The 117,260-nt window shown below is 43.3% G+C and overlaps 1 protein-coding gene and 1 long non-coding RNA gene across 4 annotated transcripts; both read left to right on the top strand.

Annotated features, from left to right (window-relative positions):
• The first annotated feature begins 21,534 nt into the window (after positions 1-21,534).
• LOC126427239 (ankyrin-3-like) lies at positions 21,535-90,156 on the top strand. 3 transcript variants are annotated; one of them, XM_050089479.1, is made up of 6 exons: positions 21,535-21,626; positions 44,922-45,091; positions 45,207-45,251; positions 59,375-59,951; positions 71,882-72,031; positions 89,621-90,156. In XM_050089479.1, exons 2-6 carry the CDS (start codon positions 45,004-45,006, stop codon positions 90,111-90,113), a joined length of 1,353 nt encoding a protein of 450 aa, XP_049945436.1. In that variant the 5' UTR covers positions 21,535-21,626; positions 44,922-45,003; the 3' UTR covers positions 90,114-90,156. The 3 variants fall into 3 exon arrangements, with proteins under 3 accessions (XP_049945436.1, XP_049945437.1, XP_049945438.1); XM_050089480.1 differs by having other exon boundaries at positions 21,562-21,660; XM_050089481.1 differs by lacking the exon at positions 21,535-21,626 and adding an exon at positions 24,481-24,505 and having other exon boundaries at positions 71,866-72,031.
• A 2,010-nt stretch (positions 90,157-92,166) lies between these two features.
• On the top strand, positions 92,167-94,468 carry LOC126427241 (uncharacterized). The gene is made up of 2 exons (XR_007576603.1): positions 92,167-94,088; positions 94,180-94,468. It is a non-coding gene; the product is annotated as an uncharacterized LOC126427241 (long non-coding RNA).
• Positions 94,469-117,260: the final 22,792 nt, after the last annotated feature.

Below are 117,260 nucleotides of genomic sequence, written 5' to 3'. Positions count from 1 at the left end.
GCTCACATCAGAGCCCATTCCAGCCCATTCCCTGAGAGGCACGCCCTGAGGATGCAAATACCGTCAACATTGCGTGTGCCCTTGACAGTGGCCTCCATTCGGCGACTAATGAAGTTCACGGATTTCGTATGATATACACCAAATGATGACTACATCTCTAGAGCTAGTTGTCGGTGATGGGCTGCGATCACACGCTGTCCCAGGAACTCACAGACTCGCATTTTTATGGGACTAAGATCCATTTATTTAGTGGGGCTATTAAGATGTGATCGCGTTCCTGAGCGTTTGTCAAGAGGGGGACGTGTCCATTCAGTCCTGTGAATGTGGCTGTTGGCATCTATCCAAACGGGAGTGTCTACAGCACGGTCAGCAGGAAGTGCAGAAGTAAGTGGTAAGGTGGTACAACACTACGCAGGGCACATGGGCTTCTGGAGTGGAATGCTGATCTCATTTGTGGACACAAGAATTTATTTTCAAAACGATAATTAAAACAGAGCACTGTTAACAACACAGTGTTTAATTAGGATTTGCAAATTGGGATGATCTACAGCGTTTATTCAATTGTATAAAACAATGAGAATAATTCAGAACATAATTTTAAAGAGAAACAACCACATGGCCATAACTTTAAATTCATAAAAAATTACTTTACACAAATATAACCGTATCATAACTACAGATCTGAGTTCACTAGTGACCTGTGAATATGAAAAATTACAATTTGTAAAAGGTATTTGGTCTCAAGAACAATACTCAAACAGCAAGGTCTCATAAATACGTGATTTAACTATTATGGGAAACGTTCTGGAATATGATGTTATGATAGCCTGAAAGATTTACACATCAATCAGCACATTCTCGATGGCCGCGCGTGTGAATTCCGTGCTCGAGAGCTCAAGTGAGAACGACACGCAGGAGGACCTGCGCACGCCAAAATCGGCTTCTACAACACACAGGCCCAGTATTAATACACTGTTCACAAAAATACTAAAACTAACAGCCGAGCACTGGATAGCTCCAAACGAAGGAGGAGATGTTAAACGTTGTAGTGTGTCAATTTGCAGTTACTGTTAAAGCAATAGTTGATTACAAAATCTCGACTGACGTCAAATTTCACTTGATAAATTTACAAACCACAACCAGTTCAAGATGATAATGATCCGACAATCCGCACACAACCTTAAATACCAAAGCGTCGTTTGACGGTGCAAAGTTGTAACTGTTATAGTTGAAAGCGACAAGGAAGTTGGCGATTCCGACTTAAATTGGTGGCTAAAGTTTTATACTGACAATAAACTTTGATTCATAAACCTGACCACTTAACGAATTAGCAACCGTAATAAAACAAGGAGTCGTCAATTATCGGCCACACTCGTAAGGCAACGGAACCAGGGCAGTTAGATGGACTAATATCCCGAACCCACGTCCAAGTGATTTAAGGAATGACTAGTGAAAATCAAAGAGGCTACACGGAGCAACGACATTCTAAAGTTCTACAACAGATGGCTCACCATTAAAGTTAGTCCAGGAGCTCGCCGTTAAGTTGCACGCCAGGGTAAATTCCCGCGCTCTGCTCAGGATTCCAGACAGACCCGGCTCTCAAACAGAGCCTGTGTTGGCCGGTGACTGCTTCTCCATTCCAGTTGCGCTCGCCGCCAGACCCAGGCGCCGGAGTGTCAGCGCGGTGCGTCCCCGCAGTACACGGAGCGCCGGCCGGCTGCTCGCGGCGCCCCGCGCGCTGCCTCCTTCCCCCTGTGGCTGCCGCCTCTTCTCCAGAGCCGCGGCCGTCCTAATTAGAGGGCGCTGGCCAACCTGGACGCCGCAAAGTGCGTTACTTCGACAGGGAAACTATCCTGCCAAGACCATCGTAGGCGGGAAATCACGGCTCAGTAACGGCAACACCTGGACACCGAGATTGTACGAAAGTACACACGGTGGTCCACGTTCACGGTAACCTGAATGAACGGGCCTGAGTGACGGTACGCGAAACACCGCAAAAGCTGACTGAGCCGCTTCCAGCGTGAACTGCAGCCTCCACACGTACCGGGCAGAACGCCTCGTTGCTTCTTCGGTGCACTCAGGGCCTCGCGTCATCTGACGAGGGAGCAGACCTGTGATACGTCGGGCCAAACGGCACACCTCCAGCCGGCTACTGACCTGTTCCTGTGCTGTCTGGCACAGCTGAAGACCTGCAGTCTCGTGTGCTGCTGGCTACTAGCGCTAAATGGCCATTGTATACGGTTCTATTCGCAAAGTTCACTCGCAAACTTGTCGAAATGGCCAGACACACAGTGACAGCAGCAATTAATAATAGGTTTGATGCCTGCTGTCATTAACGAGGTGTGACACTCGTCTTGCTTCTTACGATCACTGTCCCCACGTCGCATTACATGGAGGTGAACGTTAAGACACGTTGGGCAGTCCGCTTTGGTATACACTCAAATCAGCCACCTTTATTCAAGTTGTAGTCCTACCTCATACTTCCCTTGATTATTTCTGATGAGGTCGTCAGTCTTTTAATTTCTGTATAACTACAGCACTCTATATCCATTTCAACGTACTTACCTTATTGAAGCCTCTGTCTCCTTCCACAACTCTTACCACCATTGACCACGTATCTTTCCACAATGAAATCGACAATTCATTATTGTATCAACACGTCTCCTATCAACTAGCTTCTTCCTTTACTCAAGTTGCGTCATAAATTTCCTTTCCCTCAATTCCGTTAAGTACTTCGTCACCTAATCAAATGAAAGTATATGGTTCCAGAGATCTCTTCAAGTCTGAAACATCTGTGTAATATATATATATATATATATATATATATATATATATATATATATATATATATATATATGTGTGTGTGTGTGTGTGTGTGTGTGTGTGTAGACTGGAGCGAGAAATGAAAATTCATACCAAGGCCGGGATCTGAAGCTGCCTGGCCTGCACACTAGGCAGATGTGCTGGTTAGTACGCCACCCTGCTACAGTGGGTTTGCAGAACAGTGTGCACTACCCTTGCATGCCTCAATGTTCAATTAAAGTTCCCATTCCTACCAAACGGCCTCAGGTGTGAATATGGATTTGGTTTGGGGAGGGAGGTGCTCTAGGATAGTCTGTGGAGTTGTGCAAAGCCATTGTGCCAGCGTGGCGCAGTGGTTACTGCTTCTCCGATGTGCGCAGGATCCTCATTTCAAATCCCAGCCTTGGTACAAATTTTTGTCTGTCTCTTCTATCTTCTTCATATGTTATTCAGTCCATCGTACTTCAACATTTTTTAAAATAGAACCATGCTGTAAAACCTTATATTCACTTCTTGTCTGATCTGCTAATCATCCACGATTTACTGCCAAACAAATATCTACATGTCATACTCCCTAACACTTAAACTGATATTACACCTAAACCAACACTTCTTCTTCAGTATAGCTATCCTTGCTATTGTCACTCTACACTGAATATCCTCTGCACTACAGTCTTCATCAGTTATTTTGCTGTCCAAACAGTATAAGACATCTACTACTTTTAGTGTCTCATTTCCTAATCGAATTACCATGGCACTGCCTCATGTAATTCTGCCACACTTTATTGTCGTTGATTACTAATCTCGATGTTCATCTTATAATATATCATCAAGTCGCTATCCATTTATTCCAAGTGCTCTTCCAAGTCCTTCGCAAGCCTTATAACATTAGGATGTCGTAACCATACTTAAATGTTTTTAATTTTTTACCCTGAACTTTAATTACCTTCCAAAATATCTCCTGATTTTACTTCAAAGCTTGCTCCACGTACACACTCAATAGAAGCGGCGATTCTTTTCAATCCTGTCTCTCTCCATTCTCGACACTTATAACCACCTTCTTGTTTCTGTACTTAATGTGAATAACCTTTCACTACGTACAGTATCTGATCAAAACTATCCAGACACCCGGTTCATAATGACTTACAAGTTCGCGGCGCCCTCCATCGGTAATGCTGGAATTCCTTTTGGTGTTGGCCCCCCCTTAGCCTTGATGACAGCTTACACTTTCGCGGGCATACCTTCAGTTAGGTGCTAGAAGGTTTCTTGGGGAACAGCAGTTCATCCTTCACAGAGTGCTGCACCGAGGAGAGGGGTCGATGTCGATCGCTGAGGCCTCGTACGAAGTCGGCGTTCCAAAACATCTCGACGGTGTTCTACAGGATTCAGGACAGGGCTATGTGCAAGCCAGTTCATCCCGGTTCTTGTCGTGTAACCAATCCGCCACAGGCCGTCAATTATGAACGGCTACTCGATCTTGTTCAAGGATGCAATCAACATCCCGAATTGGTCTTCAACAGTGGGAAGCAAGACGGTGCTTAAAACATCAATTTAGTCCTGTGCTGTGATAGTGCCACGCAAAACAACTAGGGGTGCAAGCCCCCTCCAAGAAAAACACCATCACTCCGCAACACCACCACACTACACATGCTGGCAGATGTCGTTCACTGGGCATTCGCCATTCCCACACCCTGCCATCGGATCTTCACATTGTGTACGGTGATTCGTCACTCCACACAGCGTTTTCCCACTATTCAATGTTTACGCTCCTTAAACCAAGCTAGGCGTCGTTAGTCATTTACTGGCGTGATGTGTGTCTTACGAGCAGCCGCTCGACCCTGAAATCCAAGTTTTCTCACCTCCCGGCTAACTGTCATAGTACTTGAAGTGGATCCTGATGCAGTTTGGAATCCCTGTGTGATGGTCTGGATAGATGTCTGCCTATTACACATTACGACCCTCTTAAACTGTCATCAGTCTTAGTAACTCAACAGACGAGGTCGGCTTGTACGCTTTTGTGCTCTACGAGTCCCTTCACGTTTCCACTACAGTATCACATGGGAAACAGTGGACCTAGGGATGTTTAGGTGCGTGGAAATCTCGAGTACAGACGTGTGACACAAGTGACACGCAATCACCTGACCACATTCGAAGTTCGTAAGTTCCACGGAGCTCCCCAGTCTGCTCTCTCACGATGTCTAATGACTATTGAGGTCGAAGGTATGGAGTACCTGGCAGTAGGTGACAGCACAATGCACTTAATATGAAAAACGCACGTTTTTGGGGACGTCCGGATATGTTGGATCACAGAGTGTGTATTTCATCTCAGTGTCTTTGAGAACTCGAAGAGGTATTTCAATCAACATTGTCAAAAAATTTCCCTAAATCTACAAACGCTATAAAAAATGTTTGCCTTTCTGTTCTAGAGAAAGTTGCAGGGTAAGTGCAGCCTGGTGTATACCTGCATTTCCTTGGAGCATATGCTTATCTCCCCCGACATGGGTTTTTTGTCACTTTTTCCATTCTTCCGTAAATAGTTCGTCTGAACATATGGCGACTGTACCTCACTAAATTAGTGAGTCTGTAGAAATTTCACTTGTGAGCATCTGCATTATGTGAAATAGGAACTCTCACATTCTTCCAGTGGTCTGAGGATATTTCGCCTGGGCCTGTCAACACTGATATTGACTGTTGATGACTGGAAACATGTTGACTGGTCGGAAGAGTCACGTTTGAAATTGTATCTAGCGTCTAGACGCCGCCTCATGAATCCATGCGGCCTGCATGTCAGCGGAGGTCTGTTCACTGTTCTATAATGGCGTGGGGCGTGTGCTGTTGGAGTGATATGGGACTCCTGATATGTATAGATACGACTCTGACAAGTGACACGTATGTAAGCATCTTGTATGATCACCTGCATTCATTTCTGTCCATTTTGCATTCTGACGCACTTGGGCATTTCTAGCAGGACAATGCGACACCACCACACGTCCAGAATTGCTACAGAGTGGCTGCAGGAACACTCTTCTGAGTTTAAACACTTCCGCTGGCCACAAAACTACCAAGACATGAACATTACTGAGCATATGTGGGATGCCTTGCAGTGTGCTGTTCAGAAAAACTTTCCACCCGTTCGTACCCTTACGGATTTATGGACAGCTCTGCCGGATTCATGGGGTCAGTTCCCTCTAGCACTACTTCAGACAATAGTCGAGTCCATGCCACGCCGAGCTGCGGCACTTCTGCGTGTTCACTGGGGCCCTCCATGAAAATATGCAGGAGTACCAGTATCTTCAGCTCCTAGAGGATATATGATGCAATTAAGACTTTTTGTAATTTTGCAATAAATGCTGTAGATATGTTAATGTTAATAGCTGATCTTCCCAAAACCCATATATATTTTCAATTAATATGAGAAAAATAAATATAATAGATCATATTTGAGTAAAATAAATTATCTGAAATGAATGGACTTAATAGAATGAGAGAGATGAAATGTAACAACGTGAAATCATACCAGTGCAATGAACACATCATCAGACATTAAGATACAATTATTTTTGAAAGTTTGGTGGAACTCCTTTCGTCGTAGAATGACAGTCGAATTATTTAGTTGTGGTTTCGCAGCTTGCTTGAAACCACTGGCCAGCTGCACTGATGAGTGACTGTCCACCAGGAAAACACTCAGGCGCTCCCTGGACTCGTCGCGGGTCAACAGCGTAGGGGTCGCCAGCGATAGCGCTGGCCTCGTCTTCACCAGAGCGTGCCGTTTTGCGACCAGATAACACGAAGTAAAGGAGAGTTTATTTCTTGTTGCCGTTCTAATGAAAATTCGAATGGAAAAAACCAAAAGAACAGCTTTAAAACAAGAACAAGTGGAGCAACGAAGTAAATGAAAAAAGCACAAGTCATGACATTTCCCAAGAATTAAATTAGAAGCAATCGTTGCTGACGTCAAACTGCTGTTGAGTTATGGAACAAGTTTTATGCTCACGTATCACATACTCTCCTTGAGTGTCACAGCGCTGTAGACATCGGCGGCCAGCTTGATTCCTCCTAGTTTACTGACTTCAGGAAGTCACTTGGGACAGTGCCGGCTCTCCGTTTGCTGAGGAAACAAGACGTCGCCGGTCAGGGGACCAGGCTCAAGCCTTCCCTGCGGACAGAATTCAGCACGCTGCTCTTAAAGGAACTACATCGTCAAGTGGAAAGGTGATTTCATTCGCATCAGAAGGACGTGTCGAAGGACCGATACTGTTAACATTACATACCGGGTGTTTCCGTAAGGCCGAACAAAAATTCAACAGGACATAGAGATTGCTCCACTGAACAATTTGAGGTATGGAAGCTGGGGTCTGAGAAACCAGCTTAACAAGATATGGGAGTATACTCGTCCACCGTTCTGTCTAGTGTTACTGTTTTCCAGCTTATTTACAACGTGTAGAAGTTTACTGTTGGCCCTCTGAATTTTACTGTTGGCACGACACACGCTGGAAAAAGACGTTCACTTCGCATTCGATATACCACACCCTTCCATCGGATTGCCAAACTGTGTACTGTGATTCGTCACTCCACACAGCGTTTTTCCATTGTTCAATCGTCGAGTGTTTACGCTCCTTACAGGAAGCGAATCGTCGTTTGGTATTTACCGGCGTGATGTGTGGCTAATGAGCAGCCGCTCGACCACAAAATCCAAGTTTCAGTCACCTCTCATATACCTGTCGTAGTACTTTCAGTCGATCTTGATGCAGTTTGGAATTCCTGTGTGATGGTCTGGATGAATGTCTGGCTATTACACATTTTGACCCTCTTCAACTGTTGGCGCTCTCTGTCAGTCAAAAGGTCGGCCTGTACGCTCTTCTGCTGTACGTCTCCCTCCTCGTTTCCACTTCACTATCAAATCCATAACAGTGGACCTAGGGATGTTTAGGTATGGGGAAATCTAGCGTACAGACGTATGACACAAGTGACACCCCAATCACCTGACCACATTCGTAGTCTGTGAGTTCGGCAGAGCGCCCCATTCTGCTCTCTCACGATGGTTAATGACTACTGTGGTCGCTGGTATGGAGGACCTGGTAGTACGTTGCAGCACAATGCACCTAATACCAAAAACGTATGTTTTTGCTGGTGTCCGGGTACTTTTGATCACATTGCGAATTTTTTTTCCCTTCCTTTTCCTACACTCGAATACCAGTCCTCTACCAATATTAAATTTTGCTCTCCGTTAACTTATGAATAATTTCTATTGTTTCATATTAAATTGTTTCATTTTATGTATCATTTGCGAAGTTGGTTGACGTATAAAACTTGTACTGCTCTGGTTGGTTTTAGCTTCCTGTTTATCTTCGCCATGATAATGCATTCTCTGCGCTGTTTACAGTGCGTTAGCCACGTTTCCGTTTTCTTCTTCATTCTTAGACCTGCATCTACGAGGTGTGGCTAGAAAAAAACCGGACTAGTACTGGTGAAACAATAAAACGAATGCAATAAGGCTGAAAGTCGCGTGGCCTGTCACGTTACTCTCGCTCCGCCTACTGCTCGAGTTTCATCTGCCTCCTGCACTCAGTCTGCCCGTGGCGTCTGTTTTAAGTAGTTGACGTTTTGTCTGTGCGTCGGAAAATGTTGAGTATACAGAAAGAACAGCGTGTTAACATCAAATTTTGTTTCAAACTAGGAAAATCTGCAAGTGAAACGTTTGTAATGTTACAACAAGTGTACGGCGATGATTGTTTATCGCGAACACAAGTGTTTGAGTGGTTTAAACGATTTAAAGATGGCCGCGAAGACACCAGTGATGACACTCGCACTGGCAGACCATTGTCAGCAAAAACTGATGCAAACATTGAAAAAATCGGTAAACTTGTTCGACAAGTTTCCTTGTCAACTCCTGTTAACTCAGACACTGCTCTGATTGTTAAACGGCGATCTTGTCGAACAATTTTACCGATTTTTTCAATGTTTGCATGAGTTTTTGCTGACAATGGTCTGCCAGTGCGAGTGTCATCACTGGTGTCTTCGCGGCCATCTTTAAATCGTTTAAACCACTCAAACACTTGTGTTCGCGATAAACAATCATCGCCGTACACTTGTTGTAACATTACAAACGTTTCACTTGCAGATTTTCCTAGTTTGAAACAAAATTTGATGTTAACACGCTGTTCTTTCTGTACACTCAACATTTTCCGACGCACAGACAAAACGTCAACTACTTAAAACAGACGCCACGGGCAGACTGAGTGCAGGAGGCAGATGAAACTCGAGCAGTAGGCGGAGCGAGAGTCACGTGACAGGCCACGCGACTTTCAGCCTTATTGCATTCGTTTTATTGTTTCACCAGTACTAGTCCGGTTTTTTTCTAGCCACACCTCGTACATTACCCCATTTGACTTTGTATTGGTAAACCTATATTGACTTCCCCAGAAGTCCTATCCTTCGTCCTACCACACTTCACTACTCCCACTGCATATAAACTGAACCTGTTCATTTTCTTTTTAAATTCTCTAACCAACTTAAACGGCTAACATATTCCCCTCTGTGACCTCTAGAACGCCAGTTTCGTTTTTTTTTTCTGTTGATGACATCCTCCCGAGTTTCCCCCGCCCAGAGATCCTCATTGAGGACTACCATACCTCCATAACATTTTACCTGACAGTGTGCCCTCATTATTTAACTATACAGCAAAGCTGCAGGGGCCGCGCGGGATTAGCCGAGCGGTCTAAGGCGCTGCAGTCATGGACTGTGCGGCTGGTACCAGTTGAGGTTCGAGTCCTCCCTCGAGCATGGAAGTGTGTGTGTGTGTGTGTGTGTGTGTGTGTGTGTGTGTATGTGTGTGTGTCTTTGTCCTTAGGATAATATAGGTTACATAGTGTGCAAGCTTAGGGACTGATGACTTTAGCAGTTAAGTCCCATAAGATTTCACACACATTTCAACAAAGCTGCAGGCGCTCAGAAAAGTGAAGACAACTAGTAATATTTTGTTAATAGCTTTTCTTCCTGATCCTGCAGCGTCAAAAGACGACAAAATATTTAATGAAGTATGTATATACTCTCCACACATCTATGTTCCCTCGACACACAATAGGAATTCTTATAAACTAAAACTGTACTCCGTCCGAACAGGCCATGAAGGTCCAACTGTAACGACCGGCCGCCGTGTCACCGTAAGCCTACATGCGTCACTGAATACGGACATGGAGGGGCATGTGGTCAGCACACAGCTCTCCCGACCGTATGTCAGTTTACGAGACTGGAGATGCTACTTCTCAGTCAAGTAGCTCCTCAGTTTGCCTCACAAGGCCTGAGTGGAGCCCCCTTGGCAACACCAATCAGCCGATCGAATGGTCACCTATCCAAGTGCTAGCCCAGCCCGGCAGTGCTCAACTTCAGTGATCTGACGGGAACCGGTGTTACCACTGTGGCGAGGCCGTTGGCACTAGGGTTTATTGCAGGTCGTTGTTAAGTTCAGCTCTACAGCCTGCCCACTGAATTAGATACGGCCCTCTCTCCCTGATGCAAGAGACATTAAACCCCAGTTTTGGCAATGCTTATTATGGCTAACTTGCTTTAGGTGAAAAGTATACTCGATGCACAGTAACCATGTTCTCGCTTGCCCAGATGGCAAGGCAACTTCCGCTTCGGTATATTGACTGCCTTCCTCTAAAGTCGCTACACCAGGAAGAACAGCAATTAACAAAATAGTTGTTGACGGTATGCAATATGACAAGGAACACACATAATTAACTCTGTAAGTGACCCTGCTACACCGCGCGGTCTCAGGCGTCTAGTCACGGTCCGCGCGGCTCCCCCCCCCCCCCCCCCCGTCGGAGGTTCGAGTCCTCCCTCGGGCATGGGTGGGTGTGTTGTCCATAGCGTAAGTTAGTGTAAGTTAGGTTAAGTAGTGTGTAAAATTAGGGAACGATGACATCAACAGTTTGATCCCAAAGGAACTTACCACCACCCCATCGCCTTAAAACTCTGAACAAAGGTGAAGCCAAAACGAAAATTAGAATTTAATATCACTCCTTAGATAGTTTAACCAATTCGGTATTGTTGTTATTGTTGTGATCTTCAGTCCAGTGACTGGGTTGATGTGGGTCTCCGTGCTACTCTCTCCTGTACAAGCTTCTGCATCTCCTAGTACCTACAGCAACCCACAGCCTTCTGAATCAGCTTAGTGTATTTATCTCATGGTCTCCCTCTACGACTTTTACCCTCCACTCTGCCATCAAATACTAAATTCATGATCCCTTCATGGCTCAGAACATGGCCTACCAACAGATCACTTCTGCTAGTCAACTTACGGAACAAATTACTCTTCTCTCCTATTCTATTCAGTATCTCCTCATTAGTTACGTGATCTATCCATCTAATCTTCAGCATTCTTCTGTAGCACCATATTTTGAAAGCTTCTATTCTCTGCTAGTCCAAACTATTTTTCGTCCATGTTTCACTTCCATACATAGCTACACTCCATACAACTACTTTCAGAAAAGGCTTCACGAGACTAATTCTATACTCGATGTTAACAAATTTCTCCTCTTCAGAAACGCTTTCCTTGCTATTGAAAGTCTAGATATTATATCCTCTTTGCTTGGGCCATCATCAGTTATTTTGCCTCCATAATAGAAAAACTCATGGACTACTTTAAACGGTTCAAATGGCTCTGAGCACTATAGGACTTATCTTCTGTGATCATCAGTCCCCTAGAACGTAGAACTACTTAAACCTAACTAACATAAGGACATCACACACATCCATGCCCGATGGAGGATTCGAACCTGCGACCGTAGCGGTCATTCCAGACTGAAGCGCCTAGAACCGCACGGCCACAACGACCGGCGGACTACTTTAAGTGTCTCATTTCCTAATATAATTCCCTCAGCATCACCTGATTTAATTCGACTACATTCCATTACCTTCGTTTTGCTATTGTTGATGCTCAGTTTATATCCTCCTTTCAAGACACTGTCCATTCCGTTCAGCTGCTCTTCCTGTTACTATGCTGTCTCTGACAGAACTACAATGTCATCGGCGAACCTCAATGTCTTTATTTCTTCTCCATGGATTTTAATTCCTACTCCGAATTTTTCTTTCGTTTGCTTTACTGCTTGCTCGCTATACATACTGAATAACATAATATTCCTTATAAATGTCGTGTGGCTAGGGCCTCCCGTCGGGTAGACCGTTCGCTGGATGCTGGTCTTTCGAGCTGACACCACTTCGGCGACCTGCGAGTTGATGGGGATGAAATAGGGATGATTAGGACAACACAAAACCCAGTCCCCGAGCGGAGAAAAATCTCCGACTCCACCGGGAATCGAACCCGGGTCTTTCGTATTGCCCTTTTTCCGCGCTGATCATTGAGCTACAGGAGGCAGACATAATATTCGGTAAAATCACATTCGATGTTATACAATAGATTTCAATAAATGCTGTTTTCTTTATGATTCTTAGAAAAAATAGTAACTAAGCACCGATTCACAGGAGGACAGGCAAGCGGTGGTGGTGGTAGGTTCCTATGGGACCAAACTGCTGGGGTCAATGGTCCCTAGGCTTACGCACTACTTAACCTAACTTAAAGAAAGTTACGCTACGAAAAACACACACACGCGCTGAGAGGGCTCGAACCTCCGACGGGGGTAACCGACCGAACCGTAGAAACGCGCCCCCGTTGACCGCGCAGCTACCCCGCGCAGCCACAACTAGGCGGTGAAACCTTGGAACCTCAAGCAGGGCTGCACTAGTATGTGCGTGGGACTCTGCGGCACAGTTTTTGTGCCCGCAGTTCGCAACAGGAGAAGAACATAACACTAACCTACAACTGAATCATACATCGCAAGAGACTTTCAAGATGTTCCACTATAAAGAAGCTGGTTTAACGCTGGACTGCGGAATTTCTTTTCTGTGAATACAACAAATAAACAGAATGTGCGGTTCGCAGGAGATCTTCTGTAAAGTTTGGAATGTAGGAGACGAGGTACTGGCAGAAGTAAAGCTGTGAGTACCGGGCGTGAGTCGTGCTTCGGTAGCTCAGTTGGTAGAGCACTTGCCCGCGAAAGGCAAAGGTCCCGAGTTCGAGTCTCGGTCGGGCACACAGTTTTAATCTGCCAGGAAGTTTCAACAAATAAACAGCTTAAGCAAAATTTGGAAGCTTTTTGGTGTGCTTGCACGAGTGTAAAATCTAACACAGAATGAACTGAATACTTCTGTTGCAGAGACGCTCACGCATAGAATACAGAAAGCGATATGTGAATCGAATTTTGCCTCAGTTTTTCTTGTATGTCTTCCCAATACTTCGCTAGGTCACAGCTGTTGCTGAAGTCGAACAAAGATTTTTTTTAAAGGTAATGAACATTCTCAGAGCTACGACGGAGCTGCAGTTATTGTCGGTCATTTGTGTGGACACGTCTTCTAATGCAATGTCGGGTCACCGTTTCGCTCATCATTTGAATTCAGTGGTGTTGCTAGTCTTGTCAGAGGTAAGTGCAGTAATAGTTTCCTCACTTTAAATGGTCTAGTTCCTTCCATTCCACCTGAACCTAATTCACTTGAGCTCTATAGGAGAAATTAAACAAACGAATGCCTTGAGCATGAGCCGTGTGGTGCAGTACAGCATATCGTTTGGTGAAATCCTCATATAGCAGACAGTTAGCTTCACTTTTCAACGACAATATAGCTCTAGATAAGTAGAACGATGAAGCCTGTAATTCTGCACATGGATTTGAAAACACGATTCAAGATGTTAGTTTCCCTCATTCGACATACTTTCGCAGATGTTTTTCCTCTCGCTAAAACCGTACTGATATATTGTAACGCCGAGTTTATCACACTGGAAAAAGTGTAACACCAATTTGTGCGTTCCAAGCTGTGTTGAAAACGGCCAACGTACGGACGAAACAGCAACTATACATCCTAGGCCTGATACTGCCGTAAATCTAGAAGCAAACATAATTTTGATCAATGTAAGCAGTAATAATTGAAGCTTGTACAAAATCGCTTTAAGATTTCTTTGGACGATTTTTCTGCACTTGGTTTTATTTTTCCTTTTTTTCGTTCGCTGCTGTTTAGGATCACAACGGTGGTTGCGCATATTTCCGGAGAAATGCTGGTTATTTGTTGGATTTCACTGTCAAATGGACTCCAGGCAACTTTGCTGTGCTGTGCAGTGCCTCTGGTCGCGCCTCGTCGCACTTTCCAGCTCTGAGCACAAAATGGGCTGCTGCTGGCGGCGTAAGCAACGGAGACACGCTCCAGCTGAGAAGTGTGTGCCGCAGTTCGATTTCTTTATGCTGAGGGATTCCGCCTGATCTCATGCGGCCCATGTAACACAACCCTCACGTGTGATAGCAAGGAGTGGCAGTCATGCAAGATCTTTGAAGCAGGATGTCCATGATTCAGGCTGTCAGGGAAGGAAGCGAATGACAGCCGATTTCCTTGTTCACTGGTTGGATAAGGCGATTCGAGAAAATCGACCTTAAGGGGCAGTCCAGAAGAAGCGGAGAGGAACCCTGCCATTGGGCAGTGACCCTCTTCATGAAAATGCTCAGCAGCTCACTTCAGATGCTATAAAGACGCTCGTGCAGTCTGAGATAGGAAGTGTTTGGTCTCCCACAATAACAGCGTCGATTTTGCTTTATCACTAACGGCAGTGTGAAGCTGTGTCGGATGCTTCCCTGAAGTCAAGGAAAACGTCACAAACAAGGCCACCGGTGTATACACCGTAGTGGGCCACGTGGAAGAACACAGCGAGCTGAGTGTCCCAAGATCTCTATACATGGAATCAATGTTGATTTTTATACAGTAGGCTTCCGTGAGCGTAGTTCATATTCCGTAATTCTTGGTTGATGTCAACGATACAGGCGCATTATTATTTACCTCGGTCTTATGGACCTTCTTCGAAATGAAAATGACCTGCGCTTCTTTTCAGTCGCTAGCTACGCTTGGTTGCTCCATGCGACATACGATAAACAGCTCGTCCTTGTTCAGGATTCAGCGCTGTTCTTCATCTTCCTGCCATTGGAACTTTCAACAGCACGCCACTGATAGTCAGAATACTCGTTTTCTCCGTGTTATCTTCAAAAGATAACGTGAGGTGACATAACCTTCAGATTGCCAGCTCTGATCCATCGAACAAAAGGAAGGACAAGAATAGAACAAAAACCAGAACATGATTCACACACCCTACCAATGACATCGCCGTCTGAAAAAAATCAAGGCTAATAGCCTCATAAAACTCGTTAATTCACATGACTATGAACGACCTAACGTGAAAGCCGGTCGGGGTGGCCGAGCGGTTCTATGCGCTACAGTCTGGAGCCGCGCGACCGCTACGGTCGCAGGTTCGAATCCTGCCTCGGGCATGGATGTGTGTGATGTCCTTAGGTTGGTTAGGTTTAAGTAGTTCTAAGTTCTAGGGGACTGATGACCTCAGATGTTCAGTCCCATAGTGCTCACAGCCATTTGAACCATTTGAACCTAACGTGAAAAATATCAACATACACTGCACGCACCTGAGGACTGCTCGAGGAAAATAGTTCAGGCCCGGATTTGGGCGGGGGGAGGGGGCAGACAGGAGTGCCTGCCCAGAGCGGCAATTTCACAGGGCGCCAAGTACATATTCTTGAAAAAAGAAACCTTGTTTCACATGTCTCCTGAGCATCCAGTACATGTTGTCTATCAATAATTCATATGATTTTGAAATGCATCTAAGTTGTTTTCTGGATATTTTTGAACACGTTCTACGTTGGTATCTGAAAGAATCATAAGTTGTTTTCGCATGTATACATAGTCTAAGTGATATCTCTACCAGGGAATTCCGTCGCGTCTAGAAATAAAAACAGAGGACGGTGCTATACGAGCTGAGCCGAATAAACCCGAACGGGTGAATGCTATTTGCAGTTTGTTTATGTGGTTGATTGGCAGTGCGAATTATCAGCGTTATTTTATTAGTTAAATTCATAAATTCAGACTATCAGAGTGGAAATAACTGGTAAGACGGATTACATATTATATTTCTGCGCTTATCCAATAAAAGGAAATTTTGACAGAAAATTTTTACCAGATCGCTACATTACCAGTTGTACACTCCCCGGTTAGCAGTCGAATTAAGGTCTGTTCTCGGTAGAGAGCGGAAAACGAGTCGTACGAATACGTAATGACGCCTGAACGGGGAATAAACGCGTGATAATTGAACCTGTGGTGCTGGCAGGGTTACTGAAATTAAGCAGGGAATAAGCTTTCACAATGGAAGGAATACTTACAGAATATTTGATGAAAAAATTCTTGTTAGAACGAGGAAGGAGAGGAAACGGCGACGCCACACAAATTATGTGGAAGAATATGACGACTGCAAATTTATATAAAAGATTTGGTACTACTATTTTTCGATCTCATGAACGAAACGTGATACTATTTCTTAATATAAAACTTTTTGCTTATAGTAGGCCTAATAGGCATTTGATATTGATACTTCGTGAATTATGCTGTCATGTTACTTACGTAAGCGACGTAAATAAAAATGATCATTTGTGCGAAAACGGACTCACTTATTTGGTGTGTGTCACAATTGCAGCAATATTAGGAAGGGCAGTTCTTTTTATCTAGCAGACAGTGGAAAAATAGACATAATCAAGTCGAAAAACCACACAAGTCTTGAGTACTACGCGTATTAACAGCTTTTACAGTATTAGAAGACGACATCTTGATTTTGCATATAGCAGACCGTTTGACGGACTTTGATGAGGTAGTAGATTCTTTCACAGTAAGGAAGGCACACCATGGAAATCTGTAGCAAGATTAGAGACAAAAAAATTCTGGGACCTAAGGATTGAAGAGATGTGTATTGTTTTGATGGTCTCTTGTTTTTACTGTTTTTTTTTTCTTCCTTAGGAGGAGGCAGGATGTGAAACCGAATGACTAGGAGCAGGAAAGACACTTCAGGACAATTTAAATTCCACTACCCTGAATATACGTTTGATGCCTTCCACTGCAAAATATACACGATCGAATTCCACAGAGCAAAATACAGTGACGTGTGATAGACGAATGCTGTGTGAAGAAGCGTGGCACTCCAGTTTGGCATACTTAAGACCGAATAACTTGTCTTACAAATCCTTGAACATATATATTTTATACATCAAACCCTCGAGAAAGATGCGCAGTTCAAAATGAACATATGTTTGAATAATTTAATCTTTTTAAATTTATTACGTCATATCACAAACACTAGAGGTGGTGGGGGAGGATGGGTTCCACTACGTTCCTGCCTCGCTCGCCATGTTGCAACTCTGCGAACTGAAACAGCCTCTCGAGTGCACCGCGCTTTGTCGGTGTGGCGTAGGGAGCCGCCGACTTAGCGAAGGCGAGGCGCCGCATATCGCTTGTGAACCACTGCCCTCGACCGCCAGCAGTCGCTATCAAGGTTTATTTTTTCTTTTCTGAGAAGTAATTACTCACCAGTGCAGCTGAGCAACAGACAAACTGCGAAGAAGGGCGCTGCACATGAGGAAAAAGACGTAAAGGCACTCTCTGTCTGCACATTTTATGATATGTTTAATACACAGGTTCGCGTCAGATTATATCGCCGTTTTCATTATACAGGGTGTATGAAAAAGAATCATCCGATTTGGCACGTCTACATTTTTGAAACTAACAAAGATATAGGAGGTTGGTTCATTAAGTAATGCCCCACATTTTTTCCTCAGAACATATATTTTGTTAAGACTCAGAATTTTGTGACAATATACATCAACATGTCTTGTTCATGTCCTATTTTTCTACGTAGTCTCCATCACGCTCTTTGGCTGTACCCCAATGTTGTGGAAGAGCATGTACTCTCCGCTGGTAAAAGCTCTTGTCCTGCGGGCGTAGCCATGTTTTCACTGCATAACTTGACCTTTCGTCATCATCAGTGTTCCCCGTAGAGAATCTTCAAGCGGCGCAAAGAGATGGAAGTGGGGGGGGGGGGGGGAGGTGCATGCATTATCGTCTAGGAGCAAGATCTGGATTCTTGTCCGATCGCACATGTCGGAAACGGTTCTTTATTCAGAGTCTTCAGGTATGTCAATGAATTGATGGTTGACTCCCTTGGCATCACATCTACCAGAATGACGCCATCACAATCCCAAAATACTGTCATCATGACTTTTTTCAGAGTCTGCAGGTATGTCAATGAATTGATGGTTGACTCCCTTGGCATCACATCTACCAGAATGACGCCATCACAATCCCAAAATACTGTCATCATGACTTTTCCGGCAGAGGGGGTTGTCTTGAATTTCTTCTTTTGTGGTGAACGAGGATGACGCCACTCCATCGACAGCCTTTTTGTTTCCGGCGCCAAGTGGCGCACCCTGCTTTCGTCACCGGTAACGATCCGTGACAGAAAAGTCCCTCCGTCGGTCTCAAAACTTCAGATGAAATGGCTTTTCTTTTAATCTTGTGGTCCGCTGAGAGCATTCGTGCAACCAGTCGTGAGCACCTCTTTGCATATCCGAGAGTCTCGATCATTGCAGACGCACTTCCAGTGCTGACCGACAACCGTAGAGCCAATTGTCGAGTTGCGTTGCGCCGGTCGGCACGAATAATGGGTTCCCCACCACTCAGAATGTCTGTGACAGGACGTACCGAGCATGGCTGATCATGGAGTTCTGTTTCTGAATTTCCTGAGGCTGTAACTTTCTTCACCCATCGTCCAACTGTACTCCTATCAACTGCATCATCGCCAGAGACTGTACGCAAAATTTTATGGATGTTCACCCCAGTTCGTTTTCCTGTACACAAGAATTCAATAACAGCATGCTGCTTGTAACGTGAGTCGTATGTAGACGCAATGTTGACGCTGTACTACGGGTCTGCCATCTGCCAGAACGGTTGGAAACTTCACCGGGCACAGAACAAACATAAAATGTGAAGCATCAACAAGGACATTTGTCTTTGTACATTAACGCATTTTCCAAACAAAATGTGGAACATTACTTACTCAGTGACCCTCGTACAATGAATATCCTTTTTTCATTAACGGGAAACTGAAAAAGTTTCTTTTTCATACCTTTTCGTAGGTGTTCAATATGCTTCCCTTGACATGAATGGCAAATGTCAATCCGGTATTCAAACTGTTCCGCACTGCAGCTAGCATGTCTTCAGTTACAGCCTCCACAGCTGCTGTCATGCGATGTCTCAGTTCACTCATTGTTGTTGGTAATGGAGGCAAATAAACACAGTCTTTTATAAACCCCCATAAGAAATAATCACATACAGTAAGGACCGTAGACCTGGAAGCCAGTAATGTAAGGCTGAATCATTTGGTCCATTGTGATCGATCCATCGTTCAGTAATCCTTTGATTTAAAAATTCCCGCACTTCCAGACGCCAGTGTGGTGGTGTCCAATCCTGTTGGTAAATGAAGTCGTTCGAATCCAGTCTCCAACTGTGGGATAGGATCGCTCACAAACATATCGAGGCTTATGCTTCCTGTAACAGTGTTCCCGGCAAAGCAAAATGGACCGTACATCTTTTACCGTCTAACTGCACAAAACACATTAACATTTGGAGAATCCCTCTCACGTTGTACAACTTCATGTCGTTGTTCCGTACCCCATACTCTCGCAGCATTACGGTCCACCTTTCCTTTAAATGGAATGTTGCGTCGTCACTTAACACTAAGGGTGGAAGAAAACTGTCACCCTCCGTCTTGCTGACAGCGAAATTACAGAACACACGTTGTTGTTTGTCACCTTCACGAAGAGCTTGCAGTGGCTGAATTTTGTACGGTTTCACGTGTAAACGTCTACGCAACACACGCCAGACGGACATCGGAGGCATGTTTGAGCTGTCGGCCTGCACGGCGAACGGATTTCTGCGGCCTCCTTGTGGAACTATGGCGGATGCGTTCGACGTTTGTGTCAGACACTCGCAGATGTCCCGGCGATTTGCCTTTACGGAAACAACCTGTTTCTCGCAATTGTTCATGCCATCGTCTAATGTGCTGTAGCTCTGCTGTAGCAGGATCCACACCATACCCAGTACGAAAGTCACGCTGAAAAGTTATTACCGTCCCGCACTGCACATAACGTAGAACACAAAACGCTCTCTCTTGTCTTTACTAGAACTGAAGTGGGTGCACACTACTGCTACTTGGCGAGAACCATGTAAAACTTGAGAGTTTTCTCTTTCCATCAGTACATTATTCACGCACATATCTCAAGTAACGTAATAGTTGCATTTTTACCGGGTCATCGAATTTTACACTTACTTGATTGGTATCGAAAGAAGGTCAGAAAACTCGGAAAGAACAGCTGCAAGCGCAAAACGAAGCATATGAGGAAGAGGAAGGGTTACTATTTGCTGCTGGAGTCGCAGATTGATCGGAAAGCATTTTACATTATTGTTAACTTCCTTGAATTTCTAGTTTCCGAGAATTAATTTTTCAAAAGCGTTCATCTCGAAATGACTTTTTTGACATTTGCGTGCAATCTAACTCAAAAGGTAGAGAACCGATCATTATGAAATTTGATAGTATGATTATTTATAAAATTACGAAATATTTGAACCACCGTGTGAGATGATATCATGGTTTTAAGGGTATTTTTCTTTGCTTAATTAGAGAAAAACAATCCTGAAAATCGAAGTAAATTGTTCCAACGCCTGCAGACATTTTAATATTCATTATTTTCACCTGCACTGAGCTTCATATTCTTAGAAAATAAGCTATTAATGTAAAATCAAAAACTTTTTGATTTCAGATGAAAATCGGAATGGCTGCACTGCACGCAATTGGAGAACTATACTCACACTCTTCAGCGGACATCACAGCCTAACTTTGTTAATTTTGGCTGAAATTATTGAAAAAAATTCACAAAAAGTGTTCGAAATATGAATTAAGTGGTATAAAAATTGCTTCAAATTCTAATTAAATCTTCCTACCCCAAAAGAATCTCGAAAATTCGGTGTCAAACAGCTTCCTCGTGTGGTTTCCCCCTCAATCACAAAATTATCGACAGTTTTGTACACTTTCAGGTGCGAACCCCTTCTCGTCCAACAGGAAGGATATAGAAAAGGCCAAGGACCGTTAGGCAGAGCGAGTGAAAATAAGCAGTCAAGATCTTCTCAATTTTGTAACTCTACAAATCTAGTCATCAATTGTAGGGCGCATCGCTGGAACGAGACCACTGTCATGGCTGGACGCAGTGCTGACGGCAAGTGAGAGGCGCCTCCAGAGGGCGAATAATGGTCTGTCCGGGGTGCGTATCTCGGACAAGGAGAGGGAAAGGCGACTGAAATGAACACCTCGTGGTGGACAAGTACGTCGCTGCAGGGGAATGGAGTGGACAGAGGCTGGGAACGAACAGCATCTGATGTGGCACACGTGGCTTTCTGCTAGTCAGAGGTTCCAGCCACTCTGTTCCGCGATCGCTTATCTCAGTCTCTGCAGTTTGGGGCTTCGTGCGATGGTTGAAAGAAGGGACCGTATTTCGCGGTGAAACAGTTTAGAAATACCGAATGCATCACTTTGCATTACGGTGCCAGAATGGCCACTGGGCGACAGAATACGCGATATGAATTCACTTACAGCCTTTGCGTAAGAGCAAGAATTCTTAGTGTTTCGGCTAAGATCACATGGCAGAAATATTTCGAACGTCAGACCTATACAAGGGTTATCGTTGTCGGTGCGGAGGGGGGAGGGGGAAGGAGTGGGGGAGGGAGGGGGTCTCGAGGAAAACTGCGGACAGAGTGGGTGGGAGGCGGCAGCCCAGTCCAGGACAAGAAGCGAGTCCCGCTGGCGACCACCACTGCACTGGCTACACCGGCGCCCGACGTGTCTGGTGAGTCTCCACGTACTCCCTCCATCAACGTACGGTAGGTATATACTGTGCGTGTAACTTCCCTCAATTTGACATTCTTGTGTTCTCAGTGTTATCCACACTTAAAAGCGGCGGGTATGAAAGCGGGGGAAAACTAAAGGGAGACTGAGATGTTTTTCACTTTTCCCAACTATTTTCCTCTACCTGTAGCGCGACAGCTCTTATTATGAACTCCTGTATTGTCTCACGTCAGCTATGATCTTTAGTAAATACACCTTCTTACAGCACAATGTAAATAATGGTGCTGCCAGCATTAGTTATTATTGTACGGAGTTGGATGGTTTGGATACAGGTTTCAGAACGAATGTTGCTTTTGATGTATGCTTGTCGGACCTAAATGACAACTGAAGCAGGCGAGGCTTCCGCAATGAAATTTTCACTGCGCAAAAGAGTGTGAGTAATATGAAACTACCTGGCAGAGCACTTTCCCTTGAAAGGCAAATGTCCCGAATTCCAGTCTCGGTCCGGCACACGGCTCTGATCTGCCAGGACGTTTCAGGCGACAGTTGCTGGAACACTTCTACAGAGTGGTAATGTACGTAACATCTATCTGCCAGCTGGAAGAAATTCAGATGCTCTGGGTTCATAAATGTTTTTACTAAACTAAGTAACAACATGGAGGAAAGTTGGATGTTGAATTTATGTAGAGGCTGATTCCCAAAGTTTACTCAGCAACGTTGTGCACAACAGTAGGTGTTCGAAACGACGACTAATTGGAACGCCTACAGCCTTATCTGTGCAAGTACGTGACATACACGATGCCACATATCGCAGTCACTAGATCGAATGGGGAGACCAATTTGCATGTCTCCTGTGCTCCCCTCATCGGACGCCTCTTAATGTTTTTTATCTCTTGTCATATCAGCAACATCGTCTACATGACACGGTGTCTGTAAAAGTTCAGTTTCGTTAACACGTGTTGCCGTACAATTTACAGTCCATCACTCACGTTGGATGGTGTCACTTTATTTGAACTCACACTTTTGAGAACGTGTGTTTTGGTCCTGTCATTAAATAATTTGTGCAATACTTAATCAGTTTATTACTTCCCATTCGCTCAAGCTCCAAGTCGGTACACACTCACGTTTTATATCAAAGTCTGCACCATTGCTGTAGTTCAAAATCTCACTCTATTTCTGAGACCATATAACTGTTTTATTTCGTACACATCCTCTCTTTGTGTAACTTATACTCGTGTTCTGTAACAACTATTGGTACCTTCTCGTACTTCCCTTGTCTTCATCCTTCTTCTTGATAATCTTATATCGTTTCCGTCGATACACAGCTGAAATTTAAGTTCTTGGACCTTTTCTCTTTCCTCCTCCTTGTCTTCGGACTTTTCTTCCCCGTCGATAGTTTCGAAACGAATAGTGTGATCTCCTCCTACATTTTAGTACTGTAATGCGATAGTGCTGCTGTGTTAATATGCTGGCTACTTAACCTCTTCCTTAGTCTCTGGGTGCTCAAACTACTTCAACTCCCTGCGTGCTATAGTTCTTTTCCCTCCGACTATTACTTTTCCTACTCATAAAACAAGACTTCCCTTCTGCCCACCTTTACACAGCCTCACACCTGGTTCAGCTAACTCGCTTTCGTCTTCACAAAATTTGCACAGGTTAAAATTCTCATATCGGACTAAAGTATTCTCGTTTACGCACAGAGCAATAGGAATCTTATACACACTGCGTTTAATTTAGTTTAAGATCAGTAATGCCTACTTGTGTTGGTAACAGGTAATTATTGCATGTCTGAGACCTCACTTTAAAGTCGCTAGACGGCGATATAGTTTTATGAGGTTTAACAACAAGAATGTGCCATTTAAGGGACCTCGCGCGACATTTTCTCCCATTCCGAGGCAGTTTCATTCCTGCGACACCCTATGATTTCTGTTATGAAGGTCTGACTCCACCAGTGTAGAAATGATGCCGTTAATGCCACAGCTAATTGTCTGCTCTGTAGAGCTTTGTGGCTCACAGAGTGGAAGAATTTGACAACTTCGCAAAATATACAGCGGGATATTTAATTTTGCTTACCTCTGCAATCATTCAGTTTCTGAGGCTCGGTAGTGTTTTCTCTATACAGAACTCGTTGCGAAAGGCAAACAGTGCGGCTGGTAAGAAGTTTTGGTCACTCACACAAATCAGTATTCTATCCGAACCACATTCTCATAGACTTTTGAAAGGAATTGAAGGACTCTAATAGGTCTGTAACTAATTTCGCTTATCTGCATTTTTACAGATCTCTGTTTCCAAACTTCATTGAAGTCTGTCACCAAGTACGACCCCAGTCATTAAATGATTACAAACAGACTTAATTATATTCCTATCAACTCTGGACCAGATTAAAATAGAAATAAATCTAATGCGCCTGTACTGGGCTTGTTGCCACTTTGAAGAAGTAACCAGAGTCGGTATGGCAGAGATTGACACGGTAGCGGGTCTGACCCACACGGTAATCAGGTTATGAGGGAGCTATTTATTTTGGTAGGTACCTACTACGACGATGTGGCACTGATAAACTGTTTTTCATAATTTCTTAGTTTCTCGTCGTAATAAATTATGCTTAGTTTTCTCCACACATTCCCCATCCACAAAATTAGTAGGAATTACCTCCTAGCTCAGATACTAAGTACGCACTTGGTTACAGCAGTTATAGCTGTATGGCACTCTACTTAGCGACTACGATAGGTCGACCATTATCAGTAGAAGGCCAGAAAGGGCTGAAAACTGTACCTCTGATTGCAGATAAACTGAGGAAGGAATGAGGTAACAAGTCCGCATGAGCGCTTTACATTATGTCCAGAACACACGTGATCACACTCCCATGCATGTATTGACCAGGTATGTAAGCGTACTTTAGCATTTGTGTGTAGTTGTTGTAGTAATGGTGGTAGTAGTAGTAGTAGTAGTTGTTTATTAGTAGATCACTATTTACAGGCATATCGGACACGTCCTGGTATTACAATCTAGGAACGATAAAATAAGATAATTCACATATAGAGACATTTGTAGGCTTATAGGTCTAGAATGGCAAGAGCGTGACAAATAGTTAGCAGTGGCCTTATAGTAGGAATAAACCTAGCATTTATCGGAGATGATTTACGGATACCACGAAAATCTAAATTAGGGTGGGAGAATGAAGAGCGGACCATCCACCCTCCCGAATACAAGGCCAGTCAGTTTAAGACAGTGCTAGCTAATTCGGTTTATCCCTTGCGTACAGTACTTCAGGCGGCAGGGAACTCGGTTGGAGGGGTAAGCTACCACCTGAAACAGTTTACAACACAATACGAATTCATCAAACACACTCTATGTCTTGAAAAATTACAGAATTATCTGTGTTACATGATAACAAAATTTGAATGTACTTATTACTCTGAGGTCATCTGGCAACATTACTCATGCTTCACAGCAGAGGTTGTTTCGAACTTTACACCGAGACAGGCATTTAGTTAAATTCAAACAGAATGAAATAATTTGTCAAAAAATGAAGAAATCATTAAGTGAAATTAAATGTATATGAAAGGAAGCGGAAACTACAGCCGTAATTCTTCCCGAGGGCATGCAGCTTTACTGTATGCTTAAATGATGAAGGCGTCCTCTTGGGTAAAATATGCCATAGGTAAAATAGTTCCCCATTCAGATCTCCGGGCGGGGACTACTCAGAAGGACAGCGTTATCAGGAGAAAGAAAACTGCCGTTCTACGGACCGGAGCGTGGAATGTCAGATCCCTTAATCGGGCAGGTAGTTTAGGAAATTTAAAAAGGGAAATGGTTAGGTGAGGTTCCGTGGCAGGAGGAACAAGACCACTGGTCAGGTAACTACAGTGTTATCAACGCAAAATAAAATAGTGGTAATGAAGGAGTGGGTTTAATAACGAATAAAAAAAAATTGGAGCTCTGGTAAGCTACTACCATCAGCATTGTGAACGCATTATTGTGGCAAAGATAAACACGAAGCCCACGCCTAGCCGAGTAGTATAACTTTGTATGCTAACTAGATCCGCAGATGATGAAGAGATTGGTGAAATGTATGATGAGATAAAAGAAATTATTTAGACAGTGAAGGCAGACGAAAATTTAATAGTCATGGGTGACTGGAATTCGATAGTAGGAAAAGGAAGAGAAGGAAACGTAGTAGGTGAATACAGAATGGGGGTAAGGAATGAAAGAGGAAGCCATCTGGTGGAATTTTGCACAGAGCATATCTTAATCATAGCTAACACTTGGTTCAAGAATCATGAAAGAAGGGTGTATACATGGAAGAGGCCTGGAGATACTGGGAGGTTTCAGATAGGTTATATAATGGTAAGACAGAGATTTAGGAACCAGGTTTTAAATTGTAAGACATTTCCATCGAGCAAATGTGGACTCTCAACACAATCTATTGGTTATGAACTGTAGATTAAAACTGAAGAGACTGCAAAAAGGTGGGAATTTAAGGAGATGGAACCTGCATAATCAGACGGAACCAGAGGTGGCAGAGAGTTTCAGGGAGAGCATTAGGGAACGATTGACAAGAGTGGAGGAAAGAAATACAGTAGATGAAGAATGGGTAACTTTGAGAGATGAAATAGTAAAGGCAGCAGAGGATCGAGTAGACCAAAAGACGAGCGCTAGTAGAAACCCTTGGGTAACTGAACAAATATTGAATTTAATTGATGAAAGGAGTAAATATAAAAATGCAGTAAATGAAGCAGGCAAAAATGAATGTAATGTCTCAAAAATGAGATGGACAGGAAGTGCAAAATGGCTAAGCAGGGATAGCTAAAGGACAAATGTAAGGATGTAGAGACATATATCACTAGGGGTAAGATAACTGCCTATAGGATAATTAAAGAGACCTTTGGAGGAAAGAGAACCACTGGTATGAATATCAAGAGCTCAGATGGAAACGCAGTTCGAAGCAAAGAAGAGAAAGCAGAAAGTTGGACGGAGAATGTAGCGGGGCGATGTACTTGAGGACAATATTCAGGGAATGGAAGAGCATGTAGATGAAGATGAAGTGGGAGATATGATACTACGTGAAGAGTTTGACAGAGCACTGTAAGATTTACGTCGAAACAAGGCCCAGGGCGTAGACAAAATTAAATTAGAAGTACTGATAGCCTTGGGAGAACCAGCCCTGACAAAACTCTACCATCTGGTGAGCACGATGTATGACACTGGCGAAATACCCTCAGACTTCAAGAGAATATAATAATTCCAATCCCAAAGAAAGCAGGCGTTAAAAGATGTGAAAATTACAGGACTATCAGTTTAATAAGTCACAGCTGCAAAGTACTAACAAGAATTCTTTACAGACGACTGTGAAAACTAGTACAAGTCGACCTCGGAGAAGGTCAGTTTAGATTCCGTAGAAATGTTGCAACGTGTGAGGCAATACTGACCCTACGCTTATCTTAGAAGATAGATTCAGGAAAGGCAAATCTACGTTTCTAGGATTCGTAGACTTAGAGAATGCTTTTGACAATGTTGATTGGAATATTCTCTTTCAAATACTGAAGGGGGCAGGGGTAGAATAGCGAAAGGCTATTTACAATAGGTACAGAAACCTAACGGGAGTTGTAAGAGTTGAGGACCATGAAAGGGAAGCAGTGGTTGGGAAGGGAGTGAGACAGGGTTGTAGCCTATCTCTGATGTTATTCAATCTGTATATTGAGCAAGCAATTTCCGTAATCTCCTTCGGAAACTTAGTGTTCAGTTTTATTGCTTTACTTAAAATTATGCTTATTTTTTCTTGCTAAAGTATGTTCCGTCTTCATCTTGTTCCAGCTCTTCGGACAGTAAAAGCGAATGTTATCTATCATGTGTTCAACTTGTTTGTAAATGTACACACACGGTGCACTTAAGACCCCAGTGTTTTGAACAGATCTTTGCAGTCACCTCCAGTTCTACGGTTGGTTACTTATGATATGACACTTTTCTGCAGTTTTGAAAATTGTGTTCGTATTTTGTACATTTGATTCCCAGAAGAGAATATTATAATCAAGATTTGAGCGTACATATGAACAGTATGTAACTACAAGATGCTGGCTGTTATGCACTGAAGAGTCGAAGAAACTGGTAGCGTGCAGGGCTCCCTCGACTGCGCAGATGTGCCGCAACACGACGTGCCACAGGCTCGACTAATGTCTGAAGTAATGCTGAAGGGGATAGACACCATGAATCCTGCAGGGCTGTCCATAAATCCGTAGTAGTACGAGAGTGTGGTGATCTAAACAGCACGTTGCAAGGCATCCCAGATATGCTCAATAATGAAACTTCCTGGCAGATTAAAACTGTGTGCCCGACCGAGACTCGAACTCGGGACCTTTGCCTTTCGCGGGCAAGTGCTCTACCAACTGAGCTACCGAAGCACGACTCACGCCCGGTACTCACAGCTTTACTTCTGCCAGTACCTCGTCTCCTACCTTCCAAACTTTACAGAAGCTCTCATTCTGTATGCTCAATAATGTTCATATCTGGAATTGTCCTGCTGGAATAGGCCAACCCCGTAGGAATGCACAACGGACATGAATCGGTGGAGGTGAGCAGACAGGATTCTTACGCACACGTCACCTGGTAGTGTCGGATGTAGATATATGTGGGGTTCCATATCACTCCAACTGAACATGACCCACACTATTACAGAGCCTGAACGAGCTATAACAGTCCCCTGCTGAAATGCCGGGTCCATGGATTCATGAGCTTGTCTCCATAATCGTACTCGTCCGTCCGCTCGATATAATCTGAAATGAGACCCACCCGACCAGGCTACAAGTTTCCAGTCGTCAGCAACACAGTTTCGGTATTGAGAGGTCCAGGCGAGACGAAAATCTTTGTGTTGTGCAGTCATCAAGGTTACACAAGCGAGCCTTCGGCTCAGAAAGGCCGTATCAATCACGTTTCGTTGAATGGTTCGCTCACTGACACTTGCATTGAAATCTGCAGAAATTTGGGGAATGGTTGCACTTCTGTCAAGATGAACGATTCTATTCAGTCATCATTGGTCCCATTCTTCCAGGATCTTGTTCCGGCCGCAGTGATGTAGCATATTTGATGTTTTACTGGTCTCCCGGTATTCACGGTAGGCTCGTGAAATCGTCGTACTGGAAAACCCCCACTTCATCGCTGCCTCGGAGATGCTGTGTCCATCCCTCGTGCACCGACTGTAACTTCACGTTCAAACTCACTTGACTCTTGATGAAGTGCCATTGTAGCATTAGTAACCGATGTAGAAACTCCGTCAGACACTTGTTGTCTTATGTAGGCGTTGACGACCACAGCTCTGTATTCTGCCTTTTTGAAGTATCTCTGTATTTGATTACATATGCCTATACCAGATTCTTTGGTGCTTCAGTGTATAATGACGGCGGGTCTCTAAGGGAATAGGATGCTGAATACATCACGTAGCAAGTACCTTTCGCTGTTCAACTGAGATTCAGTATTCATCCCTAGAAGCTTTTCATTTGCTACATTGTCTATAGAGGTGCCACTACATTTAAATGAATAGAATCACTTTCCCTCTTCAAACTGAAATTCATGACGTTTGTTCTCTTTATGTTAAATGTCACATTATTGCTTATTTTCCGATTGTAAAACTCCTTAAGGGCCTTGTTTGCTCCCTCTACAAGGAGTTCCCTAGTTTTCTCAGAGTTCAGCAAAGATATTATTTCTCCATGACTATCACTAGTGGGAGAGCCTTCGATGTGTATCAGGAAGAGTATTGTTCCTAAAATGCTACCCTCAGGCACTCTTGTATTAATATGTTTTGACTCTGATAAATGCTTTACTAAGACCTTAGGCTTATTTGAGGAATGTGTTATCTGTATGATTTTTACCCTGTGTGATAGGTATGGTCAGAACAAGTCACTAGCTACTGCTCTTATCACTAATGTTTTTACCTTATTTAGTAGAATGTTATGGTCAACAGTATCACAAGCAATCGAATCATCTAAAAACTACGTGTGTCAAGAGCATTAAGTTATGATTACACTATGGCTCATTCTATACTCCTACTACTTCGAGAGTCAAACACTTATTCACTTAAAATGTATTTATTCAAGTAACTCATTAATCTTTCATAAATGTTCATATTTTCCAGAATGGTCAAAACAGGGTAATGGGCCACTAATTTTCTATACTGTCTGCTTACCTCTCTTTAGCAGGGGTGCAAATCTTGCCTGTTTTAAACATTCTGGAAATTTCCCTGATGTCAAGAACTCGTCTGTCGTGTGTATTAAGGGAGCATGTATACTCTCTATGCAGTGTTTCAGTACACACGTTGTTACTTCATCTAATCCTTTTGACCTTTCATATTTTAGTTTTGCATAGTTTTACTAGCTTCTTGCTCTGTTGTTCTAGCAACAAAAGTGTACTTATGACTTTTTGCTGCAGTTAGCAACGTTTTTAAATCTTTCGCCACGTGCGATAAAGATTTAATAATTCTGGCTCATTATGACTGTTTTTAATGTAACTGAGGTACAGAAGCATTTGGAAAGATTTCTTAACAACTGCTGTTATCCATTTATTTTTGTGAAACATTAAAAATATTTCAAAAGGTCTTTTGAAAATTCAATTTAAATAATGTTGAGAATATAGACGATTTTACATTTACATTCGTTTCTCTCTACAATTCATCCCAGGTTTGGTTTGCTGGTTCTTTTGGAAAATCTTGTACTTCAATTTCTGATAAATATGTTTCATAAGTTTGCAGTTTAGGGAATTTTCCATACCCGATTTTACTGTTATTTGACAGAAACGCTCTGATAATCTAAGATCTAGTACAGCTATTTCACACTTTTCTCTGTCTATACTTTTGGCCACATGGTCAATCACTGATGCCTTTGTACTATTGACCAACTGGGATATCCCAAAACCCTGAAGGATATTTGTGGGGATGCTACTAGTTTCTTTTGTGATACTCGTCTTCATGGTTATGTCTTCGCACAACAATATGTAGACTATTCTACTTGAGATTTTAGTTGGTACTTCTGTTAATTTATTGAGGAAAATGTCCACACTATCACCAGGAGATCGAGATAAACACATACATATTGATTAATTTCTTGGCCATTAAATAGCCGATGTAGCAGAGTTTTTCTGTACTTATCGTGCTAAGGTCATATCTTGCTTCGAATTCTGATCCTTTTCTGAAATAAATACATGGCCGTCCGCCATATGAAGTAGTAGTTATACAATAAGAGTCTATCCTTTCATCCAACGAAAATACTGCATGTTCTATATCTGTGACTCTACACAAATGCTCAGTGACGCCCCCGGTAGCTGAGTGGTGAGCACGACAGACTGCCCATCCAAAGGACCTGGGTTCTATTCCCAGCGGGGTCGAAGATTTTCTCCGCTCAGGGACTGAATGGTGTGTTTTCTTAATCATCATCATTTCTTCCCCATCGACGCGCAACTCGCCGAAGTGGCGTCAAATCGAAAGACTTGCACCAGGCGAACGGTCTACCCGACGGGAGGCGCTCGTCACACGACATTTCATTTCAGTGACAGAAAGTATTGTACAGTTGAAAGATTACATTCAAGATAAAATATCTGTATTTTATTTTGTATCTATTACATGTTTATTTCTTATTCAATCTACCCATCTAATCTTCTGCGTCCTCCTGTTGCACCACATTTCAAAATGTACCATTATCTCCTTGTCTGAACTATTCATCCTCCACGTCTCACTTCCAATTACGGCTGCACTCGTAACAGATACCACTAACTGGCACTTAAATTGATATCAGATCTTAATAGATTCCTTCTTCTCAGTAATTCTTTTCGTGATGTTCCAGTCAGCATTTTATATCCCATCTACATTGGCAATCAACAATTATTTTCCTCTCCGTATAACAAAGCAACCGCTTTTACTTACTCATTTCCTAGCCTAATTCTCTAGTCATCACTTCATATAATTCGACGACATTTCAGAACTATTGTTACACTTTTATTGATGCTCATTTTACACCCTATTTTCAAGACTGTATCCATTACGTTCAACTGATCTTCCAAATCATTTGCTATTTATGACATAATTACAGTTTCGTCAGATAACCTTAAATTTTACAATTCTTCTCCCTTAGTTTTTTATTTCCTTGCTCAATTTGTCCTTGGTTTCTTCGCAAGACACTCAATGTGCAGATTCAATTACGTACACTAAAGGCTTCAAAGCTATCGTTTCATGTCCTTATAACTGCAGTTCAATTTCTGTACAAGGTGTAGATAACTTTCCATTTCCTTTTTTTACTTCTAACACAATACAATTAGAAGTAATTCTAATACAATTAGACCCCCCCCCCCAATGAACCAAGGACCTTGCCGTTGGTGGGGAGGCTTGGTGCCTCAGTGATACAGATAGCCGTACCATAGGTGCAACCACAATGGAGGGGTATCTGTTGAGAGGCAAGACAAACGCGTGGTTCCTGAAGAGGGGCAGCAGCCTTTTCAGTCGTTGCAGGGGCAACAGTCTGGATGATTGACTAATCTGGCCATGTAACACTAAAAAAAAAAAAAAAAACAGCCTTGCTGTGCTGGAATTGCAAACGGTTGAAAGCAAGGGGAAACTACAGCCGTAATTTTTCCTGAGGGCATGCAGCTTTACTGTATGGTTAATGATGATAGCGTCCTCTTGGGTAAAATATTCCGGAGGTAAAATAGTCCCCCATTCAGATCTCCGGGCGTGGACTTCTCAAGAGGACGTCATTATCGGGAGAAAGAAAACTGGCTTTCTACGGATCGGAGCGTGGAATGTCAGATCCCTTAATCGGGCAGGTAGGTTTGAAAATTTAAAAAGGGAAATGGATAGGTTAAAGTTAGATATAGTGGGAATTAGTGAAGTTTGGTGGCAGGAGGAACAAGACTTTTGGTCACGCGAATACAGGGTTATAAATACTAAGTCAAATAGGGGTAATGCAGGAGTAGGTTTAATAATGAATAAAAATAGGAATGTGGGTAAGCTATTACAAACAGCATAGTGAACGCATTATTGTGACCAAGATAGACTCGAAGCCCACGCCTACTACAGTAGTACAAGTTTATATGCCGACTACCTCTTCAGATGATGAAGAACGTGAAGAAATGTATGACGAAATAAAAGAAATTATTCAGATAGTGAAGGGAGACGAAAATTTAATAGTCATGGGTGACTGGAATTCGGTAGTAGGAAAAGGGAGAGAAGGAAACGTAGTAGGTGAATATGGATTGTGCCTAATAAATGAAAGAGGAAGCCACCTGGTAGAATTTGGCACAGAGCACAACTTAATCATAGCTAACACTTGGTTCAAGAATCATATAAGAAGATTTATACATGGAAGAAGCCTGGAGATACTGGCAGATTTCAGATTGATAATATTAAGGTAAAACAGAGATATAGGAACCAGGTTTTAAATTGTAAGACATTTCCAGGGGCAGATGTAGACTCTGACCACAATCTATTGGTTATGAACTGTAGATTAAAACTGAAGAAACTGCAAAAATGTGGGAATTTAAGGAGATGGGACCCGCATAATCGGACAGAACCAGAGGTTGCAGAGAGTTTCAGGGAGAGCATTAGGGAACGATTGACAAGAGTGGAGGAAAGAAATACAGTAGATGAAGAATGGGTAACTTTGAGAGATGAAATAGTAAAGGCAGCAGAGGATCGAGTAGACCAAAAGACGAGCGCTAGTAGAAACCCTTGGGTAACAGAATAAATATTGAATTTAATTGATGAAAGGAGAAAATATAAAAATGCAGTAAATGAAGCAGGCAAAAAGGAATATAATGTCCCAAAAATGAGATCGACAGGAAGTGCAAAATGGCTAAGCAGGGATAGCTAGAGGACAAATGTAAGGATGTAGAGACATATATCACGAGGGGTAAGATAGGTACTGCCTATAGGATAATTAAAGAGACCTTTGGAGGAAAGAGAACCACTTGTATGAATATCAAGAGCTCAGATGGAAACCCAGTTGTAAGCAAAGAATGGAAAGCAGAAAGGTGGAAGGAGTGTACAGAGGGTCTATACAAGAGTGATGTACTTGGGGACAATATTATGGAAATGGAAGAGGATGTAGATGAAGATGAAATGGGAGATATGATACTACGTGAAGAGTTTGACAGAGCACTGAAAGACCTGAGTCGAAACAAGGTCCCAGGATTAGACAACATTCCATTAGAACTACTGACGGCCTTGGGAGAGCCAGTCCTGACAAAACTCAACCATCTGGTGAGCAAGATGTATGAGGCAGGCGAAATTCCCTCAGACTTCGAGAAGAATATAATAATTCCAATCCCAAAGAAAGCAGGTGTTGACATATGTGAAAATTACCGAACTGTCAGTTCAATAAGTCACAGCTGCAAAATACTAACGGGAATTCTTTACAGACGAATGGAAAAAATAGTAGAAGCTGACCTCGGGGCAGATCAGTTTGGATTCCGTAGAAATATTGGAAGACGTGTGGCAATACTGACCCTACGACTTATCTTAGAAGCTAGATCAAGGATAGGTAAACCTATGTTTCTAGCATTTGTAGACTTAGAGAAAGCTTTTGACAATGTTGACTGGAATACTCTCTTTCAAATTCTGAAGGTTTCAGGGGTAAAATATAGGGAGCGAAAGGCTATTTACAATTTGTATAGAAACCAAATGGCAGTTATAAGAGTTGAGGGCCATGAAAGTTGGGAAGGGAGTGAGACAGAGTTGTAGCCTCTCCCCGATGTTATTCAATTTGTATATTGAGCAAGCTGTGAAGGAAACAAAAGAAAAATTCGGAGTAGGTATTAAAATCCATAGAGAAGAAATAAAAACTTTGAGGTCGCCGATGACATTGTAATTCTGTCAGAGACAGCAAAGGACTCGGAAGAGCAATTGAACGGAATGGGCAGTGTCTTGAGAGGGGGATATAAGATGTACATCAACAAAAGCAAAACGCGGATAATGGAATGTAGTCGAATGAAGTCAGGTGATGCTGAGGGAATTAGTTTAGGAAGTGAGACACTGAAAGTAGTAAAGGAGTTTTGCTATTTGGGGAGCAAAATAACTGATTATGGTCGAAGTAGAGAGGATATAAAATGTAGACTGGCAATGGGAAGGAAAGCGTTTCTGAAGAAGAGAAATTTGTTAACATCGAGTATAGATTTAAGTGTCAGGAAGTCGTTTCTGAAAGTATTTGTATGGTGTGTAGCCATGTATGGAAGTGAAACATGGACGATAAATAGTTTGGACAAGAAGAGAATAGAAGCTTTTGAAATGTGGTGCTACAGAAGAATGCTGAAAATTAGGTGGGTAGATCACATAACTAATGAGGAGGTGTTGGATAGGATTGGGGAGAAGAGAAGTTTGTGGCACAACTTGACCAGAAGAAGGGATCGGTTGGTAGGACATGTTCTGAGGCATCAAGGGATCACCAATTTAGTATTGGAGGGCAGCGTGGAGGGTAAAAATGGTAGAGGGAGATCAAGAGATGAGTAAACTAAGCAGATTCAGAAGGATGTAGGTTGCAGTAGGTACTGGGAGATGAAGATGCTTGGATGGGATAGAGTAGTGTGGACAGCTGTATCAAACCAGTCTCAGGACTGAAGACCACAACAACAACAACAATACAATCAGAAACTGAGAAGAGACAATTCCAAATCTAGGAACGCTTCGCTCCTGAAATGACATACGGTACATTGCTTCTAGAAGAGGAGAAATTTCTTTCGCATACTCTAAATAGAAACAGATTGACATTCTGTCAGATCCAGTGGCTATTCCTCTGTAGAGTGATTTCAGTAGTTTTTGTGCCCAATGGACGTTTATTTCGGCATATGTCATTCAGGCGTTCGCTTGACGAATTAAAGAAGGAACCACTGTAAGATCTTCCTCAGAGAAACAATTTTGGAACAAAGTGTAGTATGTCAGTTATCTCTGTCATCCGCCATTTCGATGCCGTAATGTGGGGACTTATCACTTCAATATTTTCACTGACCTAACAGAAGGATAAAACTACTTAGCATTTTATTTGAAGTCAGCAGATGTGATGTAACTTTCCAATTCGTTGAATCATACAGCTTATTTTCTTTTGTACAAAGGACTTGCTGAGCAGTAGAATTGAGTTGCTTCATTAAATAATTTATTTTTCCAATTTTGGAGTTCTGTACTGAGAGTAGAAAACTTCGTATTACGCTACTGTCAAAAGAATTAGCGAATTTACATATAACAAAACTTTCGGTTCGGTGTTCAAAGGAGATAAATCCTAAGCTGTAGATTTTATTTACAAATGAGTCTCTTCCCTACCTTCTGGCAGCGGTGTCTGGACTTCGCAAGGCCGGAATATCTGACCTGCACTGCGGGCTGACTCGCCTTTACGTGTCACAGAGGTTAGTCGCACACTGGTGTTTTAATGCGCCGGTACGCAGATAAGAAATGATCCATTTGTCTAACAATTTATAGGATGTTTAGCGGAGTATTGAGAAATGGACTGAACAATCAAAACCGTAGGGCTAATAAAGTTGACTAACACAATCGAATTACAGTTCATCATTCATAAATATTAATTGACATTACTGAAATGTCTGTGAATGGTGATCTCACTTCATTGTGGATTCAAAGCAAAGTCATTAACAAATAATCATAAATAAAGTGCAGAAGTACAGCGTAAAAGCAGAACATATGCTTGCAGATTTCTCTTTTTCTCAAAGCAGTAATTATCAAAACTGTGAGCAAACATTTCAAAAAATTTTGATCCTTCGCACGATGCAAAACATCGTTCACTGCTCACATGCAACCAATAACACAGCTGTAGCAAAATAATCTACAGGGTCAGAATTATTAAACTGTATGAGAAAAATCGCGAATTAGTCACAAGCTGTCGGGCGTGCACGCACTTTATTCAGCATGTGAATATCACTACTGATATTCGTCCATGGGTTATGAGACGTTCGATATGCCTGCCATCATTGTCGATGATGTGGTGCACACGAAAAGCGAAATTCTGCACGGCCCGCTGAAGTGTCGGACCGTCGATGCTGTCGATGACCTCCTGAATGGCTGTTTTCATTTAAGCAGTGGTCTTGGGGTTACTGCTGTACGCCTTGTCTTTAATATAGCCGCACAATGAGGAGTCGCATGTGATCAGGTCCGGAGAATATGGCGGCCAATAGAGACCCTTGAGACCCCAGAGCCAGAATGCGGTCCCCAAAGCGCTTCTCCAGGACATCAGACACTCTCCTGCTTCGATGGTATCGAGCTCTGCCTTGCATGAGTCACATCTTGTCGAAATCAGGGTGTCTTTGGATAATGGGGATGAAATGATTTTCCAAAACCTGCACGTACCGTTCGGTAGTCACCGTGCCATCGAGGAGTATCGCACCGATTATTACGTGACCCGTTGAGGGTGGAGAGATTTCTCGACTCTGGAGTGCGGATTCTCAGTCCCACAAATGCGCTTGTTTTGCTTATCGACGAATCTACGCAAATTAAAGTGGTCTTCGTCACTAAAGCAAACCAAACGCATGCACATATTAATTCCCATCATGCCCCGTGGCTAACCGTGCAGTTTTAACGTCCTAAAGCAAACCGTTGACAAGTTATGGCGATTTTATTTCATTCAGTTCAATAATATTCACCTTGCAAGTTCGTTTCTGCCTTGGTTCTCACTAGTACGAAGCTAAAGTTCCAACAAGTTCTCCAAAATAAATCATCGAAACTGTATTTGAGTGTTCCAAATCCTGCACCAAGTAAGAGTGTGGGGCAGAGCTCAATGAATTAAGGGAAGTCCAACGCTCTGCACCCGGAAACAGTGCGCGGTAACTCGCCGACTAGACCTCTCTACAGCTTTACCTCTCGTGAGATCACCGGAACGACCCTCCGAGACAGAAAGCTGCCGAAACTCGAGCGACGAAACACCAAGTACCGAATGAACCGAAAGACGCAAAGAGAACACGCGCAGTGATCCACGCCCTTCCACATTCTCTGTGGCATCGCCCAACACTGACTCGGCGTTGACCCTGAGAAATATTCATATTTAAGGCTGTCCCACATACGTACTTTACATTAAATTCAAAATAGTTAAATTCAAAATAATCTTAGTCGTCACGGACATTTTGTGGTCACTCGAAGCATGAGCAGTGTGATATTACATAAGATATTAACAAAAACGTAAATCGTATTCAAGTAAGTCGTTCTGTGCACACACGAAATATGCTACTTAGAGATATACGATTAACGTGTCGCTAATGTAAGAGGAGTGCCCATCCGCCATCTGTTCATTTGTTCTCTAAGAAGTTACATAAAGTGGAGCTTTTCCTTTTTCATTTAGAATTTTCACTAAAGCCCATTTCCATTAATCAGTAAACCTTGGATTAAATAGCATTCAACATCAGCTACAGTAATCATCATAGATTATGATTACGTTTGAATCTAAATATCTCAACCTTCCCCTTATCACGTGCAACTGTGGCAAGTTCAGAGTATTGGCACATTCAAAAAACCGTAATGCTACAAAACAGAGCAAGTTGCGTAAATGAAATCTGGTTTTAGTAGTGTTTAGCTTTGATGTGACACCTCATATGCTACTACAGCTCGAAGAGTGTGTTAGTTGTTAATTGTCAGTGGTCTCTGACAATATCCGTAATCAAAAGTTTCGTAAATGTTGTAATAATTGTCACAAAATTGTGATCAATGTTGCGGTGCGCTCATTTCTTCACCAATATCTCTGTGATATCTTCGGTTTCATGATAGATTGCCCCCATTCGAGTCAGCACTCAGTTGCCACCATATACAGGGTATATCAAAAATATTTATCCTATTTGACACGTCTATATTTCTGTAACTAATAAACATACACAATGACTTTTGTGTTTTGATGAACGGAAAACTCAAAAAAGTATTTTTTTTTCATTCCTTCTGATAAGTGTTCAATATGCCGGCCTTGAAATGTACGGCATATTTCAGTGCTGTATTCAGATTGTTCCCACACTGCAGCGGGCATGTCTTGAGTTGCAGCTCCCACAGCTGCTGTTATGCGATGTCTCGGTTCATTCACTGTTGTTGGTAATGGAGGCACATGAACAGAGTCTTTCATAGTCAGGTCCGGTAACCTTGGAGGCAAGAATGTAAGGCTGAATTATTTGGTCCAGTGCGGCCGATCCGTCGTTAGGCTATCCTTTGATTTAAAAATTCCTGCACTTCCAGATGCCAGTGTGGCAGTGCCCCATCCTGTTGGTAAATGAAGTCGTTCGAATCAGTCTGCAACTGTGGGATAGGAACTTTCTCCACCATATCCAAATATGTACTTCTTGTAACAGTGTTCTAGGCCAAGGAAAATAGGATGTACATCTTTTACTGTTCTAACTGCACAAAACACATTCAATTTTCGAGAGCCTCTCTCATGTTGTACAAGTTCATGTGGTTGTTCGCTACCCCATACTCTCACATAATAACGGTTCACCTCTCCATTTAAATGGAATGTTGCCTCGTCACTAAACACTAAGCGTGGAAGAAAACTTTCATCCTCCATCTTGCTAAGACCTAAATGATAGAACTCCACACGTTGTTGTTTGTCACCTTCTCGAAGAGCTTGCAGTGGCTGAATTTTGTAAGGTTTCGTTCAAATGGTTCAAATGGCTCTGAGCACTATGGGACTTAAAATCTGTGGTCATCAGTCCCCTAGAACTTAGAACTACTTAAACCTAACTAACCTAAGGACATCACACACATCCATGCCCGAGGCAGGATTCGAACCTGCGACCGTAGCAGTCGAGCCGTTCCGGACTGAGCGCCTAGAACCGCTAGACCACCGCGGCCGGCACGGTTTCGTAAGTAAACGTGTACGCATCACACGCCAGGCGGACATCGGGGGTATGTTAAGCTGTCGAGATGCACGGCTAACGGATTTGTGCTTACTCCTTGGGAAACTATGGCGGATGCTTTCGACGTTTGTGTCAGACACTCTGGGATGACCTGGCGATTTGCCTTTACACAAACAACCTGTTTCTCGCCATAGTTCACGTCATCGACTACTGCTGTGTGCTGTAGGAGGATCCACATCGTACACAGTACGAAAGTCACGCTGAATGGTTGTTACTGACACGCAGTTCGCAAAACGCTTTCCGTTGTCCCGACACCATTTTTATTATTAGGGGAACTAAAGGTGGCGCACACTGCTGCTACCTATTGGTAACCATGTAAAACTCGAAAGTTTGCTCTTTCCAGGAGTGTGTTGTTCACCCACATATCTCAAAGAATGGTTCAAATGGCTCGAAGCACTATGAGACTTAAAATTTGAGGTCATCAGTCCCCTACACTTAGCACTACTTAAACCTAACTAACCTAACGACATCACACACATCCATGCTCGAGGCTGGATCCGAACCTGCGACCGTAGCAACAGCGCCGTTCCGGACTGAAGCGCCCAGAACAGCTCGGCCACGGCAGCCGGCTCACATATCTCAAATACCATAATAGCTATGATCTTTTTGAAATCGGATGACACTTTTTGACACACCCTGTGTTTCATAGAGCGCAGTTTCCACCAGCACCGCACTCGGGTGTACCCGCTGGCGTGTCCTTAGCCGCCTGAGGCTCGCCTAACTCGGCTAACGACACTGCTGTAGGCGAGACACAGCCCCCTGTCCTCCTCCAGCTCTGCGTAATACATCACCACGTATTGACACACACTGCAATTTCATTTGAAAAAGAGAGACTGATCCCCGTCCCCTGCAGTTAATATGAGTACGAAGTCGCTCATCCAGCAGTTCCTCGCAGTTAAGCAGGTGCAAACATGATAACGATCCCTTAAACGGTTTCGAAACTGACGTAAACAGTTCAGCTGATCAGCCAGTATACAGGGTGACTCACGAAGGTATGCAAACATTTTAACATTATATTCTACAAGTAAAACTAAAGGAGAAAGTTCGAATAAACATAGGTCCACAAATATTTAGCTACGGGGTTACGGCTCATAGGAGATTTTGCCTGAAATTTAGCAACTTCGCTAATATGAAGCCATCGCAAAACTGTACGGGGTTAAAGTAAAAAACTATTTCCATTTACTTTGTTGTTATTAATAAGGTGAATCTAGTAAAACATTTTCCCACGAGGTCTAACAGGCGATACGTACTTGTAATTCCTTCAACAAGAAATGCCCCGCTTCGTCGAAGGTGATCCACTAGCTACGCGATTGCAAATGTATTTTCAACATGACGGTGCGCCTCCACAACGCAGTTACTAAACGTTTAAATGATCATTTTCCTCAGAAATGGGTTGGTCGTGGTGCTACACGTCTGTGGCCACCCAGATCGCCCGATTTAACGCCAATGGATTTTTGTATGGGGATGGATGAAAGACATAGTTTGTGAGGAAAAAGTCAGTACACGTGAGGCATTACTTGCTCACGTTATGAATGCAGTAGGCGAAATTAAGAACAACCCTGTGAAACTGAAACGAGCAACAAAATCTGTTCCTACACGTGCAGGTAAAAGCACTGAACTCGGTGGAGACATTTTCTACATCTACATCTATACTCCGCGAGCCACCTTACGGTGTGTGGCGGAGGGTACTTATTGTACCACTATCTGATCCCCCCTTCCCTGTTCCATTCACGAATTGTGCGTGGGAAGAACGACTGCTTGTAAGTCTCCGTATTTGCTCTAATTTCTCGGATCTTTTCGTTGTGATCATTACGCGAGATATATGTGGGCGGTAGTAATATGTTGCCCATCTCTTCCCGGAATGTGCTCTCTCGTAATTTCGATAATAAACCTCTCCGTATTGCGTAACACCTTTCTTGAAGTGTCCGCCACTGGAGCTTGTTCAGCATCTCCGTAACGCTCTCGCGCTGACTAAATGTCCCCATGACGAATCGCGCTGCTTTTCGCTGGATCATGTCTATCTCTTCTATTAATCCAACCTGGTAAGGGTCCCATACTGATGAGCAATACTCAAGAATCGGACGAACAAGCGTTTTGTAGGCTACTTCTTTCGTCGATGAGTCACATTTTCCTAGAATTCTTCCTATGAATCTCAACCTGGCGCCTGCTTTTCCCACTATTTGTTTTATGTGATCATTCCACTTCAGATCGCTCCGGATAGTAACTCCTAAGTATTTTACGGTCGTTACCGCTTCCAATGATTTACCACCTATGGCATAATCGTACTGGAATGGATTTCTGCCCCTATGTATGCGCATTATATTACATTTATCTACGTTTAGGGAAAGCTGCCAGCTGTCGCACCATGCATTAATCCTCTGCAGGTCCTCCTGGAGTACGTACGAGTCTTCTGATGTTGCTACTTTCTTGTAGACAACCGTGTCATCTGCAAATAGCCTCACGGAGCTACCGATGTTGTCAACTAAGTCATTTATGTATATTGTAAACAATAAAGGTCCTATCACGCTTCCCTGCGGTACTCCCGAAATTACCTCTACATCTGCAGATTTTGAACCGTTAAGAATGACATGTTGTGTTCTTTCTTCTAGGAAATCCTGAATCCAATCACAAACCTGGTCCGATATTCCGTAAGCTCGTATTTTTTTCACTAAACGTAAGTGCGGAACCGTATCAAATGCCTTCCTGAAGTCCAGGAATACGGCATCAATCTGCTCGCCAGTGTCTACGGCACTGTGAATTTCTTGGGCAAATAGGGCGAGCCGAGTTTCACATGATCTCTGTTTGCGGAATCCATGTTGGTTATGATGAAGGAGATTTGTATTATCTAAGAACGTCATAATACGAGAACACAAAACATGTTCCATTATTCTACAACAGATTGACGTAAGCGAAATAGGCCTATAATTATTCGCATCTGATTTATGACCCTTCTTGAAAATGGGAACGACCTGCGCTTTCTTCCAGTCGCTAGGTACTTTACGTTCTTCCAGCGATCTACGATAAATTGCTGATAGAAAGGGGGCAAGTTCTTTAGCATAATCACTGTAGAATCTTAAGGGTATCTCGTCTGGTCCGGATGCTTTTCCGCTACTAAGTGATAGCAGTTGTTTTTCAATTCCGATATCGTTTATTTCAATATTTTCCATTTTGGCGTCCGTGCGACGGCTGAAGTCAGGGACCGTGTTACGATTTTCCGCAGTGAAACAGTTTCGGAACACTGAATTCAGTATTTCTGCCTTTCTTCGGTCGTCCTCTGTTTCGGTGCCATCGTGGTCAACGAGTGACTGAATAGGGGATTTAGATCCGCTTACCGATTTTACATATGACCAAAACTTTTTAGGGTTCTTGTTTAGATTGTTTGCCAATGTTTTATGTTCGAATTCGTTGAATGCTTCTCTCATTGCTCTCTTTACGCTCTTTTTCGCTTCGTTCAGCTTTTCCTTATCAGCTATGATTCGACTACTCTTAAACCTATGATGAAGCTTTCTTTGTTTCCGTAGTACCTTTCGTACATGATTGTTATACCACGGTGGATCTTTCCCCTCGCATTGGACCTTAGTCGGTACGAACTTATCTAAGGCATACTGGACGATGTTTCTGAATTTTTTCCATTTTTGTTCCACATCCTCTTCCTCAGAAATGAACGTTTGATGGTGGTCACTCAGATATTCTGCGATTTGTGCCCTATCACTCTTGTTAAGCAAATATATTTTCCTTCCTTTCTTGGCATTTCTTATTACACTTGTAGTCATTGATGCAACCACTGACTTATGATCACTGATACCCTCTTCTACATTCCCGGAGTCGAAAAGTTCCGGTCTATTTGTTGCTATGAGGTCTAAAACGTTAGCTTCACGAGTTGGTTCTCTAACTATCTGCTCGAAGTAATTCTCGGACAAGGCAGTCAAGATAATGTCACAAGAGTCTCTGTCCCTGGCTCCAGTTCTGGTTGTGTGACTATCCCATTCTATTCCTGGTAGATTGAAGTCTCCCCCTATTACAATAGTATGATCACGAAACTTCTTCACGACGTTCTGCAGGTTCTCTCTGAGGCGCTCAACTACTACGGTTGCTGATGCAGGTGGTCTATAGAAGCATCCGACTATCATATCTGACCCACCTTTGATACTTAACTTAACCCAGATTATTTCACATTCGCATTCGCTAATAACTTCACTGGATATTATTGAATTCTTTACTGCTATAAATACTCCTCCACCATTGGCGTTTATCCTATCCTTGCGGTATATATTCCATTCTGTGTCTAGGATTTCGTTACTGTTCACTTCCGGTTTTAACCAACTTTCCGTTCCTAATACTATATGCGCACTATTTCCTTCAATAAGAGATACTAATTCAGGAACCTTGCCCTGGATACTCCTGCAGTTTACCAATATTACGTTAACTTTTCCTGTTTTTGGTCTCTGAGGACGGACGTTCTTTATCAACGATGATAATGTCCTCTCTGGTAAGCCGTCAGGTATTTTATCGTTTCGCCCAAGGGGGGGTCCCTCTAACCTAAAAAACCCCCGTGTGCACGCCACACGTACTCTGCTACCCTAGTAGCTGCTTCCGGTGTGTAGTGCACGCCTGACCTGTCTAGGGGGGGCCTACAGTTCTCCACCCAATAACGGAGGTCGATGAATTTGCAACCATTATAGTCGCAGAGTCGTCTGAGCCTCTGGTTTAGACCCTCCACACGGCTCCAAACATTTATTTTGAATGTATTAACAAATTGTATGTTCACCTTACAACTTCCTTAACAGTGAGCTTTGTCTCTTCTGGTTTAACAGGAATTCACGTGTGCTATGGTATTAATTAAAGCATATTATCTGACACATTCATAGAGTTTCAGTCAACGTTATTAGCATTATTTTCCAAAATCAAATTCTCTACAACTTCTGTTAAATACTTTGCGGAATCATCTGGAATTTATAAAACAAATTGGGCCAACTAGTTCATAAATTGAAAACTTTATCAAATTACTTCTTTTCTTTTCTGGATGTTCTGGAAAATTACTGCAGATACACGCCTGGGACATGTTTTATTAGATTCACCAGACCAACAACAACAACATAAATGGAAATCGTGCTTTACTTTAACCTCGTACGGTTTTGCGATGCCTTCATATTAGCGAAGTTCGTAAATTTCAGGCAAAAACCTTTATTAACCGTAACTGCGTAAATAAACATTTGCGGACCTATGTTTATATGAACTTTTTTCTTTGATTTTACTTGTAGAATAACATATTAAAACAATTGTATATCTTCGTGAGTCACCCAGTGTACTCGGAACAACGGAGTGGCAGCCGCCTCGTAAAATGGTGTAATCCAGATTAATTTACGCTAATTTATTTATTATGAAGCTAGCTGCTAGAAAATGTCTTTGTAGGTTACACCTATTCCGTAAATTTCAGGTTGTTCAGCAGACTGCAAGTTTGGTGAGGTTATTTTGACAGAAAAGTTCCTTACTTGTCCCGACACCTGAGACCTTCCGCCATGTTCTGCAGAAGCTTTAGTTGGTTCATCCGCATTTTTGTGGCGGTAGTCATATCTACTGGCTGCAGCCACCCAATTTCTGTTACAGGTAAAAATTTTACTTTGTTCGATCCATATGAGTCTGGGTATGACAGTAGATAACCATAAGAAATGAAATATATTTTTAATTTTTTCGTTGAGATTGTTACGAATTTCTCTTTCAGAATTCTATACAGAAGTCACCGCACATAGTTTAACAACCAACAAAGGTAAGTGTTTCATCCATTGCTACTACAGACACCTCATGGTCCACGTGGTTCTTTTGGTACTAGTTTATTTAATCACGGTAGTCTTATCTGGTGGTTTGAGACGTCCTCGCCGGCGCCGTGGGGAGGCGAGCGTGTACAAGCTTCCCTCCAGCTGCCTGCGCCACCTGTTGCCTGCTTCTCGCCGTGGCGTGGCGGTCGTATTCAAACACACTGCATTGCTACTTATTTTTAGAACGGCGAAAGAGGATGTAAGATGATTGTACACTAAATTAATCACAAATTATGTGATATCTCATTTGTTCATTAATCTCTCTCGTCCAAGGGTCACACAAACTTGTATTTAGCACTGTTCGTTGCTCCTACATGATAGGCAATACGTACCTCACACGCTACTGCTTTTCCAGTAGCATAACTGGCAGAGTCGGGCGTGACTCACCCGTGGTACACGCCGGCGTGGACTCGGAATATCTGCTCTGGGTCAAGGGGGAGTCACAAGAATTCTGCGACCGAACTACGCAACACCGTTGGGTATCGGTGTATCATTGCTTATGGTATTGTAGAAAGCTCCAGTTGGAATGCCATTTAGTCGTCATGTTGCACATACAGGGTGATTTTTACCACAGTGTACAGACTCTAGGGACTGATCGATGAGGGGATACGGAACAGAAATGTCTAACGAACTTATTTCCGAAAATGCATGGTTTCCACGCTAGAGAATCTTTATTCAGTCACATACTGTTACAAAGACTGCCGTATAATTCGCGCTGTACCACGCAGCGACAAGTACAGTGTGTGCTGAAAATCGTTTCCAACGCATGCGTGTATACGCGCCGTAGCGTGCTCTGCCTCACACGCTCACATCGATCAGGCTGCAGCCGAACAGTGTCAGAGGCAGGATGAATACGCTGCCGCAGTGTCTCCACGTCTGGAATGGACTTTTCATACGCGCTACTTCTTAGTTGACCCTGTAACCAGAAATGTAGCGGGTTGAAATCTTGTGAACGAGCAGACCGTATAACTGGACCCCCCCGTCCGATCCTTCAACCAGAGAAGGCGCGATTGAGATGCGTCCAGGCGTTAATGGCGAAGTGGGCTGGAGGACCATCGTGTAGCAGCCACATAACCCTTAGAATCATCAGTGCACTGTTTCCAGCAAGTCACCCACAAGAAACGCCGATATTTCCGACCTGTCAGGCGACGTGGGAGGAAGACTGGTCCCAAAATAGGTCGCCAATTATCCGAGCCCAGACATTCAGGCTGCCACGATGCTGATGATTCGCTGTCATCATACCATGGGCCTTCTGCATACCATCCCAAAGATGGCTGTTGTAAAAGCTGAAGATCACGTAAGGATGGCGTCATCTTTGAATAGGATGGATGACACAGATCCCGGAATCGTGGTTACCTGGTGAAGAAACCAGTGACAAAACTGGTACAGATGTGGAAAGTCTGTCACTACTAAGCCCTGCACACGCTCTAACTGATAAGGGTAGTACCAGTTGTCATGGAGAATGTTCTACACGGTCGTCTGGCTTACCCTGTAGTGTTGGGCCAACTGCCTGCTACTGATATGGCGGTCGCCTTCCACAGTGCTCATTACATTTTCTTCCAACTCTGGTGTCCGATCATTTAGGGTACGTCCTTCATGACTTTCTGCATCCTAGGTCATTATGTGCGAGAAACAGTATCACCCTCTAGGAGGAAACCGTGAATACTGTAACCGTGGCTGCATGGAATTACACTGTAGCTTCTGTAACAAAGTATGATTCAATAAATGGTGCCTAGCATGCATTTCCGGACATCATTAGACAGTTTTTGTTCCGTATACTCCCATTCATCGACTCCTAGGGTTTGTACATGGAATTTTCACAAAAGTTTACCAACACTCCTTTAGTTGAGTTGTGCTCCACACCGCACTTTTTTCCAATGGCTATTTACTCACAATTTCCTCTATTTCCTTCGTGTCCAAGTAAAATCAGATGTGTCAGATTAATTCGCCTCTAAAATTCAGGTCCCAAAACTTCACATCAATTTTAAACATGTTCTTTGTGTCAACTGCATCAAAATCCGAGCTTGTGTTGCAATAAATTAAGTATTTTCGTACGCTGTGTGTCACTGGAACTGTACTTTGAGCTATAACATCAGTTGCGTTTAACATTTCTCCTCGATAAAAACTTTGGACTAGCAACCCCATTCAAAGACACATTTACCCAATATTTCATTGTGTATCAACGTGAATAAACGTAAATTTTTGAAAATTTTCGTAAGTTCCCAATGATGTGTATTGGTACGTCATAGAAAACCAGTGTGTGTGTAGTGCTTGTTGTAAGTAACATGTCTTGTTCTGTTGTTTGCATTTGCTGTAAACTAACGATGATTTTGATTTTGTTTTCGACTACTACATCTAAACACTTTCAGGAAATTAGTAGCTTTTATAGAAGGTGCTACTGCTGCCGTAAAGAAAATCTCGATTTGTGTACAGACTGCTTCAGATCTTAACGGTAACTAGCTATCCTTCGAACGTAACTGGTCCAGAGTATAAAAAAGAATAGCAGGATTACTTTAGAGATACTTGTTTGCCGTTCTGTAAGACATTACACCAACCATACTGCAGCCACACTCTGTAAACTATCCTTGAAAGTGGGAAGAGTCAGCTGACGTTCATAAGCTAGGATCAATCGACTGGGAGCTGCTGTGCATGGGTGTTTCTGGTGAGTTCTCAACAGTCATCTACCAGATATACCACAGATACCTGAATTACTATCGCCTCTTGCTGTCGCTTCTACAGGAAGTACATGATCTGTCACCGCTTATCCACTGGACTGTCAGCAGATTCTACAAGACGTACATGATCTGTCACTGCTTATCCACTTGGCTGTCAGCAGCTTCTACGGGAAGTACATGATCTATCGCCGCTTATCCACTGGACTGTCAGCAGCTTCTACAGGAAGTACATGATCTGTCACTGCTTATCCACTTGGCTGTCAGCAGCTTCTACGGGAAGTACATGATCTCTCGCCGCTTATCCACTGGACTGTCAGCAGCTTCTACAGGAAGTACATGATCTGCTTATTCACTTGGCTGTCAGCAGCTTCTACGGGAAGTACATGATCTGTCACTGCTTATCCACTTGGCTGTCAGCAGCTTCTACGGGAAGTACATGATCTGTCACTGCTTATCCACTTGGCTGTCAGCAGCTTCTACGGGAAGTACATGATCTGTCACTGCTTATCCACTTGGCTGTCAGCAGCTTCTACGGGAAGTACATGATCTGTCACTGCTTATCCACTTGGCTGTCAGCAGCTTCTACGGGAAGTACATGATCTATCGCCGCTTATCCACTGGACTGTCAGCAGCTTCTACAGGAAGTACATGATCTGTCACTGCTTATCCACTTGGCTGTCAGCAGCTTCTACGGGAAGTACATGATCTGTCACTGCTTATCCACTTGGCTGTCAGCAGCTTCTACGGGAAGTACATGATCTGTCACTGCTTATCCACTTGGCTGTCAGCAGCTTCTACGGGAAGTACATGATCTGTCACTGCTTATCCACTTGGCTGTCAGCAGCTTCTACGGGAAGTACATGATCTCTCGCCGCTTATCCACTGGACTGTCAGCAGCTTCTACAGAAAGTACATGATCTGTCACTGCTTATCCACTTGGCTGTCAGCAGCTTCTACGGGAAGTACATGATCTGTCACTGCTTATCCACTTGGCTGTCAGCAGCTTCTACGGGAAGTACATGATCTGTCACTGCTTATCCACTTGGCTGTCAGCAGCTTCTACGGGAAGTACATGATCAGTCGCCGCTTATCCACTGGACTGTCAGCAGCTTCTACAGGAAGTACATGATCTGTCACTGCTTATCCACTTGGCTGTCAGCAGCTTCTACGGGAAGTACATGATCTGTCACTGCTTATCCACTTGGCTGTCAGCAGCTTCTACGGGAAGTACATGATCTCTCGCCGCTTATCCACTGGACTGTCAGCAGCTTCTACAGGAAGTACATGATCTGTCACTGCTTATCCACTTGGCTGTCAGCAGCTTCTACGGGAAGTACATGATGTGTCACTGCTTATCCACTTGGTTGTCAGCAGCTTCTATGGGAAGTACATGATCTGTCACTGCTTATCCACTTGGCTGTCAGCAGCTTCTACGGGAAGTACATGATCTCTCGCCGCTTATCCACTGGACTGTCAGCAGCTTCTACAGGAAGTACATGATCTGTCACTGCTTATCCACTTGGCTGTCAGCAGCTTCTACGGGAAGTACATGATCTGTCACTGCTTATCCACTTGGCTGTCAGCAGCTTCTACGGGAAGTACATGATCTGTCACAGCTTATCCACTTGGCTGTCAGCAGCTTCTACGGGAAGTACATGATCAGTCGCCGCTTATCCACTGGACTGTCAGCAGCTTCTACAGGAAGTACATGATCTGTCACTGCTTATCCACTTGGCTGTCAGCAGCTTCTACGGGAAGTACATGATCTGTCACTGCTTATCCACTTGGCTGTCAGCAGCTTCTACGGGAAGTACATGATCTCTCGCCGCTTATCCACTGGACTGTCAGCAGCTTCTACAGGAAGTACATGATCTGTCACTGCTTATCCACTTGGCTGTCAGCAGCTTCTACGGGAAGTACATGATCTGTCACTGCTTATCCACTTGGCTGTCAGCAGCTTCTACGGGAAGTACATGATCTGTCACTGCTTATCCACTTGGCTGTCAGCAGCTTCTACGGGAAGTACATGATCAGTCGCCGCTTATCCACTGGACTGTCAGCAGCTTCTACAGGAAGTACATGATCTGTCACTGCTTATCCACTTGGCTTTCAGCAGCTTCTACGGGAAGTACATGATCTGTCACTGCTTATCCACTTGGCTGTCAGCAGCTTCTACGGGAAGTACATGATCTATCGCCGCTTATCCACTGGAATGTCAGCAGCTTCTACAGGAAGTACATGATCTGTCACTGCTTATCCACTTGGCTGTCAGCAGCTTCTACGGGAAGTACATGATCTGTCGCCGCTTATCCACTGGACTGTCAGCAGCTTCTACAGGAAGTACATGATCTGTCACTGCTTATCCACTTGGCTGTCAGCAGCTTCTACGGGAAGTACATGATCTGTCGCCGCTTATACACTGGACTGTCAGCAGCTTCTACAGGAAGTACATGATCTGTCACAGCTTATCCACTTGGCTGTCAGCAGCTTCTATGGGAAGTACATGATCTGTCGCCGCTTATCCACTGGACTGTCAGCAGCTTCTACAGGAAGTCCATGATCTGTCACCACTCATCCACTTGACTCTGAGAAGCCTGTCAGTGGCAGGACTGTGCTCCATGCATCAGGGAGGACTCAGCGCGTCATACCCATCACCATAACGAATGAGTCAATGACATGACTGGTACATCTTATTTGTAACAACCATTTTTCGTAGTATGATGTAGCCTTTCTCATTGCATCTACTACTCCTTGAAAACGCAATTTAACTGTCTCCAGTGAAGGTATATACTTGTTGCAAAACATGCTTCCTCCACACCACTTCTCTCTCTCTCATGGCACTTGCTTCACCTACAGCCTTATTTAAAATCAATGAAGTTAAAATCCTTGCACTCTACTTACTTTTTCTGAATCACTTGATTGCTGGACTCCTTACTCCTGTACTGTCAGAAATCGAACTATTTCATTTTACCAATGCTTTGTGTCTTACTAGGTGCTACAAATAATAATAGTAATAATAATAATACTGTACACACCCTACAACAGAACAGGGGCCACTACATAATATGTGTTGAGTTAAAGTTTAATTTATTTCATTTATTGTTATGGAGATATTTAAAGGTATGTGGTTTGTGTATCTCGATTTCTCTATCATACGTGCATGGTACAAACTACTGTGCGTTATATGAGACATTTACCGTATGCAATTTATGTGCCTCGATATCTCTACCATAGGTCCATGGTACAAAGTACAAACTACTGTGTACAGCATGAGGATTATGTGTGGAAGATGAAGTCCATACATTCGTTTGGCAACTTCTATTTGCACCACATCGTGTAATTCGTTAATGCTTTATTTGAAAATAACCATTAATTAATGGTAACTTATGCAATAACTATCACATCATTATGAAATAGTAATAATAAAAGTAATCTTTTGGAAGTAATTTAGTATTGTGAGCGAAACACATTTAGACACATTTGTTTTCATTCCTCATAAATTTAATTTTATCCATTGGGGGAGGGGGGCTAATTATGTCTCTACTCTACACAATGTTGGGTGTTGTGAGATTGGAGGATGTCAGGATTTGGATCTAGCTATGCCCGCCATCTCGATCTTATGTTTGTAGAAAGTCATATCAGACCATGATAGCAGTTAGTTGATCCCCTGTGAGTATCAGTTCCTGCAGAGAAACATGCTGGATTAGCGGTTAAGGGCAGAGTGATACAGATTTCAGGCGCAGAATATCGTTGTTTCCTTAAATAACTGCAGAAATCGGGACTGTGTGTTGAATACACTACCTTCTGACGCTCTTAGTATTGTGCTAGATCTCCATTTTGATATTCTGCACAGGTAATTGTAGGAACAGATTAACGATAAGAGGTCTGTTCCTTCTGGGCTTTTTGTACAAGCAAATAGGAAAGTTCTAAGGGGGGATGTAATAGATTTAGGTCCAAAAATGGATTTTTCAAAAATATTATTTTCTTCATCTACACAGTTTACTCTATGCTGTGTGTGAATTTTATCGTGATAGCTGCTTTAGAAATGCCATTAAATTGTTAAACTGATTAACTCTACACAGTCGGTACCTTTTCCAACAATTGGGAAACTGGTTGCTTCAGCGGAATATTTGTCAGTGTCAAAGGTATTTTCTTTCGATTCCTTTGGCTGACATCTATATCATTGCCTGAAAACTTTCTTGCATGTGGTTCATTTACGTTTTGACAATACTAACACATATTAGTAGGTGGAAGGTTAAATTCACAAATCTTTACGTGGGAGTCCAGATTTATGCATAATTGGTGGTGGCAAAACTATGTTTAGGAAATGGAGGTTTCATGGAAATCGGGTTACCATAAAGAAAGAGGAAGAAATTAGAAGTGAAGAACTTAAGCTCTTAGCTTATCCAGTGACAAAGCACCAATGTACAATCTGTGTCAAACAGACGATCAGTGTAAGTTGAACAATATAAAATGAGATGTATTCCCATAACACTCATTACCAGAATATGTAATGAATTTATTTAATCCCACATTCAAGTTTCTTGCAAGCCCTGATTTATTGAGGAACTGTCTTCACAGAAAGTCACAAAATTGCATATGAAAGCCTCAGTAATTTAATTTGGATTACATGCTTAAAAAGGACATTCTGTGGACTTGAAGTACTTAAAATAGGTGTCTATGATGCCGTTATATGTTACAATAATGGAAATAATGGCAGAATTGAAGATCTGAAGAGAGTTGGTACAGATCCTGCTGTGTATACAAGAAAAGCATTTTACACCATCGACGACAGCAGGGTCAAGAAAGCTAACAGATCAGTGTCTTACCTGCAAATACAGACCATGCATATTCTAAGAGGAGAGAAGATAAACCTGGAGGATGAGGAATATCAGTATGGAGGATTTTAAAACTGAGGTAAGCTTATTACATATAAAAGTATGAGAAGAAAATCTTTCAACATCATTTTCTCTGTTTTACATTTTTTTTTACTTTATTGGAAGCCTTGCCTCAAAAAGTATATTCTCTAATGCTATGAAATTTTCAGGAACTGTTCACAACGCTCTGCTGTCTCGTTGGAACTAAAAAATTCTGGATCCACCACTTACTTTCGGATATTTAGATGATTGTATGTAGAAAAAGGAAATTTGGATGCACAAAATTAAAAACTCTTAATGATACAATTTGTACCACAATTAATAACTGTGGTTCAGTGGTCTTATAACCTTTTCAGGACACTACAATAAAATTTTCAGATTAATTGCATGATTAGAATATGAGCTATGGCTTTTTATAAAAAAGACAATAAAAAATGAAAAATTCAAATTTAGGCAAAATATTAATGATGCATATTTTATTATATTTTGCTGTTGAAACACAGCTCTTTTGCTTTATGCATACAAAATTTTAGATTGCACATTAATAAATATGACGGTAATGATTTTTAGGCACTGGGACAACACTTAAGGGGGGATGGGAAGGACCCTGGGTAGGATGATCCTCATTTCAGGGCACAATGATAGATGACGAATGCCACAACCGAACTGTGCCACCAGGAGCAAAATGGAACAGCCTGTGGCTGGACATAACACACTTGATTTCAATGGCTGCTTCACAACCCAGGCCATCTGGATACTCTCCACCACCAACTTTTCTGAACTGTTCACATGGGAGATATCCTTATGACACATTCTCCACTCCCGAAATTATTCTAGCCCCAACCTACCACAATGCACTGGCCCCACACCCTCCATCAACGGTCTCTGGCCCCTTCTGTCCTACCACCTCCTCCCAATTCACGTCCCCTCACCCTCCTTGTGCAACACTCTCTGCCAACACATCCACCAGTCTCTTTCCCTCTGCTTCCTGCTTCTCCCCGCCCCCCCATCCCCCCACCACCACCACTCCCCACTCACAGCCTTCCAACACTGCACCAGGCAGCCCTGTCCAGCCGCCCTCCAGTCCACGCGCGCTCCGCCACATAATGTTCCTCTCTCCCTCCAATTGTAGCCTGCTATCTATCTCCCTTTCCTGCCCCATTCCCAAGAGCTGCTTTCATTCAACACTCAACACAACACCTGCAGTCTGGCTAAGAGCAGCTGGAGGCAGCGGTCGTCTGCCTGCAGTGTGCCTGCTTGTGCAAATGTGTGTGTCTTTCTTTCTTTTCTAAAGAAGGCTTTGGCTGAAAGATATTGTTATGACTGTCTGTAATAAACATGTCATCTTTATGGTTAGTAGCAATTTAATCTCAAACACTAAATCAGAACTTGAGACTGTGTCTTACAAGTGTTCTGTATGAGGTCTTATACATCAGCTACACTTCTCAGGAATTCTCCCAATTAAGAGTAACTGCCTACTTTGAGGATATAGAAGGCAGTAATTTAACACATTCTACATATTTTAATTCATTCATTGGACAATATTCCGAGACAACTCGTCACTTATGGAAAAGGTATTCAATGCACAAGAGAAAGTAAACAGTAAAATGTGTGTGTTTCACATACCTACATTGTACAGACATCTCTTTACGCAGCTGGCTATATTATCCACAGCCTCACACAGTATGTATCACCCACAACATTTGTGATCAACAATCTACTTGAGTTCAAGAGTAACAGAATTATTCACACATACAACACTACAACACAACTTATGCCACTCCCAGTCCCAGGCCCTCGCCACAGAAATCATATCTCTGTGAAATACACAGGTGCAAGCCCTGCCTAATCCACCCCCCTAGCACTTCCTATTCCAGTCCCATCACGGGCTTATCTACCCCTTCAGAGACTGAGCCACCTATGAAAGCAGCCACGTCATATACCAGCTCTGCAGCAATCATTGCATAGTTTGTTATGTTGGTATGATTACCAAGCAGCTACCTGCCAAACTGTGACCAACAACAAAGTGTACCATGCTGTGGCACGATATGCAGTTGAGCATGAAGGTGCTTTATTTCAAAGGCTGCTTCACAACCTGGGCCGTCTGGAGTTTCTCCTCCACCAACTGCTTTTCTCAGCTGCATAGATAGTTATCCTTAAAATACAGTTTCCACTCCTGAAATTATCCCGGCCTTAACCTATGATAACCTACTGTCTCCACACCCTCCATCCAACGGTTTCCACTCTCTCTGTTGTATCACTTCCTCCCAATCTATGTCCCCTCATCCTCATGATGTGCCGATCTCTGCCAATACACTCACAAGGCTTTTCCACTTTGTGGTCCTCTCCTTTTCTGGTCCACTTCAGTCTCCCAATGTTGTATCTGACAGCTATGCCCAGCTGCTTTCTAGTCCCTGCTCGCTCCTCCAGATAGCACTCTTCTCTTCACCCACCTGTATCCTCATACCCTCTCCCCTCCCTGACCCACTTCAGACTGCTGTTTTCATTAAATGCAATAGTTGTATTCTTGCCAGAGCTGAAGGAGATAGTGATCATGTGTGTGTGAGATGTATCTGATTAAAGGACGACATCAAAGTAGTTCAGATGTGTGCTTCTAGATTTGTTACTCAAAGGTTCAATCAACACACAATTGCACAGTTGTTGCAGATATACTCCACAAACTCAAATGGGAATTTCTGGATGGACTAGTGAGAAAGTTTAGAGAATTGGCATTTGCAACATACCGTACATGTAAAAATTTTAGCAGGCCTACTGTGTGGTTTTTCCTGTTTAATTTTTTATCTCTATTCACTCCTAAGAACTGAGAACTTCTACTACCCACTTTATTGTTTTTGGTGGTATGCTTTGTTTGTTAGATGTGGAATAGTAAATAAAAAGCACTATATTACGCATGTTCTACAATATCTAGTAGAACATATGCAATGCCATGGTTTTCTTTTATTAGTATGTTATTCAAGCAACCTCCCCCCCATGAACCATGGACCTTGCCGTTGGTGGGGAGGCTTGCATGCCTCAGCGATACAGATAGCCGTACCGTAGGTGCAACCACAACGGAGGGGTATCTGTTGAGAGGCCAGACAAACATGTGGTTCCTGAAGAGGGGCAGCAGCCTTTTCAGTAGTTGCAAGGGCAACAGTCTGGTTGATTGACTGAGCTGGCCTTGTAACAATAACCAAAACGGCATTGCCGTGCCGGTACTGCGAACGGCTGAAAGCAAGGGGAAACTACAGCCGTAAGTTTTCCCGAGGGCATGCAGCTTTACTGTATGATTACATGATGATGGCGTCCTCTTGGGTAAAATATTCCGGAGGTAAAATAGTACCCCATTCGGATCTCCGGGTGGGGACTACTCGAGAGGATGTCGTTATCAGGAGAAAGAAAACTGGCGTTCTACGGATCGGAGCGTGGAATGTCAGATCCCTTAATCAGGCAGGTATGTTAGAAAATTTAAAAAGGGAAATGGATAGGTTGAAGTTAGATATAGTGGGAATTAGTGAAGTTCGGTGGCAGGAGGAACAAGACTTCTGGTCAGGTGACTACAGGGTTATAAACACAAAATCAAATAGGGGTAATGCAGGAGTAGGTTTAATAATGAATAGGAAAATAGGAATGCGGGTAAGCTACTACAAACAGCATAGTGAACACATTATTGTGGCCAAGATAGATACGAAGCCCACATCTACTACAGTAGTACAAGTTTATATGCCAACTAGCTCTGCAGATGACGAAGAAATTGAAGAAATGTATGATGAAATAAAAGAAATTATTCAGATTGTGAAGGGAGACGAAAATTCAATAGTCATGGGTGACTGGAATTCGAGTGTAGGAAAAGGGAGAGAAGGAAACATAGTAGGTGAATATGGATTGGGGGACAGAAATGAAAGAGGAAGCCGCCTGGTAGAATTTTGCACAGAGCACAACATAATCATAACTAACACTTGGTTTAAGAATCATGAAAGAAGGTTGTATACATGGAAGAACCCTGGAGATACTAAAAGGTATCAGATAGATTATATAATGGTAAGACAGAGATTTAGGAACCAGGTTTTAAATTGTAAGACATTTCCAGGGGCAGATGTGGACTCTGACCACAATCTATTGGTTATGACCTGTAGATTAAAACTGAAGAAACTGCAAAAAGGTGGGAATTTAAGGAGATGGGACCTGGATAAACTAAAAGAACCAGAGGTTGTACAGAGATTCAGGGAGAGCATAAGGGAGCAATTGACAGTAATGGGGGAAATAAATACAGTAGAAGAAGAATGGGTAGCTTTGAGGGATGAAGTAGTGAAGGCAGCAGAGGATCAAGTAGGTAAAAAGACGAGGGCTAGTAGAAATCCTTGGGTAACAGAAGAAATATTGAATTTAATTGATGAAAGGAGAAAATATAAAAATGCAGTAAGTGAAACAGGCAAAAAGGAATACAAACGTCTCACAAATGAGATCGACAGGAAGTGCAAAATGGCTAAGCAGGGATGGCTAGAGGACAAATGTAAGGATGTAGAGGCCTATCTCACTAGGGGTAAGATAGATACCGCCTACAGGAAAATTAAAGAGACCCTTGGAGATAAGAGAACGACTTGTATGAATATCAAGAGCTCAGATGGAAACCCAGTTCTAAGCAAAGAAGGGAAAGCAGAAAGGTGGAAGGAGTATATAGAGGGTCTATACAAGGGCGATGTACTTGAGGACAATATTATGGAAATGGAAGAGGATGTAGATGAAGATGAAATGGGAGATATGATACTGCGTGAAGAGTTTGACAGAGCACTGAAAGACCTGAGTCGAAACAAAGCCCCCGGAATAGACAATATTCCATTGGAACTATTGACAGCCGTGGGAGAGCCAGTCCTGACAAAACTCTACCATCTGGTGAGGAAGATGTATGAGACAGGCGAAATACCCTCAGACTTCAAGAAGAATATAATAATTCCAATCCCAAAGAAAGCAGGTGTTGACAGATGTGAAAATTACCGAACTATCAGCTTAATAAGTCACAGCTGCAAAATACTAACACGAATTCTTTACAGACGAATGGAAAAACTAGTAGAAGCCAACCTCGGGGAAGATCAGTTTGGATTCCATAGAAACACTGGAACACGTGAGGCAATACTGACCTTACGACTTATCTTAGAAGAAAGATTAAGGAAAGGCAAACCTACGTTTCTAGCATTTGTAGACTTAGAGAAAGCTTTTGACAATGTTGACTGGAGTACTCTCTTTCAAATTCTAAAGGTGGCAGGCGTAAAATACAGGGAGCGAAAGGCTATTTACAATTTGTACAGAAACCAGATGGCAGTTATAAGAGTCGAGGGACATGAAAGGGAAGCAGTGGTTGGGAAGGGAGTAAGACAGGGTTGTAGCCTCTCCCCGATGTTGTTCAATCTGTATATTGAGCAAGCAGTAAAGGAAACAAAAGAAAAATTCGGAGTAGGTATTAAAATTCATGGAGAAGAAATAAAAACTTTGAGGTTCGCCGATGACATTGTAATTCTGTCAGAGACAGCAAAGGACTTGGAAGAGCAGTTGAACGGAATGGACAGTGTCTTGAAAGGAGGATATAAGATGAACATCAACAAAAGCAAAACAAGGATAATGGAATGTAGTGTAATTAAGTCGGGTGATGCTGAGGGAATTAGATTAGGAAACGAGGCACTTAAAGTAGTAAAGGAGTTTTACTATTTGGGGAGCAAAATAACTGATGATGGTCGAAGTAGAGAGGATATAAAATGTAGGCTGGCAATGGCAAGGAAAGCGTTTCTGAAGAAGAGAAATTTGTTAACATCCAGTATTGATTTAAGTGTCAGGAAGTCATTTCTGAAAGTATTTGTATGGAGTGTAGCCATGTATGGAAGTGTAACATGGACGATAAATAGTTTGGACAAGAAGAGAATAGAAGCTTTCGAAATGTGGTGCTACAGAAGAATGCTGAAGATTAGATGGGTAGATCACATAATTAATGAGGAAGTATTGAATAGGATTGGGGAGAAGAGAAGTTTGTGGCGCAACTTGACCAGAAGAAGGGATCGGTTGGTAGGACACGTTCTGAGGCATCAAGGGATCACCAATTTAGTATTGGAGGGCAGCGTGGAGGGTAAAAACCGTAGAGGGAGACCAAGAGATGAATACACTAAGCAGATTCAGAAGGATGTAGGTTGCAGTAGGTACTGGGAGATGAAAAAGCTTGCACAGGATAGAGTAGCATGGAGAGCTGCATCAAACCAGTCTCAGGACTGAAGACCACAACAACAACAACAACAACAATGATTTTTAAATAAATGTTATTTTCCGTTACATCCCCCCTTATAAAGTATTGTTAATTATTTTTACCTATTCACTTTCGGCATTAGTTTGACACAGCAAAGATATCATATTGTTGCAGCTGGCATGCGATTGGAAACATATCCTAACTGCAGGTTCATACAGATTTGATTGCGGCTCATACAAGTATAGAGAGTGCTGTGTGAGGGCAAAGAAGTGATCAGTGACACTGTGTTCCAGACTCGCTCACAGTGGGACGAGTTCATGAGGCTGAGGAGGCCACGGCCGAGGATCTGGGCGCCCTGCTGGACGCCGGGGACGGCGCTGTGGTGACTCTGCTGGCCGGAGACACGCGGCTCGTGGCTCACAGGGCTGTCTTGGCCGCCAGGAGTCCCGTGTTTGCGGACATGCTCCGTCGCGCCACCTTAGAGGGCAGCAGCAGCCAGCTCGTACTCTCGGACACAGAGGGTCCCGTGCTGCGCCAGGTGCTGGCATACCTCTACACCCTGCAGGTGCCCCAGCTGCCCAGCATGGCCCCAAAGCTGCTGGTCGCCGCCGACAAATACGGCTTGTCGGTACTGAAGGCGCATTGCGAGCAACAGGTGGTCGCCCAGCTGTCTGTCGAGACTGCGGCAGCCACAGGTGTTCTCGCGATTAGACACTCAGCTAACAGGCTGAAGCAGGCCGCCATCGCCTTCATAAAGGCCCACATGCTCCGTGTGGTGGCGACGCAGGGCTGGGCTGAGGCTGTAGTCAACGACCCACAAACTGTTGTGGAGTTGACTCACCTGGTTGCAGAGACGCCAACAGACACCAGGTAAGCCACTCATCTACGTTGCACAGCTCTGAGTGTGTGTACTGCCAAGTATAATACGTCCACCACTAAGTTTAATTAGATGTACCTGCACAGTAAAATTGATATCCTTTTTCTGATATACACTATGCGATCAAAGTATCCAGACGCCTAGCTGAATATGACTTACAATTTCGTGGTGCCCTCTATCGGTAATGCTCGAATTGAATATGGTGTTGGCCCACTCTTAACGTAGATGACAGCTTAATCTCTCGTTCGATCAAGTGCTGGAAGGTATCTTGGGGAATGGCAGCCCACTCTTCACATAGTGCTGCTCTGAGGAGAGGTACCGATGTCGTTCAGCGAGGCCTGGCACGAAGTCGGCTTTCCAAAGTATCCCAAAGGTGTTCAATGGGATTTAGGTCAGGACTGTGTGAAGCCCAGTCCATTATAGGGATGTTATTGCCGTGTAAACACTCCGCTATAGCCTGCGCATTATGAACAGGTTCTTGAAAGTGTTGAAAGATGCAAACGCCATTCCCAAATTGCTCTTCAACAGTGGAAAGAAAGAAGGTGCATAAAACATCAATGTAGGCCTGTGCTGTGACAAATACGTCCACATCATAAAACCAGCGCCTCCGAATTTTACTGTTGTCACTACACACGCTGGAAGAAGACATTCATGGGGCATTCGCCATACCCACACCCTGCCATCGGATCGCCAGATTGTGTACCGTGATTAGTCACTCCACTCAACGTTTTTCTACTGTTCAATCGTCCAATACTTACGCTCCTTACACCGAGCGAGGTGTCATTTGGCATTTACCAACGTGATATGTGATTTAAGAGCAGCTGCTTGACCGTCAAATGCAAGTTATCTCACCTCCCACCTAATTGTGACAGTACTTGCAGTGGATCCTGATGAAGTTTCGATTTCCCATGTGATGGTCTAGATAGATGTCTGCCTATTCCACATTAAGACCTTCTCCAACTGTCGGCAGTCTGTCAGTCAACAGACGTAGTTGGCCTGTACGCTTTTGTGTTGTGTATGTCCGTTCACGTTTCCACTGCGTTATCACATCGGATACAGTGACCTAGGGATGTTTAGGTGTGTTGAAACCTCGCTTACAGATGTATGCCACAAGTGACACATCAATCACCTGACCACATTCGAAGTCCTTCAGTTACGCAGAGTGCCCCTTTCTGCTCTTTCACGATGTGTAATGACTACTGAGGTCGCTGATATGGAGTACCTGGCAGTATGTGGCAGCACAATGCACCTAATATGAAAAACGAATGTTTTTCGGGGTGTCCAGATGCCTTTGGTCACATGCTGTATGTCATACAAACACCGGCGTTGTTACCATTGGACTGTCACACACTAACTGAATAGCATGTTGAAATGCTCTCAAAGAACACGCAAGCACAATGTAAGCAAATATAAAGAAATTGTACTTAGCAACTAAGCGGGATAAATGCCTCAAAGAAGTGCTGATCTGGAACATTTCAAAAATTCGGTATCTCGTAAAGGACTCCTGCAACAAACACCACCGACATTCTGATTTACGCTACTTTTAGTCTGTTAATGTCAATAGGAGTGGTTCTATTTAAAAACGTGTATCTTTGCACAAAAACACGATTCCTAGGTATTACTACAATCTACTGATTGGCTAACAATATTGATACACCCGCTAAACCCGCTGGGCAGAATAGGTAATAGGATTGTGGGAAGGGCCAAGGGTTGCAGTCAGTTACTGCTTCCAACAGTCATTCATTCTACATTAATGACCTTTACAACCAAAATGGCACATAGCCGAATCATTACCGAATGTAACTGTTCCATAGCTGAAGGCCTCCAACAAGAAATCTTAAAGATAAAACCCAATTAAGAAAACTACAAAATAATTCAGAAACAACATACGCAAAGTGCAATACAAATGGCTGAGGGCCACAATTAAATTCGAAAATTTCAGAATATATTGACATAGACCTTTAAAGGAAGAAGGCGAACAAGAAACCTTACAAAAACCAAAAATTCCGTTAAGATGGCAATAAAATAATTTAAAACCCCCAAAAAAGCAACATATGCAAGGTGCAACAGAAATGGCTGAGGGACACAAATTTCATAACTTCAGAATATATTGCCATAGACCTTTAAAAGCACAAAGCCAGCATGTTTAACAACAAAAAATCTTAAAAATCAGCAAGATAAAAATCCAGTTAAGATAGCAACAAAATAATTTAAAGGGGCAACATATGCAAAGTGCAGTACCAATGGCTGAGGACCACAATTAAACTTCAAAATTTTAAATTATATTACCTTAATCTTTAAAGGCAGAAGGCTGCAGTGTTTAAGCTTGAAAGATAAATTTAAAAATTAATTTTGCAAAATTTTAAGAAAACACAACAAATAACCGTAAGCCTAACATTTAAAATAACTGACAACAGATAATTAAAAACCGGTGGCACTCAGATGGCCTCCAGAGAGGTCGGTCTGCCCTCGTTCACATAGGTGAGACAGGTTGTGAGCCGAACTATAATTGATCCATCGGAACCCAACCAGGGGACAGCCACAACGAGTTGCTTCCCGTCAATCACTACATGAGAACTCAAACCGGCAATGTTACAAACGTGAAAATCGACAGTGGAGTATGTAGTAGCTGTCAAAATTACACACCATGTTGGACTGTGACAACAGGTGAGGAAAGAACGCTGCCTGAAATTACGATGGTGGCCAGCCAGGTAACCAGAACACTAATGGCCACAAGACAGAAAATTCCACTGGTGCACTCAAATCGTAGCCCACCAAAGTAGTTAATTGCACCGCATGCCAACTAACTCTCAGCAGTAGAACAATTCGATGTTGCTCACCGGAAAACCTCCCCAACAGCAAACCATCGAAGCGAACCACCACAACATAAATGGACGTGGCTTGGGTAGTTGGAACCGCTCCTCAACCTTGACGTCCTGGGTCGGTGAATCACGAAGCACGTAGCGATCAGACAGCTCCACACACGGTCCGACACTCGCCAGGGGCTGCCAGCGGCCCCAGAAGACTGCACCGCATGGATATACCTTCCCTCGTCTGCTACAACCAACCGACTCACTCCAGACCACCTTGCAATGCCGACAACATCTAAAATATTTGTCAGTGGAAATAACGCCACTACACACACAACCTGACAAACACTTGCACGAAGACCTGAACGATACCCAATGGTAACTAAGCACACAGGAAGACAAATCGGGAGTCGATGCACAATTCCACAGCCGACTCATGAACGATTGGCGAGCCAAAACGCGTCATCTAGTAGGACGACCGACCGACGGTAGACCATTGCCCGGCTCAAGTGATGCGTGGCGGCATTTGGTCGGGCGAGCCATGTCGACGCACACCTTACTGCTGCTCCAACCCGACTGCACTAATGCCGCATTGCAACCCCCGACTCGCATGACTGGACTGCGCTCCTCACGCGTTCCAACTGACTGGCCGACCCAAACTCGCGTCACGAACTCCAGAGCCTAACAGCTTACGACAGACAACAACCGGGAAGTAATAGCAGTCGAGCAAAGGTACTACGAGAGGGGGTATATCGATACGCGCTGCTAACGCCGCTCACGGTCAGGCAAAGCAGCAACTCACTGACAGCAGTAATTTAAATTACCGTAGTGAGGTGCAAGTACGTTAAAAACAGCGGGAACATGAGCCATGCACGGCTCAAATACGAGCCCCGGACTACGAATCCACTGTATAAAAACAGCAAAAATTTTTTCGAAACTGAGACTCCAACCCGGATGATAGAAGTATGCTCGAATAGCAGAAGTTGTAAAGGCCATTGCTCACATATAGTGCGAAATCCAGGTTCAGGTCCTAGTCTGGCGTAGATTTTCATATGTCACCAATAAGTTGTAGAGCTGGAATCTCGTCGTATTTTCTATTGTGAACACATTTATTATGTTTTGTAGATCTGTGAACTGCAGCGGTATCCGTTCCTTCAGACATGCATCCTTGTCCGAAGGACATGCCATAGAAGGCTCTTAAACGCAAGCATGTTAAGTAGTATTTACATGCCCAGGCAAAGGCCGCACTAAAAATGAGTAAGTTTCTTCCTGTGTTACAGTGTTCGTTCTACAGCAAGACATGGAAACTGATGGTGTGTGTGCAGGTTTGCGTCGATCACTGAAGCATGCCCGCATAAACGAAGCGGGAAATTCGGTTTCCAGTCCAGGTCCGTCAAGCTTCTTACGTCCCCAGTAAACTGTACAGTTAGAGTGTCATAGTATTCTCTACTGTGCATACGTTTCTTGTACTTCAAGCAGCTGTAGCTCACAGCTGTACCTGTTTCTTCAAACATGCATGCATGTCTGCAGGCCATTGCATAGTAGACCCATAAACATAGACACTGGAAATAGCAATAGCATTTTCTGATGGCACACGATGTTTTCGTTGAATTCTTCTAACAGTTTCATCAAATCTCCGCACAGAACAGAGTGTGTTAGCAGATAGGTTAGCCCGCAAAAATCATGCAATAGATAAGATTTTAATAGCTTCATGAATTATTTAGGTCCTAATTGCAGTCGTCACTTCTATTAAATTGCATGTGTACAAGAAGCTATTATTTACGTCATCATGTGTTTAAAGAAAAAGAAAAATGAGCTGTGAACACTGCAGGTGCCATTCTAGTGATGGACACAATGGTGGGCGGCTCAGATCAGACGCAGTGACATGTACTGTTGGTACCTAGGGCAATTTATTCAAAGTAACCTTTGTACTCGTTTGCTGTCTACCCCGCTACTGACAATTTGGTACCTATAAATGGCGCTATGATGTATAAAGTGAAAGTGAAGAAGTGGAGCAAGTCAGACGCTCCTTATCAGCACAAGAGAAACATTTACACTATGTGATCAAAAGTATCCAGACATGCAACAAAACATACGTTTTTCATATAAGGAGCATTGCGCTGCCACCTACTGTCACGTACTCCATATCAGCGACCTCAGTAGTCACTGGACTTCATGAGAGAGCACAATGGAGCGCTAGGAGGAACTCACGGACTTCGAACGTGGTCAGGTGATTGGGTGTCACGTGTATCATACGTCTGTACGCAATATTTTCACACTCCTACACATCTGTAGGTCATTGTTTCCGATGTGATAGTGAAGTTGAAACGTGAAGGGACACTTACAACACAAAAGCATACAGGCGGACCTCGTCTGTTGACTGACAGACAGTGCCGACAGTTGAAGAGGGTGATAATATGGAATAGGCAGACATCTATCCAGACCATCACACAGGAATTCCAAGCTGCATCATGATCTACTGCAAGTACTATGGCAGTTAGGCGAGTGGTGATAAAACTTGGATTTCATGGCCGAGGGGCCGCTCATAAGCCACACATCATGCCGGTAAATGCCGAACAACACCTCGCTTAGTTTAAGCAGCGTAAACATTGGACGATTTAAGAGTGGAAAAACTTGTCGGATTGACGAATCACGACACAAAATGTGGCGATCCGATGGTAGGGTGTGGGTACGGCGAATACTTGGTGAAGTTCATCTGCCAGCGTGTGTAGTGCCAATAGTAAAATTCGGAGCCGGTTGTGTTATGTTGACTAGCAATTCGGGGATGGCGATTGCATCCTCGAACCCAATCGAGCACCTGTTCACACTGCCCGGCCTGTGGTGGAGTGGTTACATGCTAATAACATCCCTATAAAGGACTGGCCTGCACAGAGTCCCGACCTGAATCCTACAGAACATCTTTGTGGTATTTCTCAACACCAACTTTGTGCCAGACCTCACCGACCGACAACGATACCTCTCCTCGGTGCACCACTCTGTACAGAATTGGCTGTCATTCCCCAAGAAGCCTTCCAGCACCTGCGAGAGCGGAAGCTGTCATCAAGGCTAAGTGTCGGCCAATACCATATTGTATTCCAGCGTTATCAATGGAGGGTGCCATTGTAATTATTTTCAGCCAGGTGTGCAGATAGTTTTTATCACATAGTGTACGGTAGTATGCTGCAGCACGGCTCAACATTGCTAGCAACGTACTTCAGATTCCCCTTTCATGATGTTTCTATTCTGTAAATCCTGAAATCTTCCTTGTAGTAGAGTAGACAGTCACATTAAACGCTAGACCCATATCAGTAATAGAGTTTTATGTGTTTTGTGTATCTCCCTTTTACTTTATACATACATATGAGGGATTCAGTGACAATTTCTGTTACAAAAATTCGTTCAATCTAATCATGTAGTCGAAGGAAATTAGAAATAACTTTTGTGAAGTATACTATGCTTGAAGGAAATTGGTGTCGTTCTCAGTCGGAGCATATATGGAATATTTCTCTTAAAGAAGGTCAAAAATAAAAATTGTTCAAATGGCTCTGAGCGCTATGGGACTTAACATCTGTGGTCATCAGTCCCCTAGAACTTACAACTACTTAAACCTAAGTAACATAAGGACATCACACACATCCATGCCCGAGGCAGGATTCTAACCTGTGTCTGTAGTGGTCGTGCAGTTCCAGACTGAAGCGCCCATAACCGTACGGCCACACCGGCCGGCAAAGAAGGTCATGTAAGAACGTAAACACCGCATGAACACCTCACAAGAAAGGAGACTGGGTTCCACAACAGCACTGCCACTTCAGGCGGTTCCATATAACGCTCCGTCTTCCTTCACATTTCCTTCCCACTTCTACTGTGTTGTTTCTCATGATATTGCCATACTTCGGTGCACTCCCTTGTGGAACAAACGTAGAAAGGCACTCTTATGTGTGAAAACTCCATACTTGCCTCTTAGATTCTGTCAAATATCTACTGACCAATCTTCGCTTAATTTTCGATGTGGCTTTAGTAAAGGTTAGTCCTGCAGTGTTCTGTTATGATAGATCTTAGGATTTTCCATATATGGCCTGTTCCAATTACAGGTCCATCCCTAACCACGTAAATATGAAAGAGATTTTAAGATCCTTCTTGTCTTCGTTATAAACATTTCAAATTATAAATACTTACTACAATGCTTCTCACTATCTTTCTTTCTTTCTTTTGCCTGTGCCTTCGTCCTGCAGGTATGCAGGATCAGCATGGGTAATCGGATTTGGCAATGTTAGATTAAGGGGTGGCCGGATGCCCTTCCCTGTACCCCCCTGGACGGAATTAGTGTACCCCACCTTTCTGCGACTAGTGTAGTCCGTGGAATAATGCGAAAGTGTTCAGAGGTCTGCGAGCCATGTAACTGAGGCGGGACGTGAGGACCAGCCCGGTATCCACCTAGGGGGATGTGGAAAACCGCCTAAAAACCGTATCCGTCGTCGTTAGTCCGCCAGGCGGATTCGATCCGGGGCTGACGCGCCTACCCGAGTTCATGAAGCAGCATATTAGCGCTCTCAGCTAATGTGGCGGGTCTACAATACTTCTGACTAGCAATTATTATAAATTACTTTTATTTTTACATATATCTGAATATTTATGCACTACTCACTGAGTTGCTTGAGAAACTGAATTTCTTATCCTTCAGACAATACTCCTTACACTGAATGACATATCACTCATTTATTTTTATTGTTGTAGAACTGCATTCTGTAATTAGAAGCGAAAATTAATGTTTGAACGAAAATGCTTATCGACACAGCTAGCTTTTCAAGATGCCCATTATTTACACATTAAATATGTAATTTTATCTGAATTATTTAGAAGTAAAGTTGGGAAATGCAGTTCCTAACTTAAATAGGATGCATGTCACTAGACCTAACCCTTATCTTCTTCATTGCCTCAAGCTATGTACACTATTGCATTGTAGCAATACATCTGCTTACCATGACAACCAGTTCACACCCACTTATCCAGCCATGTCACATGCATATACATGAATAATCTCTGGTTATGTCAATGTTATATTCATTGCCCAGTTTCCTCATGAGAAATCACAAACGTTAACCAACACACACACACACACACCTAACACAACTACAGCTGTCAAAACTAGAAAGTGCCACATCTTCAATAACGTAGTTCTCATTTGATACATGGATTTCCAAACAGTTGCAGCCATTAAACACCGCTGTTACATGTAGCATGGTTCACAAAACTCTTGAATTGCTTCTTATCTTTTCCGTGACAACACTTGCTTCATATGAACCAATTGTAAATTCCATGTCATCCATAAACGATCTACAATTAATAAACACTGATGTAACAGACACACACACACAGAGAGAGATACACACACATACACACACACACAGGCACGTTCATTGACTTCAGTGCCGACCTTTCAGTTTCCAGGCATTTGTTTGTATCTTCTCTTTACTAGGAGAACACTCAATGGACTTTCCCTAATTTCTATATAAAAGCATGATTTCATGAGTCTTCACGAAGATATATTTCGTGAATAGCCTTATGTAATACACTGAAACCATTAATGAATCTAAATTCTTAATTTGTCTGCTTATTTTACTGATCATACTCATAGGCTCATTCATCCTTCCAGTCAGGTAATATTCAACATTCGCCTATTTCGTGTGAGTGCTCATTGGTGTCAAATGCATCTATTGGCTGAAGTTTCAATTCTGTAATAAAGTATTTAGTGGAAGTCAAATTTTTACTGTAGTAGCTTCGTAATATGACAAATGCGATAAAACGTTTGTCTCTGAATTTCCTTCACTGGTCATTTCAGAAGTATCTGTCATCATATTTACTGTATGTTCCCCCTACATCCTGGTCTGTAGCATTCTACCTAAAAACACCATCTGATGGACATAGTAGCATATTAAGTACATTTAAGAGTTACTGCATTTCTAATCTCTGTGTGATTGTTGTTTGGTATGTTAACCTGCTGGTATTAGGAACTCAGGAGAATCAGCGTGTAAAGTGATTGTCTCACTAGTAAGTCATTTATCTTAGTGAATTAGTGGACCTGCTGTTGTCTTTGGCTGTATTTGTCCCATTATCTGGGGACGGACCGATGGCGTCTGGTCTCTGTGTCAATACACGTGTCCAAGCAGTCTACATCTGCACAGCGTGCCAACCATTGGACACAGCAGGACCAACCACCAGCATACAGCCACGCAGCGAGCGCAGCAACTTCTGCCAGACACTTGTCGCAGTTGTGCAGACGACAGGTCCCCACTCAACCCCCGCATATGATGGTACCACCGTCTCATTCATGTCCTGAGTTCTGTCACTACATAACGAAATACGTAAACAAATTAGAGGGGGTGGCGTTACCGAAGTGTTATGAAGAAAAAATATTTTAGTTTCTAAAAGCAGAGGTTGTGATGGTTAACAGTAAACTTATTGTTCTAATCGATGTAGACATCTTTCTGTGGATTCAGAGAGGAAATGGCGTTCAATTTAGAGATTTCATGTAAGGACTTTGAATCTCCACGTATTCATCTGCACTGACTGTGTAGATTATTTTCATACCAAAAGTTCGCTGTGTGTAGTAGTATGGGGAACGTTTGCTACTCTAAATTCTTTTCCAAAGTTACTGTATATATTAGCCCGCCCGGTTGGCTGTGTGGTCTAATGCACGGCTTTCTGGGCGGGAAGGAGAACCTGGTCCCCGGCACGAATCTGCCCGGCGGATCTGTGTCGAGGTCCGGTGAACTGGCCAGTCTGTGGGTGGTTTTTAGGCGGTTTTCCATTTGCATCGGCGGTTGCGAGCTGGTTCCCCTTATTCCGCCTCAGTTACACTACGTCGGCGATTGCTGTGCAAACAAGTTCTTCACGTACGTGTACACCACCATTACTCTACCACGCAAACATAGGGGCTACACTCATCTGGTGTGAGACGTTTTCTGGGGGGGTCCACCAGAGATCGAACCACACAATAACCCTGGGTTCGGTGTGGGGCGGCGGAGGGGTGAAGTGGACTGCGGTAGTCGTCCTGGGGTTGTGGACCACTGCGGCTGCGGTGGAGATGGAGCCTCTCCTTCGTTTCTAGGTCCCTGGTTAACATACAATACAATACAATACTTTATATATTGATGTAGTGGATAGAGTTTCTAGTTTCATTGTTGGTTATGTATGTCCCAAATTAATCCTGAAGAGAATGGAAGTGGAAGCAGGTTGATGGTGCACTGCTATACGAGTAACATACATGAACATAAATGTATGGTGTTTATCAGCAGCAGAAGAGAAGGGTAGAGTCTGTAGACAGTGAAGCAGGTAAGACAGGAAAGGTAACCTCCATCTAAGACTATGATGTAGAGTCTATCTTGAAGTATACAGTGCCTCAACAAGAACCGAAGTATCCAGAATGACTGACGAAACGAAATGATTCTTCACGGGTTGAGACAGTATGTGACGTTATTTCGGTGGTTGAAAAATCGGGTCAAATTTACACAGAAAGTTTTGTGTTCGTTTGTGACATATTATCGCACAAGATGCCTAGAATTCGTTGCTTCAACTGTAAACAACGTCACCAGGGCAACATATACACAGTAAAGGGCGCTGCAACAAATATGACACTAGTGGCTCAGGACAGCAATCTCTTAGTGCTGGTAGTGAAGAATATCATCACAGGAATTATCTACCAACTGCTGTAATGGAAGCCATCAAAACTATGTTCAGAGACATGCAAATGAAAACTTATTGAAGAAATGTCTTTGTGGCGGTACCCAAAAGCCAAATCAAAATTTTAAACAATGTGTATAGGAGTCATAAAAACCATATTTTGCGGGAATAAATGGACTTGCTATTGGTGTTTATGATGCAGTTTCGTGTTCTAATGATGGTGCGAAAAGCAGGAAATACGTTTTAGAGAAATTGAGAATGAAGCCAGGAGGGAACTCCATGAAATCTTTCTATGCAATGGACAGAGAGAGAGTGTAGTGAAACAAATAAATTATTTTTGGGGATGAGAGAAGAGTGTATCACAGAAATGTGAAAAGAAAGAAAACTGGTTTTGGAAAATTGAAAAGGACCTTCTTATGGAAGGGGGCAGCTGTAAATGAATAACAAATACAAGGAGAAACGTTAACTGCCATATTCTGCAAAACAAAGATTTCTGTACTTGGGTACATATAACATCCAAAATAAATATCCTATTACTTTCTAACCTGGTATGTTTATTAAACACAAATTCTTTAGGGCAAAATTCTAGAGTTTTTCAAATCAATTAAAAATTATGGTAATAATTGAAATATTTAACTACAAAATTTGAATTGTTTCTAAAGACGAAGTTCAAAATGAAACACCTAATTAATTTTTTCATGAATTAAATAATTTTTTTAGTTTCATACACATATAACTGGTTTGTATGGCGTGCGAAATTCATCGAAGAATCTCTCATGCTTATGAAGGGAAGTGTACCTATAGCAATAAATGCAGCCAACAGTAAGTGAAAAAAATTATGAAATGTCACATTTAAAAAAAAATTATTTTGTTATGTTTTTGAACTTCCACTGTTAGGAGTGTGAATCTGGAACTTCTTGCTCGTGCTGACACATCTACACGAATTTATTTGTAAAAGTATAGACAGTGAAAATTGAAGTGTCCTGTGGTGCCTCACCTGCTCCACGTCTGCCCATTTGACGTTCAACCCCCCTTAACACACGAGCTACAAACACCATCTCATGACGGCAGCAACACATTAAGTGCGTTGAAGGGGAACTGTCATTCCAGTTCCTTTGTGATTTATGCTGCTGTGCTTTGAAACTATGTCAACACATAGCGGTCATAAACACAATTGTTGAGCTTCGTACGAGCCTTATATTTATGCTTTATTTTGTACCAAATACTGTGTAATATTCTAGGCTACAGGTATGAGAAAATTAGGAGAAGCAGTGTGTAAACTGATTATCTGAATTCTGAGTGATTCATCTTAGTGGGCTCGCTACTGTAGTTGCGAGTGTGTTTTCCATTATCTGTGTGTGGACACTACCTCAGCAGTACCGTGTATGGTAATCTGACCACTGTGGACTCGAAGCAGTGTTCCTTCTGTGCAGCACGCCAAGCGCTGGAGAGAGCAGGACCGGCCCCTCCTCGCAGCCGCACAGTGGCCACAGCGACGACGGCCGGAGGCCAGCCACAGCTGCAGCCCCCACCTCTCCCCAGACGACTCCCCAGCCTTGCGACGTCGCCATCTCTCTTCTGCGGTGAGTTCCATCACTTCTTGTGCAGACTGTCCACAACTACAGCGCGACATGTTGGGGAGATAGCCTAGTGTTAAAGTAAAGAAATGGAATGTCGCTGATTCCTGTTTTTGACAAAGCAGAAGTTATAGTTCTCGTTTAAAGTTACTGCTGTTATAAACTGTGACGTTCGAAGAGGCAAGGATGCAAGGGATTCCCTGCACTCTTCTACAGGTTTGCAATTTGTCGTATTTTCAATTCCTAACACAACTTAGCAGCTGAATGAAATTACTTGTTGTAAGATGCAATAATACTGAATACATCCCCAAAGATAGCAACTGTGTTGGTCTGTTAGAGGCAGTTTCCGTTTGCAGGGATGGTTTCCTATCTTATGAATTAATTCTGTAGGGGTTAGATCTTGATTGTTGCTTATGACTAGCAATCACCTTCATTATTAGGATGCATCACCACATGACCAGGACTTTCTGAAACTTGCATTGTCTTGCATTTCCACGATGACTCTCCCTACACTATGATGAGATATTCTCTCACAGCGTCTGTGGGAACGCCTGAGCCGTGTATGGCTCGTGTTTCATGACATTTATTCCACGTCATCTTCTATTACATTACTCCCGCCTCGTTTACTTATTCTACTTACTAGCGTCACTAACTTCCTACCATACTTGTCCGTGAGCGGCAGCAGCAGCGCATTTCGATAAGTGCACTGTCGTACCATCTCTAGAGCGACCGACAGTATTTCCGTGTCGTCGTGTGTCTGGTAGTCAGTGAGGGTGATCGGACCTGGAGCGATTGGAGTTGGAACGCGGCAGAAGTGCAGTCGAAAGTAGGTGCAGTCAGATACTGAGCCTCAGGGAGGTCCGCACAGCTAGTACCAGCGAGGGCGACCGTTGGTTGGGCGTTCGGTCCGTCACCTCATCGACGACGTGTATTTTCTTTCGGTTCCTTCCTGTGCAGAGATGTCGGCTGTGTTCCCTCTGCATGGTTGGGTCCGAGCCAGTGTCTCTGAGACGTCGTCCATCAGAAGAAAGTCGGCTGAATTGGAGACGCACCAGCGGTGCAGTCGGGACGCAGCAGCAGTGAGGTCGGGGAAGGAGCGCCGGTGAGTCGCGGACAGCCAGTACTCGCAGTCCGCTCGTGACACAGGATGAACTGTTTGACGGACGGAGATTGGAGCGGGACGACCGCTGGTCGTCTCATCGGCCGACATATATTTGATCTTTTCACCGCTTCTGGCCCTCATCACTGGCTCATCTTGCTGGATGTTGTTCGGTTCCTTCTTGTGCGGAATGTCTTGGCCAATAGGCAAGAGCTACCTCTGCATGATTGGATCAGAGCCATTGTGCCTGGATCGCCGTGTCTCCCACTTCCCGACAGACATCGGGTTCAGTCGGTTTGGAGCTGCAGTGAGCTCCGGATAGGCAAGACTCGCCCGACCATTGCTGATACACGTGGTTTGAGTGCCAATGGCCTTGGTTGCCTGCTGGTCGGTCGTGTGGTCAGACGACGTGTTTCGTCACCGACTGTCCTTCGGTTTTGTGTGTGTGTCCTCCTGTGGTATGTCCTAGTTCTGTTATATCCTAGCCAGTAATGCCACCCGAGCCCGCTGCCAAAAGGTTGGCAGCATCAAAGTCCGGACGCCGTCCGCATAAGCAGCGCCAGCGAGACAGGAAATCGCCGCAAGTCTGCGCGCGCCACCGCTGGCTTCTGGTTTCTTAAACGCTGGAGTCGCGAGCGCTAGCACAGTTCTGTATTCGCCGCTCAGTTGTATACTCGCCACCGAATTGTATACTTGCTAGTCAGTTGTGTGTCCATCGCAGCAGAGTTGTTGTTTGTCGTCAGCCGACGCTGACCTAGCCGCTCCGACTCGAACTAGACAGATTTCTGTAGACACGGAGTTCACTACTGTGTTTCTGTATCTTCGTTAATAAAGATAAGTACCGACTTTTATTTAATCAAAGTGTTTGGGTTTTCATCTTTCTGTTCACTGTTCCAGCGGACCGGTCGGCCCGCTATTAAAAGTGTGGCGGTGACTTCGTAAGCCGTTTCTACAGCGAATTGTTTGTCGCTACGAACGCCGCCACAAAACTGGCGACGAGGGCTTCCGAAATCGTGTGCAGGGCTGGTTCAACTTGTTTCTGGTTATACTAGTTATAGCGATGAAATTTTGGGGGCTGGTTTAATTTGTTTTCACTATGTCTGCCGAATTACAACAGTTGATCTTGTTACAGAGTCAGCAAATACAAAGTTTGGTGGAAGCAATCGCCAAACAAGCGGCTAATCCTCCAACACAAAAGGAACACGCACAGGCAGCACCACCTTTCCGTGCTTTTGATGCATCAAGAGAAGAATGGCGAGAATATTTCGCGCAGTTGCAGGCGCACATGACAGTCTACAAAATCACGGGTACTGAGCGGCAGCTTTATTTAATTTCCACTGCAGGCGTGGAAGTCTATCGACTACTTTGTAAGTTGTTCCCGGAATCCAAGCCAGAAGCTTTAGACTATGATGTTGTTGTTAACAAGCTTGCTGAGTATTTCGAGTCGCGAGTTCATGTGGCAGCAGCCAGATTCAAGTTCTTCAGATTAAAGAAACTGCCACATCAATCTAATAAACAGTGGTTAACAGATTTACGGGGCCTCACCCATCAGTGCCGATTTAATTGTGTGTGTGGAGCTTCCTACAGTGATGTCATGTTACGAGACGCTATTACTCAAAACATTGCAGATTCTCGTATTCGTGCTGCTATCTTAAAGTTGCCTGACCCGTCATTAGAGACTGTTATGAACATCATTGAAGCCCAAGATACTTTTGACTATGCTGAGTGTGAGTTAGATCAGCCATGTATTTCTCAAATTGCCTGTGCTAAGCAAGTTATGTCACGCCCGCGGCCCCACCGGCAGAGTCAGACTGTAAACACTAGCCGGCCGCGTCATGTTAAACACATTCGTCAGCCGCGTGTGTTCTTGCTCATCCTCGTGAACGTTGCCCGTTAAGAAACGCGGTTTGTCACTTTTGTCAAAGTAAAGGACACATCCAGACTGTTTGTTTGCGTAAACGCAAGAACAATTCTAGTGCTGCCCAGCCCATGGATATTCATGTTCTTCAAAGCCAGCCCGCCCAGAAGGTCGCGTTTAAAGACTCTTCCATGGTTCGTGTGGGTAATAAACTTGTTCGCAATAAGCCACCCACCCAGCCCTCTGCTATGCGACCCAAGCGTAATTCAAACGCTGTAAAAAGTAATGTACAGACTGCAAGTGAAGCGGGAGTTGTTGTTCCACCCGCCCAACCCACGAGTTGTCGTAAGCAGCGAACACGCGCTAAACGCGCTGATTTTGTGTCTTCCGCCTCCACTGCACCGATCCAGAGACAGTGTAATAAACTATTTGTGAAGCTACGCATCGAGGATAAGACCTTCAATTTTCAATTAGACACTGGTGCGTCTGTGACTCTCATAAATAGTGCTACGTATGCGGCTATCGGCCGCCCTAAACTTTCAGCGGCAAAACATTCTTTGGCTACTTATAGTGGAGGACAAATTCCTGTGTTAGGTGTATGTAGCGTGCCAGTCACATTCCGTGGCAATACAAAAACAGTTTCATTCACAGTGCTCCGAGCTACAGACAGTGTAAACATTTTCGGATTAGACTGTTTTGACTTGTTTGGCCTGTCTATCCAAGACAATGTGTTGCAAATTAATTCTGTTGTTGTTCCGCAAGACAGCATAACCGATTTGTGTAAACGATACAGTGACATATTTAAAGACGAACTAGGTTGTGCTGCGAACTTTGCCGCTCATATTACGTTAAAAGATAATGCTCAGCCTCGATTTTGTCGTGCTCGTCCAGTGCCTCACGCCCTCCGGGCACCTGTAGCAGATGAACTTCGTCGTTGGCAAAACAACGGTGTTATTCAACCCGTTTCAGCGAGCCAGTGGGCTTCTCCCTTAGTTATTATAAAGAAACCGTGTGGCAAGTTACGTTTGTGTGCTGATTTTAAGTCGACAGTTAATCCTCATACTGTCATTGATTCTTTTCCTTTGCCTAGACCGGACGAGCTGATGGATATGCTAGGGGAAGCTCGTTTCTTTTCCAAAATTGATCTCCGTGAAGCATATTTGCAATTGCCCCTCGACGAGCAATCACAACAGTATTTTGTCATAAACACGTCGTTGGGGTTGTTCCGTTTTCTGCGTTTGCCTTTTGGTTGTGCGTCAGCTCCAGCTGTTTTTCAGCGTTTTTTGTCACAACTTCTGGCTAATGTGCCATAGTGTTGCAACTATTTAGACGATATTGTTGTGTCCGGTCGGACGCCTGCTGAACATTTCCGTAATTTGGAGTGTTTGTTTAAAGTGTTGTCTCAGGCAGGCCTACGTTGCAACATCGATAAATGTTCATTTTTCCTTACGGAGATGGAGTATCTGGGACATGTTATTAATGCTCAAGGCATTCATCCCTCCCAGTCACATTTAGCAGCTATTCGTGATTTGCCCGCCCCTCGCAATCTGCAGGAATTGCAAGCAGTTCTTGGCAAATTGACATATTATATTAGGTTTATCCCTAATGCATCACAGATTGCTGCACCGTTGCATCGTCTCCGCCGTAGGAATGTTCCGTTTGTGTGGTCAGCTGATTGCCAATCAGCCTTTCAGCAGCTTAAAGAGGCTTTATTGAATGATCGTTGTCTGGTCCATTACGACCCTAACAAGCCTCTGGTGTTAGATTGTGATGCCTCTTCTTTCGGCCTCGGTGCTGTGTTGTCTCACCGAGTCGGTAACACCGAACGTCCTATTGCGTTCGCATCTAAATTGCTCAACAAAGTGTAATTATAGCCAACTGGACAAGGAAGCGTTGGCTATTGTGTTCGGTGTCACAAAATTCCATCACTACCTCTATGGTAGACCATTCTATTTAGTAACAGATCACAAGCCCCTGACGTCACTGTTTCATCCGTCTAAACCAGTTCCTCAGCGGACAGCTCAGAGACTACAACGTTGGGCTCTTTTGTTATCACAATACCAGTATGAGATACTGTATCGCCCTACAGCTCAGCATGCAAACGCTGACGCGCTTTCTAGATTGCCGGTTGTTGCGGATGATGTCTTCGATTCCTCTGACGACTCTTGCCATCAGATTGACGCCGATGAGCATCAATCCCTCCGGGATTTTCCGTTTGATTATCGTCAGGTGGCACGTGAGACAGCTACGGATCCTCATCTGAGTTTACTATTACGTTTTGTTCAACGTGATTGGCCGTCCAAGGCAAAGGACATATCGGATCCTGTGGTTCGTCGCTATTATCCGCAACGTCATCTGTTGTCTGTTTCGCACGGAGTTTTGCTGTTACGCACCGAGAATGACCAGCTTCGTGTAGTGGTTCCCCAAGTGCTCCAATCCAAGGTCCTCGACTTGTTGCATCAAGGTCATTGGGGAGTGGTCCGCACCAAGCAGCTTGCCCGCCGTCATTGTACATGGATCGGCATTGATAAGCAGATTACGCAGATGTCTCCAGATTGTTCGACGTGTGCCGAACACCAAGCTGCTCCGCCTCAACGCTATTTTGAGTGGGCACGCCCTGCCGGTCCCTGGCAGCGAGTACATATTGATTTCGCTGGTCCATATTGGAATTCTCGTTGACTCATCGTGATAGATGCATTTAGTAATTTTCCGTTTGTTGTGCCCATGCAGTCTACAACGTCTGCACAAACTATACAGGCGTTGACTTCAATTTTTTGTATTGAGGGTCTTCCAGAAGTTTTAATGTCTGACAATGGTCCACAATTTACCTCTGCTGAATTTGAAAGTTTTTGTTCTGCCAATGGCATTCGCCATGTTCTTACTCCGCCGTTCCACCCTCAATCGAATGGTGCAGCGGAACGTTTTGTGCGCACATTCAAGGATCATATGGACCGCCTTCGTGCTACGCACTCTCGTCAGCATGCCCTCATCACGTTCCTGTCGTCGTACCGGACCACGCCACACGACGGCCCTTCGCCTGCGGAGCTTCTCCACGGCCATCGTCATCGCACCCTACAACGGTTGTTGCACCCCCCAGATCGACCCGCCGCTTCTGAGCATCGCACGCGTTTTCAGCGCAACGACGCCGTTTTTTTCAGAGTTTATCACGGTCGCCGTCGTTGGGAACGTGGTACCGTGATAAGTGTCCAGGGTCGTGGTTTTTATACTGTTCAAGGTGCTACTGGGGTGCACAGGAGGCATCAGAACCAGTTGCGCCGCGCTGGCCGCCCGGATTCTGCCGCTCGTTCTTTGTCCACAGATTTGGTCCGCGGCGGGTTCCCGCCGCGCCTTCCGACTTCGCTGCCGCCCCCAGGGCAGCAGCAGCAGCCGTCGCCGCTACCACGCCGATAGCCCGTCCCGTTGATGCCTCCCGCGCAGCTTCATCCGGGAGCGCCCCAGGTGGTCGCTCCGGCGCCTGCGGTCCCTCTTCAGTCGCCACCGCCTTCGGAGCTGATGGACGTCGACCCCTCAGCTGGGCCGCCTTCCCAAGCGGTGGCTGTGCAGCCTGTCCTGCAGCCGCTTTCCTTGGGCACCCCCAAGGAGTCTGACACCGCAGCGCCTTGTCCGGCGCCCACTCAGCAGCCGTCGACGCAGCGTCAGGAGACGCTGCCTCTCTTCGTGGGTCCCGACGCCCCGTCGCGTCCAGTACCAGAAGCTGCGCCCGTGGTCACAGGCGTGCACCCTGACCTCGGTTTTCAGTCGGTGTTTCCCGAGGCCCCGCGCGGCCAATGCTGGGGTGCGGACCGGGGACTGCCACCGACAACAGTCTCCGCCCCGGTCTCTGCTGCTACGCCTGCGGCCAGACCCCTCCCGCGCCGTCGACGCTCGCCACGTCATTATTCAACGACGGTGCGGCGATTTGGGGGGGGAGGAGTGTTATATCCTAGCCAGTAATGCCACCCGAGCCCGCTGCCAAAAGGTTGGCAGCATCGAAGTCCGGACGCCGTCCGCATAAGCAGCGCCAGCGAGACAGGAAATCGCCGCAAGTCTGCGCGCGCCACCGCTGGCTTCTGGTTTCTTAAACGCTGGAGTCGCGAGTGCTAGGACAGTTCAGTATTCGCCGCTCAGTTGTATACTCGCCACCGAATTGTGTACTTGCTAGTCAGTTGTGTGTCCATCGCAGCAGAGTTGTTGTTTGTCGTCAGCCGACGCTGACCTAGCCGCTCCGACTCGAACTAGACAGATTTCTGTAGACACGGAGTTCACTACTGTGTTTCTGTATCTTCGTTAATAAAGATAAGTACTGACTTTTATTTAATCAGAGTGTTTGGGTTTTCATCTTTCTGTTCACTGTTCCAGCGGACCGGTCGGCCCGCTATTAAAAGTGTGGCGGTGACTTCGTAAGCCGTTTCTACAGCGAATTGTTTGTCGCTACGAACGCCGCCACAAAAAGTTCTTCATCAGTCATTCGTTTTACGAGTGTTCGAGTTTCTTGTGGCGGTATTCGGTGCAACACTGTGTACCCTATGTCAGTTCGACTGAACAATGCGTTCCCCTAGGTAGTGTTATAGGCCCTTTGCTATGCCTTATCTATATAAACGATTTTGGAGACAATCTGAGCAGCCGTCTTCGGTTGTTTGAGGATGACGCTGTCGTTTATCGACTAGTAAAGTCATCAGAAGATCAAAACAAACTGCAAAACGATTTAGAAAAGATATCTGAATGGTGCGAAACGTGGCAGTTGACCCTAAATAACGAAAAGTGTGAGATCATCCACATGAGTGCTAAAAGGAACTCTTTAAACTTCGGTTACACGATAAATCAGTCTAATCTAAAAGCCGTAAATTCAACTAAATACTTAAGTATTACAGTAAAGGACAACTTAAATTGGAAGGAACACATATAAAATGTTGTGGGGAAGGATAACGAAAGACTGCGTTTTATTGGCAGGACACTTACATGATGTAACAGACCTACTAAGGCGACTGCCTACACCACTCTTGTCCGTCTGCTTTTAGAATACTGCTGCACGGTGTGGGATCCTTACCAGATAGGACTGACGGAGTACACTGAAAAAGTTCAAGGAAAGACAGCACGTTTTGTATTGTCTCGAAATATGGGAGAGAGTGTCACAGAAATTATACACGACTTGGGCTGGAGATCATTAAAAGAAAGGCGTTTTTCATTGCGACGGAATCTTCTCACGAAATTCCAATCACCAACATTCTCCTCCGAATGCGAAAATATTTTGTTGACACCGACCTACATAGGGCGGAACGATCACCAAGATAAAACAAGGGAAATCAGAGCTCATACGGAAAGATATAGGTGTTCATTCTTCCCACGTGCTATGCGAGATTGGAATAATGAATTGCGAAGGTGGTTCGATGAACCCTCAGCCAGGCACTTAAATATGATTTGCAGAGTATCGATGTAGATGTAGAAGTTCTGTAATGCTGTCTGCTTACTGCAGTAGCCAGTTGATCGGCTAAGACAGCAGCGAGTGAATGTTTTCTTACTGAGTTGATGCTGTCCCCCACGACGTGTAGTTCCAAAGCCGTTGCGATGTTCATATCTGTCAGTAGTTATTGCGCCTGGGCCTATTAACACAACAATATTTGAAGACGAGTGTTAATGGTCTCTTCGCCTCGCTGGCAATTTGGTTGTAATGTTTTTGGTCCGGTGACCGAAATTAGGTGCTTGCTTCTTCGGCTGGCTGTCGGTTGGGTTGCCTTCGGATTCAGAGACTGTTGGTCAGGCTGCCTTTCTCGCCTAAACGGGCATTAGTGTTACGATCCCAGGCTAACCATTGGAAACTTCTGAGGGCCATTCCTTGTGTGCTACATAGTAATTTCCCTGTTTGGGTTTTAGTTATTTTATTGATGTGAGGCCTTCAGCTGAGTTTTAATATTTCTTAAATTAATTTCCTCGTTTTGCCCTTTTGCATGAAATGTTTTAAGATAAAGCTTTGTGCCTTTTAAATTGAAACTCTTTTCTAGGCCTTTAGCCGTTGAACAATTTGTTTGATATGTGGCCTTCAGCCAAGTATCAATATCACCTAAAATTAATGTTTTTACCTTGTCCTTAAGGCATGGGATTTTTATTTTTGTATAGGGGCCTTCAGCCTAATTTTGTATGAAAATTTTTAAGATAAGGCTTTCTGCCTTTTAAAATTCAAACTCTTCTTTCTAGGGCTTAAGCCATTACATTATTTACTGATGTGCTTCCTTCAGCCAAGTTTCAATATCTCTTAAATTAATGTTGTTGTCTTGCCCTTTTACATGAAATATTTTAAGATAGCTACTTCTGCCTTTTGATGGTAACTCTCCTTATTGTTTTACATGCAGCCTCCAGCCAAGTTCCAGTTAAATTAAATTGCTAAGACCTTCAGCCTCTTTCGGTTGAGGATTTAGAAAATATTTTAGGGTGAAACTTCCAGAAGAACCTTGTCGTGACGCCATCTGCATTGCGAAAATATTCTGGACAATTTACCTTTTTGGATCCCTGGGAATGGACTGTCAAGGTGGAAGTGACCGTAGAATAAGTTACAGAGAGATAACATTCTATGACTTGGAGCTTTGAATTCCTAAGTTTGGTTGTAGTTGGAAAGCTAGGGAGTCTAAAAACGGAACTGCAAAGACCCAGTGTAGATACAGTGGGGTCATTGATGTGAAATAGAAGAAAGCAAAGGATTTGTCATAAGATACATTGGGGTAATATCAACAGCAAATTGTATAATGGAATTCGTTATAAATAGGAAAGCAGGGGAGTGTGTGGGCTACTGTGAACTGCTCAATGACAGAGTTTTTCTCACCAGATTCGATATCAAAAATGGTTCAAATGGCTCTGAGCACTATGGGACTTAACATCTGAGATATCAGTCCCCTAGAACTTAGAACTACTTAAACCTAACTAACCTAAGGACATCACACACATCCATGCCCGAGGCAGGATTCGAACCTGCGAACGTGGCGGTCGCGCGGTTCCAGACTGAAGCACCTAGAACCCCTCGGCCACACCGGCCGGCGATTCGACATCAAACGAACACCGACAACAGTAGTTCAGGTACAGATGGCAACGACACATGAAAAGGAGAAAAGAGAGGAAGCATGGGATTGAAATGCGATTGTAGAGGAAAGAAAAGAAGAAATTGTCATGGGGATTATGGATTTGGCACAGTGATGAGAGAGGAAAACGTCTAATTGAATTATGCAGTCAAATTGAAATGGTAATAACGAATACTCTGTTCAGGAATCATGTGAGGAAAAATATGCTTGGAAAATACCCAGGGACACTGAAGGATTCGAGCTGGATTACTTCATGGTCAGACAGAGATTGCGACATCAGATATTGGAACGTAAGGTGTACCCAGATGTACACAAAGATTTAATAATTATGAAGAGTAGAGTGACGTTTAGCAGAATCGTCCAGAAGAATCAGCATAGAAGGATGTAGCATCATGCAGTAATGAAAAATGATGAGATGTGCTTGAAGTTAATGAACGATGTGTAAACGGCGGTAAGGAATATCACAGTAGGCTATTTAATTGAAGAGGAGTGGACATCTCTAGAACGTAAAATCATAGGTGGTGGACAGATAAACACAGATAAAAGGAAGCTAACTTCGAAGAAACCTTGAGTAACTGTAGAAAGACTGCAACTGATCAACAAAATAAGAAAGCATGTAAATGTTCAGAGAAAGACAGGAATAAAGCTACATTCACTGAGGTGGCAAGAGTCGTGGGATACCTCCTAATGTCATGTCAGGCCTCCTTGTGCGCAACCTAGAACAACAACTCGAGGTGGTGGGGACCCAAGAAGTCGTTGGAAGTCCCCTGTAAAAATACATTGCCAGGCTGCCTCTATAGCCATCCACAACTACGAAGGTGTTCCTGCTGCAAGATTTTGTACAAGAACTGACCTCTCTATTATGTCCAATAAATCATCGGTGGGATTCATGATGCGCAATCCGGGTGGCCAAATCATTTATACCAGTTGTCCACAATGTTCCTCAAATCAATCGTGGACAGTTGTTGCCCACGGACATTAAATCGCTGATTGAGAAAATTGAGTCAACAAATGGCTGAAAATGGTCTCCAAGTAGCCAAACATAACCATTTCCAGTCAATGATTCGCTCAGTTGGACGAGAGGTCCCAGCCCATTCCACGTAAGCACATAGCATGCCATTACAGAGCCAACACCATTTTGCACAGGCCCTTTTTGGCAAGTTGAGTCCAATGCTTCGTGGGTTCTACGCCACACTTGAACATTACAATCAGCTCTCACCAACTGAATCCGAGGCTTATCTGACCAGGCCACGCTTTTCCAGTCGTCTAGCCTTCAACCATTATGGTCACGAGACCAGGAAAGGAATTGCGGGTGGTAACATACTGGTAGTGAAGTCACTCGCATTGGTCATCTGTTGCCACAGCACTTAACGGCAAATTTGGCGCATTGTCCTAGTGGATACGTTCGTCGTATATTCTACATTGATTTCTGCGGTTATTTCACAAAGTATTGCTTGTCTCTTAGCACCGACCACTACATGCACAAGCCGCTGCTTTTGGTCGTTGTATGAAGGCTGTTAGCCACAGCATTCACTGTGATGAGAGATAATGCCTGATATTTAGTATTCTTGGGACACCCTTGGCATTGTGCATCCTGGAATATTGAATTCCCTAACGATTTCCGATATGGGATGTCCTATGCATCTACCTCCAACTACTATTTGGTGTTGAAAGTTAATCCCCACTGTGTGGCCATAATCACGACGGAAACCCGTTCACACGAATCACCTGAGTTCATATGACAGCTCTGCCAATGCACTGCACTTTTGTACCTTGTGTGTGTGAGACTGCCGCTGTCTGTATATGTGCACACCACTATTGAATGGCTTGTCACCTCAGTGTAGGCCATTTAGAAATGACATATGTGGGACGTGCCGCGTAGACTAGGTGAAACAACTGCAGAAAAATTGTGAAAAAACTAAAAAGAAACAGTCTTTTGCAGGACTGACAAATAATGTAGAAAAATCTAAATTACAAACACCATGGGAATTCCACTGCCAGCCTCAGCAGACAGAGCACATAGGTGGAAAGATTACACTGAGAGCCTCTACGAATAGGGACCTTGTTCGATGATTTGATAGAGGAAGGAATCTGTGTCGACAGGGAAGATATACAGGATCTACTATTAGAGCCAGTAGTTTAAAGAACTCTGGATGATTTGACAACAAATAAAACTGACAGGGTACCTAGCGCTTCATCAGGACTACTAAGTTCATTGGGTAAAGTGGAAACCAAACGACAATTCAAGTTGGAGAGTAGAATCTGTGAGTTGGCGACATACCATGACTCTTTTACAAAAATATCATCCACATATTTCCCAAGATAGCAAGGGCAGATAAGTGTGAGGACTAGTGCGCAATCACCTTTCTTACTCATGCATCCAAACTGCCGACGAGAATGATATACGGAAAAAGTGAAAAGAAAATTGAGAAACTGTCAAATGACTGTCAGTTTGACTTTAGAAGAAGTAAAGGCACCAGACACGGTGTTCGAAAGTTGTACGTTATAATGGAAGCAACTAAAAAGTTTTTTGACCTAGAAAAAGTGTTCGACATTATATAACTCTGCAAGATCTTCGAAAGTCTTATATAAATATGATTAAGTTACAGGGAAGGACGGGTAGGTTACAACATGTACAAGAACCAAGAGGGAACAGTAAGACTGGAAGATAAAGAACAAAGTGCTCAGATTAAGTGTGTAAGACAGGAGCAGTCTTTTGCCCCTGCTATTCCATCTACACATTCAAGAAGCTGTGATGGAAATATAATAAAAGTTCAAGGGTGGAATTAAAATTCGCGGTGAAAGGATGCCAATGAAAAATTTGGTTGATGACATTGCTATCCTCAGCGAAAGTGAATAGTTACAGGATCTGCTGATTGAATGGAGAGTCGGGTGAGCAAGGAATGTGAATTGAGAATGAATCACTAAAAGAAAATTCTACTGAGAAATAGTAGATGTCAGAAAACTTAACACTTAAATTGGTGGTCACGAAGTAGCCGATATTAAGAAATTCTGGAACCAAAATAACCCTTGATATACAAAGCCAGAAGGGCATGAGAAGCGTAGTAGCAAAGGCATTATGGGTACAACTAGCCAACATAATTCCGCTGCTATGAAACATTTATGTTTGGATTACTACTTCGTATGATATTGAACGGTGGACAGTGGCAAAAAACCGGAACTGAGGAGACTAGGAGCGTGTGAAATGTGGTGATAGAGAAAAGTGTTGAAAATTAGGTGGACTTGTCAGATATGGAATGAGGGAGTACTCTCCAGAATCAGCGACATACGGAATCACTGGCAAGACGAAGGAGATGTATAGCGTAAAGACTGAAGGGAAAGACAGAGATTAAAATACATCCAACAATTAATTGAGTGTGTAGGGTGTAAGTGCTACTTTCAGATGAAGGTTGGTGCAAGAGAGGAATTCGTGGCAGGCCACATCAAACCGAGTAGAAAACTACTGGCTAAAATAATCTCATTTGACAGATTAATAGAATGTATCTGTACTTAATTGTCTTTACTTCATAAGGGAAGTGCTACATATTATTCCTGAGCATGCAACACGCAGTTCGTAGTATCAAAATGTAGGTGTTTATGTCACATGTAAATAACATGGCCCGTTTCTCAGTAGACATTCAGTTTCATCGACGGTATATGGACACGTATTAGAGAAAATTAATAAAGGGTGTGTTAAAGTTTCATCTCTATCAAGGCTTTTATTCTGCTGAGGGAACTTTGAGTAATGGGTGTGAAATTATATGGAGAAATGAGAACCCAATATTCTTCAACGTTGGCGCTTCAGTCTCCAGCGAAGCCAGCTTCTAACTCATCCCAGAGCATTTGCATTGGATTTAGCTCGGAATTCTGGACGGACAGTACATTCATATAATGCTGTTGTCCAAAAATTCTTGCGTGACAGGTAATGACTTATGATAAGAAGCACTGTCTTGCTAACGCAAACAATGTTGATCTACAGTGTGCAGTACACAAAGCTGGGAAACGTGCTTGCAATGCTGTCGAATTTAGTGTTCTCTTAAGCTCAATAGGGGAATGATACCATAAACATGGAAATATGCCGATAATTTAACGCCATCTCCTCTCTCCTTCACTTCTGACGTTACACAAGATGGCAGGTAACAGTTATCAGCCAAAAACAGAGCCTTCTATCGGATTGCCACAGGTGGTTCATCTGTGCAGACCATTCGTTTCCATTCATCCATTGCCCAGTGGCGTCACGCATTTCACCAATTTTAGTGTTGCGTAGCACTGACTGCAGAAATGTGTGCCTCATTGGGGGGGGGGGGTGCTCGACCATTTTACAACATTCTATGCACAGTCGTTGTGCTGGCTGCAGTGCTTGATGCGATTTTTTACAGCGACCCTCCATAAAGCTTCATGGTCTCTGTCCATCAGTATATGCCGCTCTACCTTTTGCTATGGTTGTTGCTCTGCATTTGCACTTCACAAAAGCGTCTCCAAAAGTCGCCTAGAGCTACTGTGTAAGGGTCGAAACATTCCTGGTACATTTGTTACTCAGGTGACATCCATGTCTAGTGCACATTCAAAATCCCTAACCCCCGTGATGGACCCATTCTGCTATTTCTGGTTCTGTACTGACGACACAAGTCTCTCTGCCTCCTTTTATACTGGCGGATCGGCCTCTAATTACACTTGTTGGCCAGACACACATTAGATAGAGGTATCTAGATACTTTTGAGCTGAGAGTGTAGCGTATCTCGCAGCCTATCCCTGATGTTATTCGATCTGTATGTTGAGCAAGCTGTAAAGGAAACAAGAGGAAAATTTACATTAGGAATTAGATGCCATGGAGAAGAAACAAAAACTTTGACGTTTGCCAATGACATTGTAATTCTGTCACAGACAGCAAAGGGCCTGGAAGAGCAGTTGAATGGAATGGATAGTGTCTTGAGAGGAGGATATAAGATGAACATTAGCAAAAGCGAAACGAGGATAAAGGAATGCAGTCAAATCGGCTGATGCCGAGGGAATTAAATTAGGAAATGAGACACTTAAAGTAGTAAACGAGTAAAGCTATTTGGGAAGCAAAATAACTGATCTTGGTCGAAGGAGAGAGGATATAAAATGTATACTGGCAATGGCAGGGGAAGTGTTTCAGAAGAAGAGAAATTAGTTAACATCGAGTATAGATTTAAGTGTCAGGAAGTCTTTTCTGAAAGTTTTTCTATCGAGTGTAGCCCTCTATAGAAGTGAAAGATGGACAAGAAACGATGTAAACAAGAAGGGAATAGAAGAGAAATGCAGTGCTACAGAAGAATGCTGAAGATTAGATGGGTAGATCAGGTAACTAATGAAGAGGTACTGGACAGAATTGGAGAGAAGAAGAATTTGTGGTACTACTTGACTACAAGATGGGATCGGTTGGTAGGGCATGTTCAGAGGCATCAAGGGATTACCAACTTAGTACTGGAGGGCAGCGTGGAGGATAAATGTCGTAGAGGGAGACCAAAAGATGAATACACAAGGCAAATTCAGAAGGATGTCGGTTGCAGAAGTTACTTGTCGTTGAAGAAGCTTGCACAGGCTGGAGTAGTATGGAGAACAGCATCAGAGCTGTCTCTGGACAGAAGACCACAACAACAACAGCAATATACCTAAATGTTGTCAGTTCTTTAGTGTCATAAGAACGTAGGATTCCGCGGCCGGTGTCATAGTGATTAAAATTCTTCTGGGTATTATGCCGCGTCATTGCTAAAAACTAACAACAATAATAAACTAAACCCGACGTTCCGGCCCAATCACTAGGTCTTTAGTATGTTTACGAAGCCAACACGCAGCTCGGCTAGTAATTTGAATGGTATAAAAAGCGCGTGAAATTTGATGTACCCCGGTGTCCAAAATTAAAGCAACAAAGGGAAATTTTACAAGGTTGCGTATATTTTGCCATAAAATAGTAGAAACAGGTGATAGTAAAATAGAAACGATGTAAAATATAAAAACATGAACAGCTACAAAATGCACAAAGGTAGATAAAAATGTTCATCTTTTTTTTTAAACTTAACCGATTTGCACACAAAATTCGACAACTGGTTAATGTTTTCAGCATCGGGTGTAACCACCTCTGACTCATACAAGCCTGGCAGTGACAGGGAAAGCTGTGAATGATGTCATCGATCTCATGTGGAGGCAATTACACTATTCTTATTGCAGAGCTACTCGCAAGTCTTATAGAATTCCCAGAATGAGATTTTCACTCTGCAGCGGAGTGTACGCTGATATGATACTTCCTGGCAGATTAAAACCGTGTGCCGGACCGAAACTCGAACTTGGGACCTTTGCCTGGTAGAGCACTTGCCCGCGAAAGGCAAAGGTCCCGAGTTCGAGTTTCGGTCCGGCACACAGTTTTAATCTGCCAGGAAGTTTCTTATAGAATTGTTGGTGGAAGCTTATGTGATGCAACCCATCTCCCTAGTGTGTCCCCGGCATGCTCTATGGGATTCAAATTGGGAGATCGAGCGAACCACCCCATACGTGCAATATCTCCTATTCCCAAGAAAACGTCAATCACCTGATCTCTATGAGGCTTAGCATTATCGTCCACCAATACGAAGTCAACGGCAGAGCACCTCGCAAAAACCGCATATGAGGTCCCAAGATCTCGTCGCGATACCTGACATGAGTTAAACCTAGCCGATTCACCCGTACAACATCATGAAGAGGTGTTCGAGTAGTCAACATCAGGGGTAATCCTCAATATCAGTCTTTTACAAAGCTGTTTGGTTTCCGAAATCGTGTTCCGCATTCCCTCCATATGCAAATCCGTCGAGAATCACTCTACAGACTATATTGGAACTCAACTGTGAAAAGGACGTGGACTATTTGCTCGGCCATCTAGGTGGCATGTTGACGACTTTAACATTTATTTCTGTGAAGATGTGTCAGAGGTACATATACAACAGGTCTCTGACAATAAAGGCCACTCTGCTGATGCCTTCTGTATAACGTCTACCTCGATTCAACACACCCAGTGCATGCTGCGAGGTTATATGGCAGTTGCCATGCAGTTGCAAGGCGGTGCTGTGATGCCCTTTTAGCCAGATAGCGGTTCTTTCTTTCTGGTATCACATGTGCTGGGTCCTGCCCCCGCCTTTGAGATACAGTTTCTGTCTCTACAAACTATCCCCACATCTGAGAAACAACAGAGCGCAGGGAGCCTGGTAGGCGTCTTCTCTGTACCATACTCCACCGTCTGTGACTGTGTCTACATTGTGGATGTGGGACTACCCAGCAAACACTACCCCATTTTGTAGTTTCACTGACTTCATCGTTGTAGTTGTTCATTGACTGGAATGCCAGCTACCATGCAGAACACCATGGTTCAGGCATCTGCTGACAGTTGGTATGAATACATTGGAATGAGACACACGATGCGGAAATCGCAGTTTGTTGTTTTAACTTTGGACACCAGTCTATTGTGGTAAACTTCTTGGAGAGATGAGTTGTTGGAACTCATCACAGTTCTGCGATAGTGCTTCGTCCTCAGATATGTGTGTTGAGAGAAATTTGTAAGTATCTTTCTTTTGTTGTAGGGATCTTTCCGGAGAAGAGAAAGGCAAGATGCTGATCGTGGCAGCTCAGGAGGGGTCAGTGAGCAAGGTGCGAACTTTGGTGGCGATGGGGGCGGACGTAGAGGCGAAGGACGACGACAAGTGGACAGCACTGCACTGGGCAGCAAGGAGGGGACACGTGGAGGTGGTGAGGCGTCTGCTGGAGGATGGAGCAGATGTCAACGCCAGGGACCGCTGGCAGAACACACCTCTGCACATGGCTGCATGGATAGGCAATGCGGCTGTGGTGCGGCTGCTGGCAGCATCCTCTGCCGACCCCAACGCCAGGGCTCAAAGTGGGTTCACACCACTGCACTATGCGGCACGGCGTGGACACGCAGATGCGGCGACTGCGCTACTGGAGGCAGGGGCCGACAGGGAAGTCAGGAATGACGATGGGGACACGCCGCTGGCCCTAGCCGAGCGGATCAACCACCAGCGGCTCACATACATCCTGGGATCAAGTTCAGTGTAATGCAAACGAATCTGGAGTAAAATGAATAAAGCTTTCTATGCGACCTCTGCTACTTTTAACATAAGGAATTAAGAAAATCCTGCAGTCTTGCTTTGCACCCATATTTACATAGTACATACAACGACCCCAGTACCATTACAACTAGACTACTACAGGTAAAAGGTGGGGCACTCCTTTTGCTGAAAATTCAAAAGAAATTGAATAATTCTCGATTACTTATAAACACCAGGTTTCTACAGTATTTTATTAGTGGAAAATGCTTTTTAGGTGCTTTTTTGGTGCTATGTGGAACTTCTATAAAATGAGAAAATTAATAGAAGTTTTTGAAATGCCTGGGCTAACAGGACAGAGCAGATTAGGTTGTGGAAAGGGGACATAATAAGTTGCTGTCAGTTTCACTCAAAATACAAACTTTACTCATCAACACACACAATATTACAACAAGGATGCAAACCACTCAAAACTTTAATCGACCTCCTTTGATTAACCTTAGATCGGCTGATGGCCATACTCAAAATCCAAGACACAAGACCTAAGTAAGAAATTGAAATACAAGCTTCTTCTGGAGCTTCCACCCAAGAATATTTTCGAAATCTTCAATCCAAACAGGCTGAAGGACTTAGCAATTTAATTTTAATTGACCTTGGCTCGAGGCTGCATATTAAGAAATAAGAAGAGTTTAAATCAAAAAGCAGAAGGCCTTATCTGAAAACAAAAGCATAACAATCTTATGCCTTAAGGGCAAGACAAGAGCATTAATTTACGAGACATTAAAACTCGGCTGAAGGCTGCACATCTGCAAATACACTCCCGGAAATTGAAATAAGAACACCGTGAATTCATTGTCCCAGGAAGGGGAAACTTTATTGACACATTCCTGGGGTCAGATACATCACATTATCACACTGACAGAACCACAGGCACATAGACACAGGCAACAGAGCATGCACAATGTCGGCACTAGTACTGTGTATATCCACCTTTCGCAGCAATGCAGGCTGCTATTCTCCCATGGAGACGATCGTAGAGATGCTGGATGTAGTCCTGTGGAACGGCTTGCCATGCCATTTCCACCTGGCGCCTCAGTTGGACCAGCGTTCGTGCTGGACGTGCAGACCGCGTGAGACGACGCTTCATCCAGTCCCAAACATGCTCAATGGGGGACAGATCCGGAGATCTTGCTGGCCAGGGTAGTTGACTTACACCTTCTAGAGCACGTTGGGTGGCACGGGATACATGCGGACGTGCATTGTCCTGTTGGAACAGCAAGTTCCCTTGCCGGTCTACGAATGGTAGAACGATGGGTTCGATGACGGTTTGGATGTACCGTGCACTATTCAGTGTCCCCTCGACGATCACCAGTGGTGTACGGCCAGTGTAGGAGATCGCTCCCCACACCATGATGCCGGGTGTTGGCCCTGTGTGCCTCGGTCGTATGCAGTCCTGATTGTGGCGCTCACCTGCACGGCGCCAAACACGCATACGACCATCATTGGCACCAAGGCAGAAGCGACTCTCATCGCTGAAGACGACACGTCTCCATTCGTCCCTCCATTCACGCCTGTCGCGACACCACTGGAGGCGGGCTGCACGATGTTGGGGCGTGAGCGGAAGACGGCCTAACGGTGTGCGGGACCGTAGCCCAGCTTCATGGAGACGGTTGCGAATGGTCCTCGCCGATACCCCAGGAGCAACAGTGTCCCTAATTTGCTGGGAAGTGGCGGTGCGGTCCCCTACGGCACTGTGTAGGGTCCTACGGTCTTGGCGTGCATTCGTGCGTCGCTGCGGTCCGGTCCCAGGTCGACGGGCACGTGCACCTTCCGCCGACCACTGGCGACAACATCGATGTACTGTGGAGACCTCACGCCCCACGTGTTGAGCAATTCGGCAGTACGTCCACCCGGCCTCCCGCATGCCCACTATACGCCCTCGCTCAAAGTCCGTCAACTGCACATACGGTTCACGTCCACGCTGTCGCGGCATGCTACCAGTGTTAAAGACTGCGATGGAGCTCCGTATGCCACGGCAAACTGGCTGACACTGACGGCGGCGGTGCACAAATGCTGCGCAGCTAGCGCCATTCGACGGCCAACACCGCGGTTCCTGGTGTGTCCGCTGTGCCGTGAGTGTGATCATTGCTTGTACAGCCCTCTCGCAGTGTCCGGAGCAAGTATGGTGGGTCTGACACACCGGTGTCAATGTGTTCTTTTTTCCATTTCCAGGAGTGTAATTTAACGGCTTAGTCCCTAGAAAGAAAAGTTCCTATTTTAGAAGGTAGAAGGCCGTATCTTAAAACATTTCATATGAAAGTTGGTTGAAGGGCCCTGTAAAGAATAAAAATCTCATGCCTTAAGGGCAAGACAAGAAATTTAATTTAAGAGATAGTAATACTCGGCTGAAGGCCACATACCGACAAAGTATGTTTAACGGCTTAATGCCTTTTAGGCAGAAAGCCGTACCTTAAAACATCTCGCGTAAAATTGGAATAAAGGCCACATATAAAAAAATAACAAACTCATGCCTTAAGGGCAAGACAAGAACATTAATTGAGAGATATTGATACTCGGCTGAAGGCCACATATTTAACCAAATAACTAAAAACCCAAAGAGGGAAATTACTATGTAACACACAAGGAACGGCGCTCAGAAGTTTCCAAGGGTTGGCCTGGAATTGTAATGCTAACGCCCGTTTAGGTAAGACAGGCAGCCTGTGCAACAGCTTCTTAATCTGACGGCAACGAAGCCGACAGACAGCCGACCGACCAATAAACAAGATCAGTTCCGCTCCATGCAGCCAGCAAAACGATCACAAGATTTCAATACATTGACACACAGAATACTGGCGCCCACAACGACCAATAACACCGCAGCCGCCGAACTACACACTGTGCTAGACAGCAACAACACTGCCTAAAATTACGTCAACGACCAGGACAGGTAACTGGAACGTCAATGGCCACAAGGCAGAAGATACCGCTCGTTAACTTCAATAACAGTCCCCTAGAACTTAGAAAGACTTAAACCTAACTAACAGAAGGACACCACACACATCCATGCCCGAACCTGCAAACCGTAGCAGTCGCCTGAAGTGCCTAGAACCGCTCGGCCACCCCGGCCGGCGCAAAACATAGCAGTTTCAACGGTCTGCAGTGACGTTGTCCAGTGTGATGGTCACACTTTCTGTTCATTCATCTTGTTCCACATTCTCCTGCTGTCCTAGTATCCTGAAGTTTTCCTTTTGTAACGACATTACATAAGCTTCACGTAACCCTGTAGTTCCTTCACATCTTTGGACACTTCTTTTTGCTGTGAGTTAATCTGAGAGAGATTCCTCAGTACTTCATTCATTTCTCCCTGCTGCTGCTCCAGGTGAATCATCATACACGAAATTTGTGATGCCTATTCGCTCTTTCCCTTTATCAATGCCTTCTAGTGTTTTTGTAGCATAGTAACAAAATTTGTCATTTGGCTAACCACATTCGTCGCTCGTCTCATGCGTTACATGACTATTAGAGCTTTTTTTTCTGTCTCCTATAACCTGGATACACGCTAGCCTAGCATCTCTCTGTGCATCTACTGCCTACTGCTTCCCTTCTGTTGCTCTCTGCTTGGTTTTAGACATATCTTCCGTGAGTACAGACAGATTGCCTTTTATGTCTTCCTCGAATTTCTTTGTCATTTCTTTACCTTATTTACGCTCCTTTTCCCTTTTCTTTTATACCCTTTGCAGTATCTCTTGTGCATTTTTTGTTTGATTATCCATCCGTACAGTATATTCTCTAATCATACTGTTCCCTGTGCTCCCATCTTTTGGCAGCTGTGTGGGAAGTGAATATGCACTAATCCCAGAGTGCCGCTCTTGTGGCAAAACCGATCTCGCATGCTTTCATTCGGTGGCCTTTTGTACAGGGTGTTTCCGTAAGAGGGTGCAAAAATTTAACAGTACAGAAAATATGTTCCACTAAAGAATTTCAGGTAAGAAACATAGGGTCAGAGTAACCATCTTATAGAGATAATAGGAATAAAATCACATTACTGTGTACTTTTTTATTTATATTTGTTACAGTTAACGGCAAATACCATCAGTGGCACGATGAACGTGCCATTTATACTTTGTGTTACAAAATGTGCTGAAATTGCGGGCCATCAACCTCACTCCAAGTATAACATCGGCGAACAAGATTCTGACGCACCCTGACAAAGATCGCTGGTGTCTTTCGGATCACATCACAGGCAGCTGGAACGCTGGCAACTAATTCCTTCTCCGCATCCACTTTAACGAAATCGTCGAAATGAATGGAATTGATTTGAAATTTCGTTAAAGAAGAATAATAAATTTTATCTTTTGCTTTTAAGTTAATTTTCTTTCGTGCGAACTTTGTTATAGAACCACTCTCTTATTTTCGTGTGGTAATAAAAATTTTTACTTTCTTAAGAATTACGTACATTTAAAGAAAAAATAATATTTACGTGAACTCATATGAACTGGTTAAGAATATTAGGTTGAGAACTGAGTCCTTTAAATCATTCGGCCTTGGCATACACTTTCCAGATGCAGTGGGTTTTTTTTGTTAAATATTTTTACTGAATTTTATCCCGGCACTAGCCATAGAACACAAGATTACCTCTATTAGCAGAAAATGTTTTAATTATTGCCAAGCCGACATTTATCACTGATCAAACCTACTTCATTACACATTTAAGATATTTTGAAAGAACCAAACTGTTTAAATTTCAATGTTAACTAACATTAGCTATCCGCCTACGAATGCACAAACGTATAATTAATTAAAATTTTATCAGCCACAGGATCACTGAAAAAGAAGAACAATTTCTTAATTCACTATTGATTTTTATGCTTCTGTTCCCGATTTACGGGTTTGATAATTTTTTAAATGTGCCGCCTATTGTTGGTCGCGGCACAGCCCAGCAACACCGCTAAAAATGCTGAAAAATTCTTAAAGAAATTTTATAGATGACGTGGGCAAGCTAATTTACATAAATAATTCACACTTTTGATAAACTCTAATATATTTAGATCAAACAACAATACAACTCACATTAATTCGTAACGCATCGTCTAATGGCGGCTAAGTCCAGACAGAGACAAAAGAAGTCTACCCATTCGTAAAAAACTCTTTCACAGTGTCCTACCGCAATGACTTCTGAACAGAGAAGACCAAAGAATACATAATGCATTGTGCTTAAATAGTATTGCTGACTATTAACATTTCTTTGCAAATTGACGATATTATTCTCTTCTGACAACATTTTATATATATCTCTGCTATCGCAAATACTGACACATTTTACAATCACATAATAAATACAGAAAAATTCCTATCATAAATACAGAGAAATATTACAACAAAAAATATAAGGAGAATAACAAATGTCTTTTACACCACATTCAGTAATATTTTTGTTCAATAATTACGATATATACAACTTGCCCAGAGCGGCGTATATGGTACAAATAAACTCTTGTTCTTTAATAATGTGAGTTTGCCAGGGAACGTTACATTGCCCCCTGGCAGCATTTGGCAAAGAGTTTTTACACTTTGACACAATGGTGCCAGTAACGTTCTTTACACTTGTATATTTTACGGAATGGCTCTTTTATTTAGTCCCAGGGTTATATAAGTTCATGGCTCCCCCATTTGGGCGTAGGCAAACAGAAAACCTGGGCAAAACTGTGCCGGAGCCCAGCCATCCCAGTTGGTTCATGGTCAATATTGTTTCTTTAACAGTTATTCATTTGAATTAAATTTGCAGTTCGTCACAAACGGTTACACAATTACACAATATCACAGTCACATACAGTTCGACTGAAGTTTTTTGTGTGTGATACTATTATTCTTGTGATACACTACAAGGTCACTTGTCCTACGTAGTAAATGTTCAATGTTTATCGAAATGAAGTCATTGACATGTTATTCAGTTTATGTGAACATAAAAAAAAAATCAATAATGCTGTATTTGGTGAGCGGTGCGGAGTGATTGTTGAGCGGCGCTCGGCGCGGCGCGCTGACTCCGTGTAGGTCACCGCCCCCGGCGTTGACAGCTACGGCGCGGAGGGGCGTGGCTGTCTGTCTGGTCTGCTACGGGCTGCTGCGGCCGCTGCATAGCTGATGTAGCCGGATGCGCGTTGGATATCCGCTCGCCCGTGCGACGTCTTCTTGCAGTGCTCCAGGAAACATGCAACAAGTTCAGAAACAGTGTACTATCCTTATAGGCATTTTTCCTGCTGTGGGAAAGAATGCACACAGTTAGTGGCAGTTATTACTCAGTAGGCCTTCACTAGTCTGGTTTGCACAATGTTTCGTTGTCACAGTAACACGTTTTATGGGCATACAATATTTTTCACCATGTCATGACTTGTCATTAGTCACACGCAAGTTTTCACCTTTGGACAAAATGTATCTCTGTAGTCAATGCGCTTTCTTAGCGTCCCTTGACACACAAAGAGTTAAAGTTTGACACTAGCTTGATCCACCGTCCGTTATCGGTTCACTGTTCGTGTCGTGCTAGTTCCTTGTCCATTTGCACACACGGCGATGATACAGTTTTTTATCACTTATACACAACTACTCCGTGACGTATTGCTGCAGGTTTAACGGTCACTGTCTCTCTCTGCCGCACAATACTGCACTTTTGGTTAAGTTCCTTTATTTTTATTTACAATGTCCGCTGTGCAAATTTTTTTTTTTTTTTTTTTTTTTTTTTTTTTTTTTTTTTGTAATAGCACATTCGTAACTCTTTACCAAGGTGTGATATTTGCGTACATGGTAACAAAATATTAAAATTTGGTATTAGTTTGCCCAAAAGTCATCTATATTCGTGTTCGAGTAGATTTTATTTGTGCATTCCAGCCGGATTCAGGCATATTGTTCAATAACTCCTTTGAACTCATGTCACACTTTACTATCAACGTCCTACGTAACTACAGTGTAGTCTCTGTAGGCAAAAATTGACTTGGACTGTATCTGGCTAGCTCTTTTTTACTGTTTGAATCTGCACATGCTTCAATTGAAGCTTCTTTGTGCGTAACTTTGCATTACATAAATTTGCAACAAGTTTGCCTCCCGTGGTGCCCTCGGGTCACTACTGGGTGCATTATTTTCTCTAATAACATTGGTGAGATAATAAAGTTCTCAGGGCCTCATATTATTGATATTATTCTGGGTTCGAATCTGTCAATCTGACAGCTACACATATCTACATACATACACATAATAGAAAAGATTGTGCCAAGAAATATTTCAAATTTGGGCACATAGAAAATTATGTAGTACACTAACTAATCATTACTAAAATGTTCTTTTTGATTGAACTCTGTCACAGCTTAACACTACAAATAATTGCACTAATCAGATTATCTGTGCAAACATTTAGAGCATGTTCTAGATAACACAAATTAAAAGAGTACATAACACAAATATCCATACACATGAGAAAGTCAATCATATTCTTATAACTAAACACTTCTACACTAGTACATTATCTCTAAAGATCACACATCATTAATGTTCATTATTTACAAACGAATGGTGTCCACATATGACTATTAGTCTTTTACTGTAGGAATGCTTTTACATCCTTACACGGATACAGTCCCCGTACTCTCCCTGAGTGGGGATCTGCTAAGAGATAGATACACTCATGTGGCACACTTACTACTCTAAAAGGTCCACTGTACACCAATTGCCACTTGCTATTCTGTTTCAAGGATGCCGAGGACTTAGGATGATTGCGTAAGAGTACCAAGTCCCCAACACTAAATTTTTGGTTATTCGTCACATGTCGATTATATTTTTCTTCCCTTTTTTAGCGCACCTGGTAAGGTTGCATCCTGCTTTTCTTATCTTGGTGCTTATATACAATGTATAACCTGAAAAATTTATTTAACTCTCCAAATGTTCGTAAAAAAACTTTTTCCTTCTTGGGCCAAGGAATGGAGTATGAGGCTCGACAGTAATTTTTGTGAGGCTTCACCTCGATATTGTACTGATATCCCTTAACAATTCCTGGTCGTTCAGAAAATACATCTGCATAATTAAATAATAACTGCACCAAATCCTGTTGTTGCATTGAATTCAAATTTTCGGACTGTGATACTTTGTTCACAAGTGCGTCCACATTTGCTTTTAATTGATCACCTTGTACGTCAGGATAATAGAGATTCTGTCCTAGACAATGATTGTCTAAATGTAGTATCGACTGATTCCTACACTTTATGTTAATAGCATTACAATTAGGCACAGGTACCTCTTCAGATCTGAGCATGGACAATTCTATTCTCCTACCAGCATTCATCAAACTTAATTTTCCCCGAGAAAGATCGATTATTGCGTCCCTTTCTCTCAAAAAATCTACCCCCAAAATGCAGGCTACCTTTAAACCCTTTACTACCAGGAATGAGCACGCTATGGCTTCATCCCCTAAATACATCTCTACCCGCACTTGGAGTTTAATTATTTGTCGCTGTGCACTTATGGCTCCAGTGACTTTACAATTATTCACGGGAAAAGTCATCATACGCCTTTCCTTCCCCAGTACTTTGAATAAGTCCATACTCATAACACTGACAGTAGCACCTGTGTCTACGACCGCTTGCACATCAATATTGTTAATTTTGATCTCTATTATCGCTTGTACTTTGTCTTTGTGCTCCTTTATGCACGTGGATGGTTCAGTTATTAATTCATCTCCCATCTGTACCCTGTCATTATACCTAAGGATACAGATGTTGTTCGGTGTTTTGTTCTGTGTCGGGCTGCTCTCACTCCAAACCTCAGCCGACGATGGAGAGCGTATCTCGGCTGCATCTAGTTTGTTGAATTATTGCTAGTGGATGGGCGTGGCTGCTCTGTGTCACTGACCTCCACTATGTGCACGTTGTGTTGCGTCGGCCGCCACGGTTGCGCAATTGGCGCATTTTGTGGTGGCGGTCGGTTATTGTCATATCTATCACTGTTTTGCCGGTCCGGACTGGGCCTCTGGTTCTGCGGCCAAGTTCGGTTTGCATCATTATAAGTATTAGTGTTGCTCGGCCCCCTGGCATTTTTCCATCTATTATTGCTTGGTGGGCCTGTCTCATACCGGTCATCGAACCTCCTTTTCCGGTCATTATTCACCGGCGGACTATTGCCGTTCCGGTCTCTACCTCTATTTCCGTTTTGTGCATACTCTTGTCTCCTATTATTACCTCCGCCGTTTCCATTACTTGGTGGAGGCGTGATATTTCGACCATTTCTATAACCGTTTCCGTTACTTCTAGCCTGTTCAGAGGCTGCCTTAACATCCTCCTGAATCAGGTCAATTGAGTCCAGAACAGACAAGAAATGTTCCATATCATTTTCAGGCACGTGTATAAGTTTTTCCTTTACATGTATTGGCAAGTGTGATTTCAAAAGTCTGATCAAATCCCGGGATGAAATCTGTTCGTCCCAGTAACGGGTCTTATTAATGTACTTCTCGAAATATTTTCGCAAATTGCCTAGTCGTGGAGAATACGGCTCTGGATTATATACCTCCTTCCGTAATCTCTCCTGGATACATGTTGACCAATATTTGGCCAAGAATGCTTTTTCAAATTGCTCATATGTATCACAACTGTCAGCTGCTTCGGTTGCCCATAATGCAGCATCTCCTTGTATGTAGGACATAACGAACTGTATTTTCTGGGTATGACTCCAAACGCTAGGCAAAATGTTTCTAAATCCCTTGATAAACACTACAGGGTGAACAGATTTCTTCTCCGTTGTAAAGATCTGAAACTGTCGGTTCCTAATCAAGCTTTCTTCAATCACTACTTTGGAATGACATTTATTTGTTTCGCTTACATTGGTTGCCTGTTCTGTCTCGCAGTCGCAATTTTTTACTGCAGTATTTATATGCCTATCATTGTTGGACCTGGCTGGTGTGACATACGCCTGTGCCTCATCATGCCGCAAGCTAAGCTCCATCTCGGCAAGACGACGGTCCACACTCCGCTGCCACAGCGGAATGTCCTTGTGCACTATCTTTTTTAGATCCTGCACATCCGCACTTGAGCCCACATCTCTGGCCTCAATTGCGGCGCGCACTTTCTGATCTATTTCTTTTATGACTTCATTTTCTACTTTGTGCACTTGTTCGATCACTTTGTTCTCAATTACTTGAGTTGTGTCAATTTCTAGTTGTTCGACCCTATTAGTCAGGACACTGATTTCCTCTATGATATTGGCGTTAGCCACTTGAACACTATCTACTCTTTCGCTTAATTCTTGCACCGTTTTGGGTATGGTTTCATATTTTTGTTTCAAACTAACAATCTCACTTTGCATAACTTCTAAAGTTTGCATCAACTGCAAGTCCCTCTCATGCAGGCGTCGGTCACGCTCTGCTTGTTTAGCATCACGTTCTCTATCGCGCTCTGCTTGTTTGGCATCACGTTCTTTATCGCGCTCTGCTTGTTTGGCATCACGTTCTTTATCGCGTTCTGCTTGCATACATGCAAATTCAGCTACCAATCTCTGGACACGCTCTGCTTGTTCAGCATCACGTTCTCTATCACGCTCTGCTTGCACGCGTACAAATTCAGCTTGGAAATTGAGCATGCGCTCGAACATAACTCTTAATGATTGCACTTCTGACACCTCACCACTCTCTGGTCCGTGTCCAGTGCTTGCGGATGGCACAGTATTTCCGCTATCAACTGAATCACTGGGTGGCAATGGCAACATTTCTTGCCCTTCTGCCCCCAGATTTTCACATTGTACTTCCTGAACTACGTCACTAACATTACTTTGTGTCCCACTTTCCAACTCGGTATCACTACTTACTGACTGTCTTTCTGACTACGCAGTCTAACCATAGTAAACAAAAGAAATAAAATCTGAACTAAATATCCTAACACTCAGGTTTCACTGACATAATCACACAAGAAATGGACATTAACTAATACACACTTACTATATACTACAATGACTAACTACCTAAATGTCCTGTTATTTTAAAACAATGTACTAACAACAAGCACACCACTAATGATCCGAGAACACTGCACTGAGGCTACTTTACTACCCACAGGACAACTACACTGTAGCTTTACCTTTTGGTGATCTATCTTGGGTGCAGCTACCCCCTGATGTTGTGGTAGGTAATTAATTTTTCGAAATATTGAGCTCTCTTCTTCAGCTTGCCTCTGGGTACATAGTGTTCTCATGCAAAAAATCATACACAGTTATTACCACACAATATTGGTTACGCAATACATACAATACATAGAAAAATTATTAAATGTTCTGCAACAAAGTTCGACTATATTAATTCCCTAGTTATCTCACGGGTATTTAGTGGCCACTGCATATTCGAGCCCCACGTTGGGCGCCAATTTAACGAAATCGTCGAAATGAATGGAATTGATTTGAAATTTCGTTAAAGAAGAATAATAAATTTTATCTTTTGCTTTTAAGTTAATTTTCTTTCGTGCGAACTTTGTTGTAGAACCACTCTCTTATTTTCGTGTGGTAATAAAAATTTTTACTTTCTTAAGAATTACGTACATTTAAAGAAAAAATAATATTTACGTGAACTCATATGAACTGGTTAAGAATATTAGGTTGAGAATTGAGTCCTTTAAATCATTCGGTCTTGGCATACACTTTCCAGATGCAGTGGGTTTTTTTTGTTAAATATTTTTACTGAATTTTATCCCGGCACTAGCCATAGAACACAAGATTACCTCTATTAGCAGAAAATGTTTTAATTATTGCCAAGCCGACATTTATCACTGATCAAACCTACTTCATTACACATTTAAGATATTTTGAAAGAACCAAACTGTTTAAATTTCAATGTTAACTAACATTAGCTATCCGCCTACGAATGCACAAACGTATAATTAATTAAAATTTTATCAGCCACAGGATCACTGAAAAAGAAGAACAATTTCTTAATTCACTATTGATTTTTATGCTTCTGTTCCCGATTTACGGGTTTGATAATTTTTTAAATGTGCCGCCTATTGTTGGTCGCGGCACAGCCCAGCAACACCGCTAAAAAATGCTGAAAAATTCTTAAAGAAATTTTATAGATGACGTGAGCAAGCTAATTTACATAAATAATTCACACTTTTGATAAACTCTAATATATTTAGATCAAACAACAATACAACTCACATTAATTCGTAACGCATCGTCTAATGGCGGCTAAGTCCAGACAGAGACAAAAGAAGTCTACCCATTCGTAAAAAACTCTTTCACAGTGTCCTACCGCAATGACTTCTGAATAGAGAAGACCAAAGAATACATAATGCATTGTGCTTAAATAGTATTGCTGACTATTAACATTTCTTTGCAAACTGACGATATTATTCTCTTCTGACAACATTTTATATATATCTCTGCTATCGCAAATACTGACACATTTTACAATCACATAATAAATACAGAAAAATTCCTATCCTAAATACAGAGAAATATTACAACAAAAAATATAAGGAGAATAACAAATGTCTTTTACACCACATTCAGTAATATTTTTGTTCAATAATTACGATATATACAACTTGCCCAGAGCGGCGTATATGGTACAAATAAACTCTTGTTCTTTAATAATGTGAGTTTGCCAGGGAACGTTACACCACTTGGGTCTCAAACACAAGTGACTTCAGTAATACCCATAAGAAATTATCGAAGGGATTGAGGTTGGATGACCTCGAAGTCCATGAAATACTACCTACCCTTCGAATCCAGCGACCAAGAAATACACCGCAGAGAATGTGGTAGACATCCACACTGAAGTAGGGCAGTTCACCGTCATGTTTTATCCACACCCTCCTACAGACAGCCAAGGGCACGTTCTCCAACAACTCAGGGAGAACTTTCTGCACGAACTTCTAGTACAGGTGGCCATTCAGACGGCCAGGTAGAAGATATGGCCCAATGAGAGTGTCACCTACAATGTTGGCCCAGATATTCGCAGCAAAACGTACTTGATGGTGTGACTCTACTACAGCATAAGGGTTTTCCTCGTCCCACACATGGCTATTCCTGTTTCTCGAAATACCATCATGATCAAATGAGGCCTTGTCAGTAAACGGCACGATCTGGGGGAAATCTGGTCGATCAATCCATTGTCGGAGAAATAACTGGCACAATGCGACCCTTCGTGCACAGTCAGTCACAAACACTGCCCGGACTCGTTGTGGGTGACATGGGTGTACTTGTTTTTCGTGGAGTACTCGCCACACGCCGGTATGTGCAGTGGCCATTTCACGTGCAACACGATGAGTACTCGTAGTGGGTTCCACTGCAACACGCTCCAGCATCTCCTCTTCAAAATAGGATGTGGTCCCTATGTTGCTAGATTCCTCGTTTCTTCTTTCCAATAAACCAGTTTCCTGCATTCGTCGTTCGAGTGAAATAGACATTAATCGTGACAGATGAGGCGTCTTAGGAAATCGTTCCTAGTACAGCCTTTCACCAGCGAGAGCGTTGCAGCGTACTTCCCCATACACAAGGTGTATATCAGTGAGTTCAGCGAAACTATACCGGCACTACTCTATCGTTTTGTGCTGTAAATCTCTGAACAGCACTGAGTAATGAATAGGTCTGTCGTTGGTTCATGACAATTTCTGTCTTGGGACAATGTAAATACGATACAACAGAGTATCCTTATTAACAAGTAAACAAAACATGCATCATGACTTCCTAGTAATCGGGCTCGTCCTCCTCGTTTCTTTGCAGAAAATACAGAATGTACGTGTAAATAAACGACACAGTACTTGCAAACCTGTACACGTGTTAGTTGTAAGTAAACTGTAACGCTAGAGAAAGTGGAAGACAAGTTTACTTCCATATCTCCTTAAGGGGGACATGCCCCTGAAGCTGCATTTTTAGAATTATCTTCACCTTCATAGTGCAACTGATCTATAAATGGGAGATTAGGGTCACTATTCAAAGCATTTCCCAAAAAATCATCGAGATATTTATTATATTTTGGTACTGACAACAATATTTATAATAGCGTAAAAAACGGAACATTACTTCACTGCAGTAGCATTTTCTTTAGAACCACTGACTGCATAGCTTGGAAAAAGTGTCAGAATACATACAACAATCACATATGTGTTTCATACCTTTGGTTTCTTTCCCTGATGCTGATCTGTGAAATAGACAAGTAATTTGTTTTACTACAGCAAAAATATTTGAAAATGTAGCTTAAATATCAACGATATCATCATCATGATATAAATTTTTCTGGAAATAGAAGGCAAAAGAAGTAGAGGAGATCATTCTAAATATCTGTACCAATTTTTCTGACTTTAACTTCTGTCTTTCAGGAGAAAAGTGTATCATAGTTGTGAAAATTCAAGTTTTCGGTAAATTGTAAAAGATTTACAAATTTATTAACTTACCACTATGCTCGGTTAGAACATTGCTGCTGGATACTCCGGTTGTCCTCCTGTTTCTTTATCCTCTATACTCTCTCTCTTCATTCTTTTCTTTATCCTTGATGCCTTGGTAGCAGCTTCTGCAGCTATCACTGCTTTTCTTACCCACCGCTTATCAATAAGGGTCTCATCTGGATGTTCAATTTCTTCATAATATTGATACTTGAAATTGCACCATCATTGAATGTTATTATTGCATCCATTACACCAGTTTTCAGCACTGTCAGCCCAACAATTATAGTTTTCGGTTGTTTCGGCTGTTGAAGCTTTTATTTGCATTCTGAGAGGGACCATGTATACATTTCTGAAGTTGATTTTTATTTACCAGATCCCTTTATATAGGCCTAATTGCCTCCATCACAGCAAGTGGTAAGAAATGCTTGTGAGTATATTCTACACACCACGAATCTTCCTCTTTTGGACACAAATCATCTGTTGACACTGTGAAATAATGTTGGCCAAACAGCTTGACTCATGTTCTTCAAATCTCCTACATTTTTCCTCATTGCTAGCCATAATATTGAGTGAAAGAATCAGTTTCACTTTTCGACCTTGACCACCTATGTGTTTTCTGTCTGAGGCTGAACAAATTCAAGCTTTTCTATCAGAGTGTCCCCATGTGGTCAGTCATTAACTACAGTAGTGTGTCCTTTACAGTCTCCATTCCCAAGGTAGCCTACCTACCTCACACCACGACTGACCTCTGATCTTATAAAAATGTTGAGAACCCCTTTCATTTCCATGTTTCCATTGGGGCCATCGAAGTTCTTTACACAAACTGGGGTGCCAACAAATTGCTTGTACTGGCAGTGATTTGTTAGATATTCATAAACTAGTATCTTACCAGATTCAGTAACTGTGGCAGTTACAACCCCATTCAGAGAAGTATGACCTCTCTTCTGCCAAGACCCATCAAATGCTGCTACAATGTATGTTTTGTCAGACGAGGCTGCTGCTTCTTCTGATGCTCTTTTCATAGAATGTTCACTTTCACCAATTAAAGCATTATGTGTTAATTTATTGTATCTGTCAAACCTCAGTGTAGATGGAGGCAAATCCATCACCGCACAAAAAGTCTGGGCAGCTCTCCTTCCTCTTTCAATACATCGCATTGCATAAGCAAGCTGAATATTTACACTGTAATGTCGACTATCAGTTACTGGCGATGTCATAGTATCACTGTGCATCTTACACGAGATACAGGCACTCACTAACCGACTTGAAAGACCCTTCTTTGCAGAAATGTCTTCAGAAACGTCAATACTATCTTCACAATTGCAGTACTTACATTTCACAGCACTCTTCAAACGTCTTGACAGCATATTTAGGTTCACAACAACATTTCCGTCGTTACTGCTGCTCACAATACTACTAGGCTTGTTCTTATTACATTCAGAAAGCGAAAGTTTACGTCTAGAAGCACTGCCTGTAGACAAAGTTTCTGCAGGTGACTTTTGAAGCAACTGACGTGTATTATTCGGTTGTGCTTGCAACTGGTTGCCACAAAACTTTCGTTTGTTGGTAAACTTCTTTACTTTCGGCATTTTTAGCACAGGAAATACACACACAGAAACAAAACAACACACAACAACTAAAAAACGACACACGTATGAAATTCCGAAATCGTATATTCTGAGATCTTTGTTTACATCCGAACCATAGCCTTCTAGACATGCCTGTACCTTGGTTCTGGGAGTCAGTGCCTTCTAGAATACACATGTGTAAACGATATGTAACTAATGACGGAAAAAAAGGAAGAACAAAATAATGCATCACGTATTCTGACGCACTTCTAGCTGACAGATTGGTGTGGCCCTGTGCAACATTACGTTCAACCTCAATTTTAGAACGAACTGAAAATGATAATGCCCATAAACCATACATTTTTGAAATCAGCATGAAATGCTCTTTCCTATAGACACAGAATTTGTTTAAAATTTTAGGTCATTTTCAAGAGCATGTCCCCTTAAGAACTGCAAGACAGCAGAGCTACTGCGCCCATACAAGCTTGTCAGTGGGCAAGTCCACTGGTTGTGCTCCACAAAACTTCAGGTTGCATTCGCCTGTGTTGGCTTTAATTCTACAGTCAATCCACGAACTGTGATTGATACTTATCCATTGCCACAGCCAGAGGCTCTCAAGGACAGATTAGGCGCTGGTCCATCCTTTTCAAAAAATTGATTTGTATGATGCATATCTTCAAATACCACTAGCTGCAGCCAGTTCCTATACAAACTGTCCAAAAATGGCAAAGATGAGCTTTGTTGTTGTCTCAATATCGGTACGAGATTATTTGTCGTTCGACAGCTCAACATGATAATGCGGTCGCATTTCCAAGTCTTCCGATTGGTCCTGATACAAACCTTGACGCTTCTACTGCATCCTGTTGTCACATCGATGCTTAGGATCCGGAATTGCTTCAATCCTTTCCTCTGAACTATAGGAAAAGTGCACAGGCCACGGAAGCTGGTTCAGATTTGAACATTCTGCTACAATACATTAGCACATCTTGGCCTCGCTCCATGCATAGCATAAGGAACTCCGTAGTGCGCCAATACTTTCCATGTCAGCATAGCCTTGCTATACATCAAGGTGTGATTCTTGTTCAGACTGAAAGTGGACAGTCATGTGTGTTGATTCCCAAAGCTTTGCAGAAAGAAGTATTGCAGTTACTTCACGAAGGACACTGGGGGATTGTTCGTACGAAACAGTTAGCACGTCGACACTGTCATTGGCAGGGTATGGACATCCAAATAGAACAGATGACGTCACAGTATCACGTCTGCTCCATTACAGAAATTCTCTGCTCGGACTAAGTCGCAATCACGATGTCAACGTGTGCACATAAACTTAGTGGGACCTTTTTGGAACGCATGTTGTCTGATTGTGGTAGGCTCATATGGCAAGTTTCTTTTGCTGTGCCAATGAACTCGAAAATGTGATTAGCACAATTCACGCGTTGTCCTCTATTTCGTTCCTCTATTTTGTTGTCATAGTGTCAGACAACGACCCTCAATTCACGTGAAATGAATTTGAAACATTGTGTGAATGCACTGGAATGCAGCATCCAACTAGTGCACTGTTCTATTCAAAGTCAAAGTGGGAAGCGGCACGTTTTTTCAGACCTTCAAGCAGCAGATAGCCAAAATTTGCACCGCATAAACCAGGGATCAAGCACTGCTACTGTTTCCATCCTCCTATTGTTCGCATCCACTAAATGGACCATCTCGGAATTGATTTATGGCAGCCGCCATCGGACACGGCTCCACCTGCTCCACCCTCGTTATCAGCGCAGGAAGGATGCAAGTATCGCTTCAAGCCGCGTGACACTGTGTTTTTCAGGGCTTTTAGCGGCAGCAGACTGGTGCGAGGTGGGACCCTTCGTCGATATGGAGCTGGCATGTGTCTCATTTCAAGCCCAAACGGATTGCGCCGCCAAGACCACAATCACATTCACTATTGTCATGTGCATGGTGATCCTTCTGTATCTCTTCTCTCAGATTCACATATCCCAAGGATATCATGCCCACAGCAGCTACCAGAGGGTGTTATCACGACACTGCAGGACGACTCCATGGAGACGAAGCCTTCACCTCCTCCACCTCTTCTTGTCCTACTGATGGAGCTAAATCCGCCAAAGCTGTAGCAGCTGACGCCTTGTAAGTCTGGTTATGTGCCTCAGGAGGTGGATGCATACCCTTCTGGTCGTTTTCCAGGAGGCGTTCAATGGCAGCACAGGCCAGATGATGGGCTACTTTCCCTTCAGCCATAGCTTCCAGTCCATCGCAGCATTCACTCTCCTACCTCCATCCCGTGATCGCACGACTTACACGACAAAGGTTCGTCGCTTTGCTGGGGGGTGGTGCGAGGGGTAGGAAAGTTATGGTGTAAGGTCAAGAGCTGGCATGCCAGTCGGGAACTATAGAGCAGAGAGGGCTGTGACAAGACGTCAGCCAGTTGCACGCTGCCTGATCCCTCTGCAGGACGACAAGTACAACAGCAGCGACCCCTATGCAATGAGGACGTAAGTAAGCGCCACGCTCAACTCGTCATGGCCCAGTTGAAGATTAGCTTCAGGATTAGCGGGTTGTATAGCAGCATGTACACTAGTTACTTCGCTTGTACAGTCTACACTATGTGATGAAAAGTATCTGGACACCCCAAAAACATATTTTATTTCAGATTAGGTGCATGTCGGCGACCTCAATAGTCATTACAGATCGTGAGAGAGCAGAATGGGGCGCTCTGCAGAACTCACAGACTTCGAATGTGATCAGGTGATCTCGGGCCAATTGTGTCATACATCTGGACATGAGATTTCCACACTACTAAACATCCCTAGGCCCACTGTTTCTGATGTGATAGCGAAGTGAAACATGAGGGGACATGTACAGCAAAAAGTGTACAGGCCGACATCGTCTGTTGACTGACAGAGACTGCCGACAGTTGAAGAGGGTCGTTGGTAGGTACTCAGAGAGCGCACAGGATGGGGTTAACATTGTGGATGGGGCTGTAAACAGTTACTGTGACTGGGACAATCAAACACACTACTTTATTTTGCTAAGAACTACTTATTTACACATTGCTCTAAAAGAACACAACTAAACAATATAGCTGAAGGCCTAGTTAAAGAAAACTTGAGATGCTTTCTGGGCTGAAGGCCCAAAACCACACCAAATACAAGAACAGATGAAGGCCTAGCTTAGAAATCTAAAGCAGTTAAAAATAGAAGTAAATTTTTTAAAAAACCATGCAATTGAAAACAATTAGCACTTGAAGGCCTACACTACATGTCTGAAGGACAACTATAATTAAAGCACATTAATAAATCTTATAACCAAGAAATTTCTTTTTAAACTTACAACAGAACAGCCGAACCTTAATTAAAGAATATGAACTTATTGCACAGCTGAAAGCCACAAAGAAATTTGAAACAATGGCTGAGGGCCTGAACAACAAGGCAGACAAACAATTTAAAAGAAACCATTTCCTTCTCATAAAATAATTTTCCTTTAAGGAGTACACAAGGCTGAAGGCCTTATTAAAAGGGGTTCACCTAAATCCTCGGCTGAAGGCCACACATAACACATTGAACAACTAACAGCTTAGAACCTACATCAAAAACAATTTGAGATAGAACAAATTTTAAGAGTTTTTTTAAATAACATTAATCTCCAAATTTTTAATTTAACACAGCTGAAGAATTTCATGTAAAATTTAAAAAAACTGAATTAATACAAGGCTTACGGCCTCCCGCAACACTCAAACTAAAATGAAAATCAGGATTTAAAACAAACAGAACAAATGGTGCTCAAAAGTGTTCCAGGGGCTTGCCTGAGAAGATTACTCTAATGTACGGTGAGGTGAGACAGGTAGCCAAGAGTTCAAGTTAAATAATCGCATGGCAACCCAAACCAGGGATGGACAGACCAACAATTTAATCAGTTCCCTTCTATTTGACCAACGGCCGATGACGAGGATATGAACAGCCCTACGTCTTCAGAAATTGGTGTCGAGAAACAGCCAAGGGAACAATATCCACTCTAAGCAAAATATGAACAAAAGAACTTAAAGGCTGTCAAACTGCACACTGTGCCAGACATCATCAACAAGACGAGGAGAGGCACACAACCGGAAAACTACGCTAACGGCCAGGGCAGGTAACTGGGGTGTTAACGGCCACAGGGCATAAAGTATCGCTGGTGCACTTCACTGGCAAGTAACAGTCAATTTAATAATTAATTACAAAATAAGAAGACAGCTGCACGATTCTGCCTGAACTGCCCAGGGAGCAACAACCGGCAAACGAACGAAGAGATATCACAATAGTTGAGATTTCATAACAGGTTAACTGATCTCTCAACTTCAGCGTGCAGGTCCGATGGCAACGAACTTCATCGCTCTCACAGTCCGACTGCACATGCACTCCTGGCCTTACACCATGGAGACTTCCTTGCTGCTCCGTTCCAACTGACTAACCACCTGCAGCACGCAGACAGCATTACAATAGCTGCTCAGTGAAAACCACACAAGCTATGCGCGGTTCCACGAAAACGCTTGCACAAACAACTCGAAGAATACTAAGACCAGTGACTGTGGAACAACAAAGATGAATCACAACTAGACACACACAAAGAACGCAGAAGCGGTCGCCGACCAAATACACGTCGTCCGATGAAACGATTGACCTAACGACCAACCAAGGTCGTCCCGAGTGAAGTTTTGTGGGTCGCAATGGTCAAGTGAGTCATGGCTGTCCAGACATCACTGTTGCTCTGTCCCAACTGAACTCCCAACACACGAAGACCCGGATATATTAGTGGTCACTCCGAAGATAGTATTATGGAGCTCTTATTGATAAGTGCTGCTGCTGCCACTCATGGGCAGGCAAACCAGCAGCTTAGTGACGCCAATAAATTGAATAAGAAACGAGACAGCAGTACTACCAAGGCAAGATGTCAAGCAATAATGGCACAAAAAATGGTTCAAATGGCTCTGAGCACTATGCGACTTAACTTCTGAGGTTATCAGTCGCCTAGAACTTAGAACTAATTAAACCTAACTAACCTAAGGACAACACACACATCCATGCCCAAGGCAGGATTCGAACCTGCGACCATAGCGGTCGCTCGGCTCCAGACTGCAGCGCCTAGAACCGCACAGCCACTGTGGCCGGGCAATAATGGCACAGACGCGAGTCGTGCATGGCTCAACCTCCCTCCCCCCCCCTTAAATATCAACCTGGGTTGACATACCGAAATAAAATTGATTGGAAGCTCCTTAACAAAGGCCAAAGACAATGGCCATTAGAAATCTGCAAGTGGGACACTCGCTTGGACTCATCCATGCTGAAGGAGCACCTGGCCACTGGGCACTCGATGTCAATGCACTAGGAAGGGACTAACCTAAGTCCCACAAGATGACCAATTCAAGTACCATTGCTAGCTCAGCAACAAAAATAAGCCATAAAACCGCTCGAACCCAATCAGGCTGAGGGAACACACGCCGATAGGCAACCCGACATTCCTGCACTGAAGAAGGTACCAAGCTAAGCCACACAAGATGGCTAACTCCAAAAAATATTCAAAGTTGACAACGAAAAGAGCTACCGGAATTTAAGGCAATAAGATGATTTCTAGGAATAAATGGATTAACTGTGCACACACCCTGTCTAAATGTAGAACACTGCCCTCAATAGACTGGCACCTTATCGAGAACTCATAAACAAGGTGGTCCTTCCTCAACAGGCCATCCCCAGGCACTGATTGACCGCCATTTAAATATGTCATGACCACCATTAAAATATGTCACCTGGTACAACCAACCACCAAGACAATATGGTTCAACACTAACAGAAATACAATTCAAACAAACTAATTGCAATGGCAATATCACAATCGTAGCCACACTCTGCTACCACTTGAAACCAGGTTGGTAGGTACTCAGAGAGCCCACATGATAAGGATAAGATTGTGGATGGGGCCATAAAACGTTACTGTGAGTTGCACAATCAAACACACGACTTTATTTTTCTAAGAACCACTTATTTACACATTGCTTTACAAGATCACAACTTAACAATATAGCTGAAGGCCTAGTTAAAGAAAACTTGAGATGTTTTCTGGGCTGAAGGCCCAAAACCACACCAAATACAAGAACAGCTAAAGGCTTGGCTTACAAATCAAAAGCGATTAAAAACAGAAGGTAAATTGAAAAAAATACATGCAATTGAAAACAATTAGCACCTAAGGCCTACACTACACGTCTGAAGGACATCTATAATTAAAACACATTAATAAATATTCTAACCAAGAAATTTCTTTTTAAACTTACCTATTAAACAAATATTAGGTTATTGCACGGCTGAAGGCCACAAACAAATTTGAAACAATGGCTGACGGCTGAACAACAAGTCAGACAAACAATTTAAAAGAAACCCCTTCCCTCTTATAAATAGTTCTCCTTTATAGATTACACATGGCTGAAGGCCTTATTAAAAGGGGTTCACGTAAATCCTTGGCTGAAGCCCAGACATAACACATTGAACGACTTACGGCTTAGAGCCTAGATTACAAATAATTTCAGATAGAATCAATTTAACAGAAATTTTTCTTTACAATATCATCAGTCTTCAAAATATTAGTTAAACACAGCTGAAGCCCTTTATTTTTAACTTACAAAACTGAATTAATACACAGCTTAAGGCCTCCCACAATCCTTCAAACTACACTGAAAATCACAATTTAAAACAAACAGAACAAGTGGTGCTCAGAAGTGTTCCAAGGCCTGAGAAGATTACTCAAACGTAAGGTGAGGTGAGACAGGCAGTCAAGAGTTGAAGTAATTGGATGGCAACGCAAACTAGGTATGGCCCAACTACTGACCAACTATTTAACCAATTCCCTTCTGTCAGACCAACGGCACAACGATGGAAAATATTGGCTGAGGATGAGGACAGGAGCAGCACTGCGTCTTCAGAAATTGGCGTCTAAAGACAGCCAAGGGAACAATATCCACTCAAAGCAAAAAATGAACTAAACATCTTAAGGGCTGTCAAACTACACTCCATGCTGGACATCATCAACATGATGAGGAAAGGCACACTGCCAGAAAACTATGCTAACGATCAGGACAGGTAACTAGGGTGGTAACGACCACAGGGCAGAAAATACCGCTGGTGCACTTCAACAGTAACAGTCAATTTAATAATTAATCACAATATAAGAAAACGGCTACAAGATTCCGCCAACTTGAACACATCGTACGTTGCTGCTAGCCTCCCAACAGCCCAGGGGGCAACAACCCGCAAATGAACGAAGAGATATCACAAGTAGAGGTTTCATAACAGGTTAACTGATCACTCAACTTCAGCATCCAGGTCCAGGTCCAGGTCGCTCTCGCAGCTAGCACTTCACGATCAGACAGCGCATGCACGCCTTCAGCAGTACCGGCCTGGCCCCGTGCCACGGAGACTTCCACGCTCCTCCGACCCAACTGACTGACCACCTGCAGCACACAGACAGCATTACAATAGCTGCTCAGTCAAAACCACACAAGCTACACACGGTTCCACGAAAATACTTCCACAAGCAACTCGAACAATACTAAAACCAGTAACTGTGGAACAAGAAAGGCGAATCACAAGCCGACCCACACGAAGAACCCAGAAGCGATTGGCAACCAAATACACATCGTCCGATGAGACGACCGACCGAATAACCAACCAAAGTCCTCCCCACTCAAGTCATGTGTGTCAGCAATGGTCAGGCGAGTCATGACTGTGCGTACCTCACTGTTGGTCCATCCCGACTGAACTCGCAACACACGAAGACTCCAAACATAGTACAACAGTGCTACTGCTGCCACTCATAGACAGGCAAGCCAGCAACTTAGTGTTGCCAGTAAATCGAATAAGAAACGAGACAGCAGTACTGCCAAGACAAGATGCCAAGCAATAACGGCACAGACACGAGCCGCACACGGCTCAGCCATAATGTGTAATAGGCAGACATCTATCCAGACCACCACACAGGATTACCAAACTGCATCAGGATATCCCACAAGTACTATGACAGCTAGGCGGGAGGTTAGAAAACTTGGATTTCATGGTCGAGTAGCTGCTCAGAAGCCACACATCACACCGGTAAATGAAAAACCCTGCATGGTATAAGGAGCGTAAACGTTGGACGATTGAACTGTAGAAAAACATGTGGAGTGACGAATCACGGTACAGAATGGGGCGATGCGGTGGCAGGGTGCGGGTATGTGGAATGCCCTGTGAATGCCATCTGTTAGCGTGTGTAGTGGCAACGGTAAAATTCGGAGACAGTGGTGTTGTGGTGTGGTCGTGTTTTACATGGAGGGGGCTTGTACCCCTCGTTGTTTTGTGTGACACTATCGCAGCACATTCCTGCATTGATGTTTTAAACACCTTCTTCCTTCCAACTGTTGAAGCGCAATTAGGGGATTGTGACTGCATCTTTGAAAACGATTGAGCACGGCGTTTGGCGGAGTGGTTACACGATAATAACATCCATGTAATGGACTATCATGCACAGAGTAATAATCTGAATCCTACAAAACACCTTTGGGATGTATTCGAATGCCGACTTCGTCGTAGGTCCCACCGACCGACATTGATACCTCTCCTCAGTGCAGCACTCCGTCAAGAAAAAAGGCTTTCATTCCCCAGGAAAGTATCCAGCACCTGACTGAACGTATACCTGCGAGAGTGTGTAACGCCGGAAATGCATATCCTCCTATTTTCATCTATTGTACTATTATTTTTTTTCCTTGTTTTGTTACCTCAAGATATGACATTTCTGTCTCTTTATATATTGTAATTGTTTTACTGTTTGTATATATATATTTATGCACTTATGTCGATGTATAATTGGTTTGTTTCGTAAATATTATTTGTATTTTTACGCTGGGTCTTGCCTAGGGAAAACTGCTATCGAACGATTACATCGATGGGTCGTGTGAAGAATCAAAGTGTGTAGGATCTTTGGGAGTGTGAACTCTGCCGCGTGGGGCGCGGGCAGTGAGAGTCTGGAGGGGAGTAGCGAGTGGAGCAGGTGTTGTGTGACGCTCCCGCGAGTTGCCGCGCTTTCGGGGTTTGGCAGCATGTAATTGCGCTCGACTCGCGATGATAGTTTCTGACATGGTGTCGCGGACGGGAAGCATTAGCTGGCGCACATCAAGAGCCCGTTTCGCCTGGTGACCGTGTCGAGAAGAAGGCGCGCCAACATCCAGCTTCTGCAACAGCGACGGCCGACAATGAGTGACTGTCGCCACCTCCTCGATCGACGGCTTCAAACCTTCAATCAACCAACAAGGAAGACTAAAAGCACGTAAAGTTTCAGAACTGTATGGCAGACCTCAGCTTTTCAAATTGTTCCATTTGCCTCGCAAAATTACAGCAACTTAGCATGAACCTTTGTTGCTCATTGTCCCAATTTCATTGCCAAGCAGGGTCCCTTCCTTTTCCGAAATGAACCCGAGTGTCGTTGAAATTCAAACGCCAGCATTAAAATAATATAATTAGATTTCACTGCTTTAATTTCAAAGTTCAGTAGCTGGCTACAATATTTAGGTTACACGAGCACAAATTTAGAGTGCGAGTTTTGTTACCGTATTTTAGCGCTTACCTGTGACTGCAGCTCAGCTTGGTACGTACTAAATTTTACTATTGTTAATAGTTCAGAATCATTTAATTCAAGTTCAAAGTTAAATCTCTTGTTTCTAAATTGCGTAGAGTCAAGTTGCTTTTGAAATGATTGTTGAGGTAGTCCAAGACTAACCGTATTTTACTGGATTTCGATGTGCTTCAGAAAGAAAGCTCACTATTAACTTCAGTCACTAAATTAACTTTCGATTTTCCGGTTTTATTAATTCTTTTGCTAAATTAAGTCAGAGTGTAGCGAAATTTATTACTTCTGACAAACTTTCAGTTTTCACACTACACGTGTCAACCTTCAGTTGCCACGCTTCTAGTGTTAATTATATGTGTAATAACCTTTCTTTTTCACTTACTATAGTAATTGTCCTTAGGACTGGCGACCGTGATTTCCCTCAAATCTCAAATATCTAATTACCGCTAGTTAATTGTTAACGTAACGGCCGCACATTTACTTTCTTTATTAACTTTACCCCTTTTCAAAATTAATTTCCACCAGTTTCATTTGCATTTTTCCTTTCATTTAGATGTAACCCTTTCCTCCCTCTTTACCGACAGATTAACTTCGGTGACGATTGCTTTTCCCAAATTTCCATTAGGTACACGCGGTTTAATTTTTCACTGTCATTAAGGTTGATAAGTGAGGGGGGAGGTCACAAGTGGAAGCTGTCATCAAGGTTAAGGGTGCGCTAACACAATGGAATTCCAGCATTACTGGCGCAGTGGTTAGTACACTGGACTCGCATTCGGGAGGATGACGGTTCAATCCCGTCTCCAGCCCTCCTGATTTAGGTTTTCCGTGATTTCCCTAAATCGTTTCAGGCGAATGCCGAGATGGTTCCTTTGAAAGGGCACGGCCGATTTCCTTCCCCATCTTTCCCTAACCCGAGCTTGCGCTCCGTCTCTAATCACCTCGTGGTCGACGAGACGTTAAACAACACTAATCATCAATCATCCAGCATTACTGATGGTTTGTGCCCCGAACTTTCGTTTTCAGTGAGGTGTCCAGATATTTTGATCACATAGTGTATGTAATACGGAACATTGCTTATTTTGCATGTCGCCCTTCTCTTGCGACTCATCTGTGTAACATTATGTTCACACTCATTATACAGGAATACCAATTCCGTGTTCGAATTTGTCCAGGAGGTTGGTTTTGTTTGGCGGGCGTTAGGAGGCGTCGCAGTTGTGGAAAGAGGTCCCAAGATAAAAAAAAATGAAGAAGAAGCAGTTGAGGCAACCGCTGGTGACAAACAGCAGGTACAGCTACGAGTCCCGGTCTGAACGACACAAACTCGTCACAAGTGTTTCTGTCTGCTGGCACCCAGCTTACCGTCGAGTCTCCGCCCACTCCTGTTCACTCAGAAGTACCGACATGGAAATAAAGGAGAAAAATACAACTATTACTGCCTGCTAACAGGAACTGCACTACTCAAGAATTAACAAACAACAAGAAATTACACATCATCATCATTAAAGACTGATTATGTCTTTCAGTGTTCAGTCTGGAGTATAGTTCCCCTTATAA

Source organism: Schistocerca serialis, chromosome 11, assembly GCF_023864345.2.
Source record: "Schistocerca serialis cubense isolate TAMUIC-IGC-003099 chromosome 11, iqSchSeri2.2, whole genome shotgun sequence".
Classification (NCBI taxonomy): Eukaryota; Metazoa; Arthropoda; class Insecta; order Orthoptera; family Acrididae; genus Schistocerca; species Schistocerca serialis.
The sequence above is the reverse complement of the archived record's forward strand: the minus strand, read 5'-3'. Positions and strand labels throughout refer to the sequence as shown.

Bases quoted from the DNA above. Each gene is read 5' to 3' on its own strand.
- LOC126427239 (XM_050089479.1), top strand. From the start codon at position 45,004: ATGTTCTGCAGAAGCTTTAGTTGGTTCATCCGCATTTTTGTGGCGGTA. The intron at 45,252-59,374 runs GTAAGTGTTTCA...ACTGTGTTCCAG, and splicing joins TAGTTTAACAACCAACAAAG to ACTCGCTCACAGTGGGACGA. The intron at 59,952-71,881 runs GTAAGCCACTCA...CCTTCTGTGCAG, and splicing joins GAGACGCCAACAGACACCAG to CACGCCAAGCGCTGGAGAGA.